At 39.6% G+C, this 133,712-nt stretch overlaps 8 protein-coding genes and 1 pseudogene across 8 annotated transcripts; 6 read left to right on the top strand and 3 right to left on the bottom strand.

Annotated features, from left to right (window-relative positions):
• Positions 1-15,365: 15,365 nt before the first annotated feature.
• Positions 15,366-17,621, top strand: LOC134223257 (mannose-1-phosphate guanyltransferase alpha). Its single transcript, XM_062702403.1, has 5 exons — positions 15,366-15,715; positions 15,800-16,170; positions 16,424-16,939; positions 17,070-17,190; positions 17,252-17,621. The coding sequence occupies exons 1-5, from the start codon at positions 15,676-15,678 to the stop codon at positions 17,494-17,496; spliced, it is 1,293 nt and encodes a 430-aa protein (XP_062558387.1). The 5' UTR covers positions 15,366-15,675; the 3' UTR covers positions 17,497-17,621.
• A 1,042-nt stretch (positions 17,622-18,663) lies between these two features.
• Positions 18,664-22,245, bottom strand: LOC134222826 (uncharacterized protein K02A2.6-like). Its single transcript, XM_062701975.1, has 4 exons — positions 20,230-22,245; positions 19,438-20,170; positions 18,913-19,383; positions 18,664-18,848 (listed from the first exon to the last, which is right to left on the bottom strand). Exons 1-4 carry the CDS (start codon positions 22,243-22,245, stop codon positions 18,664-18,666), a joined length of 3,405 nt encoding a protein of 1,134 aa, XP_062557959.1.
• Positions 22,246-24,068: 1,823 nt separating this feature from the next.
• On the top strand, positions 24,069-112,426 carry LOC134222825 (uncharacterized). The gene is made up of 17 exons (XM_062701974.1): positions 24,069-24,527; positions 24,589-25,408; positions 25,479-25,915; positions 26,525-26,775; positions 26,845-27,241; positions 36,957-37,176; positions 37,243-37,371; positions 38,511-38,680; positions 50,545-51,091; positions 53,025-53,080; positions 53,129-53,700; positions 91,729-91,958; positions 96,893-97,084; positions 97,166-97,403; positions 110,594-111,719; positions 111,779-111,998; positions 112,064-112,426. Exons 1-17 carry the CDS (start codon positions 24,395-24,397, stop codon positions 112,338-112,340), a joined length of 6,015 nt encoding a protein of 2,004 aa, XP_062557958.1. The 5' UTR covers positions 24,069-24,394; the 3' UTR covers positions 112,341-112,426.
• On the bottom strand, positions 39,835-40,553 carry LOC134226124 (histone H1-like). The gene has a single exon (XM_062706697.1). It carries the CDS (start codon positions 40,471-40,473, stop codon positions 39,913-39,915), a length of 561 nt encoding a protein of 186 aa, XP_062562681.1. The 5' UTR covers positions 40,474-40,553; the 3' UTR covers positions 39,835-39,912.
• On the top strand, positions 50,472-52,492 carry LOC134226123 (histone H1-like). The gene has a single exon (XM_062706696.1). The coding sequence runs from the start codon at positions 50,529-50,531 to the stop codon at positions 51,093-51,095; it is 567 nt and encodes a 188-aa protein (XP_062562680.1). The 5' UTR covers positions 50,472-50,528; the 3' UTR covers positions 51,096-52,492.
• LOC134226122 (histone H1-like) lies at positions 53,028-53,914 on the top strand. The gene has a single exon (XM_062706695.1). The coding sequence runs from the start codon at positions 53,134-53,136 to the stop codon at positions 53,740-53,742; it is 609 nt and encodes a 202-aa protein (XP_062562679.1). The 5' UTR covers positions 53,028-53,133; the 3' UTR covers positions 53,743-53,914.
• On the bottom strand, positions 61,358-65,443 carry LOC134226120 (zinc finger protein 490-like). Its single transcript, XM_062706690.1, has 6 exons — positions 65,300-65,443; positions 64,226-64,338; positions 62,882-63,557; positions 62,036-62,820; positions 61,767-61,980; positions 61,358-61,704 (listed from the first exon to the last, which is right to left on the bottom strand). The coding sequence occupies exons 1-6, from the start codon at positions 65,347-65,349 to the stop codon at positions 61,428-61,430; spliced, it is 2,115 nt and encodes a 704-aa protein (XP_062562674.1). The 5' UTR covers positions 65,350-65,443; the 3' UTR covers positions 61,358-61,427.
• LOC134226125 (mitochondrial import receptor subunit TOM20 homolog) lies at positions 96,752-97,873 on the top strand (annotated as a pseudogene).
• Positions 112,427-128,372: 15,946 nt separating the features above from the next.
• Positions 128,373-131,369, top strand: LOC134222824 (zinc finger protein 473-like). The gene is given in 7 exon segments (XM_062701973.1): positions 128,373-128,517; positions 128,576-128,641; positions 129,131-129,280; positions 129,773-130,334; positions 130,488-130,867; positions 130,931-131,150; positions 131,207-131,369. Coding segments are annotated over 6 exon segments (1,479 nt in total). The 5' UTR covers positions 128,373-128,517; positions 128,576-128,637.
• Positions 131,370-133,712: the final 2,343 nt, after the last annotated feature.

Here is a 133,712-nt window from a genome sequence, read left to right as displayed (position 1 = left end):
TCCCTGTGGCGTCCCAAAGCGTTGGTTCCTGCTAGAGAAGCCCATCGAAGTCGGTTCAGTAAAAGGGAAGCCCTGAATGTGTCATTGCTTCCCCTAGTACCTGTGAAGAGCAAGCCACTCACTGGGTAAGTTAGAAGAGTAAAAGTGAGTAATACAATATTACCGTGTATATTTTGACAAATAAATCAGTCTCTACTGTCTACTCGAATGTACCACACGTGTTTATACTTTCCTCTAGTTGTGTATCACATTCCCTCGTTCGGCTCGTTCTGCTTATAGGTTATGGCCCCAGCATAGCCCGAGCCCCCTTTTCTGAAAAAGTGTGCCTTCGAAAAAGTTGATTACACGTGGAAGTATCGGTGCGATTCGAAGAGAAGAACAAAGAAAAGAATTTGTTTTCTTCTGTCCGTGCGGTCGTTCAGTTGTAAATCGGTCGAGTGAATTTTCATTGCTGTTGTTTTGATTGTCATTGAGGTGAAATGGAGGAAGAAAGGAAAGTTTATATTTTCGACGGAGCCAATTTCAACAATTGGAGCTTCCGAATGGAAATACATTTGGAAGAGCTGGATCTCATCGATTGTATTCGTGTGAAGGCGGAAGATGTAGTGCAGTACCATGTGTTGGCTACTGACAGTGAAAATGTGAAGCTCGCGAAGGATAAGAAACTGCAAGAAAGGAAGAAAAGGACGTAAAGTGCAAGTCGGTGCTGGTCCGGAACATTGCGGATTCGCAACTTGAGTACATCAAGGGTAAGCGATCCCCGCTGGAAATCTGGACGACGCTTGAGAATACGTTTGCTCGCAAGGGCATTTCCGGGCAGTTTTATTTGCTGAAAAGCTGTCAGCAATGAAGTTCGAGGAAACCGGCTCCCTTCAAGTGCACCTGCTCCAATTCGAGCGGATGGTGCGGGATCTGGATGCCGCCGGGATTCAACTGCAGGAGCAGCTAGTGATATTTTATCTCCTTCAAACCATGCCAAAATCGTATGGGCAACTCGTGACCGTTTTGGAAACACTGTCACCAGCGCAGTGTACGCTCGAGTTCGTCAAAGCTCGTTTACTGAGTGAAAGTGTGAAACGGGAGCATAATGACGACACAGCAGAAAGTAGCGGCTCGACGGCGTTCGCCGGGAAAAGTGCTAAATCGAAAATAAAGTGTTTTGCGTGCGGTAAACTGGGGCACAAACGGTCGGAGTGCTACCAACGCCGCGATTTCGACATTACGAAGTCGAAGAAGAATGAAAACAAAAGTGTAAAGAATGGAAAAGCGCACATTAGTGAAATGGAAGTCACGTTTGTCAGTAGTTGTGTTGACAAAACGGAAAGTGTGATGACAATAACAGTAAATTTCGCTGGATCTTGGATTCAGGTGCGTCAGATCACATGATCTGTTCAAGTGAGTACCTCCGTGACGTACAAAAAGTTAGATGCGCCTGTGATGATTAAAATTGCATCTGGTGAAGTGCTCCAAAGTTACCACAAAGGAAAAGTGGATATCGTTGCGCGAATCGGGAAACGTCGGTTGAAGTGCGTTGTCGATAACGTATTGTTCGTCCCGGGTTTGAACTACAACCTCTTCTCAATCCGTCGTGTGGGGCAGCTTGGGATGGAAGTGATTTTTTCCAAGAACAGCGCGGTCATCAAGCGAGATGGCGAGGTTGTGTGTATGGGAAGTCGATCAGATCGGCTTTACGAACTGGACATTGACGTGATACCAGTAGCAAACTCTGAAGTGCTTATGACGCATAAGACAATCGACTGTGCAGAACTGTGGCACCGAAGATTTGGGCACATCGGGAAGAGTGGCTTAGTGAAAGTGATTCGGGAAAATATGGTGAAAGGATTGTCGTTGCAAAAGGAAGCTGTAAACAGCGGCGGCGTATGTCGTCCTTGTATGGAAGGTAAGCAGACGCGTAAACCCTTCCAGGATTTAGTGCTTCCCCGTAGCTCTAGGCCTTTGGAGTTAGTGCATAGCGATGTTTGTGGTGCGATGATCCCGACTTCATGGAATGGTAAGCGCTATTTTGTAACTTTCACAGACGATTATTCCCATTTTTGTGCGGCCTATATCCTGAGCACGAAAAATGAGGTGTTCGATTGCTTTAAAATCTACGTAGCTATGGCTGAGGCGCATTTTGACACTAGTTTAAGCCGTTTGCGTTGTGATAACGGCGGGGAATACGTAGGGAAAGCGTTTGCTGATTTTTGCAGGAGTAAAGGTATCCAAGTGGAGTTCACGGTCCCATATACCCCGCAGCAAAATGGGGTCAGTGAACGATTCAATCGCACTATTCTCGACAAGGCCAGGGCAATGATTGCAGATTCAGGACTGGATCGTAAAATGTGGAGCGAGGCGGTATTGGCGGCAGTCTATATTGTTAATCGGAGTCCTACGGCAGCTCTGACAACTAACAAGACGCCATATGAGCTTTGGTATGGGCATAAGCCGGACGTGTCAAGAATGCGAATTTTCGGAAGCAAAGCATACAGCCTAATTCCGAAGGAGAAGCGAAGCAAGCTAGAGTGTCGTAGCAAGATTAGTCACTTCGTGGGATACGGTGGTGGCGGCTACCGTTTGTGGGACGGCAAACGGATTTTCATCGCTCGTGACGTTGTGGTAGAGGAGAAAGCGCTAAAGCACTCGACTGCCAACCGGTGGCTACCGACAATCTTGGTCCGTCTTCAAGTCAGGGTCAACTGCTTGGCCCATTTTCTTCGAGAAGCGTTCCTGATCGTGCGGAATCCGAAAGAAGCTTTACAAGTCCAGTTGACGAACCGGAAAATGTTGAGGATTCTGATGACGATGCGTTTAGAGAAGCGGAAGATGGGTCGTTCTCAGAGAATAGCGATGCAGCTGAGGACGAGAACAACAACGATGCGGGAACCGAGGCGGGAACATGTTTGCGTCGTAGTGAACGAGTTAGGAAACCTCCAGCTAAATTGGATGACTACTTGTGTGTAGCTTATGCACTTAACGCGGAAAGTTATGTCGAAAATATTCCTGACAGCATTGAAGAGCTGCGAAAACTGGATGATTGGCCGGAGTGGAAACTTGCCATAGACGAGGAGTTACGGTCATTGGCTGAGAATAACACTTGGCAGTTGGTAGACTTGCCAGTCGGTCGGAAGGCCGTGGGCTGCAAGTGGGTTTTCCGGCTTAAGTTTGGGCTGGATGGTTCGATTCAAAAACGGAAGGCGCGTTTAGTAGCCAAGGGTTTCACGCAGCGATTCGGTTTCGACTTTTCAGAAACGTACGCACCGGTCGTGAAAATGGCAACTGTACGGTCGATGCTTGCTCTAGCCAACCAATTTGATCTTCATGTACACCAGATGGACGTAACATCCGCCTTCCTCAATGGAGTCCTAACTGAGGACATCTACATGCGCCAACCTAAAGGATTTGAGGAGGGGGATAAGGTATGTAGACTCACCAAATCCATTTATGGTTTGAAGCAGGCGTCCAAGGCGTGGAACGATCGTTTCCACGAGTTCATTATACGATGCGGTTTCCGGCGATGCGAAGAGGATGATTGTTTGTATGTGAGAGTGAGCAAATCTGGTGCAGTATATCTACTGCTCTACGTGGACGATGTCCTAATTATTGCAAAGAACCTTAAAGAAGTGATGGTAGTGAAGAGATTGCTGAAAACGGAATTCAAGATGCAAGATCTGGGTGAAGCGCAAATGTTTTTAGGACTACGGATTGAAAGAAATCGTGCAAAGTGTGAAATGAAGTTGAGCCAGCCGAATTACGTTGATGCTGTACTGAAACGATTTGGAATGGATACATGCAAGCCATCATTAACGCCGATGGAACAAGGGCTACAGCTGAAGAAAACGGAAGTGGTACAAAATTTGGACAAACCGTTCAGGGAACTGATCGGATGCCTGACATATTTGATGGTGACGTCTCGTCCAGACATAAGTGCCGCCGTTTCGTACTTTAGCCAGTTCCAGTCGAATCCCGGAGAAGAACATTGGAAACATGCAAAGAGAATTCTTCGCTATTTGCGAGGAACCAAGGAATACGGGCTGTTGTACACCAAAAAGGATGCTTCTTGCCGTCAGATAGTAGGGTTCGCTGATGCTAATTGGGCTACCGAGATTAATAATCGGCATTCTGTTTCTGGCTATCTGGTTCAGATTTATGAAGCTACAACAGCGTGGAGTACCAAGAAACAGCGAACAGTGGCGCTATCCTCAACTGAGGCCGAGTGCTATGCGTTGGCTGACTGCCTTTGTGAAGTCTTGTGGACTAGTAAACTGTTTGTGGAGTTGGATATTCGTGAACGTCACCCTGCAACCATATTTGAAGACAATCAATCTACGATTGCCATAGCAGAGTCGGATGGACCGTCAAAGAAATTAAAGCATACTGAAGTGAAGCTACATTTCATCAAGGAGTGCGTTCGAGCAGGTAAAGTAAAGTTGTGCTACATCCCGACAGCTGAACAACCGGCAGACCTACTCACTAAGGGTCTCCCAACGGTGCCGTTTATGAAACATCGAGTCTTCATGGGAGTCGAAGCGTGATTGGTTTGAGGAGGGGTGTGAAGAGCAAGCCACTCACTGGGTAAGTTAGAAGAGTAAAAGTGAGTAATACAATATTACCGTGTATATTTTGACAAATAAATCAGTCTCTACTGTCTACTCGAATGTACCACACGTGTTTATACTTTCCTCTAGTTGTGTATCACATTCCCTCGTTCGGCTCGTTCTGCTTATAGTACCTTCCCCCTTCACTCCAGTGCTTGTCGGCACGTGTTCGGATTTGCCAACCCGGATCATACCGGAAGCCATCCATCGTACGAAGTTCCACCGAAAACGCCCCCTCGTGGCACGGTAAAGCCCAAGGAATATCACCCGACGCCGAAGGACGAATCGACCCAGTCAAGGGAATTGATTTGACCCTGGGATCTACCGCCGGAGAAATCGATTGGCCTTCCAGCGGTGGCCCATCTCATCGGCCAAAATGCAAAGGTATGCAATACCAGTGCCGAGACGGAAAGGAGCCTGGCACTAGCCTGTGCGGCCGAACGTAAGCGATTCCAGTTTCGAAGACTACGCAGCAAGAACTATCCCCCCCAATCGTCTGGTATTTCCGGACCAAATCGTCGCCGACCCGGTACAAGCCTGTATCGCACACCGATCTCCTCGCATGCGATCACTGATCGAATTACAAAGGTATGCCTCCCCTCACTTCCTCAAACGGCCGCAACGTTATTACTAACAAAACACTAGCCTAACAATGAGAGAAAAGAAAAGTAAATCACAAATAAAATTGAATTAAAATGTACCAGTATATCTTATTTATTCAAGTACTAGCCCTGCATGGAATTTGGTTTACTTTTGTGGTTGTCCGCTTCGGTTTGGTATCGTGCTTCCCCTAAGCAGGTCATACGCGACCCTGAGATAAAAAGAACGAGGTGAGCTGGTTAGGGACGTTAGGACGTCCGCTCCATAGGCGTGAGGACGTCATAGGAGTTTATTGCACGTGTAGGAGAATTACCATACCCTTCCGGATGTTCGCCTCAGTTCGAAGATTCTTTTTCCTTGGTTGTAACGTGTTCAGGTATTCCCGACTCCACGCACGCCAGAAATGTTCACGCATGAGCTGGAGGTGTTGCCATCTAGTCAAACGGGTTGCTTGAATATTCTCTAACGATGGCTCGGCTATGGCAGTGAGCGGACGACCGATCAGATAGTGGGCCGGTGTAATCACCAGCGGGTCCGCAGGATTATTAGAAATGGTGAACAATGGTCGTGAGTTTAACCCCGATTCGATCTCAATCAAGACGGTGGTTAGCTTCTCGGGTGGAATGAAATGCCATTCAATTTCGCGGTTGCGGCAGAAATCCCAACAGATCGAAGAACTTGGCGATCTCCGAGTACTTTATTCTACTCGTCACTTTTTGCTGGTCGGCTGCAGTCGGCGGCTTCGGATGGTTGGCGATGAACGAAGCGTCAGCACCCGGGTCCCAAAGTAAACCGAGTACCTTGATGACATCGTTCACTCCTCGTTCTTTCATTGTCATTTTCAGCTCACGATACTCTTCGGGGATGCGGTTGAGAAAATCTTCAGAGTTCGAGCACCACTTGTGGATGGGAAATCCACCTCGCTGAAGTTGCTGCTGGAGTTGTTGTTGCGCTTCGATGGCTTCTTCTGCCGAGTCTGCGCCGGATAGCACATCATCCATATAGGTTGCTTCTTTCACGATGCGTGGAGGCAATTGGGAAAGCATCGCCATCTTCTTCTACCAGTTGCAGCAAACACCTTGTGGCTAGGAACGGTGCCGATGCTGTACCGTAGGTAACGGTACACAGTTCTAAGACCCGCAGCGGTTGCGACGGGTGAGATCTCCAGAAGATCCGCAGGAATCGTCGATCTTGCTTCGCATGCATCACTTGGCGATACATTTTTGACACGTCTCCAGAAAAGGCAATCTTGAATTTCCGGAACCGCAGGACGATGAAATGGAGATCATTCTGTACTACTGCACCTACTTGTAGCACTTCGTTCAGGGAGAGATTGGATGAAGATGACTTGGCGCTGGCGTCGAATACGACACGACATTTCGTGCTCGAACTTGATGGTCGTAACACCGCGTGGTGCGGCAAGTAGTCTATTTATTTATTATCAAACTAAGGCCGGAGTGGCCTGTACTGCACATAAAAGTCTTCTCCATTCAGCTCGGTCCATGGCTGCACGTCGCCAACCACGTAGTCTGCGGAGGGTCCGGAAATCGTCCTCTACCTGATCGATCCACCTTGCCCGCTGTGCACCTCGCCTTTTTGTTCCCGTCGGATCTTTGTCGAGAACCATTTTCACCGGATTACTGTCCGACATTCTGGCTACGTGCCCGGCCCACCGCAGTCTTCCGATTTTCGCGGTGTGAACGATGGATGGTTCTCCCAACAGCTGATGCAACTCGTGGTTCATTCGCCTCCTCCACGTACCGTTCGCCATCTGCACCCCACCATAGATGGTACGCAACACTTTCCTTTCAAAAACTCCCAGTGCGCGTTGGTCCTCCACGAGCATCGTCCATGTCTCGTGTCCGTAGAGAACTACCGGTCTTATGAGCGTTTTGTAGATAGTCAGTTTTGTACGGCGGCGAACTCTATTCGATCGGAGGGTCTTACGGAGTCCAAAGCACGTACGATTTCCAGCCATTATGCACCTCCGAATTTCTCTGCTGGTATCGTTATCGGCGGTCACCAGTGAGCCCAAGTACACGAATTCTTCAACCACATCGATTTCGTCACCACCGATAGAAACTCGTGGTGGGTGGCTTACACTGACCTCTCTTGAGCCTCTTCCTATCATGTACTTCGTCTTTGACGTGTTGATGACTAGTCCAATCCGTTTAGCTTCGCTTTTCAGTCTGATGTAGGCTTCCTGCATCCTCTCAAAGTTACGTGCCATGATATCAATGTCGTCGGCGAAACCAAATAACTGTACGGACTTCGTAAAAATCGTACCACTCGTGTCAATCCCTGCCCTTCGTATTACTCCCTCCAAAGCGATGTTGAATAGCAGACACGAAAGACCATCACCTTGCCGTAACCCTCTACGCGTTTCGAAGGGACTCGAGAATGCCCCTGAAACTCGAACTACGCACATCACCCGATCCATCGTCGCCTTGATCAACCGTATCAGTTTATCCGGAAATCCGTTTTCGTGCATTAGCTGCCATAGCTGGTCCCGATCGATTGTATCATATGCGGCTTTGAAGTCGATAAATAGATGATGTGTGGGCACGTTGTATTCGCGGCATTTCTAAAAATCCCGCCTGGTACTGCCCCACGAACTCTCTTGCAATTGGTGTTAGTCAGCGGCATAAAATTTGGGAGAGTACCTTGTAGGCGGCGTTCAGCAATGTGATTGCGCGGTAGTTGCTACAGTCCAGCTTATCGCCCTTTTGTAGATGGGACATACGACACCTTCCATCCACTCCTGCGGCAGAACCTCATCCTCCCAAACCTTGGTAATCAAGTAGTCAAGTAATCTAGTAGCAAGTAGTCTACCAGTTGGTTTAACGGATCATCGGTTTCGAGTACTTCGTGACAGTATCCAAGTGCTTCGTACTCCTGGAGAAACTCAACATAAAAACTCCTGAGCGCTAGGGCGCGGCAGTCGTCTAGCTGGTCATTGTTTTCCTTGAATGGTAGCTGTACGATAAACCGTCCATAATCGTCGCGTTGATACGTAGAAAGGAAATGGGCTTGCCAACTCTTCGGTTGAAAACTTGGAAACGTCTGGCACTTCTTCGATTTGCCAGAACTGCTGCATCATTCGCTCGATGTCGTTCACGGGGGCATGGTTCACTTAAGGCAACGTTGGCTCTTAAAGGCTCGACGATAACACCAGATACGATCTACCCGAAAAAGGTATCTCGTAAAAGTGGCAAATTATCCGCTAGGCTCAATTGGCTTGTCTTCAAAATGTCGAAGAACATTTCCACACCGATCAATAGGTCCACCTTATCTGGTGTATGGAACTCGGGGTCGACTAAAACAACTCCCTCGGGGATATTCCAGTGGCTGATGTCGATTTTGGACGACGGAATCGTGCCTGTAACCTTTGGTGTTACTATGCACTCGATACTGGTAAGGAAGGTGGAAACTCGGGACTTGATCTTCAGGATTACCTTGTTGCGGATCAGAGTGCGCAACGCGTTGATTCCAGTAATCGGGACGTTAGCTGGTCGCTTCGGCAAACTCAGGCGATTGACCACTTCTTCGGTTACGAAATTCACCTGGGAGCCACTGTTCAATAGGACGCAGCATGGATGTGGACAATTATTTTTGTCATACACTTGCACCACTGCGGTAAGCAGCAGTACCGTCTTGGACTTCGATTCAGCCGGCACCGGTGGTAGGCCTACCACTGGCTCCCTGGGAAGGGAAGCATTGGACCTCGTATTTTGGTTGGGTGCCCCATCGTCATGAAGCAGCGTGCGGTGCCAGCGCTGGCACTTTTTGCATACCTTATCGGATGGACACTCTCGGGAGCAATGCCCTTTTAACAGGCAGTTTAAAAAAAACCCTGCAACTCGAATCTTCTCTTGCTTCCTAGAGGGATTCAGTTTATCCAAAGCGGTGCATTGGATGTTTCGATGTGGGCCACCACAAATCTCGCATGCTTACGAAACTGTAGCAGAAACTGCATGGCTCTTCTGGGATGGCGGCTTCGCCTTCACTGTGGGATTTGTTGAATGGATGGCTGCTTCGCAATTTTTCAATATCTGGCACCTGGACTTCAGGAAATCGATGGTCTGTGAGTATTTGGGAAGCTCTTTTTTCTTCTGGGTGCCTTCCCAGGCCTTCCGGGTGGACTTATCTAGGGCGAAGATGATCAGATACACGATTATGTGTTCCGATACCCCAGTCATTTCCTGCTCTAGATAGCGAAGGCTTTCAACGTGACGAGTGGCTTCATTCAGTAGACCTCGAATGGGTCTCCAAGGTCATCCTTTTGAGGGACAATAATTCTTCACATACACTTCTTAAGGAAAGTCCAACCCCGTACTGCTAACCGTTTTTAATTAAATTGTTCCGGGCTCCAGGGGCCCGTTCAACTCAATTTGGGAGATTTGTGCCATCGCCTTCACCGCCTTTTTCATCACACACCTGACGGAAAAGGAAGTGAACAAAAAGGAAAGGAATGTGGATAGGAGAACAAAGGGAAAGTTGAACGCACAGGTAGGTAGGGATTTCCGGATAAACGGTTGATCAAAGCGACGATGGATCGGGTGATGAGCGTAGTTCGAGTTTCAGGGGCATTCTCGAGTCCCTTCGAGTACGAGTACGAGTGGTACAATTTTCAATAAGTCCGTCCAGCTATTTGAGCTATTTGGCTTCGCCGACGACATAGAAATGGCACGTAACTTTGAGAAGATGGAGGAAGCCTACATCAGACTGCAGAGAGAAGCTAAGCGGATTGGACTAGTCATCAACACGTTGAAGACGAAGTACATGATAGGAAGGGGTTCAAGAGAAGATAATGTGAACCACCCACCTTGAGTTTGCATCGGTGGTGACGAAATCGAGGTGGTAGAAGAATTTGTGTACTTGGGCTCACTGGTGATTGTCGAAAATGATACCAGCAGAGAAATTCGGAGACGCATAATGGCTGGAAATCGTACGTACTTTGGACTCCGCAAGATGCTCCGATCGAATAGAGTTCGCCGCCGGACCAAACTGACAATCTACAAAACGCTCATTAGACCGGTAGTCCTCTACGGACACGAAACCTGGACGATGCTCGTGGAGGACCAACGCGCACTTCGAAAGAATAGTGCTGCGTACCATCTATGGTAGGGTGCAGATGGCGGACGGTACGTGGAGGAGGCGAATGAACCACGAGTTGCATGAGCTGCTGTGAGAACCATCCATCGTTCACACCGCGAAAAAGGACGACTGCGGTGGGCCGGGCACGTAGCCAGAATGTCGGACAGTAACCCGGTGAAAATGGTTCTCGACAACGATCCGACGGGCACAAGAAGAAACGGGCAGGAGGATCGATCAGGTGGAGGATGACTTGCGGACCCTCCGTAGACTACGTGGTTGGCGACGTGTAGCCATTGACCGAGCCGAATGAAGAAGACTCTTATATACAGCACAGACTATTCGGCCTTAGTCTGAAAAAAAAATCTGCAACGAGATTCCACAAAAGTGGAGATAATACTCCCCTTGAGGCCAACCGCAGACACTTAATTCTCTGTGCCAAAACTAACATTATTGTAAAAGAATCATGAAAAATTGTAATGAAAAACATTATTTCTGTTCCGAAACGCTTTTCCGCAAATGAGCCACATAAAATTTCTAATCGAAAAATGAATGACTTATTAGACATACTAAAGTCTATCTTTTTTTTGTGACGAACTCATTTTTCAAACTTGTGAAGTGCCTGCATCTGTGTGTGTGTGTGTGTGTGTGTGTGTGTGTGTGTGTGTGTGTGTGTGTGTGTGTGTGTGTGTGTGTGTGTGTGTGTGTGTGTGTGTGTGTGTGTGTGTGTGTGTGTGTGTGTGTGTGTGTGTGTGTGTGTGTGTGTGTGTGTGTGTGTGTGTGTGTGTGTGTGTGTGTGTGTGTGTGTGTGTGTGCTTCATCCTCTATCCCTCACCCAGCCGGGGGCGTTGAATAAGTAGTACTGCGAATAATTTGATCAAATCTCATGCTCCGTAATGGTGCCCTTTTTGTTATGAAAACTAATACTGTAAAAAGGATTCACTTCTGAAGCAAGAAAGGTGTCTTCAGAACGTGCGGGATTGGATGTACTAGCTGTTCACAACAGATGCAGCAAAACATCACAAGGACGCCCTTATTCGCACTAACTACTCAGGAATAGAAGGTCGAGAAGAGCCACCAATGCCAACTAAAGCTTGAACCGGATATCTGGGACTCCCACAATATCCGCGGCAATAGCAGCAAATGATGCCCTGTGCGTATTTAGTTTTGGATTTTGTATAGAAATGAAATAGCAAATACATGGAACATGCTCACCAATTTAATTCGTCCGTTTGCGCATCTTACTGCCCTATCCTCGTCATTTCTTGTCTCTACCATCGCATGGTTCGAGGCAGCACTGCTTGACGGTAGCTTCAATGTGGTCCCAGCGAAGTTGAATATTGAAAAATTCTACACCTGAAGTGCAGCAACAGGATGATGCGCCTTTGGTGTTCGGGATCGTTTCTGAATGGAGAGTGAGTTTCTGCCGACAAGGTAACCTAGCCGCGAACTGCGGCAGCACTTTCCTGGGCCATATTTTCGTTGGTCCAATGTATTTGAGCGCTTCATCACATTTTATTTTACTTCTTCTCTTTCATTATATTCTTCCTGTATTGTTGCGCCTCTTTTATACAGTGATATTCTTCACATAGTCACGAAATTACGGATTTAAAACACATCTGTTTCATGCAGGAATTTCTTCTACTTGGTGAGTCACGTGCCTTGGTTTTACTTCGTCAGCGCAGTGAATCAGTTCGTGTGAAACTAAGTCCAGGTGGTCCTAGAGGAAAACCTGCAGCTGAGTGGTACTAACTTCCGGTTGATCAATTTTATTTGTCCATTTGTAGTCCTTTTTAAGCTGGTGATGTCAGCAAGATACGCAAGAAAAGCCTTTTTCCGGCTATCATCAACAGGAAAGTGGGAGCGGGGCAATCACGACATTTGAAACATGTTGAATATCATGTTCTCAGCAAAAAATTTTAAACTTTCGCAATTTGTTGCATTACTAATTACGAAAACAAAATCGGCTGCAAAAATCTGATGTTAAAAAACACGTCAGTTCGCGAGACATGACTACTACGATCCTCACTTGTGAAGTGCCTGCATCTGTATCGAAAACAAAGAAGTATTCTACTTCAAAATATAGAAGCAACTGTCTAAGACGAGTTTAGTACTTTCCATTTATTTCCACTACGTTTTGTTATCTTTACAGATTCGTATTTCGACCTCAACAGTTGAAGACATTCCACTAAAAGAGCTTAAATTTTTTTTTCTGAAAATATAGAATCAACCAGTGCAGCTTTTCAAAGCACCAAAATACGAAAACAAAAATTCGAGCCGAAAGAAAATGTCCATGTAACCCAAGTCCATACACTCACAAAAAACTCCGCATTATATTCATGAGTTCACACATGGATTTTTGCAATGGGGGTAGCGAAATGGATATCATATTTTCGACACATATATTTCATGCGCCCACATGCATTGCATGAGTGTGCACACATACTATCCATGTGGGTCATAGTATTCATGTGTGAATTTGTATGCAAATAAGTAAGTGCCGACGCATGATATCCATATTTATAAATACATGGATTTTTGCCATAAAGTATGTGTCGATTTTCCTGAGTGTATAATCGAGGGTGCATATAATCGAGGCTTGCCTGTACATCGTCGTCGTCAACGAAGCTGCACATTATTGGCATCAACAATGAACAGCGCACCCGAGACCCAACCAATCAAATCAAGCGTTGTCGTCTCGCCAAGCAGCTGTGACTGCCCCAGCCAATCAACATCCTCAAGACAACAAGCTATACGAGCCATCAACCAAAGCGCGCGACAAACTGTCGTTAATTTCGGCCACAAAGTTTGGCGCTCACCGCACCCTCGCCGTACGTATAAACCAATCAAGTCGTTTAGCCGGTTTAGCCATCCACCGCCCACCGGATAGTTTTTGACGTAAACTACGTCTAAGGGGAAGACTCTGATACAGGGTGACAAATGAAAATTTCCAAATCCGAGACCGTCACGAAATCATGTAAGATTTTGAACGTTAATAGCGCATTCATCTTTCGATGGATTTTTGAGATTTATATATCAATCGACTCGGAAACTCTCCACCAATTTTCCAGTTATATTGAAACATTTGATTATCAACGTTAAAGTAGGGTATTGGACCATTTTGGCAGCACCTCTTTTTCCCGTTCGCAACATGAGTCTCATTCGGCCGTCGTTCAGTGTAGTTGGTTTTTGGGCTCTTCTTTTGTGCAGTGCTTCGCACCAGTTTGCCACAAAAAGTAGGGCCAGAGCAGTGACCGCAGTCGGCGATATACATACAAGCGCATATTTGTGCAAAGATAGGATGATCGATTGGTAGCAACGGCAATGCAATGTCATTATGCGATAATCGCAATGCAAATGAACAAACATGTTCGATTCAAAGATAACTTAGGAAAATGATAAGCCATTTTATGATAAACTGCAAATTGTTATTTAAATGTTTATTATTAAATATGCGGCAAAATCAAAAGATTTCAATTTTAATTCAGGAAGTTTGAATGCACTTCAGATACTCTGTGGGTACAATCATGCGGGGCTTATTGTATACGGCTATAGCTTCGGAGCGCATACTTTATTGAAACGGGCTATAGGTTACAATAGAACTATTACTTTCTAGCTCCCGGATCTAAGATTCTTGCAATTATATTAATAATATGGTTGCACGAATATGTTATCCATAATGCCACTGCCAGATAGTGAGAGTTATATTGTAATAAAATAGCACAAATACCCTATTCCCATCCGCAGCGTTTACTACTCTGGCGCATCTCAACCGAATGGCTTGGTTTTTGATACCGTTCTGACTCAAATCCCGAATGTGACTCATATTCCGAACACTGACGTTTTAGCGCCCTAAAACTAAAACTGTCAATGGTTTTCCGCACTGAGGATCAAGATAACAAACGAATTCAAACTCATGTGGAGAAAATTACACGAATAAAGTTAAAATGGGCTTTTAAATGCTAAAGTTCGGAATATGAGTCATGTTCGGAATTTGAGTCAAAACGGTACATGGCTAGTATTTGTTGATTTCTAGTTGGCGCAACTGGGTTTTATCGACTCGCGCTTCTTTGTCGGACTCAACAATACGACTATCCCTTCTCTGCCAACTATTCCTGGTCACTCCAAATAACAGAAGGCGGAGATTCTGCCAAAGGTCCAAGGCTCGTATTATTCCACCAGTGATGACTCGATGCTCTGACTACCATTGGACAGAGGCACCTGTTTGTCCGTAGTCAGAGCAGAGATTCTTCTGTCTGTCGTAAAATCGCTAAATCGTGGTACACGCTAACCAGTATACACCCCCAGCAACAAACATATTGCACATCGATCACAGTAACTTTTATGCCCGAATTCTCTCACAATATGGTTACTGCAACAAGATTGACTCAACGTGTGCTGCTTAGGATATTATAACCATGTAACGCTAGTGAGTTATTTTTATTTCAGAATAGCATTGTTTAATAAACATGCTCCACTATATCCACCTATATATTACTACAAATAAACTAGAATAGTGGTCGAAAATTTGGAATGAAACTGAATCCCTACTAATTTTACCCTAAGTTGAATGCAACAGTTGGAATTGCGAAAAGCATTATTACCACTTGGGGTTTTAAAGTTAAAATTTTAAGTTATCGTACCGTCGTCGTGGATACAACGGGTCAAATGGGGGTGAGAATGGGTCACTGTTTCAACTACATAGAATGCTTGTAGAATATATTTAATGTATCCGAGAACCATAAAACTGAATTATAAGTGACCTTTTTGAACGATTTTGTTATCCGACCTCCAGACTGTCGGTGAGGGCTCGGACGTCACCCCTGACTACGGTATCCAACATTTATTTTATATTTTAAGTTATGGTAATTTTGTTCTAAACCAGTGACAAAAGTAATCGAATGAATTATCTTAAAATATGACTACATTCCTCAATGCACCAGACTGTTCTACGTAGTTTACGTTGGGCGGTCGTGTCTTGTACATAACCCTTCAGATTTTTAGCTTTATTAAAGTGGCACCGGGTTGGAGTTAAATATTAAATGCAATAATATGTTTGAATTTTACTTAAGTATAATGAAATTAAAACGATTTTCTACCAATAGAATTATGTCATATAACTCGATATAATTGGGCCCATTGCGGGAGGTTATTTTCAGCCCCTACCAATAATTGTGTTGTATAGAACGTGTATTTAAAACGAACTCCCTAATAACAAACGGGCATAGAAGTAAACAGAGAACGTCAGAGCTGAAGACGTGTAGTTTTTTCATTTTTATAAATTTCCATCGCCCTTTTTCACGATTCATCGCAATTGTCAATTGAAAATTTGTTGTAATTGAAGTATACTATTCGGCACATCCAACCTTATGAGTTTGACTACAAGATGCTGAAAGCAATAATTCTGATTGGAGGACCGGAGAAAGGTAAATTCACTAATGAAATCCTTTGCATTGAGCGAATATTTACTTTTTTTATACATTACCTCTTTTATTCGTACCCATCATAAGGAACCCGATTCCGGCCACTCTCCCTGGACACTCCAAAGCCGCTGTTTCCAATTGCGGGCAAACCGGTTATCCAACACCATGTGGAGGCTTGCGTTCGCATCAAGGATCTAAAGGAAATTCTCATACTTGGGTTTTATCCGGCCTCGCAGATGCAACAATTCGTCAGCAACATGCAGAATTTGTACGACGTGAACATTCGATATTTGCAGGAGTTTACCTCGCTGGGAACGGCCGGTGGGATGTACCATTTTCGAGATCAAATCCGTACCGGAAACCCGAGTGCGTTCTTCGTGCTGAACGGTGATGTTTGTGCTGATTTCCCTCTGCAGCAGTTGTACGACTTTCACGTTAGCAAGGGGGAGAAGGCTTTGGTAAGTTTTTTTTAATAATACACTGGATTCTGTTTTTACAATTTACACTTTCTCAATTTTGCACCCAACTTAAATGTTTAACGCATATTTATCACCATGTGATTTTTCTTTGAATTATTTAGGATTTTTTGAAACATTTTGCAAAGTTTTTGGTGGCAAATTGAAGTCACGTGAACAAAAATACGAGCGAAAACAAATCGTGTAAAAACTGAATCCTGTGTGCATGAATAATTGTAATAAATACAATTTTCAGGTTTCAATTATGGGAACAGAGGCAACCCGTCAACAAGCGGTTCACTACGGTTGTCTTGTGCTGGGAAAAGAACAGGAAGTGACCCATTATGTGGAAAAACCACGCACTTACGTGTCAACTTTGATCAATTGTGGGGTTTACGTTTGCTCCATGGAGCTGTTCTCGCGGATGGGAAGCGTCTTCCATTCTAAACAGATGGATTACAATTCGTTAAACAATGGATGCAACGGGAAGGATTTGGGACACATACAGTTAGAACAGGAAATTCTCACACCACTCGCTGGGACGGGGTTGATGTATGCCCTGCCGATAACAAATTGGTGGTCGCAGATTAAGACTGCCGGGTCGGCAATATACGCCAATCGGCACTACCTGGCGCTGTACAAGAATACACACCCGGAAAGGTTAGCGAATGTCGGAATGAAGACTTCGGAGCATAGCAACGGCAGTTTGATATGTAACATCTACCCGGACGTACACATTCATCCAACAGCGTCTGTGCACCCAACGGCCACAGTAAGTAGTTTTCCAAGTGAAGGATGCTAAAAAATGTGATTGAATGTCCATTTCACAGATCATAGTCGTTTGATAAAATGAATTATGATGCAAAACCAAAATATGTATTACAAATATGTCTTTCTTTTAGCTTGGACCGAATGTCTCGGTTGGCCCAGGAGTCGTTATCGGGCCAGGTGTTCGCATTCGTGAATCGATTGTCCTCGAGAATGCCGTCATAAAAGATCACACACTCGTCCTACACAGCATTGGTAAATAACTTTACTCATAGACTTCTATAGACACAACATTTACTTAAAATAAACGTTCTAGTGGGACGCAGCTCGCAAATCGGTATGTGGTCCCGCGTCGAGGGAACGCCCAGTGATCCGGACCCGAACAAGCCGTTCGCCAAGATGGATAATCCGCCCCTGTTTAACAATGATGGTCGCCTAAATCCTTCGATTACCATCTTGGGCTACTCGGTGAGCGTTCCGTCGGAAATGGTGCTGCTCAATTCCATTGTACTCCCGCACAAAGAGCTGAGTCGAAGCTTTAAGAACGAGATCATTTTATAACCAGCGTAAATTTGCGAGAAAAAATATTTTGAACACCCTGCACTTTTTAGAAGGTAGATTTTTGTGCAAATTTGTGTTAACATTTGTGCCAGTTGTGACCAATAAAGTTATATTTTATATTTTAATTATGTATAGTACTTTAATTCGTGTGGAACTACATTATTCAAGGAAGCGAACGTCATCTAAAGGGTAATACATAAAAACATCACGCTTGTAAGAGAATTTTCGATTTTTGTTTCAAAAAGTTTTTGAAGTTTCAAAAATAGTGTGGGGAATAAAGTGAATCTGAAAAAAGCATTTGCATTTGTTGGTTACATTGATGGATAAAGTGGGACGTATTTCTTATTTCATGATAAAAATAATGAAATTAACTAAAATATTCAAAAATGACATTAATAGAAAAAATGATAACGAATTTGAAATTCAATCGTAGTAGGCATTTGAAATGCCAGCATACTGAGAAGCTAATGAGAAGAAATTTGAAATTCAATCTCAGTAGGCTGACAGGAATTCTATAGATTCGAACGGTGAAAATAAACGATGATCATTCAGTGTTCTGTTTTTGAGACGTGAACATGCGAATTACCCTTCGGTGTTCTGCGCTTGTTTTCGTTGGTAAAATTGGTAAAATCGGAAGAAGGATTTGCTTGTCTACGACAATGACGTAGTCGTTGCTCCCTACAAGGTAAGAGAGGTCAGCAGTAGAAGAAAAGTTGAATGAGGCAAAAAATATGGTAAGCCTCCGACGTGGAAAATATGGCAAAAAAATAAAGATAAGCTATGATTGGTGAAAGGTAAAAAAAAGGTAAACCCTGTTACGGTCGCGCGAATACGAGGTAGCCGTTTCGGTATTATAATGAATTAACGCGACACGTACATTAAAGTTACAAATTAAAATATAATTGTACGGAGAATAAAACAATACATTCATTGACTATACTGAACTCGGTTATGACATTAGTGCTGTCCAATGAGCAGCTCGAAGTAGCTCGAAGTTGTTCCCGTCCTACTCGTTCTTTTTTGTCAACAAATGGGCATGAGCAGGACAGGGAGAAACTTCGAGCTACTTCAAGCTCTCATTGGACAGCATTATTGTGTGTAATGACAAGGCGTCAAAGGTTTGACAGCTGAACTGTCAATCTTGAGCCCGGTTACTGAAGTTGTCCATTAGGGTTGTCCAAGTCCCAACATCTCCCCTCTAATACAGGAAGTATGGCTGATATCGTTGAGGCACTCTTCGAACACGCAAAGAGCGGCGAGGGGCCGGTGATACTGGTTGTAGCTCTGGTTCAATAACTGATTGTAACTCCGATGAGCCGGAGCCTGCGATAGGGACCGACACTGTCGCATGGCTTGGTGAAGTAGTCGGATGCGATGACACAGATGGCGAACGTGGTGCAGGCAAATTCCACGCACCTAGCAGAATGTCGATTGGCAGTCTAGAAGGATTGTTCATGGGCTTGGTGTGATGGTTGGTTTCAAAACGGTTCATTAGTTGGTTGACGTGTGAGCGTACCAGTCTTTGGTTGTTAACCCAAACGTTATACATGACGCTTCCAACTTTCTCCAAAATGATGCCAGGTGCCCAACGCCAAGTTTTGTTGGAATAGAGTTTTGCAAAAACAAGATCGTTGCGATGATAACTGCGTTTTACGTTGTAATACTTATTTTGCACGATTGTGCGTTCAACTGGTGGGCGAAGTAACTCCAAACTGGTCCGAATTCGACGACCAAACATGATCTCCGCTGGCGACTTACCGTTGGGAGTGGAAGGATTTGGTGTGGTTCTGTAGGTGATGAGAAAAGTGTTGAGCGCTTCTCGCACAGTATCTCTTCCCTCCTGAATTTTCTTGATGGACCTCTTAAACGTATCCACAAATCTTTCGGCTTGACCGTTAGATTGCGATTAGATTTCTGTACAGAAATCTTGGAGTAACGTACTGACAAATTGCGGCTCATTATCGCTCACCAACGTTGAAGGCATTCCAAATCGAGCGAAGACGTCCTTGAGGATGGCAATCGTTGCAGCAGTGGTCGTACTGTGTGTTTGGATGATTTCTGGCCATTTTGTGTAAGAGTCAACGACAATGAGATAGTAGTCCCCGGTGATCGGACCAGCATAGTCTATGTGGACGCGTTCCCATGGTTTGGTCGAACGTGGCCACGGTACCGGAGCTAGCTTTGATGGTGACTTCGCAGTGGAGGCGCAATGACAACAAGACTTTACATGGTCCACGATGTCCTTGTCCAAAGACGGCCAATAAACGTACGAACGGGCAATAGCTTTCATACGTTGTATACCAGGATGGCCACGATGGAGTTGACCAATACAGCGTCGGCGGAGCGGTGACGGAATGACCAGGCGCTCACCGAATAGAATGCAACCTTGAACTGTGGTAAGAGATTCTTGGCGGTCGTAAAATCTTTTTATCTCCGGATCTGTGACTTGCTTCAAATCTGGCCAGCCTTCGTTTAAGTATCGGTACACTTTCTTGATGATAGGATCTGATTGAGTGGCTTCCTGTACGATCTTAAAATTCAATGGTAGGGACTTGATGGTGTCGGACGCAACTGACCTGATATCGTCCTCTAGGATAACCGAGGCGATAACGTAATCCTCATTCGGTCGTACGTGCTGGCTGATGAGTCGTGAAAGCACGTCAGCATTTCCGAACTTCGCAGTAGGGATATGCTCGATGGTGAAGTCATACAGCAATAGGGTTAGCGCCCAACGCTGCAGGCGATTTGACGTGTAGACCGGAATCCCCTTTCTTGACCCGAATATTCGGCGCTTGACCCCGAATTTTCTGGCCGGACGGTGAACCCATACTCCTGAATCCGGGCTAGAACTGCATGCAAGTTCCGTGCATGTTCTTCTTCATCTTTTCCCCCAATAATAACGTCATCGAGGTAACCAGAAGTACATGGGAGGCCAGCCAACATGGTGTCCATCAGTTGCTGGAACGCGCCCGGAGCAGTTTTCACGCCTGGTGGCAGGCGATTGTAACGGTATAATCCACGATGGGTGTTGATGGTGAGCAGATCTCGACTGGCTTCTTCGATTTCTACCTGGAGGAAGGCATCAGACAGATCGATCTGGCTAAACACGGTACAGTTGGCCAGTTTTGCAAAAATGTCCTCCGGTAATGGCAGAGGATAACGGTGAGGCTGCAGAGCATCATTGAGGCCTGTTGAATAGTCTCCGCATATACGTATCGTTCCGTTGGCCTTGCGAACCACTACGATGGGGGCCGCCCAGTTGGAGAATTCAACCGGCGTAATAATGTTGGCACGTTCTAATCTGTCTAACTCTTCGTCCACCGTGTTGTACATGGCATAAGCCACCGGACGTTTTGGGCGAAATACTGGAACCGCTTCTGGCTTGAGTTCTAATTTGATTTTCGTTCTATTGCATAGTCCGACTTCATTCCGAAAAACTGCTGGAAACGCAGTCTTGAGAGAATCTATGGTGGGTGTGGAACGTGTTACGTTGTTGCAGTAGGTATTGATGGGCACTGACCACAACCCGAAAGAATCAAGCATATCGATCCCCGCCAGATGAAGAGATTCGTTCACCACGTAGAATTGCACTACTCGCTGATCTTTATTGATAACTGTGGTGCATTTGCACTTGAAGAGTATCTCCAACGGGTCCCCTGACGCTGTTGCAGCTCGTTCCGTAGCTGGTGTTCTGGGTGGCTTGCCAATTTTTATCCATGTTTGCTTGGAAATTAAAGAAATGTCGGAACCAGTGTCCAACTGAAGCCGCACCTTCACTCCGTTGATACGAGATTGAATGAAACGACGATGTTTATGTACAGTGTTCACCAAAAGATTCACAGTTTTTGTCGAGTAGGCTTCTGGATGACCTTTCCGCCTGAGAGCCCCTGATTTAGGGTTTTTCTTTGCACTCGAGCAATAGCCTTCACGATGCCCGACGAGTCCACAATCTTTGCACTTGTTCTGCTTGTACGTGCAGTCCCGGTGGAAGTGCATTGCTCCACAGCACCAGCACGGAGTTGACGGTACTGTCAACTTTTGTTTTGCACTTGTTCCAGTAGAGCCGGAAGAATTACACATCGGTGAAAGTTTGTTGAACTTCTTCTTTTTCTTCAAGAACTGGACTGCTGCAGACTGTGGTGCTTCTATCATTGCCGTGTCATGTTTCAGACATAACAACCGTTGGCAATCTTCCGACAATTGTTCCAGTGTGACGTCCGCTCGCTCCTCTATCTTTGACAGCAATCTCGTTCGAACTTCTCCGTCTCCCTCCGACTTCAGACCGCAAACAAACATTAGACATTTGAATTGCTCTTCTGACATCTTACTCAATTCGAACTCAACACAATTCTTGTTGATTCGACAAGCAAAAGAGATGAAATCCTCATTCGATTGCTTTGCTGTTTGAAAACATCTATATCGTTTACTAACGACAGATTCAATAGCACCGGAAAGTGTTTTCAATTTCTGAACGGTCTCATCGAATGTATATACTTTTGGAACCTTTGGTAAGATAAAACTTACGTAGCGTTCATGTTCCACAGCTCCCAACTTGCGCATGAGCAACCTGACTTTAGCCTCATCGTCGAGGCGAGCCGTATCTTTTTCGAATAGGTCGTCATACCTTGCGTACCAAGCTGCAAACGTAATGCTGCTCTCCGGCTCATACAGGAATTCTTTGATGTTGTTCGCTAAGGAATCGAGTATGATTTCCGGATTCGGTGGTATTTGAACACGAATGGATGACATTGCTTGATGGAAGAGTGCTTGCTGCTGCTGCCTAAGCCTAAGTAAGAAAAGAGAACGGCAAAAAAAACCCAGATTAATCCACCTAGCGGTGATGGCGCCTTTCTCGCGTAAAAAGGTAATAAATGTAGCCTCTACGCTTACACCTCGATGATGTACAAGAAAGGCAAAACAGTTACACCGTCTAATGTTATGATAGAAAATTTTCACTAGTAGACGACAGATGGCGCTGTCAAAAGTTTCTCGAATTTCCTATGTTCGAATTTTGACTTTCGGACAATTTAGTACTATGAAACTGAACGAAGAGCATACTTACGCCTAAATGCGTGCAACACGAGCATCTTTATAGTACGATGAAACTCTTAATGGGAAGCCACGGATAAAATATTCATAGATGCAAGGCATTTTTCATAACACATTATTGTTCTATGTGACTATGTCTCATCACTATTTTAATATTATCTATTTTTTGCAATTTGCAATTATTATGAAATTCAATAGTGATCAACAGCGTTTTAGTCTCTGTCGGATGCAACTTGTTGCAAGAAAATCGATTAAGAGTTTCTATGTGAAAATTTGGCTAATGTTTTTTATGGCATTTTGTGCACACACACGCACACACATACACACACACACGCACACACGGACAGACAGACATTTATTCAGCTCATCGAGCTGAGTCGAATGGTATATAACACTATGGGTCTCCGGGACTTCTATCAAAAGTTCGATTTTGGAGTGAAATGATAGCCTTTCGTTACAACTTAGTTGTACGAGAAAGGCAAAAAGATAGACCATGATATGCTAAGGGCAAACACAAAGAGAGAGAGAGAGAGAGAGAACGCGAGAAAAGAATATGACTAAAAAAAATTAAGAAAAGCCACTAGTTGACCCGGCAGACGTTGCGTAGGCGAAAATGAACATGAACATTGAGAACTGCATATGCGAGATTCCCATACGAATCTTTATTCTAGTATTTTATGATTTACTCAACTTAACTAATGATTTTAGACTCAGGACATATCATATAAACCCGTCGGAAACTATAACAAATGTACCTGCTAAAGGAATGAATGAAATCCATCCAGCCGTTTTCAAGTTATGCGGATACGAACACAGACCATTTCATTTTTATTATTGCAAATTTTGCACCATGTTCGACTCCCATGCAAAAAATATTGTCCCACCAAAATATGTTCCCACCAGTTTCTCCATATATGGATGACGTCTCCACTGCAAGAAAGAGCTGTTTGGGGTGTGTGATGATGTGCAAGAATGATGTTTTGGATTGTGCTTTCGCTAATTTCTATACAATTGAACGTGTGAGCATTTGTTTTGGTACTTCGACAAATTTGCACGGTAGTCTATTCTTCGGTGAGGAAAGCAATAATAAATATAGAGGCGATTCGCTGGTTGGACCACGACCTCGGCCCAACTAACGAATTCGGTTTTTTAGTTGGGCCAACTGACAGCCATTTGAACACGTGTATTTCGACTTGAACATCACAAATGATGTCCAGTGACGCCCAATCCCGTTTTCCGTGTTTACATTGAATTTTGACGTACGGTTGCTTTTTAGTTGGGCCATAGCCCAACCAGCGGAGGCCCAACTAAAAAGTGACCCAAGTATTAAGATCCCAACCAGCGAATCCCGACTGTATAGAAGATAGAAGATTACCCAGCTTCGTTATCTCTTTTTTAGAGCATTATACCAATAAATTTATACCAAACGCTTTGATCCCAATGCTATGAAAGTTTGACGTAATCGGCAACACTGGAATATGATTTTTTCGATTTTTTGTTTATTATTTTCGACATTGTTGTTTCAAATGGGCGAAAGTCGCAAACGTAAACATTGACATCTTCTGCTGATTTCCGGAAGATTAGAGACTTCTGGCGGTATTTCCACTTCCAGAAGGCGCGGAGCGCCACCAGTTCCAAGTGGTTGTTATTTAGCTGAGAGCGGTCCTATTAGTTGTGGAATTTGCATGAAAATGCATTGTTTACGTTTGCGACATTGGCCCTTATGAAACAACAGTGTAATAATAAATTATTTATGCTTGCATCAGGGAAAAGTTCGTGTACGTCAACAAGTTCAACGTGATTTTGTGATTTTTTGTTTTAAAAATGTTAATGTCTTTTGTGAGTGAATATGCCTTATGTTTCCAAAAAGCGTAAAGCTGCTTTCGCAGTTTGGGCACTCCGGAAATCTGTCCAAGGGACATTATCATCGACTAGTAACTCAGCGCACACACGCTCAATGGCCGAAACTTTGGACGTTCAAGGTAAGCTTCATGGCTAAACTATTAAAAGTAATTTGTAACACTTTTCAACCAAATTCCATAGTCGAGGATCCAAGTCTTTCGGAATCACCGATCGACATCAAAGAGGAACCAATAGAACTGGAAGCTAATCCCTTCGAAATAGATCACTCTGAGGAAATCAAGGTGGAACCACTAGAACCGCTCGTAGAGGAACCAGACCCAATAGGAGAAACGCCGATTTTGGATCAACCCGGTCTAAACCCATCAAAAACGTATACTAGATATCGAAAATTACCGGATACAGAAATACGATGCCGATTTTGTTTGAAGCTGTTTGAAATGGGAAAGCACCAAGGATTTGTATCACGAAAAATGGCGGAGTACGTTTTGGGTGTGCAGACATGGGGATCGCACCGAGATGGCCCAAGTTGCTGTAAGGAATGTAAGAAAATGTTTGAGCTATTTTATGCTTTCAAACGATCCTGTCTTGCGGCTTTGGTTCACCCGAGTGTCTTGTTGGCTTCCGTCCGACAGAAGAGTGAGGATGAGGTCGAGCATTCGATTCCGGCTCAGAAGAACATTCCTAAAAAACAAATTTCAAATCCTTCGGCGAATCAACAACAGCCTCAGATAGTGAACACTGTTGATCCTCCTGTAATTTCGAACAATGAGAGCTCTAATCATAATATTAAGGAACGACCGGAAACGCAACCGATTGAGTCTCAGCAGATCCACACTATGGAGTATGCAGTGGAAATGTTGCCACCTGGCGAAAGTTCTAATAATACAGAGATAGAGATGACAAGTACCGAACATTTCGAACCACAGACAGAAGTCTTCAATCAAACTACTGAAAAACCAATGCTTGAATGTCAGATTTGCTGCGGAAAATTTACAGATGCGTGAGTTTGAAAATAAAATCACTCAACGTCTTTCTTATCCTGTCTTATCCTGTTATTTGATTTATTTCAGGTCGGTTCTTAAACAACACTGGCAGTCCCATTTTGGGACCATCTCAGCAAAGGAAACTGCAACAACCTCCGTTGTCCAATCTTTCAACGAGGATTCTACTTCTAAAGCTATTGGACAAGAAGAATCAGATACAATCGAACACCAATCTTCAGATCCACAAATATCTCCAATTGAGCTGGTTCCTACCGAAGAGATAAGTACTCAGGGGAAAATGATTCCAGACAGCGAAAAACAAACCAATCTCGAACACAAAAAAGACGGAATTAAGTACTGCGCACGCTGCCAGAAATACTTCGGAACAGAGCTAATCTTTACCCACCATAAACCGTACTGTATCAAGGCGCCAAGCAAAAAACGGCCCAGTTTTCCGTGCAGTAAATGTCCACAAACATTCAGTGTTGAACGGAAATATCAGCTTCACATGAACAAACACAACGGTAAGTTGCGACATTATAGAATAAGCACACTATCTCAATTTATTTCGGTTTCGGGTCCTATTCTAGCCCACAATTCATAAATTGTTATAACTTTGAATACATTTACCGCGTGGTTAGTGGAAATTTTCACATTTCATTTGACTGGTATGCGCGTTTTGACGTCAATTTTACAATAATAAGTATTCTTGGCTGTACGTTTTGAAAGCATTCTGATGAATCTATCCTAAACTTCACATGTTTTGTCATCACATTGACTTCCAGCCCGTCGCTTGGTAAATATTGTCGGCAATTTATCGCATTTTAGCACCCGCGAATACCTACCAAATCAGATACACGCATCTGCTTTGTGCTTCGAACAAACTAATTTGTATACCTATGTGAAAACAACAGGAAAGTTTCGACCTTTTGCACAGTGTCATGAAGTTCATGAAGTGAAGTGATTTAATCAATAAGGTGAGTGTAATGCATATTAATACAGTGAAATAAATCTATTTTAGATTCAATGGCTGCGAAACTCGGTTTTTGCCACCCTTATCAATCCGGATGTTCAATTTATTCAAACTTAATAGATTTAAATAATGATTTTATTTAATTTTTTTCATCTTTTAGTCATGTTGAGCCAACATCAATCGAAGAAATCATCTAACATTGATTTTGATGCGCTGGTGAAAGCCATTAGAAGATGTTCGGTGGAAAAAGTGGCGACAAGATGGGCTGCTAAGGCGTACTCAATCCCTCGGTCTACTCTTCAACGCTACTTGAAAAAAGTGGAAGAGACTTTTTCTGACGTTGAAAACGTCGATGATTGTCAATTGTTGGCCTTCGTGCATGAATGTAACGAGCGTGTGGCATCAAATAAGGTTAATAAATTGATGGTTTTTCCAAATTTTTTACATGGGGCGTTGAAATGTGATTTTTTTTAATTTTAGATCTTCTCGACTGACCAGGAAAACGATTTGGTCGGATATATCCTCAAATGCGCCAAACACGCCTGTGGCCTAAACGTCAACGAAATGCGTGAGTTGGCTTACCAGTTCGCCGAGCGGCTTACCATTGAGTTCCCGGATAAATGGCTAGAGGACAAAAAAGCCGGGGTAGTATGGTACAAAAAGTTTATGCGTCGCCATCCCGAACTAACCTTGCGAAAGCCAAAGCAAACCACCATAAATTGCGTCAGTGCTTCCCCCAACCACGAAGTCCATAAAACTCCAAAAACACTGCAACCTACTTCTTCTGCCTCTGGTTCTCGTTCTATATCATCGACCAGCCTCTTTATTCTGGAAAAAATTCGTCCATTGAGAGGTGTCAGCCCAAAGAAGGAACTCGACTGAGGACTGGACTCCCCAGAAATCCTTTAGGATTTAAAAGAACAAGCGATTAAAAGAGGTCAAGGCAACAACCAAGACGTTGAATACATGCAAAATGAATAAATAATTTCTCTTCTGTAAATCTTAGCTGTTTTCATTCAATTTTTACTGGCCAATTTTTTTAACACATATAGTTATCATGGTGACAATGCATCCAGGTAGTGAGATTGTGTCACCGCAGTCCCTTACCGAGGTCGGATAACAGAATCATTTTTTTTATGATTTAGTTGTTCTCAGACCCATGCAATCTATTCTACATGTATTCTAAGTTGTTGCAACATCATTTATCCATACTTTACTTGATAAGTGACGTAAGCGCCAAATTACAACACGCATGTTTGCCGTTTTTCTGTTAAAGAGCTCGATGAGTATAGCACCATGTTTTAGAAATGCCGTATACGTCACTTTTTCATATTACGGCAGTGTAGGAGTCAGCGACAAGCATGCCATGATTACCAAACTGTTACTATTTATGAACCATTGCATCATGACGTCATTTAAAATTTTTTTTTACCCGTGTTCAAATGGCGAGTGAAGTTTCATGAGGGCAATTTTTCCATTTTTTATATGGAGTTTTTGGCTCGTGTAATCTGTAGTAGGGGCAATATGAACATACGGGGCAATATGAGCCACCCTGAATTTGAGCTTATTGACAAGTTTTATCATCTCAAAGTTATATGATCTTTAAGAGAATGGTCCACATAAGCCTCAATGTGAAAACCGCATTAAAATTCAATTCAAACATGAAAATACACTTGAAAATGTAAATTTTTGCTGCATAGGCAGAATTATTATAAGATTTTAAGTTTATAAATAAGGTTTTGACACAAAATTGATTAAAATACAGGTTAAAAATACACAACAATCAAAAGATCTATTATAATTGAATATTGTGCACACATTTTTGTACTGATACAAATCTGAATTTATCATAAAACATTTTTTTTCCAAAACCACTCTCTATGGGGCAATATGGACATACCTGCACAGGGCAACATATTAGGCACTTATATGCGAACAAATTCAAATTTTAGTTGCCGAATACAAAAACATTATCATCTATGTTAGCTTCATTACGGATAAATTACAATATCGTATCACTGCGATCGGAACAGAAAAAAATTAACATAGACCAATTGAAATGTGTCTGCGCAAACGGCAAAGAGTGGCATATCGGTTCAGTCCGCTGTTGTGCGGCTTATTAATCTCATTTTCAATGGAATACACTAAACTGTTGTAGGAATATCATATTCATCCACATTACGACACTTTTATCTCCCAAAAGAACGTTTTGGATGGGTGGCTCATACTGCCCCAAATGGTGGCCCATATTGTCCCGTATAGTCGGGAACACACATTAAAAACAACACATTTTCAAAGTGCATTCCAACAATTTCAAAACGCATTATTCATCATTCATCGACGTAATATGAAAGGTAACACTCTCTAGTATAAGTCAACTACATTTGAATAACGATGTTTGGAGCATTTCAGCGCTTTTTGGAACGATCTCCTTAGGTGGCCTATATTGCCCCGATCACCCCTATATCATCGGAAAAAGGAAAAATGTTCGGTTAAATTATCAAATTGTGGAATAAATCGAATTGTATTAACAAAAGCGCCCATTTCTATTTGGTGGTGATCTTCGGATATCGAACGAGAATGAGTGTATGCTGACCTGAACGTTTACTACATTGCGTGGGCATCACTAACGCTCCATGTTCGGTATAATGATAAATATTGGTTTTCTGACTCCGATTATTCAGTTCGTTAACGATTGCGATAGCGAACATATCGCTGATAGCAGTAGGAGCAGGCAGTCACGCTCCGATGGTGAGTAAGCGGGTGGGGCCGCCCTCTGCCATCGGACCGTCGGCAAGCCTGCAGCAGTAGCCGTAGCAGACCAGCCAGGAGGCTGAGGAGGCAGCCACGCTCCGATGGTGAGCAAGCGGGTGGGTACAATTTTGGAGTCCTATTGCTTCTTCAATAATCTTAAATCTTCTATCACTTGGAGACTTCTTGCTCCTTTAATTATTTCCAAACTTTGGAGTCCTCTTGCTCCTTCATAAATTCCAATTCTTCGGAGCCCTTTCCTCCGGCATCAATTTCTTTTTCTTGGAGTCCTCTTGCTCCTTCTACTATTTGAATCTTTGGAGTCCTCTTGCTCCTTCATTAGTGTGAAGTTTTCGGAATCCTCTCTCCGAGAAAAAACACAAGGCACATTTATGGATATGACAAGCATCCTATAAAATATGCAAATAAACTTACCATTCTCGTCCCACCGTCTGCGTCATTGTCGTGACGAATTGGAATCCGTCAGGCTAAGGGATTATATCAGGCTTACCGACGGTCCGATGGCAGAGGGCGGTCCCACCCGCTTACTCGCCATCGGATCGCGGTAGCCTCCTCAGCCTCCTGGCTGGTCTGCTACGGCTACTGCTGCAGGCTTGCCGACAGTTCGATGGCAGAGCGCGGTCTCACTTGCTTGCTCACCATCGGAGCGTGGCTGCCTCCTCAGCCTCCTGGCTGTTCTGCTACGGCTACTGCTGCAGGCTTGCCGACGGTCCGATGGCAGAGGGCGGTCCCACCCGCTTGCTCACCATCGGAGCGTGGCTGCCTCCTCAGCCTCCTGGCTGGTCTGCTACGGCTACTGCTGCAGGCTTTCCGACTAGAGATGGGAAAAACGGATCTCTTTGATGAACAGATCAGATCTGGGTCATTCATTCTAATGATACGCATCTTTCAACCGGAACGAATCCTTGGAACAAAATGCTAGAAGAATGCAAAGTAGTGAAACGTTCGTCATTTAGGCTCACACTTTTGAGCCGTACTTAAAATAACTTCACCCTTTCTTGTTTACAAGCGTATGGATTACAAACAATGAACTTTTTATTTTATTATGTCCCTACAAATGGTCATATAATTTGCTAATCTGGTGAACCGGATCTTTTTAAAAATGATCCAGAAAGCATTCACTCACTTTAGAGATTCGGATCATTTTAACGGCTCCGGATCTGAAAGCCCATTTCTATTGCCGACGGTCCGATGGCAGAGGGCGGTCCCACCCGCTTACTCACCATCGGAGCGTGGCTGCCTCCTCAGCCTCCTGGCTGGTCTGCTACCGGTGCTATCAGCGATGTGTTCGATGTGTTAACGAACTGAATAATCGGAGTCAGAAAACCAATATTTATCATTATACCGAACATGGAGCGTTAGTGATGCCCACTCAATTTAATAAACGTTCAGGTCAGCATACACTCATTCTCGTTCGATATTCGAAGATCACCACCAAATAGAAATGGGCGCTTTTGTTAATACAATTCGATTTATTCCACAATTTGATAATTTAACCGAACATTGTATTCGACTGTATTATTTTTCCTTTTTCCGATGATATACTACACAATCGTCTATAGCAAATAAATAATTGTTTTTTCATTCACGATCTGAACATCGTATACAAGACAGACGTGTTCTTATTCGATCTATGGCTACATTCCTACAGGTTATGGGCCTGCTAGAACGTTTTTTTACTAAACAGTATTGAAATAAATAGAAGTTTGTCTGACCAAGATTGTGCCGCAATTGGATTTTCCAGAAGAGATTGGAATGGAAAAATTCGAAATCGAGCGGCTTGGAAGTGACAATTATGAAAACTGGAATTTCCAAGTAAAGAGCCTTCTGATGCGAGATGAATTATGGAAATATGTTGTCGGGAATCCGCCGGAGCCCGTCAATGATGCTTGGATGAATGGAGACCAAAAACCCAAGGGATAATATCTTTATTTGTTGAAATAATGCAGCAGTTTCTGACTCGAAACTGCAAAACCGCAAAGGAAATTTGGGACACACTCAAGAAGCACTATCAGAAGACATCATTGACAACCAAAGCAGCTTTCGATAGGCTTCACCGGCATTAAGTCCACCACGTGGCAGTTGGAGGCCTTTCTCCATCGTAGTCCCGGTCGGATTGCACTCGCTCATCCCGAAACGATTCAGCACCTTCTTGATGCTAGACTCCTGCGACAGTCTCAACGTTCCTTCGCTACGGCGTTGATGGAATTCAAGTTTCTTCCCGCAATCAGGAGATCATCAATGTACAGGATAATGTACACCTCGTCGCCGTCTCGGCACCTGACGTATAGGCAGTAGTCCCTCTTCGATCGAACAAAGCCCAGCTTCTCGATCTGGCTGGTGAACTTCTGGTTCCAACACCGCGGCGATTGCTTCAGCCCATACAGCGACTTCTGCAGCTTGCACACCGTCCCCGGTGCTGCCGTTACACCGTCCGGGGCACTGATGTAGATGGTTTCCTTCAGCTCGCCGTGAAGGAAAGCGGTCCATCTGGTGGAAGAAGAATCTCTCGTGAACGCCCACCGCCAGGAAGATTCTGATTGTCGCTAGTTTGGCAACCGCAGCGTACGTTTCTTCGTAGTCCAGCCCCGGTCTCTGCAGGAAATCTTTCGCTACAAGTCGAGCCTTGCATCGCACGGTACGTCCGTTCTCGTTCATCCGAAAGACCCACTTCGTTTTCAACGGCTTCACGTTGGCAGGACATGGCATTAGCCGCCACACCTGGTTCTTCTCCATGTACTGCAGTCGTCTTGAATGGTTTTTAGCCACTCGTCACGATCGTCTCGGTCCAAGACTTCCTGGTAGCTTTCAAGAACATCTAGTGTGGGGGAAAATGCGGCAGAGGTTGCTCGGAAACCAGTAAAATAATTAAGCAAACTTACCCGGTAGCCTGCGCTCCCGTTCGCTGTGCCTCGACGACTCGCCATGTTTCTATCTGTTGGCATCGCATCTATCTGTTGGCAAAGGGAGCTGTTGGTTCGGTTGGCTCGTCCACTTCCACTTCATGAGTTTCGCACAAGCGTCGCACATCCAGAACAAATTATAATAAGAGTTGAGAACATTCACGGAGGTCTTCGTTAATTTAGTGACCATGTAAGCGTCCTGCGAAACGCGGGACGTCTATCTTGATTACACCATTGCACAATGGGAAAAAAATCCGTAACGCGAATAAATTCAATATCTCGGTTCGGTATGGGCGGATTGCGCTGAAATTTTGACACAATCGTAGAACTTTCTGGAGAACCGTGCAAGACCTCGTTTTACCCCAATGCCTCACATTTGTAATATAATTCCTCAAGTTCGGAGTAACAAAAAATCGACAAAACATAACACATTCGACCTAAAATTTTGCCAAAAACCGTGTTATGTGATCTCTGTCTACTGCACGTTGTTGGGAATTGAGATCTTGCTGATTTTACCCCACATTCTCATATTCTTTAAATTGCTTACTAATGACCTAACAATACTAGTCTGATCCAGAATTTTCCAGGGAATCGAGTGGAGTTATTTTTGCCCACCGCACGAGTGAAGAAGCTAAAATATTGCCCATTTTACCCCACGTTCTATTATTTTCTAAGTATTACCCAAATGGTCAAGGTTTTCCGGAAGCATAACAAATAAGGGGCATTGGGGTAAAACTAGGTCTTGCTGCTTCGTGCAGTGAACTTAACCACCTTTGCAGGATTCCCTACTTAAGTAGTGATCATTCAAAATTTTCGACCACTATAGCAAATAGTCTGGAGCAAAATAGAACAAACTCACTCACCCCAGCAGTGTTCCATTCATGTTTTTAAAATTTTCAATTAAATGAATTAGGGGAAAGTGGGGCAAGATGGCCATCCTAAGCGGTAACCCTTGTAAAATAGTGACACTCCTTCAAATTCTGCTGATTTTTCCATGAAACATCTTTATGATGACCCGTCTTTGACATAAGTATCAACAAACACTGATTAATAACGTTTCAGTATCTTATAAACTGGTTTTAAAAACGGTGTTTTTATGATGCCTATATTTACCATATGGGGCAATATGACCACCCCCTCGAGGCAAGACGAGCATGGACCAAAAACTATATCAAAAGTGTGCTAAACTTATTTAGAATAGGGGACACATTTCTTGCACTTCTATGGATTATGTTCAAATGGTGCTTCGTTTAAAAATGTCGTATTTCATGTTGATTTCTTGACAACTGGCACTACGACAATATCAGAATTTGCAATTGGCGTAACTAATGAAAAATTCTAGGGGGGGCTAACTTTTTTTATAACTTTTCTTATTTACAACAAATAAGACAAAAAGTTTTTGCTCGATTCAACTGATGTATATTCTTGGCCTACCAGATATCAATGGACGACTTAAATATTTCAAATGATGTTCATCGACGCTCAGCCCTGTTTCAAAAATCTAGAAATCTCGCAGGATTCCCAAAATTCTTGATAGGTTCAAAAAACCATTGCGCTTACCGTAAATAGAATGTGAAGCACGATCCTGATTTTCAAAGGATTTTTTTATTTGCTTCGAACCCAGAATACATTATAAATTAAATATTAGTAATTCAAACTCTTTTCGCCAGCTTTCAATTCAGTGGCCTGACAATTCCTACGAGCTTTCAAACGGCGATCTGACCACAACAAACTAACCTTTCTTTTCTGTTAGAATAACTTCTAGGATGGTTTAAAAAAATAAGTTTCACATCCCAATACAACTTATTGGTCGTTAATTTTCAATTTAGTTAAAAAAATTGCAACAAATTAACTTATAGGAGCATTTGTTAACACATAGGAACATTTAACACATCTTTTCTCTCAGTAGGTCTGTTTCACGCCTACTGAGACATTTTCACTGGTTTCATTGCTGCAGCGACAATAGGAGTTTAGAGAATTAAATAGTATGCAGAGTTTCTAAAATCCATCCGAAAGAATACAAAGTTCTTTCTTATTCAACTTTTAGTTACCTCTACTTGAAATCTAAGAGTTTTACCGAACCTTTCTCAAGAAGCCTACAGTGATAATAATGCGCTGCAGCTTTTAGGATTGGTATTAGTTAGGAAGGTTAAGATCATACGCTCGATTTAGATAACAATTACTCACAAAACCCTGGAAAACTTGAAAATCTAAAGAAATTGTCCATTATCCATTAAGTACTTGTAATACTAATAAATAATATATTTTTCAATTCACTTGATGATGAGGTATTTCCTTTGGTATTTCATAAACTATAAAGTGTCTTGAGGGGTCCAGATTTTGTCATGAGCAAGCCTTATAACAATTGCTCGAAGTTCAAAAACTTGAGCGAATTGATTCAACTTGCTGTAGTGTTTCGAAGAGAGGGATTGGATAATGAAGATAATCCTTTCTCTGCATTTACCCCTGTATATAATCAGTGGACTAGATATGTGCAATACTTATACAAAGTTACAAATTTTCTAGGGGGGGCTAGCCAGATCCTAGGTGGGGCTATAGCCCCCCTAGCCCCCCTGTAGTTACACCAATGATTTGCATAAAACTAATTTTTACTGTTAAAACCATATCCTTTGTTTTAAATCATCTCTGATTCACGCAGAAACTATTTGGATCATTTTTTAAATGCATTTAAGGGTTAGGCGACTCTTAATCCTGGAGATGTACAAAGATTTATATCCTATCAAACCTAATTACTTTGAATCTCCTCAAATTATTATTGTATATAGGCTATAGTTATATAAAAGCTTCGGTAAATATCAATTTGTCCTGAAAAATGAGTAATTTAGGCTTCAATTGTTAAATTATGTAACTAGAAAATTATAAGAAAATTCGAATTTCAACTAAACCATCTTCAAATCAATATTACAAGAACAAGTGAGGTTGTCAAAGTGCATTTTTCAGTTGTACAGCCCTTTTACATTATTGTAAACCAATCCTTGTAATAATAATGTGAATATAATGCTCACTTAAGACATAAATAACGTTGGCTGTCTTGCCCCATATGGCCATCTTACCCCACTATTCCTATGTTGCTACCAAATATGGCGCCGTAATTGCAAAGTGGACTGATCCGTAGATAAAATGACGCATTCATACACCAAAGCCATTGAAAAATATTTGAATCTCGTGGTTCAAATCTGCAGAAAATAGAACTGAGCGTTATACCAGTCAGGGATGGGAAAAATCAAATAAAAAAAACGAAAATTCAGTAGCCGCTAAGTTGCGAAGGCCGACGAAGGTCCTTCGTAGCTTAGTTGGTTTAAAACACCAGTATAGCGTACTGAGGATCGTGGTCCCATCGAAGAAAAGTGGTTACCTCCAATACATTTTTAAATTCAAAATCTTCCACATAATACATATACATATTCACATCTAAATTTTCAGAACATAGGGTAAATGCTCCCATATTAATAACAGCCCGTATATTAATCCCAACCGTCAATAAACCAAATTGAAAATCAATTTAATTACAATATCTCACATCGAACGTACACAATAATGAATGGACCACATTCTTCAATGTTTGGAATATTATTTAAAATTCCGTTTGGGTAATGTTTAAGTTCACAAAACTCAAATTATTAAAAACTAAATTTTAAAACACAATAATTTTCATTTTCCTACCTCTGAGCTGTAGTTTGATGCTCTGCTCGATTGCTACTAGCAGATTCATCTGTTTTCACGCCGATGTTTTCCACTCAATTTCAAGCTTACACAAATGTATCCTTTAAAAATTCACTTCACAACACATAAAGCACATCACATTTTCACTATCAAGATAATTATATTTGAAAAACCAACGCGATTTCCTATAGTTTGATATAGGTTTATTTCGAACAACGTCTAAATTATCCTTGTCCGTATTCCAAACTGTTTACATGGCTTGCAGTACTCTCAAAGGTTGCCGGAAAAGATTTTTATTTCAAAAATGCTTGAATGAACTTTCATTGTGAAATTCAATTCTCATGTTTGTAAAATAAGTTATATCGAAAAGATAAATTATGACAAACATAGAATTGAATTGATAAGATGGCAGACTGCAATAAAAACTTTAATGTTGTAATTATATTTCTAATAATATTTCAGTTGTTACAACATAAATACAAAACATTGAAGAATTCGGCATCACTGCAATCACATCGTTACGTATACACACGAGTAATAGTATGTGTAGTTTTTGTTGGAAATAGTATTATTGAAATAGGTACAGGCATAGGATTAACTGTTTTTGAATGTTATTGAAATGGGTACATAGCGGCGATGATGTTTTTCAGTTGAATACTTCATAAATGTGATATAAATAACATTTCTGAAGTCACCAAATTGTTCTCAATCAAATATTATGTGCCTTGAGCATAATTATTCTCACGGTTCTTTATAATTAAGTGAGAAATCAATGTACTTTATGTGCACCTTGCCTTATTGTTATTGATATAGGAACAGATACCCTAGTAAATTAATGTCCAAGTCGAGTGATCTAATATCCGAAAAATAGGCATTTAACTTTGATTGAACTCTTATCCTATTTTTTAAGTTAAATAAAAACCGGGAAAATTTGACAAAATTTATCGGGAACAGCGGTAAAAAAACGGCAATTTGAAAATCGAATTTCAGTTTCTGTTTTTTTTTTATACTTACAAGTTTGATAAATTTGTTATCATGGTTTCTTATAATTCGAAACAATTTTTGCCTTTCTTGTATCGTTATTCGTTGTCTATTGAGAGCGACTTCTGCAAACCCTGAGCTTGGTGCTAAATTACCGTCTACCGTTTGAAGTATCTTTTATGCCGATTTATTGAGAGTTGTAGATTTGTACCAATATTGAACAACCGATAACTCGAAACATATCCATTCCAGGAGTACGAACGGTTCCCTGCCGCCGAGATGGTTGCACCAAGATGTTCTTCGATACGAGCTACCGTCACACGCACGAGATGTTGTGCGGTCAAGACGTGAAGATTATATGCAGCATTTGCGCTGCGATTGTCCGTTCGAATGGTGCGCTAAGCGCCCACATGGCTACCCACGAAGCACCAAAGTGGATCTGTGAGATATGCAACAAGGCTTTCCATACGAAGTAAATTTGCTTGCTTTTAAGTAGATTGTCTCGGAGATTAATTTTAAATTTTCTTCTGTCCCGTAGTGCGCGGCTTAAGAAACACAAAGGCGTTCACTCGGAGGAACGCAAGTTTGTGTGCAAAGTCTGTGGCAAAGGGTTCAAATCGTACGAAGCGAATCGAGTTCACCAGCGGATTCACACACAGGAGAAGCCGTACGTTTGCCACATCTGCAGCATGGCATTCACCTACAACTGCTTGCTCAAAGTGCATTTGGAAAAGGGGCACGATTAATGCGAACAAGTGTCATGGTGATTTGATGGTTGCAACCATCATGGTCTGCAAATGGCAAAAATGATTAGAACTATTATTTTATTCGTCCAATTTATATTGAGTTGAGAATGTTTTGCCTTAGTTTTGAAGAAGCCGCAATGCTTTGTCGCATTCTGGAATAGCAAATTACAGAAATCAGCAAAAGTAATGTTTAGTTCGGAACCTGGAAGAAGGCGTCGACTCCGGGGTCATTAGTCATCGATTTGCTTGTCATTTTACACCGGAAGTAAAGCAGCACACTTGCCACAATGCGCTTTTATATATAGTACCTACCTCTCCTATTCTACCACGATATCTAAAAGCGCTCTTACTTTTCAAAGATGCATTTGTGAGAAGTTATCCTTCTTCTGATGGACTTTGTTGACCCAAAGATTTGGTTTACTCTTCGTAGTCGCTAGACAAGTAACCTAGACCAACAACTTTTGATAATTAACTATTAGTAACGAATAAACGTTATTATCGTTATGCTTACTATCAATAAACCAGTCGTTGTATAGAGCAGAAGTAGCTTCCCTTTCTGTATGAAAGCCCAATATTCAAAAACAAATCATTTCATCTTTTTTTGCAATTCCAAGAGTTGTGGTTTAGATTTGTTGTATAAAGATATTCCACTTAACACGCTTCAACGAATTTGATCACAAATTACCAACCTCCAATTGGTTGGGCGCAAGCGATCTTATAAATCAGCTGTTTGAGAATGATCTGTATGCTGTTCATTTCTTTCCAGGGATACGAACAATTCCTTGTCGGATGGAAGGATGCTCGAAAATGTATTATTCTACCAAATCACGCAGCGATCATGAAGCCGTATGTGGTCAAACTACACCCCAGTTTATATGCTCTATTTGTGCTGCGATATTGGGTACGCCCAGCTCCTTGCGCGCCCACATGGCTACCCACATAGAGCCGACTGTCATCTGTGAGCATTGCAATAAGGCGTTTCAAACAAGGTATGATTGTCGAATGCTATACACACCTGTATTCTTGTTCAAGTTTGATTACACTAATCCAATTTCCGTAGGGCCAAGCTTAAAAAGCACTACGCTGTGCACTCGGATGTGCGCAAATATGAGTGCAAGGTCTGTGGAAAGCGCTTCAAGACGCTTTATGCCAACCAGGTTCACCAGAGGATCCACACACAGGAGAAACCGTACATATGTCATATCTGCGGCATGGCATTCACCTACAACTGTTTGTTGAAAACGCACCTGGAGAAAGGACATGAACCGGAGAGCGAACATTCTTAGCTTCGATAAAGGTATGTAATTATGTGAACTTCTGTGAATTAGAAGAAATAACAAATGCGATTATGTCGATAGATATACATCTGATATACATGCGATTATTTCGTTTTATATGCATAAAGCATGAATGAGACAATAGTTTTGATGAATCCCTTTTAGGAATAAATATAAGGGTTTATTCACAAATTCCAGAACGCCAAAATTAATCATTTTCAACCTCCACCCAGTCTCTCGATAAGGCTGTAAAGCTTAGACAGATACCCAATCACCCCCCTGAGCGTTATGGAATTTGTGGATGGGCTTGGGCATTAGAGGGTTAATATGAAAACGAAAATTATAATTACTAGTGTATGGAAGATATCGTATTGATACTTTTCAAAAATTGGAGTTGAACAATTAATTTTTTTTAGATGCCTGTTCCATTTTTCTTGGTTCTATATCACCCACTAAGACATTGCCACTTTACAGTTTAGTGTGCATTTAACCACTTCCACAGTTATTGCCCGGGGATACGTTGATAATAACAGAATAACAGAATTTAACCACTTCCACAGTTATTAACTGTGAAGTTCCTAAGTCGGAAGTGGTTGTCTTGGGCTCTCGTATATCATAAGGCTGGCTAGCAATATGATATTTTTATGCTAGTGAATCGAACCAAGTCACCTCCAGTATGGTCTTGTTTTGTAGCAAACGATTCTTACCTTGGTTTTCTGACCATCCACGTGAAATAAATTATTATCCTATTATTGTGAAAAAATTAAATCCAAGAAAATCGACGATAAATCAAGCACTATCCATCTTAATGATACTAAGAGTAATGTTTACGAGACAGAAGCAATCTAGCTCATCTACATATTCTTACTCTGGAAGGGCTATTTACTTACGACAATAAGATAGAATAAATTCATTTCGACACAATAAGATTTTTAGATGATGAGACTACTCTATCGGATTATCGTATGTAGATCACTATCCCAAAGTTAGTATATAGGTTTGCGCTTTACAAGGATTTTCTTTCATTCATTTCAAGCACATTTATTTTCTTCAATGAAAAAAAAACACCAACCCAAGAAAATTTTGTTAACTCTTTCGCATAACTCGTTTTGGTAGCCCTGAAAAGGACTGATTGTTAAAGAAAAAATATATGGCACATTACGAGCGCAGACCCCGAGACCCACCTTACTTCTTGGCAACCTTCTTCGACGCACCGGTGGCCTTCTTTGGTTTCGGAGCTTTTGGCTTCTTGGCAACGCTCTTCGAAGCTTTGGTAGACTTTTGTTTCGGTGCGGTGACCTTCTTCTTGGCACCTCCCGCCGATGCAGGCTTGACCTTCTTAGCTCCTGCAGCCTTCTTTGGCTTGGCCACTCCCGCGGTCAGCTTTTTGGCCGGTTTCTTGACCACCTTCGTCTTAGCCTTCTCACCAGAAGCCTTGGCTTTCGGTTTCAACTTGAACGATCCGGCTGCTCCGGTACCCTTGGTCTGAACCAGTACACCCTTGGCGACTCCGTTCTTCAGCGACTTCTTAATGAACGGAGACAGTTTCGTCACATCGCACTTATAGTTAGCACCGATGTACTTTTTCACGGCCTGCAACGATGTTCCGTTGCGTTCCTTGAGCGATGCGAGAGCAGCCAGCACCATGTTATTGACTGGTGGATGGGTGGATGGTTTCTTTGCTTTCTTATCGCCCTTGGAAGCAGCGGCCTTGACCTTCTTTGGAGCAACTGCAACATCAGCCATGATGATTGTTTTTCACCGTTTGTTTTGGTTTGGTTTATCCGAATAAAATCACTTCGATATAGCAAACACAACACACTTGAATCTTGTATGCGTCGAAGTCGCCGTTATGTTATTCTGATGTCCGTGTTAGGGAAGCGCGCGCCAATATTTAATAGTTAGTCGCATGTAAATAATTTCGACGGTTTTCGATCGGTTGTTTGTCAATTACATTTTTTACCATTAAAGTAGTGAAATCAAAGCGCTTATTCTGATGTTTCTTCATCAGGAAAGATGCATTTTTCACTGAATCATAATTTAGCTGTTTGATCATTTCTTGTCATCAAATTAAAAGGGTTATCATTACCCAGTCGAAAACTGTGTTCATGAAGGCTTATGTTTAACGATAAATTATTGTTTAATAAATTAATTTCATTGAAAAAAATGTATTTCAGAGTGGTACGCAAATTGTTTAAAGTTCTTATAGAACTATCAGAATAGACTTTTCATCGACGTCTGGGGAGATATTCAGCCTTAAATATACTCATGTCGATAGCTTCGTCAATCGAAAAAGTTCAATTGCGTTACAACATAGTTCAATTACTTAGGCAATAATTGTTACCAAATAGTTAAAAATAGTTACATTTTTCGCGTGAGTTCGGCCTTATGTTTTCCGCAATCAAAATTTCTACACACTTTAATTGAAAAAATGTGCAATTTACGTTTAATCATGAAATTGCGCAGTTTGATTCTCTTTTGACTATTACAGTTAAGATAATTAGGAATATAAAACAACAATTAAAGAATTTTGCTTATTGCTATAATCGGTATCAAATGTTATACGTAAGTAATAGTAACTTAATGAATTTACGATCATAATTTACAAATCAATTAGCAACTACGCACTTTCAATTATATATGTATTGTCATATTGAATTCCGTGAGGGGAAGCGTTTCGAACAAAGAAACCGTGCATTGCTGGCAAAGGGCATACAGTATTGTATGTTCTTATTCTACTAATCAGAAGTATCAAAGGTTCTTATTGGAATCGCAACATGAAATTGGATTCAAATTTTCTAACTTATGTTTTACGAGTGTGCTCACTGGGCATCCTGTCTCAGAGTATGTTTAGTTTCTGAGGGGAACAATTGATAACATTTTGATTCACTATAGAATAATTGGTGGAAAGATCTTTGATCAGGAAACTTTCCTATTTTTTCAATGCGGGACATGAAATATGTTTCCTAAACAAGTTCAACTCAATATGCTTAAAGTATTAACTTTTATACCTTTCATTAACTGCCAAAAGTTTAAAGAAATGGTTGAGAAACGATAGTTAACGCAATTAGTCTTTTTTTCTTAATTGGGGGTGTTTTTTTTTATTTTAAAATTAAGTTTGACACCGTAACGAAATTAGTGATTTCGAAATGATTTCATAGGACTTTTAGGAATCCTAACGGAAACTTGAGTAGTAGTTTCGAACAGTTATTATATATTACTTCTTCATTCGCTTGTTTAGTTGCGACCAGTTGAATCGTTTTTTTTTTTTTTTGAGAAACTATATACACAGGATTCTGTTTTTAGACGATTTACATTTTCTCGATTTTACGCTAAACCTTGATATTTACAGTACAGTTTTTACCATCTGATTTTTCTTCGATTTATTTAGGATTTATTAAAAGATGTTGCATGGTGGTTAATTAAAGACACACGATCCAAAATACGACCGAACAAAATCATATAGAAACAGAATTCTTTGTATAATATATTATAAATTTAAATTCCAATAACGAAAAAGGTCCCTAGCCAAGGTCACGGGGGTTGACGGCACTGAAGATGATATTCATCTGTGTATCATATCACATTTGTAGCACTTCAGTGCGCTTCTAACGATTCACAGTGGATCGGCTGCTTTGCAGACTGAGCTCTTGATCGTATGTCCCGGCATACTTATCAGGTATAGCTCTTTACATGGAGGATCCGCTAGGGCTCATTAGCACTCTCCAAGGGGTCAGGAAATTAATCAATTTCTCGTCAACTGGAAGTAGCGAGGCAAACGCGTGGCCACAGGTAGGATAGGATAGGTTGTAATATAGATTGACATTGAGAAGTCATGAATCACAATAGATCATTCTTATATTTTAGAAACAATCAAATTTCAGAATGTTTTCAACTGGGAGTGGAGAACTATTTAGACTTATCAAGATTTGCATTAGGTAGGAAAATTCAAAATAGTTATGTCGATGCAATTAAATGAATAGAAAATAGCTTAATGATAGGAATCTAATCTCTTTCTATTTAAATTGCAAAAGTTACCTCCAATAAGAAGTGCATAACAGTTTTAGTTTCAGTATATTTTACCACGAGCTTTATGGCATGAAGATAAAATTTTTTGAAGATAAAATATGAATAATTTTCGTCCTTTCGAATAATTTTCTTGAAGTAATGAAGCTTGTATGTTTCCTTAATATTTGGCGAAATAATAAGAGTTCGTTGTGAAAAGAAAATTATTTTGAGCTTTTTAGTGGAATGTTTTCACCTGTCATAAGACGAGTTTATACAATCCCATTGAATTCCACCACTTAATTGTATCCTGACAGATACGTATTTCGACCTCAACAGTAAGGCCGTCTTCAGTGTCTTGTACTTGACTCGACTTACGAGTCGAGTCAAGTACAAGACACTGAAGACGGCCTTACTGTTGAGGTCGAAATACGTATCTGTCAGGATACAATTAAGTGGTGGAATTCAATGGGATTGTCTAAACTCGTCTTATGACAGGTGAAGAGTTCGTTGCCTAATTGTTTGCCAAATTAATTAGGATGTTTTGTACAATGGACTCGTAGACTATGCGCAGTTGCTTGGTGCTTTTTGTATCATTATGTTGAATATAATCCGCGTAATCACTAGTCTGGCAAAGTACGCGCGTATGAGAAAAAAAAACTAGCAAAACAAGAATTGCGGAAAAACGATCACACCTATTTTTTGGGGTTCCTAAATTTTCTTCAGCTGTTACTGTGCTAGCCACTCGTTGCCCATTTATTTTCATAAAACTCATGATTTTATACTAAAATAAATATACTTTTAAATGAAAAGCTTTTTTAAAGTTTTCTAAACAAAAAGTTATTTTGTAAAACTTCTAATGTTGTTAAAGTTTTTCAAATCAACAGAGATTCCTGCTGCAGATTATGTGAATCGATATATTTTTATATCTAGTAGGGGAAATGTTCCGATCTCCATCTCACTGTACATATATCCATCTCATAGCTAAACAAAGAAATACGGCACCAAATTCGTTGCTTCTTTTTGTCAACATGCGTGCTCACTGCTGAAAAAAATCACAAAAATAATAAACAAACCAAATTCCTTACCATTGCTTTGTTTTTGATGAGATGGAAATAGGAGCTATGAGATGAATTGGCGAACCGTTCCCCTAAACCAATTGAATAAATTTTATAAAAAAGTTCCTTGAGTTATTTTTCTATATTTCTAAATAAAAATTATAAATATAATAAAAATCTGTGTACTATTACTTTAGCCCGCTAGAGGGATCTTAGCCCCCCTAGGATTTGAAAATTTAGTTAGCAGTGATATCAATTTGTAACATATAACATAATGAATTGCCGGAAAAAGTTTGAAGACAAAAAATGTATCTATTCACTATTCCATATTCACCATATTCGGATATTTTCTTCGGAATTTCTTGACGATTTGTTTCAAAATCCCTCGACGATTTGCTTCGTAATCCTTTGACGATTTAATTCGGAGTCTCTCGGCGTTTTGCCTCAGATCCCTCAATGGTTTGCCTTGGGATCCCTAGACGAATTGCTTCGGAATCATTCGACGACCCGTTTTGGAATACATCGACGGTTCGCTTCGGAATTTCTGGAAGATTTAGTTCGGAGTCTCTCGGCGATTTACTTTGGAATCCCTCGATGATTTTTTTCGAAATCAGTCGATGATTTGCTTCGGAATCCCTCGAAAAGTTTTTTTTTTTGTAAAATTTCTAATGTTTTTCAGTTTCAGTTTTTCAAATCAACAGAGATTCCTGCAGCAGATTATGTGAATCGAAATATTTTTATATTTAGTAAACCAACTGAATAAATTTTATAAAAAAGTTCCTTGAGTTATTTTTTCATATTTCTAAATATAAAAAAAAATTGCTCTGGAATCCCTCAACGATTTGTTTGAATATTCCTGGGGGATGTATCCCTGGAACATTGCTCTCGAAATACCTGGAATTGGAATTCCTGGAGGATTTCCGACGGAATTACTGGAACATTCCCGTCCGAATCCCTGGAACATTCCAGTCGGAATCACTGAAGGATTCTCAACCGAATTACCAAAACCCCCTCCCCCCCCCCTAGACGTCGGTGCTAGTTACGCCAATGGTTATCACGCCAAGCTAGAAAAAAGGAGATTGAGGGTTCGAGTCCCTCCAAGTCACGTGGATTCTTTTTCGCAAATTTCATATCAATTTGTCCATTTCGAAACATATGCTGTGCATATGTTTTCGTAAGGCGGAGTTGCCGAATAATATGCAATTAATTGTAACCGTAGGGCCCTCCTTAGCCGTGCGGTAAGACGCGCGGCTACAAAGCAAGCCATGCTGAGGGTGGCTGGGTTCGATTCCCGGTGCCGGTCTAGACAATTTTGTCAAAATTGTCTCGACTTCCCTGGGCATATAAGTATTATCGTGTTAGCCTCATGATATACGAATGCAAAATGGTAACTTGTCTTAGAAACCTCGCAGTTAATAACTGTGGAAGTGCTTAATGAACACTAAGCTGCGAGGCGTCTCTGTCCCAGTGTGGGGATGTAATGCCAATAAGAAGAAGAAGAAAGAATTTGTAACCGATGACTGTGTTCTTTCTATTTTGGCTTTGCTGCGCAACCATAGAATAAAGAGATGATAGTTGCTCCTTGCTTCAGTATTGACAGTGGTGCCCTTGAAAACGCGAGGTGAACAAACATTGGATTCCGAAAAGTTCGTCTTTAAGCAAATTAGAAGTTGGTCATACGAACTGGAGCGACATGAGCAGTTTTATACTTTTGTACCAACTGTGTTTCAGAACGAATTTCTAATGAAATTCCTTAAAACATTTCCGAGAGAAAAAACACGTAAAAGAACCATCTAAGACGAGTTTAATACTCTCTGTTTAATTCCACCAATTATTTTGATGCCTATCTTTGCAGATACATGTTTCGACCACAAAGATGTCAAAATAATTGGTGGAATTAAATGGAGAGTACTAAACTCGTCTTAGACGGTTGAATGCATTCCACTATAAGGACCTTAAACAATTTTTTCTACGTAAACCACGTAAACTACGTGGACCAGGACTCCGGAAGATTCTGGAACACGTCCAGCTTGTCCAAAAAAAAACCCAAAATGAGTTCCACTGGTCTTGTTTTGCAAAATCATGAAGTTTGACATGTCGCAAGCGAACTTTTATAACTGGTCGAAAATGGCCATTTTCTCCGGTGGACCAGGACTCCGGAAGATTCCGAAACATGTCTAGCTTGTCCAAAAATCCCCAAAATGAGCTCCACCGATCTTGTTTTGCAAAATCATGAAGTTTGATATGTCGCAAGTCAGGTTTTATAACTGATCGAAATTGGCCATTTTCCCCGGATGACCAGGACTCCGGAAGATTCCGGAACATGTCTAGCTTGTCCAAAAACTCCCAAAATGAGTTCCACCGATCTTGTTTTGCAAAATCATGAAGTTTGATATGTCGCAAGCCAGGTTTTATAACTGATCGAAATTGGCCATTTTCCCCGGTGGACCAGGACTCCGGAAGATTCCGGAATATGTCTAGCTTGTCCAAAATCTCCCAAAATGAGTTCCACCGATCTTGTTTAGCAAAATCATAAAGTTTGATATGTCGCAAGCCAGGTTTTATAACTAATCGAAATTGGCCATTTTCCCCGGATGACCAGGACTCCGGAAGATTCCGGAACATGTCCAGCTTGTCCAAAAATCCACAAAATGAGCTCCAACGATCTTGTTTTGCAAAATCATGAAGTTTGATATGTTACAAGCCAGGTTTTATAACTGATCGAAAATGGCCATTTTCCCCGGTGGACCAGGACTCCGGAAGATTCCGAAACATGTCCAGCTTGTCCAAAAACTCCCAAAATGAGTTCCATCGATCTTGTTTTGCAAAATCATGAAGTTTGATATGTCGCAAGAAAAGCTTTATAACTGATCAAAATTGGCCATTTTCCCCGGTGGACCAGGACTCCGGAAGATTCCGGAACATGTCCAGCTTGTCCAAAAACTCCCAAAATGAGTTCCACCGATCTTGTTTTGCAAAATCAAGTTTGATATGTCGCAAGCCAAGTTTTATAACTGATCGAAATTGGCCATTTTCCCCGGTGGACCAGGACACCGGAAGATTCCGGAACATGTCCAGCTTGTCCAAAAATCCCCAAAATGAGCTCCATCGATCTTGTTTTGCAAAATCATGAAGTTTGATATGTCGCAAGCCAGGTTTTCTAACTGATCGAAAATGGCCATTTTCCCCGGTTGACCAGGACTCCGGAAGATTCCGGAACATGTCCAGTTTGTCCCAAAACTCCCAAAATGAGTTCCACCGATCTTGTTTTGCAAAATCATGGAGTTTGACATGTCGCACGTTGACTTATAGAAGTGTTAAATAAGTGTTCCCACGGCTGCCAAAAAACCTACCCCAGTACACCCCGGAATATTTCCGGAACCAAGTGGCCAATCCAAAATATTATCCCATTTCCAGAAACTAGAGATCTGAGCAATTGTTTTGAGGGGTTGATTGTCATAATCGGTTGAGAAATTCGGAAGTTATGATTTTTTAAGTGATTATATGAAATGGTGAATCGTACGTTCAGAGAATAAGGGTTAACCCTTTCCTTCCCATGGTAGCTGTAGAGCTCCATCAAATTTTGCACCTTCCTACATTCATCGAATTATTTCAACTACAAAAAGCAGTATTTGGCACAACTTTATGGTTTCATTAGACTGCAAATATAATCAATTTTGAGTAAAAATAGTGAAACTATTGAAAACAATCAAGTAACTATTGACTTACAATCAAAAACTTTTTTTTTCGTTTTCCACTAATTTTAGTTATGCCAAATATCTTTTGTTCTAGCATTTTTTCCATACATTATTCCTTCCTATTGAAATCTTTGAAAAAAGTCGTGGGAAAGAGAGGGTTAAACATTTTTTTCTACGTAAAATAATTTACAAAGGAATCGTCAAATGATTTTCTGAAGGAATATTCTAACGAAGTTCTGAAGGAATTCCCGAATAAATTCTCAAACAAATGTCAGGAACAATTCTAAAGTTCACCTAAGGAAAATACCGAATTGAAATCGATCGAATTCCAAAGTATTTTACGAAGCAGACCCTAAAGGAATTTCTGATTAAATTTCTGGAGGAAATTCTGAAGGAATTCCTGAGGGAAATTACAAAGCAATTCCTAGAATGCACTCTTTGAAAGAATTTCCGCAGGATTTTCCGAAGGAATTCCTGTAGGAATTTTCGAAGGAATACCTGGAGGAATTTTTTATTGAAGCAATTTCTGGACGAACTTGCAAAAGAATTCTTGGAGGCATTTTCTTAAAAAAAAAATAAAGTAATTTATGAGCCAGGGGTTGCGAGACGGCAACATCCTAGTGGGGAAAGTTATGCTGCCAATAAAAAGAAAAAGAAGACGAGAAAACGTGTTTCACAATATTCACTTGTTTGAATTCATTATTTTGCTGCAAAAATCTGTATATGGCACGTTTATTTTTACCTGGAAATTAATGTAAAACACCTGGAAAAAACCAAGAAAAATCAGGGAATATCGTTTTTACAGATGAGTAGACACCAAATAATATCTTGTTTAGTATTTCTTCAAAAAAATAGCCATTCTGTAGAACTAAATGCCATTCTGAAAAAAAAATATTTTGCTTTGATCATATTGAAAATGTTCAAAAAATATGAACCAAATAGCCCGCCAGCAAGTGGTCAATCTGAAAATTGGCCCGTGGTTCGAAAAGGTTGGGCAGGTCTGCACTATCCAACTGAGACTATAAGTTCTTTCAAATCAATGACCAAGCCAAATTTAGATATTTCTAGATCTGGTTGGGTCCGACAGCGATTTCAAACATCAATCAGCCCACCTTAGAGCTGGGTTCCATTGACCCATCAACCAACCCAGTTCAAAATAGGATATTTTTTCGACAAGGTCCGATAGCGATTCTGCCCATCGACCGTCTCACTCCAGGGTGGGATTTTTATACCCATCTAGATCTAGTAAAAGCATGGGTTTTGGAGAAATAATCATCTTTTTTGCATATGTTTTATTGGATTTTCTAGAAATTTTATGGATATTTAGCTTTAATCATATTCAAACAAGTCATTTTTCATGCTCGCTAAGCACAAAATTTCAAAAATTATTGAATTGTAAAATTTACGCCTTTTTTCATGGTAGTAATTGAGAAAATAAAACGTACCTAGTTTTATTTTGCTAACAACCGTGCGTTGCGGGCATCAAGTTGTAGTTCAATTTTAACAGCTATAAAATTTATAACATCAAGCAGTCCAAACTAAAACTGCAACTTCAGCATTGCAACTGGCCTATGCTATAAAAAATTTATGAAAATATGAATATTTAAAGAAGTTTTGTATTCAAAGAAATCCAAAACCGCATTAAAAGCAAAGCACTGGTAATTTTATGACTTTCTTATTTCCTCGTGCACCTGAAATTTTTATTTTGTAATATTTACCCGAGCCTTCTATCGAATCACTTTTGATATATTCTCAATTAATAAAGAACTAATTTGGTGAGGAACACATGGTGGTTTGGTGCAAATTGATTAACTGACTGAAAAGATAATCTCTTTTTCACTCAATGTGTTGTACTTTTTACAACGGTTCGAGTCCCGGAAGGATAAATAAATCTGGTCTAACAGCAGCATCCAAATTCAATTTAATCAGAATTCCAAATTGGAAGAATGCAAGTTGGAAAAATGGAATCTAACTGCACATAGAAATTTAAGAAAGACCATGCATGCACTCTATAGAGGAGACTGAAGCAAAAGCCGCTGCTTGCAGCTATTCTCTATTCCTTTGTTCGATGGATTCTATCATCGAAATAGAGTGTAGCAATGGAAAACTACGGATGCTAATTGCGTAGATGCTAATTGATGTGGATTTTTGGACCGTAAATCTATCTCAGCATATGTACAATACTTGATTAACGGATGCTCACATGGTTAACAGATGTGATGAAAATTAATTGAAATGATTATGACATGATTATGATTCCAATGATGTTTAAGATATCCGTTACTCGGCAGCAATTTTCATAACCATTCACAAAGGACTGTCTGATGCGCAATTTGACTATTCCATTCGTAAATAACATGATTATTTTATTACACCTTGGATGACTATAAAGATGTCTATTTTTGCTTAAAATCTTTGTAAAATTTGTATATTCTTCTAACTATTTGATTACAACTATTAGCTAACAAGCTCAATAAATTTACAACGCAATTCAACTATTTCGAATGCTGAAGCTATCAACATGGGTGTGTTTCAAACGAAATATCTCTATCACCCTCATTTAAAATTCTGATTGATTTGTTTTATAAGTGCTATGAAATGTTTGCGCACCACTCTAGATCACAATCAATTTCAAAAATATATCGGTTTTTGAATAATTTATTGTTAAATACTAACCATCAAGAATAGAGTTATTGATGAGTGATTATAAACTCATTTAAATTAGAGTAGTAGTTATATTGGAATTGCTTTTGTATGATTGAGAACATATATAAACATTCCTTTTTGCAAAACTGAGCAAAATTATGTTTGTTTTGTTAGTTTAATGTCATAAATTGCAATTGGAAAAGAATCCTATCAGAAACCGTCGAAATGGTTTCCATGCGGACGAGGTTCACAAATTGGCGCGCGCTTCCCTAACACGGATATCACAATCATGCAAGAAACCCTCTTCGACACGTGTACGATACAAGTGTTTGCTATATCAAAGTGATTTTACTCGGATAAACCAAACCAAAACAAACGGTGAAAAACAATCATCATGGCTGATGTTGCAGTTGCTCCGAAGAAGGCCAAGGCCGCTGCTTCCAAGGGTGCTAAGAAGGCAAAGAAACCCTCCACCCATCCACCAGTCAATGACATGGTGCTGGCTGCTCTCGCAACGCTCAAGGAACGCAACGGAACTTCGCTGCAGGCTGTGAAGAAGTACATCGGTGCAAACTACAAGTGCGATGTGGCAAAATTGTCTCCGTTCATTAAGAAGTCGCTGAAGAACGGAGTCGCCAAGGGTGCACTGGTTCAGACCAAGGGCACCGGTGCGGCCGGATCGTTCAAGCTAAAGTTGAAACCGAAAGCCAAGGCTTCTGGCGAGAAGGCTAAGAAGAAGGTGGTCAAGAAACCGGCCAAAAAGTTGACCGCTGGAGTGGCCAAGCCAAAGAAGGCAACGGGCGTCAAGAAGGTCAAGCCTGCTTCGGCTGGGGGTGCTAAGAAGAAGGCAACCGGTTCGAAGCAAAAGACCACCAAGCCCTCGAAGAGCGCTGCCAAGAAGCCAAAGACCCCAAAACCAAAGAAAGCTACCGGAGCAGCGAAGAAGGTTGCCAAGAAGTAAGGTGGATTTCGGCGTTTTTGTGTCTCGGGGGTTTGCCGAAAAATGGGTAAGGGTTTTGCTGTATTTTTTTTTTTGATAACAATCAGTCCTTTTCAGGGCTACCAAAACGAGTTATGAGAAAGAGTTAACAAAATTTTCTGAGGTGGGTGGGTTTTGGTTAAAGCAAATAAATATATTTGAAATAAATGAAAGAAAATCCTTGGAGTGAGAAGACAGAGTTACTGATCGGGAACATCATCTCATAGTTCGCATTTTCATCCCAACAAAAGGTCAAAAGAATGGCAATCAATTGTAGGTTTCTAATTTTTGTGACTTTCGACAGTGAGTACGCATGGAAAAATAACCATAGAAAATTATGCTTTATTTTTTTGTATCTATTCGAGATGAGATTAATTTGCTACAGTGAGATGGCAACTGGAAATGTTATGCATATTTTCTTTGTCACTTTGGTAGGTTACAATTTGTACTGATACTGACATGAGCATTCGTTGTATTCCTAAATGAATTTTTCGTTTTTATTGCCCCAACTAGAACAAACCAAAAATTCCTCGTACCTTGGTAGATTCATTTTCAGTTAAATGTTTTTTTTAGAATTATTTTAATTCGTCATTTATGAGAATTAATGACGATTTTAATTACGATTATTATCGTTCCTGGGCTCACCTGAGACACACATTCCACTCATATGGTGCGCGACAAACATGCTTTTTCGATTGAATTGAAATTTTACACCGAATACACGAGGGTTTGGATTGCCTATCTTGCTTTCAGTCGAAAGCTGTATTCAACTATTTTTTCTAAGAAAATTATTTAGCTTTTTTTAGTGGAATGTTTTCACTGTCATAAGACGAATTTAGCACAATTCCATTTAATTCCACCACCTCGTAATACTTTTACTCGACCTCAACTGTAAGGTCGTCTTCAGTGTCTCGTACCTGACTCGACTATTTTTTTCTGTTGATATTGTGTTGAGTCCTGTGTTAGAATGTGTGGTAGGTAATTGGCATGGACAATGCATTGCCTATTTTATGAATTTGCATTTTGGAGTTTGAACGAAATCGCGGTTTTTTTTTTCGAGAGTCCGTGCTTGCATATTTTTTTTCTGGTTTGATATATTTTGAATCTAATTGAACACATTTTTTCATACCAACTGTTTTTTTTTAATGCAAGGACATTTTGCCACTAATATTTTCGCGCTAAGGCATTGCAACCTACATTACTACCAATTCTTCAAAGGTTTGGAACTGTTTATTGTGTGATTCATTCTGCCTTATAAAGTGTTAAAGCAAATCAGATTCAATTTATTGTTATGCTTTGATAGAACAAACCATCGTTCCATATTTCGATTAAAATCTGCAAAAAAAAAACTGAAAATAAAAGCTTCAGATAAATTCTAATTAGAATCGAGAATCAGAATATTCCTGGTAGGCATCCGACGAACCCATCTAAAACAACAATTTCCACAAAGCATTATATTTGGTAGATTAGTTTTACCATTGTTGTATTTTTAACATTGCTATCATAAAAAACTGTTGTTGGCTCTTATAATGTCACTTAGAAAACTAATTAATCCCATTTCAGTTTCAAAATATTGTTATCGAGTGAAAATTGAACGGAGACCTCATACACCAATCGAAATCAATTTTCGAGGTGTTCGTTGATTGCTTTGCTTGCCAAACGGTTTTTCCCTTTGAAGCAATGCATACATAGCTTTGGTTAAATCTTATTAGAATGGGTCCAGATCCAAATATTTTCATATAATTATTTGAATTAATCACAAGCAAACATAGTTTGTGTAATATTAAGTTTTTCAACAATACAAATTCACTTTTTTACAAAAATTTATCCAAAAATTCCATGCTTTTGATTGCATTGAAACAAATCAATTTCCCTAACACAGACATCAGATTTTGGTATCGCACCCCTTAGCATCTTTCGCCAGTTCGATGATAGACATTACACTGATAGCATCGTATCAATCATTAGTAAGCCTGCGTTTGTCTGAGTGAGTTAGACCAACAACTAATAAACAGCAAACATGGCCGCCGAAGAGGAAAAACAAAGCGAAGCCACCGACGGAGAGCAGGAGGAGGCCGCGAAGGAATCCCCCAGCAAGGAAAAGAAACCGAAAAAAGCCCGCAAAACCAAGGAAAAAACCGATGAATCGTCCGACGGGAAGGAAAAGCCAAAAAAGACCTACCCTCGGAACATGGACAATCCGTCCATCCACGATATGGTCATCGAAGCATTGGACGTACTGGAAGAACGCAAGGGCGTTACGCTGATTGCCATCAAGCGCTACCTGGAGGACAACTACAAAGTCGACACAGTCAAACAGGCGGCCCACATTCGCAAAATTATCACCAAGTGCGTAGACGATGGCGATATCATTCGGACGCGCGGTGCCGGTTGCAGTGGACGCTTCAAAGTGAAACACACCAAACCATCGGTGATCAAGAAGCGACGCGCGCCGGAAGACTACCAGGAACTGCCCAATCCACCAAAGTCAAAGCCGCGTCCGAAGCCAGCAAAGAAGAAGGAAACGACAACAACCAGTACAACTCCCAAAAAGGGCGCCATCGCCGCCAAGAAAACTCCATCAAAAGTAACGCCGAAGAAAAAGGGACGCCTCGGAAGAAAAAAATAAACCGTTGTTCGATTCAGGCATTTCCGATCAAGTGGGGGTCAACATATTCCGAGAGGACTGAACGGCAACAGCAGCAGCAATCATGTGGCAGCTATTGCACTTTTTCAAGCATAAACTACGACGCTTTTGGCATTCCGGAAGCGTCTAACAACGTTCCAAAATCAGTCCTTGTCAGGACTACAGCAAACGATGCAGGAAAGAGTTAAAGAAAATGATTTTCTAGTTGGAGTTGGTGTGGGAGCAATAAAGTTGTTTACATTTTCAGATTCGTATAGTTTGAAGGAAAGCTCGATAGATGGCAGTCAACGAAAGCTCATCGCGCGGTCTAGAAAGCTTTCGTTGTAGATTATTTATATTAGGTCAACTGGGGTGTGAGCAGATTACGTTGGGGAAGATGTCGATTTTATTGCGTAGAATAATTGAAAAAGCATCCATGAAATTTTGCCATTCAAATCATGATAGGTAAATACGGACACTAACTGGTTAAAATCATTCATGTTGCGAATTTTTATCTAATTATTTTGTTAATGCTGAGACGGAAATGTCCCAGTGGAGGACGAAGAAATAGTTCCAAACAAAAACATAAGTCGATAAAGAAGAAAACAAATGATTGTAAACTACACCGGAGTATAAAATAGAAATAAGTTGGAAACATGGCCTGCGATGCCGATCCAGCTAGGTGAGTGTGTGCGCAAAAGAAAAGTATCATCCAAGCAGGAAGAGAAAGAAAAAGTATGTTACGAAACCAATTGAGGAAGCGTGCCTCCACACGCTCCAAAATGATTCTAAAAGGCCATAAAACCGATTTCTCCATCGTCGTGCGGAAGTTAGAGTGGTGGAGCAAAGTAAAACAAACTCGCTGGTTTCCCCAGCAGTGTTCCTTTCATGTTTTTAAAATTTTCAAATAAATGAAATAATTATATTGCTGCAAGAAAGGCGCCTTAATTGCAAAGTGGTTTTATCCGTAGATAAAATGATGCATTCGTACACCAAGACAATAATTGAAAAATATTTGAATCTTGTGATTCATTCGTGGTTAAAATCTGCAGAAAATAGAACTGAGCGTTATACCAGTTTTAGGTTTTCTACAGTTGACTGGAAATGAATCTAGAACAGCTGCTGGGAAAATGAATGTTTGAGATTCATATTCAAAATGACAGCCCCAAACAATTTGAATCACTGCTGATTTCACTCTAATGCAAGTTAATTTAAAACAGTAATACGGGGACAATATTTAACTTCACTATAGTCAAAGGTGGTGTCACATGGGTGGATTTTAAACATACCTTTAGACCTTATTGGGCATGGCTCGTCATCTGATCTGTGATGCACAGAAACTACAACATTCCCCACCACGAAGAGTCCACTTCCAGATCAAACCAAGGGAGCTTCGTTCTCCCATAGATTAGTGGCATATTGGTTGTTGCGAAACGATCTGGGTCTTTCATTTGTCCAGTGCTTACAGCTGTTGATCACATACCACCTAAATACGACCAAAATTCAATCATCCCTGGAGGTCGCTCGTGCCGATAATACAATGCAAGCTTTCTGACTTTTATGTTCTGTATAACCCCTTGCTGAAGTGGTCATTCAGATCGTCCAATGTTGGGATCATGGATCAGTAGGGGAAGGTGGGTAGACTTGATCCCCGGGGAGACTTGATCACCCCCTGTTTTATCGAGAACTAAAGTAGTTTTGTTCTAGCGTATTTTTTAGTATAGATTCTCTAGACAAATGACCTTTATGTGGTGAGTTATTCTTTGGATAGACAACCTTGTTTATTCTGCAGGGCGGTTTGTATGTTTTGAACTTCCTAAAGATTTTTTAATTGGCCACGCAAAATTTGAACAACTTTTCATAACAATGACCAAAGTCTTTCATTTTTTCACAGCAACAAGCCATAAATATGCTTATTGATCTGTACTGATGAAAATGACAACATTCCATCAAAGTTTTGAGATATTAGGATTTGAAGTTATTGCCTCAATATGGGGACACTTGATCCCCCATACAAAAATTTGGCGAAAAAAATAAAAAAAATATAAATCTGTTCTTAGGCTTCTAATTTTTTGTAGATTTGACAGATTTGATGAAGGGTTGGCAGGAAAAGTTAGAAAAAAATAGAAAGGGGATCAAGTCTCCCCAAATTTTAAAATAGCATGTGCTGTCGAATTCAATATCCAATACGATACGGAAAAAGTTCTGAATTACATGTTCGGAAGCTTATCTCAATTTTTTTAATATTTTCCAAAAATGTACCTATCATATAGTTCGGAACTTTTTCCGTATCATACTTCAATCAGATTTTAATTACAATTTGTCTAGAATTTATAATAAGCATTTTAAAATGATCTTCCTATGCTGTGCTGTAGGATCTGTCAAAGTTAACACCGTCGTGTGTCTTCTTATTTTTACTTGGATTCGTCTATTAAAATTAGTTTCATGTTCAGAAATATACGAAATACAAATTTACTATCGAGAACTTGCACTAGTTTTTCAAAACTTGTATTGATGTTAGCAAATATGACAGATACTGGATCTAATTAATGGCTACCAAGATATCCTACTTCGGATTAAGTTCACGCCATAGGTCGAATTTGATTCTCCCTAATCTAATCCAAATCCAATCTATTTGAAATCCAATGTAATCCAAATACTATTTGAATCAAATTCGAATCAATTTCAAATCCAATTGAATGTAAATCCAATCTAATCCAAATCTAATCTTATTCAAATTCAATCTAATTCAAAACCAGTGTAATCCAAATCCAATCTTATCCAAGTCCAGTCTATTTCAAATCTAATCTTTTCCGAATCCAATCTAATAAAAATCCAACTTCATCCAAATCAAAATAATAAAAATGAACATCCATCGTACCTAATCGAATTTCTTCCAATCCAAAATATTCCAATCTATCCAAATCCATTCAAATTCAAATCCAATCGAATTGAAATTCAATCTAACTTGTCATAAGACGAGTTAATACAATCCCATTGAATTTCAACACTTAATTGTATCTTGACAGATACGTATTTCGATCTCAACAGTAAGGCCGTCTTCAGTGTCTCGTACTTGACTCGACTCGCTCAAAAATAATTTTCTTATTCAATCTAATGCAAATCGATTTTAATCCAATTCACACCTGATGATAATCCTAAACAATTCAAATCGAATCCAATCTAATCTAAATCCGATATCTATTTCAAACTCAATGTAACCAAAATTCAATCTTATTCAAATCAAATCTTATCCAAATCCAAATATTATATAATCCAAACCCAATTGAATCAATATTCAATCTATTTCAAATCCAATCGAATCCAAAACCGATTTAATTCAAATCCAATTTAATCCAAATACAATGTAATCCAAATCCAATCTATTTCAAATACAGTCTAATACAAATCCAATTTAATCAAAGTCAAATCTGATCAAAATAGAAAAATGCACGTCCTACCTAATTCAATTTTTCCTAATCCAAAATAATCCAAATACAATCTATCCAAATCTATTGAAATTCAAATCGAATCGAATTGGAATTCAATCTAATGTAAATCAATTTTAATCCGATCAAACCTGATGCTAATCCAAAACAACTCAAATCCATTTCAATCCAAATAATCTAATATAAATCAAATCTAATCCAAATCCAATCTATTTCAAACCCAATTTGATCTAATTCTAATCAAATCCAAAATCCATCTAATTCAAATCCAATGTAATCCGAATCCGATCTTATCCAAATCCAAGTCCAATCTGATCAAAATCGAAAAAAATGCAAATCCTACCTAATCCATTTCTTTCCAATTCCAAAATAATCCAAATCCATTCTAATTCAAATCCAGTGGCGTCGCATAACCTCACTTGTTACCTGTGCACGATACAAACAATGAAAATTTGGATATTTCTACAGCCCAAATGGAAAATAAAATTATCAGAGTCGTTTAAACTAATCGAAATCTAGTTATTCTATACATTTTCGCACGAAAATTCCTTAAATTTAAGTCTAGTGCACAGGTAGATTGAGGTTAGGGAAACGCCACTGTTCAAATCGAATCGAATTGAAATCCAAACTAACGCAAAGCGATTTTAAACCAAATCAAACCTAATGCTTCCCAACAAAAACCAACCTAAGCCAAATCCCATCTAATCCAAATACGATATCTAATCCAAATCCAATTTAACGCAAGTTCAATCTGATCAAGAGCGAAAATAATGCACGCCCCACCTAATTCATTTTTTTTTCAATCCAAAATAATCCAAATCGAAAGTATCCGAATTCATTCAAATTCAAATCGAATCGAATTGAAATCTAATCTATTGCAAATCGAATTTAATCCAAATCAAATCTGATGCTAATCTAAAACAACCCAAATCCAATCTAATCAAAATCCATTCTAATTCAAAATGTCATCATCCCGCTCATTGAATTGTGGACTTCGCAGTCATCGTTATCAAACGGATTAGCCCATCTGCGCGATTTTACTCACCGAGAGAAGATTCACCATCAATTATCAGGAGTCAGTTGCACGCCGGCCTGAAATTTGCCGAGGGCTTGAGGGCGCTGAACGTTCAGGGCGACTAGAAGCGGTTGGCTCAGGATCGAGTCTATGTGTACCATCTTTTTTTAGAGATTCATATTTATATTTAAGTGTAGAGCACTCAAGGCAGGTGGTTGCTATGTTTATGAAATCGTAACTATTCTCGAGGCACGGCAAATTCTGGGTAAAGCGTACCATTGGTACTTCGCGTACCTGAAGGAATAAAATAGACCCCATTTCGCGGTCCTTAGCCTCTTATATCCCTACCTCCTCGCGGCGCTGGCAGGTATACGAGCCACCTTAGGGAAGATCGGGAAATCAACCCCACTGGGAACTATGGTCGTATGCTATGGTCGGAGCAAATCACACAACAACGTCTGTTCTTCATGTTAGAGGCGGCTGATCATCGTCCGAGTTGCAGCGAGGGACTCTAAACAAAACTGTGCTTCAATGCGATGTAGGTAGCGAAGATTTTTTTTACTATTCGTTTATTTATTAAGGCTCAGGCGTTTTCTAAAAACTTTACGGCGCCAAATACAATTTAAATAATACAAAGTGATTAATTTAACATTCAGGAAAAAAACATCCTGTCAATCATTTTTAGGTCTTTTGAGAGCTCTTTCTCGGAGGGGCTCGCTCGGTGGATCCAGATGAAGCAAATTGTGCCCGACGTTGGCTTGCCTCTAGCTTCCGTGTTTTTTTCCTTCATTACTACCTTGAAGTCGTTGACCAACTGCGAACAGTTTGCAATCCCGAACGTCCTTTCAATGTACTCGTCGTCAATATCCGGTCTCTGCTTCTCCTTCACTTCCTGCATCTGACTTTCTTCTTCTTCTTGATGGTCTCCAATAGTTACTTCCTCTAGTTCAAAGATTCCGTCTTCCGTTACTTCCGTTACTTTCGCTTCTTTTACAATTTCCGACGTTTTCTCTGGTGGAATGATGAATCCGTGTTGTGGGTTCCGATTTTTCCTCGAAGGGCAAGTGTTTTGACGATGTCCTGTAGCTTGACATAGAAAGCACGTGTTCCTCAAACCGTCATGAAAAACTTTTACTTTTCGGAAGTTGACTTCAATTGACGGAGGAATTTCCTTCTCAATTTCCATATACACACCCCTAACACCAGTGTACACATGGTCCAAACCCGGGTTAGGAGGAAGCTTTTCACGAATTGTACGTTGAAATTTTTCGAACTGATTGAGAACCACTGTCAGTTCGTTGTCTGTCATCTCCGGTCATACTCGAACGTAACGAGAATTGCGGCCCGCTTCCATCATGCACACATCCACAGTTTTACCATTAGCGTATTAAAACTTCCTTGGTTCCGCATTTCTTCGAAGCGATTCTATCATAGCTGCCTCGGAAATAAATTTGATGAAAATCTTCTATTTCAAATGCGTAGATTTGAAGAGAAAGTTTCTTTTGCCCTGTCATTGGTACGAAAGCCTTCATTCCGCTACCAACGATAATGGTCTGCGACTTGTAACCTTTACTGCTGCTAGAGGGATGGCAATCAGTAGTACCTACTTCGCACGTTAGAATATCCGCAAACACACCTGGCAATATCCGAGTGGAGGCACTCCCCAAGTAACCAAAAGTTCCTTTAACCATACAATCATCGCTTAATCAGCTCAGAGAAGCTGATTAAGCGAAAAACGTACTTTAAACGGAACTTTTGTTTACTTGGGTTGCTCACAGGTAGACCACGTGCTGATCGACGGACGACATTTCTCGGATGTTATAGATGTAAGGCCCCCCAGAGGTCCATACATTGACTCGGCTCGGATCACTGCAAAAAATCGCCCAGCGTCACGACTTCACGAAACAACGGAACGATGCGTTTCAATATCCAAAACTTGTCAGTCGAAGGAGTTGCTGAACAGTACCACCAGAAGCTGGACGAGCGGATAGCAGATGCCACCGGATCTGGCGACGTCAACAGAATGTGGGAAAATATCCACGAAGCTGTGACTACAACAGCGCAGGAAGTATTAGGCACTGCACAGCGACGCCAACGAAATGGTTGGTTTGATGAGGAGTGCCAGCGAGTGACGGACGAGAAAAATGTTGCAAGGAGTCGAATACTAGTGGCTCGTATTCGTAACAAATCCACCGCACGAAGAGAGTGTGATAGCTGAAGCGCAGGAGAACATGTATAGAAACGATATGCGGAGGTTTTACGCAACTGTCAATGGCGCGCGGCATAAGACTGTGCTAGTGCCCGCCATGTGCAATGACCGAGAGGGGAATTTGCTGACAGACAAGACTATGGTGGCAGCCAGGTGGAAGGAGCACTTCGAATATTTGTTGTACGGTGGAAATGAAGGTGTATTAAGGAGCAGGATGGACATAGTCAACGACGGTCAAGCTGTGGAACCACCAACGCTGGACGAGGTGAAGAAGGTTCTAAACGAGCTGAAAAACAGTAAAGCTGGGAAGGATGCGGTCGAGCTTCTCAAACACGGAAGTGAGCAGCTGCTTCAATCAATCCACCACATTATCAGGAAAATATGGGGGTATGAAGAAATGCCTGCCGGCTGGTTGGATGGCTTCATATGGCCAATCTATAAGAAAGGGGCAAAGGGCACAGACTAGAGTGTGCCAATTACAGAGGGATCACCCTTCTGAACTCTGCGTACTGAGGCGCTTGAGGAGTCCTTCGTCGGCGAATACCTACGAAACGAAATTTGCTCTATACAAAACTCTGATTCTACCAGTGGCTCTTTATGGACATGAAGCATGGACATTAAAAGAGGCGGACCGGAGAGCTTTCGGGCTTTTCGAGCGAAAAGTGCTGCGTACAATACTCGGAGGAAAACTATAAAATGGTGTGTGGCGCAGACGCATGAATCATGATACAATGAAGAAAATATTGTGAATCGTATAAAATACGACATACTTCAGTGGCCTGGTCACTTAGTGCCAAAGTGTCTTAGGTGTTAGGTGCATAGGTGTGCTGTAGCCAACCAGTTATCCAGGTAGGTAACTATGCTCATGCTCCACACATAACTAGTTATGCACCTTCCAAAAAATAATTCTTCAACACATTTGGTCAAATTTACCACAATATGAAATCAGATACTTCAGCTATCTCTATTTGAACGACTCATCACCTCATCAGATATTTTTTGCTGAAAGTCAAAATCAATCCTTCGGCTCTCCATCCGAATGCACCAGCGACTGTGACTTTTCGCTGGGCTGTTGAACATTCGTTGACTCGTGACCTTTTTCCATATGCGTCTTGAGCAAGCAATTGTACGTGAATGCCGTTCCGCAGATACTACAAACGTACGGCTTCTCTTGCGTGTGAATCCTCTGATGAACTCGATTTGCTTCGTGCGATTTGAAACGCTTGCCGCATACCTTGCACTCAAAGTTCCGTGCATCCGTGTGGACACCGCCGTGTTTCTTCAACCTGGACCTGAGGTTATAAAAGAAAAAAAAAATTGAAATTTCCGGCGACCATATTGGGGGCAGCATTACTTCGTATGGAACGACTTATCGCATAGTTTGCAGGAAAACAATGGATTTCCATGGGTTGCCATATGAACGTGCAAAGCATTGTCCGAACGAAAAACAGCCCCACAAATACTGCATAACACCCGTATTTCTTTTCCGCAACGCCTTTCGTGATTGTACCGGGTTGTATAGGTTAGCATCTTGCCGCAGCCTTCGCGACAGGGATAGTTTCGTTCGCCTGAAATATGTTAATTTATAACATTTGAAGTGCGAATGCATGATTTTTTGCTTACCAGTGTGGCGTTCTGTATGAACGATTAATCTGGCTTCAGTGTTGAATTTGAGAGGACATTGCTGGCACGAATATAGCTTCTCCTGCAAACACGATTTCCAATGGTGGCTGTACAGCTTTTTGGTTGCAAATATTTGTTTACACCGGTTACATGGATGTTCTTCAACTACCGGCGTCACTACCACTGGTTGTTCGACCCTCGCAGAAATCCTGATGCGCTTTGGCCGAAGAATACCGTTCGGTTCTGGTTGAGCCGTTGAAGCTGGTTGAAGATTCGAAAGGAGATTTTTCAATTCCTTTCCAGTAGCCCTATTACACAACGGAACGTGATCCGTGAAGATAAGTTTCGATTGATACCACGTACGGCAACGTGTACAGAAGAATCCACCGTTCCATGGTTGACCTATCGGTGACTCATTACATACGGGTAATGCATTAGCTTCCGATAATTCAGGTTTTTGCAATGCCCCTCCTTCGCTAGCATTTTTGCATGATATTTTGTGAATCGTAAAAACGTCTTTCGAAGAAAACCATTTATTGCAGCGGAAGCAATAGTACTCCGTATTCAGTGTCTGTTTCCCTTCGAAAAGGGCGACGCATTTTTCTTTGTGTTCATCGTAAATCAATTTCGTTGGATACCATTTCGTACAACGATAGCAGTAAAGCTGAACCGCCTTTTTACTCTTCACCTGTTGGTCGTTCGGCACTGATGTTATTGGATTTGTCACGTGGATATTTTCCGTAGAAGTTGAAAAATGAGTAAGCCAGTGCTTCTCCAGGTCCGACCTTAAAATAATGTAAATAGTAAACCATTCTACAATGTTAATACTTGGTTATCTATTATTACCATTCAAAGAATGTTTCATTGCACATCTGGCAATCTATTCTTGATGTATTGTTATCCAGTTGTGACCCTTCCGTAGGTGGTGTTGAGAGTGTTGCAACTGATGCCGTGGATATGATTGCTTCCTCACTTACAATTGGTTCTTCCTCACCTTCCTCCAGTGTGCTATTCTCGGAGCTGCTCGACTGAGTTTCTACAGTATCATGCTCATCTTCCTTCGTAGTCCAATCCGCACAATCCATTGATCGGGCCAATGCGGCCAGACACAACCTTTTGAACTCAAAGGATTGATCGAACATCTCTTTACAACACATGCAACACTCCGGATTAAGCTCGAGGAGCTTCCCCTTAGGAAGCCCCAAGACAAAAATCACTCTTTTGAGGCTGATGGGAGCTCGACCACCTACTTCGTGGAACAGATTAAAGCAAAATCGGCATCGGGTACTCTTGGGATTATTCTCATATACCGTTTGGTTTATCGGATGATGACCACCGTCGACATCAACCGAATTAATTGACTGATGGCCTATAGGATCTGGTGGTACTTCCCCTATCGATTCCATTAGATCCATTTTGACTTCTTCCGTTTGACACAACTCAAATGGATCCGTTTCCCTGTCCGATGGTTCCTCTTTGATCTCGTCGGATAGTACCGTGTCCGCCGGTGGACGATACTCGGCTGTAATTCGTAATTTGAAAATTAAGAATACGAATATGTTAGCAAGAAAAAGTATTCAGAATTTAAGACAACCTAGTTGATTTATCATGCTACTATCTATGTAAACATATTATGTCCGTCTTTTATCGATAAAAAAGTTGTGTGTTGAACAATGTAGTCATCGTGGGTCAGCAACAAAGCAATTGAATCAGTCGAAATCAGTGTTGCACTCCTTTGAACAATTTCAACAGGCATTCTTCTTGACCAGATGTTCTATGGGCGCTCCGAGCTTTTCCATCTGCTTACCAAGGTAGGAACAAAGCCTCTGAAAGTCTTGAGGGATGGCATTTGAGATTATTCAATAGATTACGGCGGATGCCGTCTCTGTCCTCGATGTGTCTAAGGAATTGTATATCAGACATGGCAAAACGATAACAGGAGAAATTATGACCTTGCCTTGTAAACATTGAAGATCCGCTAAGCCCTTGAAGGACTTGGACTTATACTTGTATGCGAGAGCATATCCCATCTTCGTCCTAGTAGAAAGCCTAGCATAATGTGTGCCCATGACAGGATCAGGCTAATATGGTGAGACTATGTCTATGGAACTATAAACTATTACAATGGTAATCCATAGGGGACAACGTCATGTTCTAATTTTCATACTTTTTTAAATTACATTTTCTTACCTTGTGGCGCGAAAGACATTTGTATGACTTTTATTCGTCGCTGGGTCTCGCAGTCTAAATCTACCAAGCGTAGGTATAATGTTGATTTCAGAACTATTTGTACCGAAGATCTACACGGAAGCCTGAGAGTACCCATTAATGGGTATTTTGGTACCCATTTTGAAGAAAAGCAGCATAACTCATTTAATGAATATATCGCGTTTACCCATTAATGGGTACTCTTGATAAACTTCATTAAATGGGTATTTTAAACTCTTGATATTTATTTAGAAAATGGGTAAAAACCCACATTTATATAAACAAAAAATTGAGGTTAGGGCGTTAGAGGGATATCGAAAATATTTTAAAACAAACCAGAATTAACATTATCCAATAAAGAACCACAAAGAACTATTCTGTTTATTTCCATACCAATTTAAACAGTAGCATAGTAGGTAATTACAAAACCTTCACTTTCGGAGCACCTGAGATAAAATTGCTTTGCACAGCTTGGTATTGATATGTCGGGAAGTTTTGGATCTCCTCGAATCGAACGTCCTCATGGGAAATTCAATCCAAACAGCTGAAGCTTGCATGCTACCGGCTTTGTCCGTGTTTAAGACAGGCATAATGTGCCTGATATCACACCGATTTTCCTTTCTTTTCCAATGGATCTTGTGATAATGGAACAGCAGCAGCGGGAAGCACTGTTGTGGAATCTGAAAAGCATAATCTGCGATCACAACTAATCGGAATTGAAAAATAATGCTTTATTTGACTTACCGAATGTCTTGTGTGAATATAAAACACAATTTCCGTGCTTCAAACAAACTTTAAAATTTATAAAAGAGGCCGAAGTCTTATTTTTAAAATTAACAACTTGTAGAAACGAAATGAAAAAAATGGTGACTTTGCCTTCCAGGAAATTCTTGCGCAAAATTTACCCATTTTTATTTCTAGCAATCGATCTCGTCAATGGGAGAAAAATACCCTTTTTTTGTTTCTGAAAATATACTCGTTTTTTGACATCTTGGAACAATTCCAAAAAATGGGTGAATCTTCCACATTTAATGGGTATCTTCATGCTTCCGTGTATTTAAATCAATTTTACGATTCTGATGTACTTTAGCTGCGGCTGTCCTCATCAAAAGGAGATTCGCTGATGTTTACTTGTGGAAATCATGTTTATGTTGCCAGTTGACTTCGTTGACTCGAGATGTGGAACTTGTTTGTGACGTCAAAACCTACACTGTTAGAAAAAAGTACCAAATATTATAATATTAAAACTTATAAATAAGTACTTTTCACTCAAATCGGGTGTTCACACGCAAGATTTTTTTATGTACAGGTTATCCGACTTGTCAATATCCCCAACTCAGCCATCTTGGATTTTTGTATGGAATTTATGCTCGTTTGTTTACGTTTTGCACTGAAAATGTATGTTTCCCCCCGCGCTGGTTATTCCTATAGATAGTAGAATCTATAGATGAGCGAAAGCATGGCTGAGTCGATTTTTTTGCCCGTGCACACGCGCATATGACGTCACAGCCCTTAACGTTTCCATTGAAATCGTGACGTCATGCTCGTTTGGAGACACGTTTGACAGTTCGTTTGGAGACAGTGGATTTATCTTCGCTTATCTATATATTCCACTATCTATAGTTATTCCTATCTTGACGAAGTCGGATAACCTGTACATAAAAAAATCTTGTTCACACGGACACACCCGTAAAGGGTCTGTTCAAATATTACGTAAAGCAAGGGGGCGGGGGGTATTTATTTTTTGTTACGATTTGTTACGCAAAATGTGGGGGGTGGGGTCTCTCGAAGTTTTGTTACGCGTAACAATAGAGGAAATTATTATTTTTTTTTGAAAAATAGTTTATTATCTTTAAAGTAGCATGAAGTATATATATATATATATATTTTAAATTATTGTATCGTGCTTCAAGTTGTACCAAAATTTAGATTTTTCCCAAAAAACAGCATTCACACTTTGTAATAATCGTCGAATTCGGTATTTACTGAAATTCAACAGCAGAACTGTTTGGTAAATTATTTAACTGATTTTCGGTGATTTTGACAATTGAGCAAATGGAAAAAATACAAAAATCTGTAAAATAAATTACCGAACAGTTCTGTTGTTGAGATTTCGGTAAAACTTACTGAATACGGTGAAATGAGGTAAGTGTGTTTGTTGCGCGTTACGCATACACACAAAAAACAAACATGGTTTCATAGAATGTTTTGCGCTTTCTTCTTGAAAAGTGCTTAATTTTCTTAAAATTAAAAATGAAATTAGCTTCATTGAAAATATATTTTTTATTTGAAAGTTATTTTTTGTCTGTTCCTAACAATAAATTAAAAGTTGTGTCATTCAACTTAAAAATTGTTTTACTTTCAAAACATCAAACGATACACTGCATGGGTGAAAAAGAGAAAAGAAACATCATGTCATTTATCTTATCCATCTTTTTCTTTTCCTCAGTGTATGACAAAAATTTAAACCGCGATAAAAACAAAACAGCAGCAACGAAACGACGAGCAGAGGAAGCAGGCCACCACTGGCACTGCTTCCGATTTATAATTGCATCTGTGTTGTACGGTATGGCGAATTGAGATTGAGTTTTTACTATTTAAATACTATTGAGCTCATATTACGGAATCAAAAGGTAAGTAATATGTTTATTTATTTGAAACGATGCAGTACCGGGGCCAAGTGTGTATTAATTAGTATCACGAAAAATCGGTACCCAAACCCAGCCCTTCAATGGGGTGAATGGAGTTGGGAGTTGATTTAAATTTAGAATGAAGATCCTTATGCAACCGTGCAACAGTACCGTTGCTGATGAAGAATGTGTATAGCCGCCAGACATTCTAAATACTCACGCTCCTCTAATGTGGACGTGTACTATACACATGTAGAAGTATTGGCTTGAGAAATGGATTGCGAGTGATTTGACTATGCGTCCAATTTGGGAATCTCGAGCTCGTTCAGTAGCTGCTAGGTTGCGAAGGCCGACGGAGGTCCTTCGAAGCTTAGTTGGATAAAGCACCAGTCTAGCGTACTGTCGTGGGTTCGAGTCCCATCGAAGGGAAAGGATATACCATGTTTTACTCATAAATGAGTAAAGGCAATATATGCCAAAAAATGTGTAATTTTAACCCATTTTGAGAAATTTGTTTTTGTTAAAAATGGGTAAAAAACTCTCATTTTCAAGAATGGAGCTAGAATGGAAAAATATAAACTATTATCATGTGTAATTGTAAACGATTTGAATAAACAACAAGGGAGATATGGAGTTAGATAACTTTTTGGTCATTTTGCTAAAATAATTGGATTTCCGCAACTAGTATTTCATTACCATATATACGTTCAATCAGGTGAACATTATACCATTTCGATAACCTATTGTATAGAGTAACTTTATGGTACAGAACACTAATCCGGTTGGTTTTCCAAGAAGTCAAACCAATACTTGAATAATTTTTGAGACTGTGGGGTAAAAGTACGCAGGAACCGGTGGGGCAAGAATACGCATATGAATCTTCAAGTTATGATGTCAAACTCGTATCTCCGGCCGAAATAAGACTTCTTCCAAAACATAAAGATCCACAACTAAGAAAAAGGGACAGAATTCGAAATTATCACAAGTTTTTAGGATAAGTTGAAGTAATTCGGTGTTAGAAAGGACTTAGCGAACAAAGCACTGAAGCGAAATAATGAAATTGTATTAGGACTTGTTGTACACCTAAACATAGTACGAAAACACAATTTCATTTAATCAAAAGAAACATTCATAAATTACGCAACGTTTAGCTGGGAGGGGTTGCGAGATGTGTGACGATCCATATAATTATTAGAGGATTCATACAAATAGTGTAAGATGGGGGGGGGGGGGGGGGGTGATGAAATAGCCAAATTTTACGTTACGTGATTGGTAGACTTTCTTTAAGGAAAGGAAAATGCCTTTGTATACGCCACGCGAAACCTGATATATATTTTTTATATAAAAAAAAATGGTTTTTAATGGTTTTTCGTATGAAAGTGCACATTTTTAGGACCCCCTCCCCCTTTAAGAGTTACGTAATCTTTAAGCATTCCCTAATATATGCTTTTTAAACATTAATTAAATGTTATTCACTCTTATTTGTGTTAATATATACTTAAAGCACATGATTGGATAAATGCGTACTCTTACACCACCCGATGCGCACTTTTACTCCACCGATGGGGTAAGAGTGCGTTTTTCACTTGTCTTGCAATAAGGGTTCTACTAAAACAAATCGCAATAATTTCAATATTTTTTCCACTGGGTATCATAAAAGAAGAGTATATGAATCATCGACACTGATTTGATATGCAGAAGCTTGCTTCATAAGGCCCACATGACCGATTGAAAACTAAGTGCGTACTCTTGCCCCACTCTACTCCAGAGTTGCAATAAAATACCATACAAATACAATAAATTGTATTGATGAACATTAAATTCTATTGTTTTTAAATCATACCAATCAAAGTGCCATATTATACAATACATTCTATTGCCAGTCAATATTGGCAATAGATTTACAATAAATTCAATTGTAATGGCAAAAATTTGTTAGAAACTGTGAGAAACAATCTATTTTTGCCTTTCTCGTATACTAAGTATACGGAAAGGCTATAGAACTGCTCCAAAACCAAACTTTTTATAGAAGGCTCGGAGACCCATAGTGTTATATACCAATCGACTCAGCTCGACGAATTGAGGTGATGTCTGTATGTGTGTATGTATGTGTGTGTGTGTGTGTGTGTGTGTGTGTATGTGTACAAAAATGTGAGACACGTTTTTGGGCACTTAGCATTAACCGATTTGCTCGCAACAAGTTGCATTCGACGCGGAATATGGTCCCATTGGTTCCTATTTAAAATTAGATCGATCGAACTTTGCGTTTTGGAGTTATGGCCAAAAAACTGTTTTAACGTGCAAAAAAAAAGCAAAACGCCTAGCTCTGGATTCGAACTCGTGACCTTTGGAACGGGAAGCGGTTACTACACCACTGTACCATCGATACAACATAACATGTGAGAAGATACGTACAAATATAAATCATCGAATTGGGCACATATTCATTGCCTCTATAAGGCAACAGAACTCATCCTGCTAGGGTATTGTTTCCTATACTGGAAGTATTAATGGAATGAGAAAAGAAAATATTAATTTTTCTCGTTGGTTATTAAAATATACAGTTTCAATACATTAACTTAGAACAAGATGCCGTGGTGAGTATCATTACTTCACACTTTACCGGTCGCTACTAAACGCGCTGCTAAAATAGTAGCGCAGCTGACAGGTGATCAAATTTGGTAGCGCGATAACAGCGCTGCTATTCGATGAACTATTAAACGTCACCGGTATGGAACGCAGCCACCAAAATGATAACCGAAAATAGCGACTGGTGCGAAAAAGAGTGACTAAACTAAAATGACAGAGCAGCGAGGGTGATCAAAACACTCGCACCCAGTAATGATGCTCTAATAGATAAAACTGTTGAAACCGCTTGGATACGCTGTTCATTTATTGGAGATAAAAGTAGATTCACTATGATGCGAGGAAATCAATGCAAAATTGTATTGGTATAATAACATACAATTACATCCAAACTTAAATAAACATATGTGTATAATAATGTGAAATATCAATAAGAACCCCTCAGGTTACGGGTGCCCTATGGAAATTACTAACAGTAAACTTTTTTTCGATAGGATATCCGTTCAGTAATTAAAAATCCTCTTCTCTGCTAAACTTTAGACATAACTTTTCTCATGTCTTTTTTGCTATCAAGCGCTAAGAAAAGCACAAATACCCTATATAACAGCCTGTAAATAATCCTCATGTAGCAATTTCAAAAAGCATCGTGCTTTGTTCAACACGTTCAACGCTCTCCCGTACGAATGCACCCTAAAGAAGGAATGGCAATGTGCCCTGCGCAGTGGTGGTCCCCCATACAAATGCTCGACTAAACCTACGATTGCGCTTGAAATTTAGCAACAGTAATTTTGTAACGCTGAATTCATTTTGAAATTTAAATAGTTATCCGACATATGCTATGCTATCCAAAGACTTACGGAAGCCCATGACTTAAGATCTGCAGCCACAGTAGCGTCTCAATTCTAACCTTGAAACAGTAAATTTTCCGCTTTGGTGCAGCAAGGCGCAATTCGCCAAACTAACCACTGTTAAGTAGACAAAATATATATTTCAATGCATGATATCAGTTCTTTCCGAATCTTTCCCGATAAAAAATTTAGTCAAATTTAATTTTTCCATGCATATATGTTTAGGAGATACTTAACAGCATCAACTTGAACCAGGTCACCAAAAATTAAATTTACCAACTACAATTAACAAATTGAGGAATTATCCTTGACTAAATGTACAAAATTAAAATAATATCAGCTTCAAGAAAGAACGATTTGTTTTAGGTTTTGTCTGGGTTTCCGCCACTGTGGATCGGTCGGCTTAACAATCGTAGCATCAGCGGCAAGCCGTGCTTCTGTTCTATTTTTACGCATAAGCATGCATCATTATTTGTGGCGTTCAATCAGCATGTGGGAGCGCAGCTGGTGTGCGGGAAGACGCGGGACGCATGCGCATTCGCTTCAGTCTCTTGCCGTCGGATGAATATTGCCGAAGGAAGCATCACTAATATACATCGCATTGCGTGCGGCAATGTTCTATTTTTAGCTCAGCTGGGTTGAATGTTGATCCGAGCAAATGAGATTTGGGGAAATTGGTTCATGAGTATTACGGAAAAAGAGAAACATTTTGATAGGTCCGCGTTAATAACGCGCAGAGGGAAATCCCCGGTCCTAATTCATTGGATATAGCGTCTGCTGCCCCATAAACTCGCAAGCTTCTTTTATTGAATAATTATGTCTTTTCTATTCACTAAGGCATCTTTTCTTTGTGCATTGTGAAGCAATCGAATATAATTTTCCACTTATGTTTACTCTCTATTGAAACTCGGTGGGCAAGTTTGATTACTACCAAGGTAAATCAAAAGCTATTTTGTTTCTGCTAACAATCATTAAAGAAAACTGTTGAGTACATATTGATTCTCAATTTATGCATTTATGTTTCATTTATGTTTCCTTCTTCATCTAAAGTTCAGACCTGAATTCTTTCAAATATGTACCCCAAATAATCAGATGGATTCAATTATAGAAATGTCATGAACATAAATATAAACAATACACAGCATTAGGTTCCATAGATTATTAGCATGGAAGATATTAAATACATAAATTTTTATTGGAGGCGCTTTGAATTTTCTAGTATTCAAAATTTTTCTTTGCAATGCGTAATATCATACCACACTCCTAGAAAATATGAGTTTTGAAAAAAAGATAGCTAGCACGAGGATCGAAACATAAAACCCTCCGATTGAGAGCCTATCACGTTACCACTGAGATATTTTCGTTTTTGGGAGAAGAGTGTTCGAAGAACAAGAGGTTACGCTGATATGCAATAAATAACTATTTCACTGCATCAAGACATCGGCTGCTTGTGCATACGTGCGGTAACGCACCGGGTGCTGTGCTTTGGTTCGGTGGCATATAATCTGATGTTGAAAATATAAACCGTTTTGACTCAAGTCCCGAAAATGACTCATATTCCGAACACTGCATTTAAATGGCTATATAAACCTTATTCGCGTGGTATTTTCCATAGGATATTCATTTCGCTGGCAAAGCACTCGGATTATGTAGGAGAAACTGAGTTTTGGAAGGATTTGGAGAAAATTTTCTATTTTTGGAAGTCAGAAGAAAAAATATCCAAACTTTTCTATAATCCAAGTATGTTTTAGGTAATTTAATAGTCTTAGTTCGATCATTGACAAACCATAATTATTTATTCCAGAGGTTAAAAATCAAAACGTGTTACAGTGGAGTTCTAGTGCGAATATTTTTCACAGCTCTCCTAATAGTTTGTTGTTTTAATTCAACTAATAACAGAGTTAAAGCACTAGTTACTAATACAAAATGATAACAAAATTTCGATGAGTCTGTATAATAAGTTACTGCAACTAGCGCTATTACTCTGTTATTAGTGCAATAGAAACAAACAATTAGGCAGAGTTGTAAAACCTTCGCTCTAGAAGTCCTCCACATATCACGTTTGTAATTCAACCTCTGGAATGAGTTATTGACAAACTACTAAATTATCGAACCTATATTACTAAATGATCGAAAACATCCTTGCTACAATCCATAACAAATTACACGAAGGCAAGCTATATATCAGGTATTTTATCATTACGATATAAAGTATTGCACAATATGAGCTCAAGAATGCTGATTTCGGTAACACTAGCTCTGTCACGCGTAATCTATTAGATTTTGCACTTGGATAGATTACTTGTCAAGAGTGATCTGATAAATATTTTTGGATCAGTTTAGAAATTAAAATAATCAATTTTAACCATGCATTCATACCAATAACTGCGAAATGCTTTCCATATAAAGAAAAGCAACCCCAGTAGAATTCTCTTCAGATTTTTTTAAAAGTCGGATCAAATTCATAAATCTTGTTGAAAGTATTTGAATGATAATGACAAAAACGGAACTGCTTATCAGCAAAATTGACCTTTCACGTCAAAATTTTTATTCGCTTAATCGATTTTTTGGCTTATTTAAGGTCAACATTCCCAATTAACCTACACCGAGGAAATTTTCCGCATATATGTTATGTGTCAAACTACATAATTTTTTGCAATTTGTTCTCACAAATATCTTTTATGTTTGAAAATAAATAAATGTTATTAGGCTTCCGACTAATAAATAGCATTTGTTTTGGCTAATGAAATTCATGTTCGCGACTCATAACTTTTATAGTGCAATCGGAATAAAACTTATATTCGTAATTTATTTAATGTATTAATAATGATTATGGCATGCAATTAAGAAAATAATACAAATACAAATATTATGCTCAAGTAATAATTTTATTAAAAAATAAACAAATAAAATCTTTGATGATTCCGCTTTATGGGATAAAGTGCTGCGATTATGATTATGTTGTCATAGAGCTCCGGATCCAACATTTAGTCACCAGAGCCACATGGCAGCATTCTCGTCTCCTGGCGTACATCATGGCCACGTTGCTACCGCTCTACGTAGCCGTAGATCTTTGCGGAAGATACAATAGGTAGTATCGTCTCTATAATTTACATGGAAGAGCTAACTTATCGTATCAGTGAGTGGATGTCCTTCGTGGTGGACGAAAAGGGTGATGATGTCGATGAACACAATGAAAATGGAGGCCTCCTGTAATTTTCCTGACCAGCAACTCGTTTTCGATGGGATTGCATCCTCTCGTTAGATGATTTTAGTGCTTAGCCAGAAATGAGCGAAGCTGAAATAATATATTCTATTAAAGCCAAAATAAACTAACAAATTCATAAGTAATAATTACCTTTACTGACAGAAAACGCTATCGAGAGAAGACAGCGCGGGCGTTGTAAATTTATGCTCAAGTGGTCAAAAACTTGCTGTACAGAGCATCCGACCAGCAGACCGAAATCGAAACCAAAACATGAAGATTATTAGTGAAAGAATATAATTTCAACTATAAAAATTCAACAATATTGATTAAGAGAATACATTTATACATTGCAGTGGTCACCAGGTCATTGCAGGTATAAACTTCCTCATAAAATATAAGGGCTTTGTTATGATGTTTATGTTTGCACTCTTAAAAATAATGAATGACTTATCCAATAAATTTTATTTGTTTCAGAGTAATAAAATCCAAGTTTGCAATTTTATTAGTGTACATTTTTAACGCCTCTAAGTATTTTTTAAATTTAAAACAAATATCGAAAAGGGATGTTTCTTAAGATTGGCCTGATTTTAAACGAACATCGAGTGATTTTTTCAGGCCGGTTCACAAGTGCACACGTTTTCGGGTTTTGTTTTCCATTTAATAGTTAGAGGTTAGAGGCTATATTTTCTTTGGGAAAGTTGACCTTTGTAGTATATGAGATTATCAGAAGGAAAAACGAACGAAAAAATGTGAACGGAATTATATCAGTGCATCTACGGTCGTCATCATCATCATCAAGCGAGGGAAATCATATAAGTTGATGATCGACGAAGCAATGGATGACAGCAATGAGCACCGACCACCAATCTCGTTGGTAGAGGCATTTCGTAGGTGAGAGAGAACGGATAATACATTGCTGTTAGGCTGGGCAATAACTGCGTGTTTGGGAAAGAAGGAAGGATAGAATGAAGACTCTTTCGCAATAGGGTTTGATCAAGTTGGAGGAGTGAAGGAACGAACGGATACGTATAATGTATTGTGCGAGAAAAAGACCGTTCGGTTTTAATAGCCGAAGCTGGGTTCAGATTGATGCTTCCACGAAAGAGTTTAAGCGTCATTCTTTTGGCGATTTTTGAAGGCGATAGTTCGGTTTTGGTTTTATCGCGGTTGGCATTTTTAAGCTGCCAGCCGAAGTTTGAATTTCGCGAGTAGGCGTCACGACAGACCTTAAATAAGCCAAAGAATCGACTGAAACAATGAAACGAAATACAATTTTTGACGGGAAAGGTCAACTGAATTTTCATCTATATGAAGAATCATATTGTTCAAAACAACAATTTCAAAAAGCTTACTTATTGATTGGATGATAGAAGTTCAAGCTGGATTCTGGCTTCAAAACGGAAAGCACTCGAAAGCTTGACAACTGGAAACATTTGTTTTATTCTCACTACCGTTTTTTGCTTTTCTCGTATACAAAGCATACGATACGAGCTTTTTCAGAAGACCCATATGTCTGAAACTTTATTTGTGCAATTGCACAACCTCACATTTTCCGGGCACTTAACCTCATCCGATTTGCTTGCAACAAATTGCATCCAGCAGCAATTATAACAATGTGTATAAACAAATGTGAATTTTCAATTCAATCTATCTTTATTTATCTATCTTTATTCACGAGATTTTCGACCCTAGGTCGGTTTATCTGGTATAAACAAATGGAAAATAAGTCTTATTCGCCAATTGTTATTTTAGACTTTTCATATGTTTATCAACCATTTTGAACAAGCGAGAAAGGCATCATCACCGCTAGGTGGATTAATCAGGGTTTTTTATTGTAAAGATACATAACAAGTCCGAAGCACCTTCTTTCCACGCAAAAATATCCACAAGGCCACATGGAGATCTCCTAACCATGAAACGGAAAACCAAATCGACCACGTTCTAATCGACGGTAAATTCTTCTCCGACATCACGAACGTGCGCACTTACCGCAGTGCGAATATTGAATCCGACCACTACCTCGTTGCAGTATGCCTGCGCTCAAAACCTCGACGGTGTACAACACGCGTCGAAGTCGGACACCGCGGCCTAACATTGGGCGACTAAAAGACGATAGACTAACCCAAGAATACGCGCAGCAGCTGGAAGTGGCACTCCAACGGAAGAGCAACTAGTCGCAGCGTCTCTTGAGAAATGGCTGGAGAAATATTCGATCCACCATTGGTAGCACCGCAACCTCTTCGTGATGAACTTCACAATTAAAAAAAAGCACCGCAACCACTGCACTTGGCACGGTGCCCCTGATCAGAGAGAAAACGACTGGTATGACGGCGAATGTAAGCAGTTAGTGGATGCGAAGAATGCAGGATGGGCGAGATTGATACAGCATCGCACGAGGGCGAACGAGGCACGATATAAACGTGCGCGGAACAGGCAAAACTCGATTTTCCGGAGGAAAAGCGCCAGCAGGAAGATCGAGACCGTGAAGAGACGGAGCAACTGTACCTTGCTAATAACACACGAAAGTTCTATGAGAAGTTAAACCGTTCACGTAAGGGTCACAGCCTGACATGTGCAAGGACATAAACGGAACCTTCTTACGAACGAGCGTGAGGTGATCCAAAGGTGGCGGCAGCACTACGAAGAACACCTGAATGGCGATGTGGCAGACGAAGATGGCGGTATGGTGATGGACCTGGGAGAACGCGCGCAGGACATAATTTTACTGGCTCCGGATCGCCCCTGGGTTTGACCAACTACCAGGAGAGCTATTTAAACACGGTGGTTAGGCACTGGTTCTCCTTAGCTGTGCGGTAAGACGCGCGGCTACAAAGCAAGACCATGCTGAGGGTGGCTGGGTTCAATTCCGGTGTCGGTCTAGGCAATTTCGGATTGGAAATTGTTTCGACTTCCTGGGCATAAAAGCATCAATCGTGTTAGCCTCATGATGTAGGAATTCAAAAATGGGTAAACTGGCTTAGAAACCCCGCAGTTAATAACTGTGGAAGTGCTTAATGAACACTAAGGTGTGAGGCAGCTCTGTCCCAGTGTGGGGATGTAATGCCAATAAGAAGAAGGTTAGAAGGCTAGAGCGCTGCACTGGGTCATTACCGAGATTTGGGAAGAGGAAGTTTTGCCGCAGGTGTGGATGGAAGGTGTGTGTCCCATCTACAAAAAGGGCGATAAGCTGGATTGTAGCAACTACCGCGCAATCAATTTGCTGAACGCCGCCTACAAGGTACTCTCCCAAATGTTATGTCGTCGACTAGCACCAATTGCAAGAGAGTGGGCAGTACCAGGCGGGTTTTATAGGTGAACGATGAACCACGGACCAGGTGTTCGCCATTCACCAAGTACTTGCATAAATGCCGCGAATAAAACGTGCCCCCACATCATCTATTCATCGACTTCAAAGCCGCATATGATACAATCGATCGGGACCAGCTATGGCAGCTAATGCACGAACACGGATTTCCGGATAAGCTGACACGGTTGATCAAAGCGATGATGGATCGGGTGATGTGCGTAGTTCGAGTTTCAGGGGCACTCTCGAGTCCCTTCGAAACCCACAGAGGGCTACGGCAAGGTGATGGTCTTTCGCTTTGGAAGGGGTAATACGAAGAGCAGGGATTAACACGAGTGGTACAATTTTTCAATAAGCCTGTCCAGCTATTTGGCTTCGCCGACATAGATATTATGGCATCGTAACTTTGAAAAGATGGAGGAAGCCTACATCAGACTGAAAAGCGAAGCTAAGTGGATGGGACTAGTCATCAACACGTCGAAACGAAGTACATGATAGGAAGAGGTTCAAGAGAAGGTAATGTGAGCCACCCACTGCGAGTTTGCATCGGTGGTGACGAAATCGAGGTGGTAGAAGAATTTGTGTATTTGGGCTCACTGGTGACTGCCGAAAATGATACCAGCAGGGAAATTCGAGATGCATAGTGGCTGGAAATCGTACGTACTTTGACCTGAAAGACGCTCCGATCGAATAGAGTTCGCCGCCGTACCAAACTGACAATCTACAAAACGCTCATTAGACCGGCAGTCTTCTATGGACATGAGATTTGGACGATGCTCGTGGAGGACCAACGCATACTTGAGGTTTTAGAAAGGAAAGTGCTGCATACCATCTATGGTGGGGTGCAGATGGCGGATTTGCGGTACGTGGAGGAGGCGAATGCATCACTTGGGAAGTTGCATGAGTTGCTGGGAGAACCATCCATCGTTCACACCGCGAAGATCGGTCGACTGCGGTGGGCTGGGCACGTAGCCAGAATATCGGACAGTACCCCGGTGAAATGGTTCTCGACAACGATCCGACGGGCACAAGAAGGCGAGGTGCGCAGCGGGCAAGGTGGATCGATCAGGTGGAAGATGACTTGCGGACCCTCCGTAGACTGCGTGGTTGGCGATGTGTAGCCATGATCAACACTGAGGATACAATACATCAACATATTTCTCTAATGTAACAATACTTGCAATTGTTTTTGAATCGTTTTCGTACAGAAGATTCGTACATTGATATCTTGAAACGTTTCATTACATTGCATACAAATTATATAACAATATTTGTCCCATAGCGCCAAATATGCATTTTCCCCCTTTCAATTGCATTGTTGAACAGTAAAGCAGTCACAACTAAGAAATCATAAATCGTATTGTTTTACTATACAAATACAATACAATACATTGTATTTTGAACAGTTTTGTTCGGATATTTCAACAATATATTAACCATACACTCTATTGTATGGAAAAGTCTCAGATTTGGTATAGTTACGATACTTAATAACCCGTACATTCTATTGCGGAAACTTCATTTACATTTGAGTAAATGGTTCATAACAATGCATTATAATGTATTTCTATGGTTTTATTTACAATATAATCTATTGCCAATTTAATGTTTTTTATAGTAGTGTTACAATAAATTGTATTGTTATTCTACTGTATTTTTTATTCGGGCAAACATTGAAGATTGTGGTTATGTTCGTTTTAGATCTAATTTTGAGAAGTATAGTTTTTATTTGGGGAAAAAATAAAAATAAACTTACGTTTGAGTTTTGTATTCTTTTTTTAAACAAACATTTTCACATTATATTTCAAGTGGAAAATTAGTAGAACGCAACTAGAAAGCACTCGTTACGAAATTTCATGAGATTCAGCAGCTGATCGGCAAGATTCCTGAGGTGTCAGGTTACCTTAACCGGTACCCAGCTATTTTCGCTCCAGAAAATTATTATTGTGTAAAAAATGTTAAAGAAAACAATTTTCCCAAACGCATATCACTTGCCGGCTGGGCCGACAATGCTCCACCGCCATTTATTAGATCATGCTTACCTTTTTCTTGCTGCATCCAGCAAAATCCCCTAGCATTTACTCCGGCATACGACGTCGACGCCAAGTTTTTTTTTGTGTACAGGTTACCCGACTTGTCAATATCCCCAACTCAGCCATCTTGGATTTTTGTATGGAATTTATGCTCGTTTGTTTACGTTTTGCACTGAAAATGTATGTTTCCCTTCGCGCTAGTTATTCCCATCTACTGACGAAGTCGGATAACCTGTATACATAAAAAATCTTGGTCGACGCCATGTTGTTATATACGAAAATGTTTAAGTCCCCGGTTTCCCAGATTTCGGGTTCTGTCTGACTCAGATCCATTTAGTTGACATACCCAGATTTTGACAACTGCTAACATTGAAGAAATTCAGGTACAAACACCCCCAGGAAAGGCAGTCATCCACGAACAACTCGCCTGAAGCTAAAAACATGGTGCTGGATGTAAACATTGCCGGTTAAGCAATAAACACACGAAGTCAGAACAGTCGGATGCGTAAGCGGCATGTGTTGCATTGGTAAATTATATTCAACGAGATGTATTGCATTGTTGTGTTATTTTCGACGTTATTATTTGGCGCTTTCATGTTGCATGTAGAAGAAGAAGCAGAAAGATGATATTTAAAAAAATCGCACGGGAAAACATACGAGAATATTTTTGAAACTCTTCTCTGAAATTCTAAAGGCAATTTATTTAAAACGGTAAACAGTACGGGTTGGACTTTTCTCTCGACTTTTCTTATACTGTGTATTAAGTATGGTATCACAGGTGCAAGAATGATGTTTTGGATTGTGTTTTCGCTAATTTCTATACAATTTGACGTGTGAGCATTTGCCCTATCCACGGATGATGGGGTCAACGTTGATAAGTCAAGTGTCTGCATATTGTTAAAATTGTGAAATAATTTTGTTCTTTTTATAGTACACATTGTTAGTATTATTAGTACTCACCACATTACCGTTAGACGAAAACGAGATGAAATTAATTGCATCCGAGTAAGGTTACCTTATAAGCAGTAACTGAAGTAACGTATTTTAATACCGGTAACATTTCAATTTAACAGAAACGCGTCGAGTATTTTTCGCCAATATATAGAAAAATAATTAAACACTTGATATATCAAACCTCCATGTAAATACTTAGAGAAGGTGTCGCATGATCTAACAACATCTTCTTTGAGTATATGCTGCGGAGGTTCCGGCAGAGTCTAGTACCAGTCTTAACTAACAAAATACTAACACAAAAGACTGGGAAGCAAACGATCATCCATTGCACCAATTGTAGTTCATAGTTCAGTATACAGTAAGTAGTGAAAGTAGATACTGTAGATTTACTAATTTTGCATTATACATGGTGATTATATCCGTTATTTCTTCTCAGTAATCTTTGTTATTTTACTCTTTACTTTTACTGCATGGATCTACGTATAAACAAAACCTGTTTCTGATCTTTCATTTTTGGGTTAGGAAAAATAATTCATACTCCAATGTAAAGAAAGATTGAAGGACATAAGAGACGTGACTAGATGTATTCTGAAAGACAAATAAAATTAGTTGACTACCTTATAACACAGTAAATGACCGATAGGGAATGAACTCATGATCAGCGCTAGACGGTAAAACAAGAGATAGAGTCACGTTTAACTAAGACCTTAGCCACCTATGTACATGAGAATAGACCATATGAACGGCCTTGAGATCCTTCATCACTCCCTCATATCAGATCACGGGATATATCGTAGGAATCTTTAAACCAAACATAGAAGAAAGCGTAAAACTTTGAGACAGACTCAGCTGACCCATTTACTTGCGATCAGCTGATCCAAAACAAATTAAAATAAACGATCGTGCATACGGAATAATATACATACAAGAGGGCAAAACATTGCCACTGGTGAGGGACCAACGCCCGGCGATTCACATAGGGAGCATCATATTTCAATTTTATTAGTGGCAATTTTTGTACGCAGGGAAAACGTTCATTACCTTTCCTAACGTAATGGAAACGATGTCAAGTACGTTATTAAGGGTCAATGTGGCATAAAATCACTATTGACAATAGAATTCATGTTACTTTTGACCGTTTGACCGATATATTTACTCGGATTTTCCGGCGCAAACAATTGAGCATAATCTACTATATATGCTCAACTCGATGGATGGAAGGATATGCACAGCCTTATGTGCCGACACCTTCCTAAAACAATTTTAAATACTGATGGCAGTGAGATATTGTAAAAATAAGGCGGAATATATTCAATTACTCAACGCAAAATAATTTAGGCAATCAACATAAATTTAAAATGTTGCATGTAGGAATTTTTGGGTTAATTTACTTTTCATCAATTTAAAAGTTATGTGAAATATCGCATACCCTTATCACGGTTTGGCGAAACCGTCGAAAACAGCTTAGTCAGATTTACTTAACTGGAGCGCGGTGGATTGACATGTTCAAACGTGCTCACATATTGACAGTGTACGATATAGCGGTACATAGCCGCGATCGTCATTGATGATGATGCATTGGCGCATATGTATAGGACACTAAGGAAAGAATTTGTTTGGGTGAGGAGCGCGGAATAATAACTTAGCCAAAATGATAGAGACAATAAGAGTCTTCATTGAATCTACATACACGTATACAGGTGTATTGATATAAAGGGGTTTGTTGCCCTGCATGAAAAACAGAGAGAATATGATTTTGATCTTACCAATATAAACTTGAAAGGAAATATTGATATTAGGGTCTGAGTGCTTCGAAAAGGAAGAGCCGACCCGAAGGTGTAATGATTCTTTGGGAAAGGGGAATTTAATTTAAAGCCCAGTTGAAAGAAAGAGAAAATATTGATTGATTGATTTTAAGAGTATACTTAAAATCAAAGAGTAATACAAGCGGTAGCTGTTAATAGCTCGGCGGTATGGTGCGTTGTTTACAAAGAACCCATGCTGGGTTCGAATACAGATGTTTAAGTGAAGGTTTTCACAACCCGTTGGTTTAGTAGTATCATGCATTATGAAACATTTCGGACATTTCCACGTCGTTACATATGGTGACAGCGGAAAAGACTGTTTTCGCAACAGAGGAACGCTAATTTTTGATTAAGTGAAAATCAGTGCCGAAGAAAATAAGAACAAACATCAGATAAGTAGAAGTGGTTTTGCGGAGAAAAATACAGAAAACGACCACAAGATCGAGCACCAGGTCTTAGATATGGAAACAAATAATAATACATGGAATTTTAATATGGTAAGTAACAAACCTTTTCTTTAATTTGAATGCCTTAAAACATGTTGATATTATTTCTCATCATCAATAGTGAAAATATTTGTTGATTTTGACATTATTCAAATAAATGTCAAGTTTGGACGATTCATTTGAAAAGATTCTGAACAATTAGAACAAATTCAAGAATTCTTTTTTAAGGAATTCGATAATTTAAACAAAAATAGAACTAGAACCAGGTCTTTACAAGGAATTTTTCATAAAACAGAAATCTTAAAAGCGGCGTTAGAAGAATTCGAGAACATCGTCCAAAAATATGAACAATTAAACGAAACTGAAATTTGGAATGATTTAACAGATAAACTGGATATTGTGAAAAAGAAATATGAAAATTGTATTCAAATATTAGAAAATACCAAACAAAAAGAAATACGGAAAAGAACTCTGAAATTCAAGCAGGAAAATTTCATAATTTGAGGAATAGACGTGTGAGTGTTAGTGAAGATCATTTTCCAATTAGTATTGAGGATTTTTCGAATCTGAACGTGTCCATATCTGGCACAGATTTATATTTTGGACCAATACGTGATCCTAATCTTCTATCATCTACATTAAATAACGCTGATCAATCTGAAATCGATACCAAATCTTTGATATTAAACGAGCTACAAGAATTTAGTGTTAAATTTGAGCCGGTATACAAATCATTCTTGAACAAAATGGCTTACGAATTCCCCACAGAAAAAGCAATTAAATGCATTCCAGAATTTCGAGGAACAGCAGCTGAATTGGATGGCTTTTTGTTCCAAGCAGACTATTTTGCAAAATTCATTCCACCAAGGAATGATCAGAATGAGATCCATGAAACCGAAACGGAACTCATTCATGTAATATTATCCAAATTGAAAGGACCAGCAGCATTGCATTTCAAACGAATACATGCCGATACTTGGGTAGAAATTAGAGATAATTTGCAAAAGAGAATTCAAAGGAAAATTGAAATTAGAAGAATTGTTTCAAAAGATTGAAACGTTGGAACAAGGGAAAACAGAGACCTTTCAAAGTTACAAAGATAGGGTGCTTACTATGAAACAAACACATTGATGAATATGAAGGAACAGAGGGGGCGGCGAAAATTCATACGCTCTCAGAAACTTACGACCCATTTCTTAGGAGGGCTTAAAATAGAAACTTGAAAAAACTTAGCCAAAGCACATAAGGAGGATAATTTGGAAGACTTGATAACTTATCTGCAGGAGGAATGTATAGATGTGGAGCAGATAGAACAAATTGAGCATAGATTGCAGGATGCTCATATTGCAGAATCACACAGACTTGAAAAGAAGAGCAAAATTCAACAACCAAAGAAAAACTTCGGAAATTTCCAGAAACAGAAACAATTTTTACAGCAACAGAAACATTGACCATGACGACAGAAATGATCAAAGGAATAGAAATAATGACAGAAACCATTTCAATGGGCAATCTAATAACTACCAGCAAAATCAGAACTACGGATATCCGAATAATAATAGTTATCGAAATCGAAATGATAACTATTCAAGAAATGACAGACATTACAATTCCCCTCGCAACGAACGAAACAACTTTGAACAAAATTCTTACAGAAATAACGGTAACCAATATGACAACAATCATAGCCAAAACAATAGAAACAATTCGAATCAAAATTATTGGAATGAATCACCGCATCAAAACAACGGAAATAGAAATTACTTTAATACGAACGGAAATTCAAACTCTGAAAACAGAAGATTCGAACCATTACGTGAAGGAAACTGAATAACTGAAATTTTGAATACAATCAGAAGCAAAAACTAAACCATGGGGGTTTGATAGGAAAGATAGACGGATCCCACTGTTTTTATACACAAGTATATGATACTGATGCACAATACGAAGAAGAAGAAACAGGAAAATTATTTGCAACAAGCCCTATGTATGGAGACTTTTCAACCGGTTTTTATTGGAAACTGGCAACCGCAGAAAATCCACAATACAATGAGAGATACTACTTGGATACAAGTATCTGTTATAATTTCATTCATCAGAGCACCGCAATCAAAGTCGGAGCAACAAAAATAGACCCATTCAAACATGCATGGATATGCGTAAATGGTAAACAAGTGCCATCCATTGGAACAATATGGATTCATTTAACAATAGGAGAACTAATCATACCGACAAAATTTCACGTGGTGGATAAATTAGAGTACCAGCCAAAATTGGGTACAAATTTGCTAAGGAGCATATCGAATCAACATACATGAATTTCGAGGAAACACGTTTTAAAACTAAAAAGATCAGAGAACACTTCTCTAAATGTTTACGGATTTGTAAGCAAGGATTTAATAGAATATGAAGAAAGAGATAAGTACGAGAAAACATCGATTCGGTTATCCAACAGAATAAACAGAATTATGACTTTAAAAGCGATATAGATTCCGAATCTATCACAACAGAATCTTCGAAACCCGAAACAACTGGATCATTCTCAGAAATAATTGAACCAATAAAGGATGAATCAGGTAGATTTGAACTTTTTTCCAAACAACAAGAATCAATTCGGAACCCACATAATGATGGTCTAGAAAATATCAACTTTAATGTCGACACAAAAGATAATACATGGAAAACATATCCTTACGAAGAGTTTGTAAAAGCAATGCCACAGCTTAGACAGAAATCAATAAGATTGACGACAAAAATACTTGAGGAATATGAAACAGATGCTACATTTTTAATAATTAACAGTCTATCAGCTTATAAAGAACTGAAGAATTTCATCGACCTTCCGTATGGTCTAAAACCACATTTAAATGGAAGAATTTTTTCATTTCCTAATAAAAGAACTTGGGGTATATTAATGAATGGTACTAAGGAAACAGATTTTAACTCGAAAGTATTTTTCAAAGGACTCATAGATGGATTCCATAACGGTCCAGAATTTGCCAAGTTGGCGAAAATTATTCAAGTATTCTCCTTTAAAGATTTACTCGACAGATTAAGTTTAGACATTTTAAGATACATAGCAGACACATTCAATAAGGAATTCATAGTGTACACTGCAGATAAAGACAACAATGGAGGCTATACTTACGACAGAAAATTAGCCAAACTAAACGAGGACATGGGATTTGTATTTGTAGCAAAATCAGATAAAACGTGTGGTCATATAGAAAAGCCACAAGACATTCAAAACTCAAACATTGCAGCTCAAGTTACAACGGAATTAACTTATGATAATGATAAATATTTCATGGAGTTGGCGTCAGTGGATGCTTCCATGAATAAAGTAAAATATTTAATAGATACAGGTTCTTCAGTAAACCTATTAAGATATGATTTATTAAGCTATGTAGGCGTTAAAAGTTTTAATACGGATGAGATAATTACACTAGTGGGTATAGAAAATGGTAGTAAAGTAACACTTGGGAGAGCAGACGTAGAATTACTTATCAATGGAATAAGATTTATAACTACTTTTCACTTAGTAGACAATTTAATAATGCCAGGTATCATTGGAATAGAATTCCTTAAACAATATGTATCAAACATTAGTGAAAACTTCAGAACAATTACTTTGAAAGCGGTGCAAAACCATTTCGATGTTTCGATATCAAGTAGAAACAACAATAGGTACGTGCATACTATTAACAAAATTCAAACAAGTACATTGATCAATCAAAACACGTATTTTAACCAATCCGAAAACGATTGGCAGCATAATAATGATGAGATATGTAAACCAAATCAAGTTATCAACAACATGAGTCCGGAATATGGATCGATCATGCAGATGAATATTATTACGACGAAACTACAATGATTGAATCTTCAGAACAAAAATTGAATGATAATATGGGCGACAACGATATTGATGAATATGAAGAAAACGAATATCGGGAAGAGAATTCAGAAATACAATGGAAACCTGTGGATTTGGACTCCAACCAAGACTACAGCTTGGTAGAAAACAAGAATCGAAAGCAAATAAGAGGCAATGAACGCTGTAGTAAATTACTAGAAATAATCGACTTCAAGCATTTAAAGAAACCTAACTTCAACTCGATAGAAGAAATTATAGCGAAATATAGCGACGTGTTTTATTTGAAAGAAGATAAGCTTACAATTACGAATGCTGCAATGCATGAAATTGAAACCACATCAAATGTACCAATTAATAAACGACAATACAGATTTCCAGAATCTACCAAGAAGCATATTAATGAAGAAATTGATGAAATGTACAAGCAAGGCATTATTAGGCCAAGAAGTCCATGGAATGCACCTGTGTTATGCATTCCGAAGAAAGATTTTGATGAAGAAGGAAACAAGAAATATCGAATTGTAGTAGATTTCAGAGCGTTAAACTTGATTACGAAACCATTCGTATATCCAATTCCATTAATAGATGAAATAATGGACAATTTGGGGGATAGTGCATATTTTTCAACCATTGACTTAAAGTCAGGATTTTATCAGGTTCCAATTCACCCTAAAGATGCAGCCAAAACTGCTTTCTCAACACCAAGAGGACATTTTGAATTCACAAGGATGCCAATGGGACTAAGAAATAGTCCATCAACCTTTCAAAGATTAATGAACACAATAATTTACGAGATTAAAGATGTCAAAGCTATTGTTTATTTAGACGACATCATTGTTTTTGGAAAAACAATAGAGGAAAATAACGAAAATCTTATTAAAATACTTGAAGTTTTAGAAGGCACAATTTGAAAATTGAGCCTACGAAATGTCAAATTCTGAAAACTCAGTTAAAATTTTAGGACACATGGTAGATAAAAATGGAAAACGACCATTAAAATGATAATATTAAAGTTATTAAAGAAATGTCTGTACCCAAGACAGTGAAAGGAGTAAGATCATTTTAGGAACTGTGAACTTCTATGGCAAATTCATACCTGGAATAGCTGAGAAACGGAAACCCTTGAATGAATTATTGAGGAAAATGTTAAATTTGTTTGGTCGGATGACTGCCAAAAAGCATTTGAGGAACTGAGAAACTTTTTAACATCGGACTCACTCTTATCCAGACCAAATTATAAAGACACGTTTGTTATTACTACCGACGCGAGTGAACATGGCATTGGTGCGGTACTATCGAATGAAAATTCAATTGATAAACCCATAGCTTATGCTAGTAGGAGTCTTATAGGAGCAGAAAAGGTATCATACAATCGAAAAAGAATTACTCGCAATAGTGTGGGCAGTTCAGCATTTCAGACATTACATATATAATCAGAGGTTTATTGTCTATACGGATCATAGACCGCTAATTTCATTATGGCATTTAAAAGAAACTTCGCCAATTCTCACACGCTTAAGATTGAAATTACAAGGATTAGAATGTGACATTAGATACAAACAGGGAAAAGAGAATATTGTAGCAGATTTTTATCTCGGCTTCCAACTGCCGAAATTCAATCTCTCAAACACACAGAATCAGAGGGACAAATTATTGCTGTTGTTACACGTCAGCAGCTTGAAAAACAGCAGGAACTCAACTTGTTTGAACCAGTAAATGCAATAAAAGATAATAATTCGCCTAATACAAACATAGACAACGACAAAAACTTGCCTATTGTAACGGATCAAAATCAAATTAATGATGATATGACTCAATCATATGATATAGACAAAATTGTGACGTTGAAGATTCCAATATGACCAACGCATACGAAGCATATTTGGAATCATCTAAAGAAAAATTCAATAGACATAGAACAATTAGTAATTTCAAAATCACTAAAGGAAGACTCAGCCGATATTAATATCGTTATTTTGAACAGTAGATCAAAATACAAATGAAATTTCACAAATCACCAATTTACCGCATGGAATAAAAGACTTTAGCGAAAACGGAATACTATCGATTCCACAGGAAAACATATTTGGAATAATTGTTGACGGGAAAAGTAATTCAGTAATCAACAGCAGAAAGTTTTTCCAGAAATTAGATAAATGTTTAAGCGATAATGGAACTATGATTAAAGCTTCAAATAAAATTCATGTCACATCGTTTCGAAAAATAAAACAGTTTGATATATTAGAAATATTACAATTTCTAGCAACCAAATATGGCTTAGTTTTCAGCCTATATAACGCAGATTCCGAACGAATTCAAATTAATACTAATGAGATTGAAACAATACTTAGAGAATTTCATGATGCTCCCTTAGGAGGACAAGTCGGAGCACGCCGGATGCGAAAAAAAATTGGATTAATTTTCGTGTGGCAAAACATGAGACGAGATATTGACAACTATGTTCGGCAGTGTGCCTCTTGTCAAAAGAATAAAATTGGTAAATCACACAAAATACCAATGAAAATTACTACCTCTGCTTGTGAACCATTCGAAAAATTATACATGGATATTGTAGTTCTACCGGAATCGGAATGGGGGAACAGATATGGGCTTGTCATGCAAGATGACCTGACACGTTTTCTGGTGGTATCACCTATGAGCAACCAAGAAGCCGAAACTGTTGCAAGAACGTTTGTAGAAAATTTAATTTGCAAGTACGGGACACCCTTAGAATTGGTTACAGACCAAGGATCAATTTATGAGTAAATTTTTCAAACACATTTGCAAAATTTTGAAAATTAAAAAGATTAATACTAGTGCTTATCACCCACAGGCAAATTTAGTAGAAAGATCTAACAGAGAATTGAAAATGTATCTTAGACAATTTGTAGGTGGTAATCCACAATTATGGGATCAACACTTAAACTACTTCTCGTTTGAATATAATACGACAAACAACGGATCAACGAATTATACTCCGTTCGAACTCCTATATGGAAGAAAAGCAAGAATCCTGTCATCAATTTATACAATTACCGAGTCAGAATTAAACTATGATGACTACAGTAAAGAAATGAAAATAATTTTTAAAAGATTGCATGAAAATGCAAGACAAAATTTAATAATATCGAAGGAAAACGTAAGGAAATTTACGATAAGAACTCTGACGAATGGCAGCCCATGTGGGGAGATATGGTTCTCGTTCAAGCCAACCCAACGGGTGCAGGACAAAAATTACAGGCCTTATGGAAGGGCCCCTATGAAATTGTCGCTTTTCCTAGCGAACAAACAACAATCATTAAAAATGGGAACAAATTGGAGAAAATACATAATAACAGATTAAAAAAATACAATAACTAATACCAAACATTTGATTGTTTTCATCTTCTATCATCGTTCTATGATAAGAAAAGAGTATTTGATATAGGGATAAACGTCGAACAACTTAAGAATCAACGTACTGTCCTACAAAACTTAGTTTATGCACCTTTAAAGAATCCATGGTTTACTACCACGTCCATTGCAGTCATAGGAGGGGTGATAGGTATATTTTTATGTTGTTTCAAAGGAGAAATTTCTTGTTGCGCAAGAAAACTAGAATTCAATCCACAAGGAATTAGTAAAAAGGAGAAGTATAATAAAAAGAACAGCATAGATAAAGAGCAACGTCACAGAAATAAAGGTGAGAATTTAAAAATGGGGAAATGCAAGACAGAAAGAAGTCACAGACAAAAAGAAAAATTGATATATACTAATGACATAGAAACTGGGTTGAACAACCCAAAGCATACAACAACAATCGATGGAACGTTGAACAGAAAAGACACAATTAGCCAAATAAAAGAAGAAAATGAGCTCACTCAAATAGCAACAATAAACGAAGGTACCGACACTCAAATTATTTCGAACACTATGGATAATAAGTAGAGGAAAATTACGGAAAACAAACAGAAGACGAAACAATATTCATCAGCAAATATATACTGAATATGGGAAAAGGAAATGTATTAAGCAGTTTTCACAAATATGACGAAGTAATGTTACAGTTGCACAAAAACCTTGAATGGACACCCATCAAAGCCTTAGCATGAAACAGAACGGAATTATTATCTTTGATTACTCTAAAAATATCATGGACTTTGAAAATGGAAAGTATTTCAGACATCTAATACGAAAAAATGGAAACATTAATTCAATTAAAGGTAATTGGTAATTATTGCTTTATTATGCAATAATCAAATAAATAAAAATAACCATAGGATAATTTACTAAATCATAAGAAATCAAGTTAGGAACTTATAATTTTGCATACTAATATACATATGCTTATAGTACAACTAATACATTTTCATTTGTTTTTTTTATTTTAAAATGTTTATAAATACTATGAATTAATCGCAAGGATTGAGTATCATTTCAGAAGCACGCCTAAAGCCATGATCGATGAGGGGGGAGAGGTTGTAGCAATTTCTCAACCAAAACCGCCCTAAATACTAAAGAAGTAAGTATAACACGATAGACGTAGCAACAAGTATTTTGCAGGAAGAAATTTTTATTGAATTTATACGTCCCCAAAAACCTGCAGAAGACATTCATTGCTACAACACAAAGATAAATTTAATGGGAATAATACTGGGAAAACAAAATAATCGAAAAAAAATAATAATAATAGTAATAGTAAACAAGGTTCATAATAAAATGTGATAAATATAATAACTTAAGCATGTAAAAAGGTAGCAAGGAATTAATACCGAATCGAATAACTAAAGTAAGTGAAAAGTAACAAAGACTGTAGGAGCAGGTCCTTATATTTGCAAAGTCTAATAAAAATTATAGGATAGTGAACTATTCACAATAATTTGAGAAAATTTAAATATGCACAACTTACTCGAGAGACGGTCGAGATAGCATCTATTGAAGACGAACAGACGTCATCGGCAGAGAAGGAAGACATCAACGGCTCACGATATACATACCATAGTTAATTGGTATCACCGGAACGACGGGTCATACGGTGGGTTGAAGATCGAGAGTGTGGGGAATCAGGAGACGGAAGACGAAATATTCGGAGGTTATCAATGAAGGCGAACTCAACCAGGAAGTGAAAGTGTTAAATACATCATACGAAATCAACAATACGAATTAAAGTGACAAATAACAGGCGAAGACGGATGTGCATCATACGAAACCAAAAAGGCGGATTCAACAAGGCGATTGGAGATAAGTGAATGACAAGACATTATACGAAGCTGAAAGCAAGGACATATTCAGGAGCATCATCATACATAACCGAAAGTGCAAGAAGAGATTTTAATTCAACCCCTGGAGATGATTTTGGAAGAGTTAAAGTAACACAATAATGACGGAACGAGCAGATACAAGTCGCCTCACAAAGATAAAAAACGTTAAGACGAAATTTTAGAACAATCAACAATTCAACAGTGTTCATCAATTTAACCAGACGGCCCCAAAAAGTCAATTCAAAGCAGAGGTCCTAAAACTACAGCGGAGGCGGGTCTAACACAAAGGCAACTTATCAAGTAATCAAAATTTCCAGAAGCTGAAGCCAATACACAGCGAAATTCAAAAAGCAACAACAAAGACTTCGAATCAAACACAAACAATGCGAACACCATGATAACGGTACAACATCTAAGAATCCATACATTTAAGCAGTGTGACACACGTCAATTCATCACGACTTGCTAACTAGCAACTTATCTGAACGGAAGCAGCTTAAAACTATTGAAAAAGGCACTGTAATAACGTCAAACTATTGCAATGTTCCATGCAGAAAATTATTGAAATACAACTAGAGCAGAGCTACTTCTACTCCGCTGGAGATATCACGTCAGATTTATACAAGTGGCCGGTACAACAGCAATTTTTGCACACAACAAACAATAGACATCATTTACCAAAACATCATCATGGCTTGGCCAAAACAATTTCATCGAAGATTACAAATTTAGACGGCAGTACAAAGGAACCCACACGAGAGGAGCAGCTTAAGAGGCGAAACAAGTAAGGCATCAGAAAGCACAAGACGATACGGAAGAATCAAACAGCAGACTAGGAACACACCCTGCACTCGAGATTTACAACCATCCAAGTGATCAATAACACGAATGATTATGAGGACGCAAGAGCAACACCAAGTAAAGGCGAGGCGATTCGAGAAGGCATCATCAGGTAAGAAACTCTCGAGAAAGTTTATGTGCAAATATGAGAATACTTAAAAGATTAGTAGAAAAAAAGGTCACACGACGAAAGAAAAAAGGGATATAACAGGGTGATTTGATAGATTAGAAGAACACGTAATAGATGCAGTATGGTCAGAAAACAAACAAACAAAAAAAAGTTTTTTAATAATAAAATAAGTTGATATAACACTAAGATACGGGTGAAAATAATTTTGAAATAACACAAAGAGTACGAATTAAATTAGAAGAATAATAGGGATATAATAGAAGGGATAAATTAGAAGAATAATAGGGAACATGAAAATTACTGTGGAATAATTATATATATTAACTCAGAAACGTATCAATGTATTTAAATCTTGGTCAAGAGAAGCGTTGAAGAATAACAAAAAAATGTTAGCTGAACCATATCAAAGATCCAAAAGTAAACTTTGTAAGAAATTATTATTAAAAGAATTTATAAAAACACATACAGAACGAATAACATCAAGAGATTCTAACACTAAACTCCACCGAAGGTAAAATTCAGATATGACAGATAACAGTTAATGATAGATAAACAACGGACCATTGAATGATTTTATAATTGAAAAATATATATGTTTTTGGCCTACCCTAACAAGCGAAGGATCATTTTCTTAATGAACCTTCACCTCGTTTGTGTGGGAGGAGATGAACGGCCTTGAGATCCTTCATCACTCCTCATATCAGATCACGGGATATATCGTAGGAATCTTTAAACCAAACATAGAAGAAAGCGTAAAACTTTGAGACAGACTCAGCTGACCCATTTACTTGCGATCAGCTGATCCAAAACAAATTAAAATAAACGATCGTGCATACGGAATAATATACATACAAGAGGGCAAAAAACATTGCCACTGGTGAGGGACCAACGCCCGGCGATTCACATAGGGAGCATCATATTTCAATTTTATTAGTGGCAATTATTGTACGCAGGGAAAACGTTCATTACCTTTCCCAACGTAATGGAACGACAAGTACGTTATTAAGGGTCAATGTGGCATAAAATCACTATTGACAATAGAATTCATGTTACTTTTGACCGTTTGACCGATATATTTACTCGGATTTTCCGGCGCAAACAATTGAGCATAATCTACTATATATGCTCAACTCGATGGGATGGAAGGATATGCACAGCCTTATGTGCCGACACCTTCCTAAAACAATTTTAAATACTGATGGCACTGAGATATTGTAAAAATAAGGCGGAATATATTCAATTACTCAACGCAAAATAATTTAGGCAATCAACATAAATTTAAAATGTTGCATGTAGGAATTTTTGGGTTAATTTACTTTTCATCAATTTAAAAGTTATGTGAAATATCGCATACCCTTATCACGGTTTGGCGAAACCGTCGAAAACAGCTTAGTCAGATATACTTAACTGGAGCGCGGTGGATTGACATGTTCAAACGTGCTCACATATTGGACAGTGTACGATATAGCGGTACATAGCCGCGATCGTCATTGATGATGATGCATTGGCGCAATGTATAGGACACTAAGGAAAGAATTTGTTTGGGTGAGGAGCGCGGAATAATAACTTAGCCAAAATGATAGAGACAATAAGAGTCTTCATTGAATCTACATACACGTATACAGGTGTATTGATATAAAGGGGTTTGTTGCCCCGTATGAAAAACAGAGAGAACATGATTTTGATCTTACCAATATAAACTTGAAAGGAAATATTGATATTAGGGTCTGAGTGCTTCGGAAAAGGAAGAGCCGACCCGAAGGGGTAATGATTCTTTTGGGAAAGGGAATTTAATTTAAAGCCCAGTTGAAAGAAAGAGAAAAATATTGATTGATTGATTTTAAGAGTATACTTAAAATCAAAGAGTAATACAAGCGGTAGCTGTTAATAGCTCGGCGGTATGGTGCGCTGTTTTACAAAGAACCCATGCTGGGTTCGAATACAGATGTTTAAGTGAAGGTTTTCACAACTCCGTTGGTTTAGTAGTATCATGCATTATGAAACATTTCGGGACATTTCCACGTCGTTACATATATGATGCTTTCATCCACTATCCTTTTCTCTACATGACTAATAGTTTGACCACCTAAGGTCGTGAGGAGGATCAATCAATGTCTTTTTAAGCCCATCATCAAATGGAAGCTCACGAAATGGTTTGAAATCTTTACTGACTGAATCTAGTTCCGAGACGATGATGATGCTATGCAAGGCCGTCATAAGTCCACAAAGATAGTATTAGGCGTTTTCTTGGAACATGGTTCAAAATATGTAGTTGTTAAAATAGCAGGCTCAAATTTTTAAAGATTGTTTGGTGAACGGTTCTAAACTGTGGCCCATTTTGGCTTTTCGATTCAGTTTCGACTGCTTTTACTAGATAATTTTCGAAACTTTGGACGATTATTGATATTCATCAAATTGTAATACGATATTTTAGTCTCAAAATACGTTTTCATGCAAGGTATTTATTTGAAATATAGTCAGCAATTCAAATTTTACGATAGATGTATCGTGTATACCTATACCATATACACATCAACATAATTGTATTAACACTGACTCGCGATTGAAAATTAAGATTTTGAACAAACTTTTAAAGCTTCTTTTGTTTGATGGGGACGTTACTTAAACGCTATTGATGAGAAAACTACTTCGAAACAATACCACTCACACTGAATAGTCCGAACAATATTGAAAGAGACTTCTTATAAGAACTGTTTAGATCAGGCCTTAACAGCAGACTGTAATGACGAATAGACTGATCATTTGGGAGTAAGGATTTGTAAGGGTTACCTTGCTGGACAACTAAAATTTGTAACATCAGACAACTCTAACTGGAAGAATTCAGATATCAACACGACATACTAACAAACAAATTTGTTTAACCGCCTAAATATAAGGGAAGCTCTTTGTGATTTATAATTGGAATCAAAGTTAATACATATAATCAAATATTATAACCGACATCTCTCCACAGCTTTAATATTCATCATAAAAATATCCCCAACCTGCCCATACTCCTAAGGCAGTGATATACTATCAGTATATCCCGCAAAACTTAAAACCCCCATGGGTAAAGATGTTGTGAAGCCTTATCCTTTAATCCCTGGTGTATCATGGACGATATGAATTTCAAATTCACATCGGTGACTTGGCCCCCGGCCCCCTTATACATCAATAAAATAAAATAAAATAAAATAAAAAAATTTTACGTGTGAGCATTTGTTTTGGTACTTCGACAAATTTGCACGGTAGTCTATTCTTCGGTGAGAAAAGCAATATGCTTAGCTTAAATTGGGAAAGGCAACACTAGCGCCACCCTGAGAGAGAGAAGACAGCTTGCTTTATTGTACTTCCAGTTGAAAACCGAAGTGAGCTCTCGCGACAATCGAGTTTTCTCCCGTTTCCCGTTTCCTCCCGTGCGCATCATGGCGCACGGCGGTGGCATAGATGCGCACTAGTCGCGATGCAGTTGCGACATCAGGAAATAAGGAAAAACTCAATCGTCGCGAGAGCTCACTTCGGTTTTCAACTGGAAGCACAATATTTACGTTTATCCTAATGTCACCGCGATCCAGTCACTGCGATCCGGAAAAGTTAACACAGCGATGCAACTTCAAATGGTAGTAACCAAAATTATTTATTTGACAATTTGTGTTCCCAATTTTTTTTATATCTGCTACAGTATTTAAATTGTACCCGTAATTATCCATGTGAATGATCCCGTATCATGAGAAATCGGTTTTGTTCTTCATTAGGAAGTTCATAATCATTAAAAACAGGCGCCACCCTGAGAGAGAGAAGCTCACTGACAGATCGTTTATTTACTATGTCTTCTTCTTCTTTATTTGTGTGGAAACCGTGGAAACTCAACAAATCAAAGTAACATTTCATAACGTCGGAATCAACATTTTTCACTCCAAAATAAACTTGTTCGAATTAGCTGTTACTTGAATGTAATGAACAGCTCCTTGTTTCGCACCGTTTGTCTATCATCAACACCGGCCGGCACTGTGTTGGTTACTTGCTCCCGCTGAACCATCTGCCCGTTGCAGGTTCAGTCCGGGCATGGATATGTAATGTAAATTCGCGTATCTTTATATTGCCGATTTCACCAATTTGAAGAGTTATGTGTAGATTGTGATCTGCCCGCTTCTTTTTCTCACACGCACTCTCATTTCGGGTTGATCGATTTTTGTTACTGAAATTTACCCAATTATAACCCATTACTCGTTAGTCACATGTAAGCGTGTACACTAAATCGATTCCCGCCATGATTTGACGTCTATTTGTTTTCAGATTGAGCACTCACACACAAATATTATACACGGAAAATCAAACTTTTTTGGGTGTATTGAGTGTGAGAAAAAGATGACTGTGAGAAAAAAAATCTCGCAAAACTCTTATGAAGTGCAAAAAGCGCAATACAATACCGACAATAGAGGTAATAAACTATAGAGGAAGATTGTCGCTGTCGTCACTGGCGAAACATCTTTGCTGGCGAGGATAGGGCACTAAATCAGGAACTAATAACCGGGACCAGACACTCGGGATTTTCCCGTGTTGCGTTCAAGTTTCAATCGGTGTGTAGGAGTCCTAGGTATACAACTGAAAAGACACTAACCAGATGCTGTCAGTCATCATTTTCCGCATGATTATTTTTCCGTGCACGCATAACTGACAGCATCGATGTTTTGTTTTTGTTTTTTTGTCTGCTCTGATCATAAATAAGTTCTGTTAAAATTATAAAGTGAGATGAACTTGATGGTTCTTATAGTTCCTGCTAGTGCCACCGTGAAGCTAATCGTTGAGATGGAGATTAGTAAAACTACCATCGGGATTGCAGCCGGCGTGACCGGAACGCTGTTCCTGGGCTACTGCATCTACTTCGATCACAAGCGCCGCAAAGATCCGGACTTCAAAAAGAAGCTGCGAGTGAGGCGGTTAGAAGTTCATTTCGTGAAGAAAAACAGGAAAATTTCTTCGCTTTTCGACCTCTCTCTCGTTCGGAATTAACGTGCTAGTGCCACCGTGAAGCTCGGGTCCGGAATCGTTGAGATGGAGATTAGTAAAACTACTATCGAGATTGCAGCCGACGTGGCCGGAACGCTGTTCCTGGGCTACTGCATCTACTTCAATCACAAGCGCCGCAAAGATCCGGACTTCAAAAAGAAGCTGCGAGAGAGGAGGAAAGCGACGAAGGCTGTTTCGGCTGCTGGAGGGCCACGGACGACGATGCCCAACATGGCAGACCATGAAGAAGTGCAAGATTTTTCCTCCAGGAAATTCAGACGGGCGAGGCCCTCATCTCTTCCGGTGACATCGAGAACGGTGTCGAGCATCTGGCTAACGCAGTGATCGTCTGCGGCCAACCGGCACAGCTTCTCCAAGTCCTTCAACAGACCTTGCCATCCCAAGTGTTCACACTACTGATCAATCGTATGCGTCAGTAAGGCGGCGGACAGGGCGGAAGCGATAGCGAGAGGGCCAGATTGCAAGAAATGAACGACGATCTGGAATAGCTTGGAGTGTTATAGAATTCATAGTAGTAGCAACAGACGGAGACTGGAGATACCAAATACAAACAGAGAAATCCTAGAGTACAGCTTCGTCTGCGGTTATCGCCCACGCAGTTTGATGTATCGAATCACACAATAATTATAGAAAGAAGTAAACTAAATCCTACATATGTTACAAGAAGCTTCTCGAAAGAAAGACACTGTTCAGCTGTCCGTGATTTGTTTTCTGCACCGCGTTCAAGTTTTGGCATGACAAGCGGAATCACTATCCCGTAATCCACATTGTTCGAACTAAAGTGTACTAGGTATGAATGAACATATAAATATTCATATATAAGTAGAAATCCATCTGAATTGGTCTATAGAATTGAACTGACTTATTTCTTTATAATTTTCAATTTCTTTTCGGGATTCCGAAGAGAATGCTTTCGGGAATTATTTTCGAAATCCGAAGGGAATCCTTCTGGAGTCCCGCAGCGAATTATTTCGGAATCACGCAGCAAATCCGTCTGGAATTCCGCAGGGAGTCTTACTGAGATTCCGCGAAGAATCATTCTGGGATTCCGCAGGCAGTCCTTCCGATATTCCATAAGGGATCCCGCAGGGAATCCTTCCGAGATTCTCATGGAATCCTTCCAAAACTGCAAGGAAACCTTCCGAGATTCTGCTAAAAATCCTTCCGAGATTCGGGAGGAAATCCTGCGGAGATTCTGCAGTCCATCCTTCCGAGATTCTGCAGTCCATCCTTCCGAGATTCTGCAGGAAATCCTTCAGAGATTCTGCGCGGAATATTTCCTATTTTTCCTATCTATCCTTCCTGGCTTATCCAGGGAATCCTTCCGAGATCCTGGTAGGTTATTTGGTTGGTTGGATGCTTGACTGATTGATTGATTGGTTGGTCGGCTGATTAGTTGATTAGTTGTTTTGTTGGATGCTTGAATGGTTGATTGGTTGGTTGCTTATTTGGTTGATTAGCTTGTTTTGTTGATTTGGTTGATTAGTTTGTTGTTTGATTGGTAGCTTGCTTGATTGGTTGGTTGCTGGATTAGTTAATTGATTGATGGTTGGTTACTTATTTGGTTGATTGGTTGCTTTACTTGATTGATTGGTTGTGGTTATTTAGTTGATTGGTTGCTTGATTGGTTGGTCGTCAACTTAATTGATAAGTTGTTTAGTTGATTGGTTAATTAGTTGGTTGGTTGCTTGATTGGTTGGTTGGTTGCTCAATTAGTTGGTTGGTTGCTTGATTGCTTGGTTGATTATTTGGTTGATTGCTGCTTGATTTGTTAGTTGGTAGTATGGTTGATTGGTTGGTTGCTTGACAGGTTGATTAGTTGATTGGTTGATTAGTTGGTTGGTTGCTTGATTGCTTGGTAGATGGTAGCTTGTTTGACTAGTTGGTTACTTGATTGGTCGGTTGATTATTTGGTTGGCTGCTGCTTGATTTGTTAGTTGGTAGTATGGTATGATTGATTGGTTGGTTGCTTGACAGGTTGATTGATTGGTTAGTAGGCTGGTTAGTTGATTAGTTGTTTTGTTGGCTGCTTGGTAAGTTAATTGCTGGATTGGTTGGTTATTTAGTTGATTGGTGATTGGTTGGTTGCTTGATTGGTTGATTAGCTGGTTGGTTGATTGGTAGCTTGCTTGAATTGTTGGTTGCTTGATTGTTGGTTGGTTGCTTGACTGGTTGATTGGTTGGTTGCTTGATTGGTTAGTCGGCTGGTTAGTTGATTAGTTGTTTTGTTGGATGCTTGAATGGTTGATTGGTTGGTTGCTTTATTTGGTTGATTAGCTTGTTAATTGATTGGTTGATTAGTTTGTTGTTTGATTGGTATCTTGCTTGATTGGTTGGTTGCTGGATTAGTTAATTGATTGATGGTTGGTTACTTATTTGGTTGATTGGTTGCTTTACTTGATTGATTGGTTGTGGTTATTTAGTTGATTGGTTGGTCGTCTCGTTAATTGATAAGTTGTTTAGTTGATTGGTTGCTTGATTGGTTGTTTGGTTGCTTGATTGGTTGGTTGGTTGGTTGCTTAATTAGTTGGTTGGTTGCTTGATTGCTTGGTTGATTATTTGGTTGATTGCTGCTTGATTTGTTAGTTGGTAGTATGGTTGATTGGTTGGTTGCTTGACAGGTTGATTGATTGGTTAGTAAATTAGTTGTTTTGTTGGCTGCTTGGTAAGTTGATTGCTGGATTGGTTATTTGGTTGATTGGTTGCTTGATTGGTTGATTAGCTGGTTGGTTGTTTGATTGCTTGGTTGATTGGTAGCTTGCTTGAATTGTTGGTCGCTTGATTGTTGGTTGGTTGCTTGACTGGTTGATTGGTTGGTTGCTTGATTGGTTAGTCGGCTGGTTAGTTGATTAGTTGTTTTGTTGGCTGCTTGGTTGATTGGTTAATAAGTTGATTGGTAGCTTGCTTGAATGGTTGGTTGTTTGATTAGTTACTTGATTGATTCGTTGGTTATTTGGTTAGTTGGTTGCTGCTTGATTTGTTAGTTGGAAGAATGGTTGATTGGTTGGTTGCTTTTTTTATTGATTCCTTGATTGGTTGGTAATTTGGTTGATTGGTTGCTTGACTGGTTGATTGATTGTTTGGTCGGCTTGTTAGTTCATATGTTGTTTTGTTGGTTGCTTGATTGGTTGAATGATTGCTTGGATGATTGGTAGCTTGCTTTAAAGGTTGATTATTTGATTGATTGATGCTTGATTCGTTAGTTGGTAGAATGGTTGATTGGTTGGTTGATTGCTTGATTGGTTATTTATTTGGTTGACTGGTTGCTTGACTAGTTGATTCATTGGTTGCTTGATTGGTTGGTCGGCTGGATAGTTGACATGTTGTTTTGTTGGTTGCTTGGTGGTTGATTAGTTGGTTGGTTGGTTAGTTGTTTGATTGCTTGGTGGATTGGTAGCTTACTTGATTGGTTGGTTGCTGCTTGATTTGTTAGTTGGTAGTATGGTTGATTGGTTGGTTGCTTGATTGTTGGTTGGTTACTTCATTGTTGGTTGGTTGGTTGACTGGTTGATTGGTTGGTTGCTTGTTGGTTAGTTGATTGGTTGTTTTGTTGATTGCTTGGTTGATTGGTTAATAAGTTGATTGCTAGATTGCTTGATTGGTTAGTTGATTGATTGGTTAGTTATTTGGTTGATGGGTTGGTTGGTCGGGGGCAGCAGGGACTTTGTCCAAGGGCTTGACGATCCCTCCCCAGGCCATCTGCGAGTTGTGGCGTATGCCTAGGATGTGGTGGGGTTTGACAGTAGACCCTGTTTAACTTCTATAAAAAGCTGCGTGTATCCGCAAGTAGGCTCCGCCAAAGCGACCGTGTGCCGCTCAAAGCGCACAAGCCCAAGTCCTGGTGTTAGGTGGGACGCTAAACAGCCCTGACACGACGGCCCTCCGACGAGACAGGAGTTTTGCGCTGGCTCAATAAGCCGCCTTTAAAAACAACTATTACGAACGACATAGAAGATAATACGACTCGATACAATCGGCAACGACCTAGGCGAAGAAAAAAGGATCACGATTGGAAGCTTGGAACATGGAACTGCAAGCCGCTAGGCTTCGCAGGTTGCGACAGGATAATCTACGATGAATTACATCCCCGCAACTTCGACGTCGTAGCGCTGCAGGAAATCTGCTGGACAGGGTTGGTTGGTTGCTGCTTGATTTGTTAGTTGGTAGAATGATTGATTGGTTGGTTGCTTCATTGTTGGTTGATTGATTGATTGTTTGGTAATTTGATTGATTGGTTGCTTTACTGGTTGATTGGCTGGTCGGCTGGTTAGTTGATATGTTGTTTTGTTGGTTGCTTGATTAGTTGATTTGTTGCTTGATTGATTGGTAGCTTGCTTGAATGGCTGATAGCTGGATTAGTTGGTTGGTAGCTTAATTGGTTGGTTATTTGGTTGATGGGTTGCTTTACCGTTTGATTGAATGGTTGGTCGGCTGATTGGTTGATTAGTAGTATTTTGGTTTCTTGATTGGTTGATTAGTTGATTGATTGATTGGTTGGTTGTTGCTTGATTTGTTAGTTGGTAGAACTGTTGATTAGTTGGTTCGTTGATAGTTGGCTGGTTGCTTCATTGCTTGTTGGTTGCTTGGTTGGTTATTTAGTTGATTGGTTGGCTTGATTGGATAATCCAGCAATCAGCCATTCAAGCAAGCTACCAATCAATCAAGCAACGACTCAACTAATCAACCAACCAAGCAACCCACAAAACAACATATCAACTAACCAGCCGACGAGCCAATCAACCAAGCAACCAAATTACCAACCAATCAATCAATCAACCAACAATGAAGCAACCAACCAATCAACCATTATACCGACTAACAAATCAAGCAGCAACCAACCAACCCATCAACCAAATAACTAACCAATCAATCAACTAACCATTCAAGCAAGCTACCAATCAACTTATTAACCAATCAACCAAGCAACCAACCAAACAACTAATCAACTAACCAGCTGACTAACCAATCAACCAGTAAAGCAACCAACCAACAATCAAGCAACCATTAACCAACAATTCAAGCAAGCTACCAATCAACCAAGCAATCAAGCAACCAACCAGCTAATCAACCAATCAAGCAACCAATCAAACAACCAATCAACTAAATAACCACAACCAATCAATCAAGTAAAGCAACCAATCAACCAAATAAGTAACCAACCACCAATCAATCAACTAATCCAGCAACCAACCAATTAAGCAAGCTACCAATCAACCAACTAACTAATCAACCAATCAACCAACAAGCTAATCAACCAAATAAGCAACCAACCAATCAACCATTCAAACAACCAACAAAACAACTAACCAAAACAATCAACCAGTAAAGCAAACAATCAACCAAATAACCAACCAATTAAGCAACCAATCAACTAATCCAGCAGTCAGCCATTCAGGCAAGCTACCAATCAACCAAGCAATCAAGCAACCAACTAATCATCAACCAAGCAAACATTGAAGCAACCAACAAAACAACATATGAACTAACCAGCCGACCAACCAATCAAGCAACTAATCAATCAACCAGTCAAGCAACCAATCAACCAAATAACCTGATTAGTTGGTAAGATTGAGAACCAATCAACAATCAAGCAACCAACCAACCAATCAACCATTCTACCAACTAACAAATCAAGCAGCAACCAATCAACCGTTCAACCAAATAACTAACCAATCAATCAACCAACCAATCAAGCAATCTACCAATCAACCAATCAATTATCCAACCTACGAACTAATCAAGCAAGCAACAGTCGAGTCAAGTACGAGACACTGAATACGACCACATAGTTGTGGTCGAAATACGTATCTGCAAAGATATCAAAATAATTGGTGGAATTAAATGGAGAGTCCTAAACTCGTCTTAGACGGTTGAACAAAACAGTATCAACTAACCAGCCGACCAACCAATCAATCAACCAGGCAAGCAACCAATCAATCAAATAACCTGATTGGTTGGTTGGATTGGCAACCAACCAACAATCAATTGATTGATTATTTGTTTGGTTTCTTGTTTGGTTGATTAGTTGATTGATTGATTGATTGGTAGGTTATGCTTGATTTGTTAGTTGGTAGAAATGTTGATTAGTTGGTTCCTTGATAGTTGGCTGGTTGCTTAATTGGTTGGTTGGTTGCTTCATTGTTTGTTGGTTGGTTGCTTCATTGTTTGTTGGTTGCTTGGTTGGTTATTTAGTTGATTGGTTGCTTGATTGGCTAATCCAGCAATCAGCCATTCAAGCAAGCTACCAATCAATCAAGCAACGAATCAACTTATCAACCAACCAAGCAACCATTGAAGCAACGAACAAAACAACATATCAACTAACCAGCCGACCAGCCAATCAAGCAACCAAACAATCAACCAGTCAAGCAACCAATCAACCAAATTACCAACCAATCAATCAATCAACCAACAATGAAGAAACCATCCAATCAAACATTCTACCAACTAACAAATCAAGCAGCAACCAACCAACCCATCAACCAAATAACTAATCAATCAAGCAACCTAGCAATCAACTTAATAACCAATCAACCAAGAAACCAACAAAACAACTAATCAACTAACCAGCCGACCAACAATCAATCAACCAGTCAACCAAACAACAATAAAGCAACCAACCAACTATAAACCATTCAACAATTCTACCAACTAACAAATCAAGCAAACAACCAACTAATCTACCAATCAAGTCATCAACAAATCAACTAATCAACCCATCAAGCAACCGACCAATAATCAACTAACCAACTAATCAACCAATCAACTAATCAATCAACCAATCAAGCACGCAATCAACTGAATAATCAACTAGTCAACGATTCCAGCAACCAACCAATCAAGCAAGCCAACAATCAACTAATCAAGCAACCAACTAATCAGCCATTCAAGCAACCAACAAAACAACTAATCAACTAACCAGCCGACCAACCAATCAATCAACCAGTCAAACAACCAATCAACCAAATAACCAACCAATCAAGCAACCAACCAACTATGAAGCAACCAACCATTCAACAGTTCTACCAACTAACAAATCAAGCAGCAACCAACCAAATAATCATTCTACTAACCAACAATCAACCAACCAACCAATCAAGCAACCAATCAACTAAATAACCAATCAATCAACCAACAAACAATAAAGCAACCAAACAACCAATTAAGCAACCAACCAACTATCAAGGAACTAACTAATCAACAATTCTACCTACTAACAAATCAAGCAACAACTAACCAATCAACTAATCAATCAATCAATCAACTAATCAACCAATCAAGAAACTAACAAAACAACCAATCAACCAACCAGCCGACCAACCATTCAATCAAACGGTTAAAGCAACCCATCAACCAAATAATCAACCAACTAATCTAGCAATCACCCATTCAAGTAAGCTACCAATCAATCAAGCAACGAATCAACTAATCAACCAACCAAGCAACTAACAAAACAACATGTCAACTAACCAGCCGACAAACCAATCAAGCAAGCAATCAACCAACCAATCAATTATTCTACCATCTAACAAATCAAGCAGCAATCAATCAAATAACCAACCATTCAAGCAAACTACCAATCAACCAAGCAATCAAGCAACCCACCATTCAAGCAAGCTACCAATCAACCAAACAATCATTCAACCAACCAACTAATCAACCATTCGAGCAACCATCAAAACAACATATGAACTAACGAGCCGACCAACCAATCAACCAAATTACCAACCAATCAAGTAATCAATAAACAAAAAAGAAACCAACCAATCAACCATTCTTCCAACTAACAAATCAAGCAACAACCAACTAACCAAATAACCAACGAATCAATCAACTAACTAATCAAACAACCAACCATTCAAGCAAGCTACCAATCAACTTATTAACCAACCAACCAATAAGCAATTGTAGCAATCAACTAAATAACCAATCAATCAACCAACAAACAATGAAGCAACCAACAAATAATGAGCAAACAACCAACCAACTAGGTATTAAACTGATCCAAAATTATTTATCAGATCGCTCACTGCAGGTAAACTATTCGAATTCTAAATATTTAGGACTTCTGCTAGATCTTAAATTAACTTTACTTTTAAAAATCACATTGAAGGCCTTCAAGCCAAATGTAACAAATATATTAAGTGATCCACTTATAAACAGAAAGTCAAAACTTTGGCTTAAGAACAAACTTTTGATTTACAAACAAATTTTTAGACCAGCCATGTTGTATGCTGTGCCAATATGGACTAGTTTCTGCAATACAAGAAAGAAGGCACTTCAGAGGATTGTTCCTCCTCGGACCACCACGATTACCAGATGGTCTTCCTTCAGTCCCTCCTCGGTGAGGTTGTGACATGTTCGTTTCAACAATTCTGTCGAAAAATCGCATGGCGGGAATGAGTAGAGCACATCGGTTGCTTCCGTTTCTTTATTGAGTAAGGATATAACGCCGGTCGCTTCTTTCTGCTTCAGGTAGGACACGAGATTACGCAGTGGACGCGTCTGAACGCTGGCATCATCCGACGATGCTACCGATGACGTCGATCCCAGCAGGCCGAGGAAGATTGCGTGCGACGATGACGTCGATATGCGCTTCTGCAGATCTTCCAACTTGGGTTGATCGAGGCGTAGTCGCTGAGTAATACGAAGGTGGTGTTTACCTTCCTCGTCCTTCATCAGGCTGTCCACTATTTCGTGGTCTCCGTCCGTTAGGTGCAACTTGGCGGGGAATAGTGTTCAAAATCAGCGCCCCTTACCAGAATGTGGTAGATTTCCGTGCCACTTCTGGTAACGTTCTTGCATTCGATAACACGCCATTCATACAAGAAGACGAATCAGAATCAGCCGGACTGCGTCGCCTCGGTGAACGGGAGCTAGATCTATCGATTCCTGGTTCACGAACGACGGCGTGAATCATATTTGCCATCGACTCCTGATCGACGCCATTCATCATTGTCCCCGTGGTGCGGTGGGCCATCACGATAAAACCACCACGTCCGCGGAATCCTCCACGGCCGCGGAACGGTCTTCCACTTCCACCATAGCCGTACGATGAATTTTCCTCGTATGATGCACCGCCTTCCGGATATTCGTAGTCGGGGCCGCGACGATACTCACCACCTTCCTCAAAACCTCCACTGCTCTTTGAGAACGAAGGTGTTGTTCCGTTATCAGCAAAATCGATACGAAGGATACGAAACGGAACACATCGGTGGCGGGAATGAATTCCAGCAGGCGCGTGGTGAATTCATCACAGGCGAAATTTGAAGCTGCCGGTACGAGAACGTTGGCTTTGGGTTGTAGTTTCCAAATTTGTAAAACTGCCTCTACGATAGTTGAAGTTTTTCCAGTACCGGGTGGTCCAAACAATATGTACGGAGCAGGGAACGAAGTCCGATTCACGATATTTCGCACAGCAGACAGCTGCTCGTGATTTGTTGCGACATATTTGTTGAACCATTGAAAACTGTAAAACGCACTGTATTGCATCATTTGAGTTCAAACATTTTGTAACAAAACTCACCTCTCGTATATGATCTTCTTTTCCATCGGTGGCTTAGGGAACAATGTTTTTCAAAGTCAATTTCCTTCACCAAAGATAGGACATAGTATTCCAGCTGAAATAAGAGCCGACTGCATTCAAACACAATCGTGTAGGTTGGAGACGGTTCAAGAATGGTGTTTACATGAATCAACATGTAATCTGGATTGATCTCATGGATAGTTTCTAGAAAGCTACGGGGTTCGAACTCGCTGGGAATGATCATCCTTACCGTGCAGTCATCATTCAAAAGGGTGGGTGCCGTTTGAAATTGATCGATCTACAAATCGAATATAAAAGCATATAAAAATAAAATAAAATTGGATTGTAAAAATAATACGCTTGTTTTTACATACCGACAAACGATAATACTTCTCTGAAATACCGGGCACTAGTCTAGCTTCATCGATTTTGTACTTAGTATATTCCATTTGAATATCAAAGTCCTCTATCTGGTTCAGTACAGTTAAATATTTAATATAGTTCCCCTTATTCAAGGCCTCTTCCTTGAATTTAGCCAACTGATCCAGCAGTTGCTTCGCGCCATCAAATTTAGATTTCGTTGAAAAGTCGTGCTTATACAACTGTTTGATCAACATCGGTACCGGATACTGATTCAACGGCGGACAATGAATCGTTGGTTTCTTCAAAATTAGCTGCTCTTTCACGAAATGACTCAACACGGTCACTTGCAGGTGGTAAAGTTCCAATATTTCTGTCTTTGAGTCCGCCAGTCCAACCAATATCAGTCCGTTGCTTCTATCCAGCTCCGAAAGCAGGCAACTGTCGAAGCAAAACTTTGAAACCGTACCCCAAGGAAGGCGCATCTCGCTTTCAATCAGCATCTTCATGTGACCGTCTGCCAGGTGGATGTAGGCCATGCTGAGTCGCAACACCGAATGGGGTGATACGTTCCGCACGTACACCAACGTTCTGGCGTAATCGGGACGGTAGTCCAAACGCACGGCGAAACTCGGTTCCTTCAGAATGTAGTCATCAACCTGACGAATGAAACCAAATATGCGCCCGTGTTTCGTCATGTGTTTGGCGAAACGGTCGTCATCTTTGCACTGTAACCAGACTTGGTAGAGCTTCCAAAGCCAGATCCAGGGTTCTCTCATACCCTTCGGTAATATCATCACTCCCAATCGAAGCAGCTCTTAAGCGGCCTCCAGCAACGCCCCGCAAAACACCACCACGAAGATGGAAAACATCTCCCATTTGGGCTTCCTGCATCTGGCTGACCTGGATCATCAGTTTGGCTGCCGGATGTTCGACATCCCTGATGGTGCCCGCATAGGAAGTGACGAACTGCTTCTCGATGTGATTGATGATCATTTTGTTCATTCCGAGCGCACCTTACAGGCGTATATGTTCCGGTATACTGCTCCTCTCGGCCTGAATAAGCCTACGGGAAAAAACACTCACGTGAGTCATCGCCATCCGTCCGGAAAAAATAACCAATTTGGACTCGAATCCACCTTCGGATCCAGCAATTTATACTTACACGAGCGCCTTCCTTTAACATGGAAGCAAATCCAAGTGCTTTCGGGACGTGAAGGGCCATTTTCTAATCATGAGCTCCTGCTCAGCTTGCTTTGGGATTCGTCAAAAATTAGTTGCTTGCGCTTCATTGCTAGTGTGGAGGCTTGCATTTTCCGGGTTTTGCACGCCTCGCTCGCTGTTTCCCATCTAATTTTGGTTGCTCTTTACATCAACTTTGACGACGCCGATCCTTTTGATAGACTGGAAAACTCGGGTCATCTTCCTATCCGGAGTTCTAACGGAACCAGATTCACCAGCGGTGGCATTCTTGTTCCGAGTAATCGCACTAAACTCACCCGCCGCTACACGCTTTCTCGTGTTGAAATACGCAGCAACTGTCTACTGAGAAATGTTTGCTATTTAAAATCTAAACATTTAAAACTAAAACTGCCACACAAATTGAAGGCAAAAGAAATTGATGGAATATGTTGATGGACAGAAAACAGAAAAAAACGTAAATAAAACGTATTTTGGATTGAGGTTAAAGTTCTGTCAAAACTCACAGCAAAAAAGTCTACACTTACCAAAACACTTTCAAATAAATTTACCGAAAAGTGAGTAAAATACACTAGCGCCTCTGGCGGTGCTGGTCTCGTGAGCTCATCCTGGGTTGCATGAATTTTTAATCGGTTCTTCGGGACAATCACGTCCCGGTTATTAGTTCCTGACTAAATGTCAACGAAGGAAAAATCAGAACGTTTTGACAGATAGGATACCCAACATGTTTGGGAACGATAACAAAGGGAACCGCAGCGACAATCGTCCTCTATAGTTTATTACCTCTATTATACCGACAGATCACAAACGGTCAAATAAATATAGTCTCCATTCCGGTTCCGTCGCAGTACTGACACATGCCGATCTTGGTGCTTGGATTGCATCATGATCCGGTACATTTAGGGCACATATCCACTACGTTGACACCGCGGCCCCTTGATGGGCAAAGAACAAGTAGGTACCAGAGTCTATTATATATAGAGTTGCGCAAAGAGTGAAGCCAAATCTACCTATTGAACTGTCAAACCGTCTACCTATCGAGCAAAGTAAACAAATGCTTGTTGGTGAGGCGGAAGTATTGTTATCGCCTAATAATTATTATGGCGAATCAAAACGCATGAATTAAAATGTATTAGATTAAATCTAGAAACAGCTTCAAAAAACATCAAAATATTCCCCGATAAAGTAGCAACAAGAAACTCGCGTGTTTGCACTCTGTGGGTGACTATAGTCACTATAGGTTATCGAATTAAAAAGCTTTAGAAGAGAACGCTTCCGTGAAGTCACTTGAAGGGTTGAACAAAAGTGAAAGTTGGCAACAGAATAACAAGAGCATCATTCAGAATAAAAGTAAGAAGATCCTCTTTGCGTAACTCTATATAATAGACTCTGGTAGGTACATCATTATCAACACCATATCGCGAATCGGAGAAATTATCGAATCCGGTATTGGCGCTTTGAAGTTGCATGAAGAAGAAGAAGCAGAAAGATGATAATCGAAAAAATCTCCACGGGAAACCATACGAAGAAGTTTTTAAAACTCTTCTCAAAAATTCTAAAAGCAATTTAATAAAAAACGGTTAGCAGTACGGGGTTGGACTTTTCTTTTACTGTATATTTCTGTTCGAAATTTTATTTTGTAATATTACACTTAAAACACAGTATTTATCCAGAAAAGTCCAACCCCGTTTTTAATTAAATTGCTTTTAGAATTTTTGAGAAGAGTTTTAAAAACTTCTTCGTATGGTTTGCCGTGGAGATTTTTTCGATTATCATCTTTCTGCTTCTTCTTCTTCGTGCAACATCAAAGCGCCAATTGAATGCTCTGTCGCCGAAAATTTTACAAAGCAACTCCTCTGGATCGATCGTGCTGCAGAACTGCAAGTTCTGCGAGAATCCTTTGGGGACATGCTCGTGCCCACCACAGCTCAGCGCATCTGCTCTGTTAACCACATCCAATTTACAAAAAAAACTATTTAAAAAACTTATAAAAATACGAAAACCATTTTCGATGATATTTTTCAAACTGTTTGACGGTTTGAAAACAATTACGCAAAAATGAGTAAAACCTAAAACTCTGAGAAGTGAGTGAAAATTGACTCACTTGCCAAATATAATGTTACTCACTTTTTGACATTTCCATCAAAATGCTAAAGTGAGCCATTTTGACTCACTTTTGAGTAGATTCAAATGAGCGTGTAAGCCTTCAAACGTCTCGTGAAAAGGCCTATTTTCTCGCAATACGTGCGGTGCGTGGTGTTGTGATTAAAAATTCCATTCAATTGTTTCAAGAGTTTCAAGAAGTGATTGTTTCAAATAGAGCGTACATTGATTAGAAATGCCGAGGCTAGCTAAAAAAAATAGAGCCGCTAAACTTCGGGAAGCCAAAAAAAAGTTGATCCGGGAAACAACCAAAGCTTTGCTAAATATGTCCAACCAATCCGCTGGGCAAGGAATTTGGTCATCCCAGCTAGTGCTGAAACCCCCCGATCAAAGCTCGGCATCGTTGGAACCAAACATCACAATGCAAATCAAAGAGGAGCCACTCGATCTGGAAGTGAACCCCTTCGAACCGGGACATTTGGAAGAAATCAAGGTGGAATTAGTGGAACCGATTGAAGGGGAAACGGATCCAATCGGTTCATTGTTATCTGCTCCCACTGAATCTAAAGTTGAGTTGGAGCCAAAGAAGCGCAAGTCTAAAGTCATTAAGGAGGATTCTTGCGATACTCGCTGTCAGTTTTGTCTGAAACTGTTAACAGAATCCGGAGGGCGCGGACCTATCCGCCGGAACAAAATTGTTTTCGTGCTTGGCGCGCGTAAGTGGGGTTCGCCTCGCGAGCGTCCGAACTGCTGTAAGAATTGTAAGAGGATGTTCGATTTGTTTTATAATTTCAAGCGATCCTGTTTGACCGCTTTAGCTCGACCAGAGTTTCTGTTGGCAAGCATTGAGAAGAATATTCCTAACAAGATGAATTCAATACTATCGGTGTCGACAAAGAAGGTAAATCAAAGACTCAGAAAAACTCAACAGCAATTGAAGTTGCCACAACCAATTAAGGAAGAAGAAACCTATCAAGCAGTGGAGATTTCAGAAACAAAACCACCCTCCGAAGTTTCACCATCGTCAGATGAAGAATCAGATATCGAAATTGTTAACATTGTTGAAACATTACCAGCTGCAGATCTGAACGCAGATAGCACGATGGGACATTTAGTTTCGGATGAGACAAATCTATCGGACAATGCAGATACTAAGCAATTGAACAAAAAGAAAAATAAAGAAAGAAAATACTGCTTCCGTTGTAAGCAATTCTTTGCAAATGAAATTATTTATGATGAGCACAAACCTTCTTGCACCAAGCCGCCAAGAGATCCACCCCCTTTGGCCTGCCCTGAATGTCCAAAAAGGTTCAATAGAGAAGATAAGTTAAATTTACACATCAACAAACACAACGGTGAGTTGCACTTCCCAACTCTAGCTTTCCACCATCATTAAACGATAAATTCATTACAGGAGTACGAACGGTCCCCTGCCGCCGAGAGGGCTGTACCAAGATGTTCTTCTCTACCAACTACCGCCACAGTCATGAAATGCTTTGCGGTCAAGACGTGCAGATAATTTGTAGCGTCTGTGCTGCAATCTTTCGCTCAAAGGGCGCCTTGAACGCTCACATGGCTACCCACGGAGATCCGAAGTTCGCCTGTGACATATGCGACAAGGCTTTTCATACAAAGTAAGTTTTTTTTCTCCATTACCTGCTACATTAATTTCAAGTGTTCATGTTCTTCCGCCTCTTAGTGCCAGACTTAAAAAGCACAAAGGTGTTCACTCGGAGGAACGCAAGTTTGTGTGCAAAGTCTGTGGCAAGGGCTTCAAATCGTACGAAGCGAATCGAGTTCATCAGCGGATTCATACTCAGGAAAAGCCATACGTTTGCCACATCTGTGGGATGGCGTTCACCTACAACTGCTTGCTAAAAACCCATTTGGAGAAGGGACACGATCAGTTTGAATTGGATCAGAAAGAGTCGATGACGGCAGCCAGGGCCATTGATATGGCTGGCAGCTTTGTTTGAAGGATGTAAAAACAATGATGAGTCAGTCCTTAATTATGAATAGTTTGGATTGTCGATTTCGTAATAGATATAAATTTCGTTGGAATGATTTGAACTTGTTTTGAAGAAGCCTAAATTGCAGGCATATAAGCATATAAAACTCGACACTTGATGAAAAAATCCTGATTTTCAATTTTGTGCTATTCTGGGTCTCGGTCTCAAGTTGCCCTTGCGAGCAATGGCGCAGGATTGACACTCCGTAGAATACAAGTATGACTCTCGGTCCGGCCTAGGATGTTTCTGGGTGGGAAACTAGGCTTCCTGGGTATTGTGTATCCATTTGTACTTGACACACAAGTCATGCAATAGGCGGGCACAGAAATCCTTTCATTTAGTAACTGGAAATGCTAAAAAAAAATACGTTGAATGATTTTCCGACTTCACGCATACCGTTCTCAATGCCGCAGCTGATTGCATTACGCAAATCAGCAACCGACCAGGATGAAATGCTCTTCGCTAGTGCTCAGACGATACCCGGCGTGTGGTCAAAACTAGGAAGGCTCTTCGAGCGCTAAGGAGACTTCCTGCCGGTCACTCTAGTAAGGAAGTGCCTTCCAAAGGTACAAAGAAAAGCACTACGAATGCAAGGCAGTGATTCTCGAGGCACAGAGGAAACAGTAGGAGGATTTTTTTTGATTCTGTTGATCCGGCCCAAACTGCCATCGAACTCTGGGAGAAATGGAAAGTTAACTCGTTTAGTGGCTAGCGAAGAACTTGCTCCATTAGGAGACGAGCCAGCCTAGGGCTGAAAGTCTCCCAATCGAGCACAAGCGAACCTGCATGAGCGTTCCAGGACCGCGCGCGATAATAATAAAAAAAAACTTGGTCCGTTCACCTCGATACTTCGAACCGCATCATCTATCAGGGTGTCGACTACCTGGAAAACATGTTGCTTTTAGATATAGCCATAAATCAAACTACTCTGTTTGACGGCTGTTAGGGAAGTAAAAATTTATTTTAATAAACTAAAGCTTAGTCTATTTTGATTGGTCTGTCGTCGGACTGGTCGCATAACTCCTCCTCGGATAGCAAGCCTATTTCGATTCGCAATTTCTCTAAACGAACTCGTTGAAGAGGTTTCGTTAGAAGATCGGCTAGCATATATTCCGTTGGACAATAGCGAAGATTGGTAATATTTTTCTCTTGTAGATCCCTTACGAAAAAATACTTTGTCTCGATATGCTTGCTACGCCGCTCTATCTTATCGCTTGATAGAGCTTTGGATGTCCTCAAAAACTCCCGTCGAGTTGTTTTGGGTCTACCTCTCTCGTATCCATCCAAGCGTTGAACTAGAAATGCTAGAAAAAATGGTAAAGGAATGTCTGCCGGGTGCAGATACTGTTAAGGCCGTCCCCCTGGTACGACTAGGTCGTATGACCTTTAACTCGTCACGAGTCGTATGACCTTTATCTCGTACAAAATCGGAATCGATACAAGCTTTCGCGAAATGGCATTAAATACCGATAATTGGCCTAAGGGAATTCTGTTCCGGGAGTTCGAGGATCATTTTTCGATAAACTTGTGGCTTCCCCGTCCGGACACTCCTACGATCATGATCTCCGACGAAATTGGAACATCGCCGTTTTCGACTCCTGCGTCTGGAGTAGATTTGACTTGCTAAATGCTAACAGCCCCCGACGCAACCTGTTACCTGTAATATCGCACTATGAATTGATCCATTCTCTCCGATCCTGTACGCCAGAACGCACTGCTGTTTCCCTATGGGATACCCCGAACCATTCGATTCAGTACCGCTGGCTGCTTCCTGCCGACAACCGGCTTCATAGTGCTGGGTAAGATGCGCCATCGTGTGATTGAGTGGCAGCCAATCGCAAGTGATTGCTGTGCAAGCTGAGGATTAAAGGCCGTTTCTTCAACTATAGCATCATCAACGTGCACTGCCCACACGAAGGGAGACCTGACGACGAGAAAGAAGCGTTCTATGCACAGCTGGAGCAGACATACGATGGATGCCCACTGCGGGACGTCAAAATCGTCATCGGTGACATGAACGCACAGGTAGGAAGGGAGGAAATGTATAGACCGGTCATCGGAACGGATAGTCTGCACACCGTATCGAATGACAACGGCCAACGATGCATAAACTTCGCAGCTTCCCGCGGAATGGTAGTTCGAAGCACCTTCTTTCCCCGCAAAAATATCCACAAGGCCACATGGAGATCACCTAACCAAGAAACGGAAAACCAAATCGACCACGTTCTAATCGACGGTAAATTCTTCTTCGACATCACGAACGTCCGCACTTACCGCAGTGCGAATATTGAACCCGACCACTACCTCGTTGCAGTATGCCTGCGCTCAAAACTCTCGACGGTGTACAACACGCGTCATAGTCGGACGCCGCGGCTTAACATTGGGCGGCTACAAGACGGTAGACTAGCCCAAGAATACGCGCAGCAGCTGGAAGTGGCACTCCCAACGGAAGAGCAGCTAGGCGCAGCGTCTCTTGAAGATGGCTGGAGAGATATTCTATCCGCCATTGGTTGCACCGCAACCGCTGCACTTGGCACGGTGCCCCCGAATCAGAGAAACGACTGGTATGACGGCGAATGTGAGCAGTTAGTAGAAGAGAAGAATGCAGCATGAGCGAGATTGCTGCAACACCGCACGAGAGCGAACGAGGCACGATATAAACGGGCGCGGAACAGACAAAACTCGATTTTCCGGAGGAAAAAGCGCTAGCAGGAAGATCGAGACCGTGAAGAGACGGAGCAACTGTGCCGCGCTAATAACACACGAAAGTTCTATGAGAAGTTGAACCGTTCACGTAAGGGCCACGTGCCACAGCCTGATATGTGGAAGGACATAAACGGGAACCTTCTTACGATCGAGCGTGAGGTGATCCAAAGGTGGCGGCAGCACTACGAAGAACACCTGAATGGCGATGTGGCAGACGAAGATGGCGGTATGGTGATGGACCTTGGAGAACGCGCGCAGGACATAATTCTACCGGCTCCGGATCTCCAGGAAATCCAGGAGGAGATTGGCCGGCTGAAAAACAACAAAGCCCCTGGGATTAACCAACTACCAGGAGAGCTATTAAAACACGGTGGTGAGGCACTGGCTAGAGTGCTGCACTGAGTCATTACCAAGATTTGGGAGGAGGAAGTTTTTCCGCAGGAGTGGATGGATGGTGTCGTGTGTCCCATCTACAAAAAGGGCGATAAGCTGGATTGTAGCAACTACCGCGCAATCACATTGCTGAATGTCGCCTACAAGGTACTCTCCCAAATTTTATGCCGTCGACTAGCACCAATTGCAAGGGAATTCGTGGGGCAGTACCAGGCGGGTTTTATGGGCGAACGCTCCACCACAGACCAGGTGTTCGCCATTCGCCAAGTACTGCAGAAATGTCGCGAATACAACGTGCCCACACATCATCTATTCATCGACTTCAAAGCCGCATATGATACAATCAATCGAGACCAGCTATGGCAGCTAATGCACGAACACGGATTTCCGGATAAACTGACACGGTTGATCAAAGCGACGATGGATCGGGTGATGTGCGTAGTTCGAGTTTTAGGGGCATTCTCGAGTCCCTTCGAAACGCGCAGAGGGTTACGGAAAGGTGATGGTCTTTCGTGTCTGCTATTCAACATCGCTTTGGAAGGGGTAATACGAAGAGCAGGAATTAACACGAGTGGTACAATTTTCAATAAGTCCGTTCAGCTATTTGGCTTCGCCGACGACATAGATATTATGGCACGTAACTTTGAGAAGATGGAGGAAGCCTACCTCAGACTGAAGAGGGAAGCCAAGCGGATCGGACTAGTCATCAACACGTCGAAGACGAAGTACATGATACGAAGAGGTTCAAGAGAAGACAATGTGAACCACCCACCGCGAGTTTGCATCGGTGGTGACGAAATCGAGGTGGTAGAAGAATTTGTGTACTTGGGCTCACTGGTGACTGCCGAAAATGATACCAGCAGAGAAATTCGGAGACGCATAGTGTGGCTGGAAATCGTACATACTTTGGACTCCGCAAGACGCTCCGATCAAATAGAGTTCGCCGCCGTACCAAACTGACAATCTACAAAACGTTCATTAGACCGGTAGTCCTCTACGGACACGAGACCTGGACGATGCTCGTGGAGGACCAACGCGCACTTGGAGTTTTCGAAAGGAAAGTGCATCAGCTGTTGGGAGAACTAGCCACCCTATAACCAGAGACCGGCGGAGTGAAAAACTGTCGAAATGGCAACGTATGAAAATGCATGAAGTCGTGAAAATAATACTGGCATCCCTTGAACTTTTTGCTTGCTTCTTATGGATGCAAAAAGTAAACAAGTCGAATTGGAACCGCTTTTGACGGTTCGATTGGAAACAAGATGGCGTCTTCGCCGATCTCTTATTGTAGTATTTTTAGGAAGAACCATCCATCGTTCACACCGCGAAAATCGGACGACTGCGGTGGGTTGGGCACGTACACTCAAAATAATCCAAACGTCATTATTACGTGAAAACATAGGTGGCTTTTTTCCATCACCTTTTCCACGTAACTGCTATGTGAAACGTAAGTAAACAAATAATGAACTCATGAACACTCACTTCACCAGAGTGTCATGTAACACCTACGTGATTTTTTGGTGACTTACACGATATGATGCGGTAGCTTTTAGATGATGTGTCGATGAATTGTATACATACACACTTAAAATAGATTTCGCTGTTCGGTAATTGTTTTGACGAAAAACTACGGTAAACACAAAAAATTACAGTATGTTCGGTTAACGAGAATAATTTTACCGGAAATCGGTAACATTTTGCCGAACAAATTGTAATTTCAAAATGATTTGACAGAGTTCGGTATTTATACTTACAGTTCGTTCTGTAAAATCGAAGTATTGCCGTACATGGTAAATTTTGTACCGAACATACTGCAAAGCCAATTAGGTATTACAGAATTTCGGTAAAGTGCTAATCTGTCAAACTGTCAAAATCTCGGTCAAAAACATTTTTGTTCAATCAGAAGCTAGAGGTTGCTTCGAAACATTAAGAACAGTCGACCACTTTTATCGGAATAAAAACAGGTATATTTCGTTCTTGATCGTTTAATTCGTTCATCAATACAATTGTATTTTTCAGTTTCTTATTTTGGCAATGCAGTTCTTCTACAAAAGTTATGCGTCTTCTACATTTTTTCAACCTATTTACACGTAAGCAAAAATATTCTTCCCAAGCTCAATGGCGTGAAATGTGTTTTGGTTGTTCCCTATACAGAAGCCGTGCTTGATTCTTGTTACATTAAATGATAAATAAAGACAACAATTAAAAAAATCATGTTTTGAAACTACAAGTTGTTTTATTTGATAACCTTTGAAAGCATAAAAAATACATATATTTAAACTAATTCAAAAAGAAAAGAGAACCGAAACGTTCGGTAATTTCACTTTTCATATTACCGAACTGTACGGTACTTTTTGACAGATCATCACAAAATAAAAGTACCGAACGATCTGTAATTGTTTCATTTACCGAACTGATTACCGTACGTTCAGCTGTTGAAAGTTCGGTAAAAAATTACCGTATACTGTAAAATATTCTAAGTGTGTATTTTGATTAAAAAACAAGTTATTTTCTGTTGACTATTATTAGTCCAAATATTCTATCGTGTGAAAAAGGAATGAAAACTTCTCAAGTTTTTAAGATAATTTAACTATATTTATTGAAGACAGGTAACATAGATATGGCTTATGCTAGGACTTTTATGTCTTTATTCATAACCCCATTGCAAAAAGTGTTTTGTGAAATAACTTTGCATAGTGAAAAGGTATTCGAGGCGGCGATCTGAGTTGATTACACGATTCCTGCAAATATATAAACAATCATTTATGTACGATTTGATTATTGTGCAATTTGGAATATAATCACTCACTGGCGTAGTTTTTTTTTGCTTCACTAGCTCCGGTTACCTCACACTTGAACTTGAAACATAAAAATTAACTCCCATCTTAGGCTACGACTTATTTACCTCAATTTTTAAAGTTGGTTTTTCACAATAAATAATAATGTTAGCTTAATATACTATGCTGTTTAACAACAAATCTTGTCGCCTCAGTACATTTTTAGAATGAATGCAAACATTAGCTGTCAAAATGAACATCAGTCGTGTACATGATTTTCACGTAACAGTGACGAAGCTGTCACAGTAAAAGCGACATGATGTTCTTGTAACGTCTATCTTATGTCTGATAATAGCTACCGTCGTCAGATAAAACTGCAAAGATGTTCATTTTCTGCTATCTACGTGATTTTCCACGTAGCATGGACGTGTGGATTATTTTGAGTGTAGCCAGAATGTCGGATAGTAACCCGGTGAAAATGGTTCTCGACAACGATCCGACGGGCACAAGAAGGCGAGGTGCGCAGCGGGCAAGGTGGATCGATCAGGTGGAAGATGACTTGCGGACCCTCCGTAGACTGCTTGGTTGGCGACGTGTAGCCATGGACCGAGCCGAATGGAGAAGACTCTTATATACCGCACAGGCCACTTCGGCATTAGTCTGAATAAATAAATAATAATAATAATAATTGGGTCCAAATTATGTTGGGTTGCCTGGTAGATATTTTATATTACTGATAAATAATTATTCATTTACCATGGGAAATAATGAATTTGATTGCAAAATTATTACTTCTTGGAAAAAGTGTTCCATAATTGTGAGTGTACCGTAATGGTGGGGGGAGTGTATCATCTACACTCTAAAAAATCATCACGTCATATTCACGTGAAAAATCACGTAACTGATCTGTCTTGACCAAACGACGATTGTTACGTGACGTTAGTAATGTCCACCTGAAATTCACGTAACTTGTACTAAAAATAATGGTGAATATGTTTGTATGTACTCGTAAACAATTTAAGTGAGATTGAGTTCGTGTGATTGCAGCTTCGGTATTTGCGGAAAAACAGCATTGTAAACAATCTTCACATCAGATTTACCTGAAAACAAATATGGTTCTCATCCACCATACTTTTCACGTGAGATTGACTTGACACTCACGTACGAATGAATGACACATAACCTAAACATATTTAGGCTTCGCAGAAGTAAGCGATATTTCAGGTGCAACTAGGCGGGGATTTTGAAAAAAAAAACATCAACGGAAGTCGGATGAAATTTATAAGATTCGTAGTGATATGGAAGAAGACGAAGCTACATGAAGATAGAAATTACACTTTTTCGATAGCGTTAATTTGAAATGTTATTCCAGATTTCAGCTTCCAAGGGTGGACTACTTTTTGAATTATTTTACAGCGGAAATAGCAGCAATTTCCGAGAAAGAAACTAGTTTCATCATTTCTCAACAAATTTGATAAATTTTATTCGATATTCGTCAGTAACTTTGATTTGTTCCCCAACAGTGTTTTTGCGATAACTTCGAAGCGCAATGGCCGAATGACAGCATTCTCTGTCTAATGATAAAAACATCGTTCTGCATCAAATGATTTTCAACACATCAACATGCGAAGAGGTCTCCGTTTTACGGCTGCGGGCGTCACTAACTTATTTTGTATTCATTAAAAACATTTTTGCAATATATTTCAAACCATGTAGTGGTTGCCTGATTTCATGTAGCTTTCACTAAAAGTTAACGTAACCGGTACGTAGAATTCACGTAAGGTTCACCTGATCAAACACGTACCTACTTTCAAACTTCACGTCATTGCAGGGCTGGTAGCGACCGAAGCCACTCAAAATAGTGACTTTAGTGACCAAAGCTGACGAAAAAAGGGACCAAATAGTGACTTTCAGTTGCAGAAAAAGTGACCAAATAGTGACTTCCAATCTCAATTGCAAGTTCGATGAGACGAAATCAAGCGTTTTTGGGTCGAAGAAGAATATTTTTTCGTAATTTGTGGTGGAAAACATCTATCACTCACCACTCTTTTCTCTTGAAACGAGCTCACAAGAAAAATTAAAATCGTACTCGGTAACTTTTATCTACTCAGTGTAAAATTATTGCCCTCTCTTCTAACCCCACGGAAATTTTACTCAATATCAGTAAAAAGCAGAACAACTCAAAACTATGAGTAGTCTGCATGCAAATCAATTTTTTACGCCACTGGAAGTGATCGAAATATGGTTATCACTCTTAACACCTGTTTTTCTTTCCTGAAAATTATTTCTCGGTGAATATCTGCGTGAATGAGCATTCTCTTCTCGTGAGAATAAGTGAAAATTACGATCATTGGATTAGTTCGACCTCCTGCTTGTAATGAGGACCATGCTCTCTGAATTTTTAAATATTTTTACTTCAAAATACGTAGATTTTCCGACTTGATGTGCGTATTCATAAACAATTTTTGCTATGGAATTCGACAGCGCATGCAATCTTCAAAATTGGGGAGACTTGATCGCCTTTCTATGATATCTACTCAATAAATATTTGTTTAGAGCAAACCCTTCATTACATCTGTCAAAATCTACAAAAAAGCCGCTTTAGAACAAATTATATTTTCTTGAATTTTTTAGACAATTTTTTTTTATATGGATGCCTAATGAGGGATAACGGATAAAGTCTCCTCAAATTGAGGCAATAACTCAAAACTCAAATATCCTGAAATTGTGGTGGAATGATGGCATTTTTATCAGTGAAGATCATTTAGCATATTTATGGATTTGTGCTGTGAAAAAATGATAGCATTTGGTCATTATTGGAAGAAGTTGTTCTAATTTTGCGTGGCTACTAAAATTATTTTCTGAAGGAACAAAACACAGTAAATAATAGAGTAAATAAGGTTGTCAATTAAAAAAATAACTCACCATATTTCGGTTGATTTTGTAAATCCTCCCCACAAAATCAATAATTTCCAGCTTAACACTGATAAGCAAGATAGTAAATCCTATTTTACTGTTGTGGGATTAGATCCATTAAATTGAGCATTCTGAACGATTCAAAGGCTTTTTACAAAATGAACAAAAATGCGAGTGTTACAAAAATGCGATCATGGGCAGTTTAGTTCTTGGTAAAACAGGGGACAATCAAGTCTCCCAAGGAATCAAGTCTTCCCACCTTCCCCTACTGCATAAAGTTTGAGTTTGAAAAAAACTCTAAATCGACAGGTCTCCTGCTTGCATGACTGTATACCAATTTATAAACTGTGACATAAAACACCTTCAATTAGCTACTGGTGAAATGCCAATAGGAGCAGCGAATTAAATTAAATGGCTGGCGATGTTTCAGAGTGATCATTTTTCCAAGATCCGTAATTTCATTTCCGCCATAAACAAAACATCTTCCGATGGATACATAAAGCTTTATAAAAAAAATCTTAGTCAATAGTTTCAAAATAGTTGAAAATAGTGACTTTTTGCGAGAAAAAGTGACTTTAGTGACTTGAGGTCGAAAAAAGAGACTTTTTAGTGACCAACCCGAAAAAAGTGACCAAGTCACTAAAAAGTGACCCGCTACCAGGCCTGTCATTGGTACTGGAAAATCCAGTCAGATTCACCGGATAAATCACGTAACTCAACGAAGCTAAACTTTGTTCAGGTTACATGTCATTCAGGTCACTCTTACGTGAAAAGTATGGTGGATGAGAACCACATTTGTTTTCAGGTAAATATGACGTGAAGATTTTTCAGAGTGTATGTTTTTTCTTTCTTCATGCAACATCAATAGGGGAAGAGGTGGTAAAATGAAGAGTTGGCTATATTTATATAAAAACACTATTTAGGCGTATGTTAATCATGCACACGTTTTTCTCGAAATAAAATAAGGTACCTGAGCTAATATTTTGGTTTTAAGACCGAACGAATAGCTATTACTATCCAAAATATAAAACGAGGCCGTAAAAATAGGGTCTGATGTAATTTTAACTATTTTTCCGCAAGCTTTAATTCTTAATAAATTCATAATAACATTGATTCAAACCTGTTAAAACTACAGCGTCAAATAGGACAACCTTCACAAAGATGTTGCAGGGGTAAATAGTAAAATTATTGATTTGCATAGTTAGAGGAAGAGTAAGTGTTATTTATCCCAAGGCACGTATGGAGGTAAAATGAACACTTGTATCAAACTTTCACAAATTTATGATAAAAGTTGTGCAATTGTGAAGCGGAAGTTCAAGAAACTAACCATATCAAATAACCAAGATAAAACTTTGAATATTTAAATTTAATTTAAAACTTACTGATATTTCAAAACTTTGTTTCTTCTTTTTATTATATTGATAATTAGAAGCTTTTTAAAAGTTATACCAAATTTTTCAAAAGGCTCTTGTAATCTTAACTAGTTATATATACATATGGGGCCATCCAGAAACCACGTGGTCATATAGGGGGGGAGGGGGGGGGGTTTGGAAAATGACCACGATAAGCCACATGGGGGGAGGGGGGTGTTGCTCTCGAACCACGTGGTTTTTTTTACACGAAAAACTTTTGGTGAATAACAATAGCGGTGTAAAAAATACAAATCGTCAAAAATTAATGATTTAATCATTAAACGCAAAGCGCATCTTAGGGCCGATGCCCACGTAGCGTCTTTTCAACTCAGTGTTAAAAATAATTTAGCATTAAGCATCGAGAAAACTCGGTAACGCAGCGTTGCGACCGACCGACGCCGATGCATATCTGAGTTATTTGGCCAACTTAGCTTTAGATCATATTTCCATAAAAAAAATAAACGAAAAAACAGGTTACGTTTCAGTCGCAATCTCCACAAAAAAAAATTGGGAAAGAAAAATGAAAAAATATTTTTAAAAAATCCCGCCGCAGATGGTTTTTGGCATCACGCCGCCGACACTTTTGCTTCAGCGGACTACAGCTACAATTTTGAAAACTGTTCATGTGTTTACAATAATTCAAGAAAAATCTTCAAAAGAATTTCTTGTGGATATTCGAAAAATCCAGTAAAAAAAATTCCTGTAAAAACTTTGACCTTACTTCATATAATCCTGATAAAGTGCTAGCATTCAGAATGTTTTTTGAACAATTCTCTCTGGAAAATTTTGCTTGTAAATTTTGCTACAAATTGGTCATGAAAAAAAAAACGTCTCCAGTGTAAATGCCGAAAAAAATTCCATGTGAATTCTGTCTGAAAATTCAAAACAGTCTCGTGGGAAATACATATAATTTTCGGTGGAAAAAAATGTTCTTATTTTCCTTTTTTTTTACATTCTAATGAATTTCTTCGACAAGTTCTTCCGAATCTTCACCAGAAATTCTTTTTCATTTCCAAAATAAGTTTTTCGAACATTTTAGGGGGTGCACTTCAAAATGTTCAGTCACCAGTTAGCCTTACGGGCAGAGGCGTAGGATTGCCAATCCGGAGATGACGAGTTCGATTCTCGTTCCTGTCTAGGCTGTTTTCGGGTGTCAAACATTGTTGACACCCTAGGTATAATGTATCCATCGTACTTGCTACACAAGATATATAATCGTACAATGGCTGGCATTTAAAACTTTCAATTTATAACTGAGGAAATGCTAATAGAATAAACTAAGTTGAAAAGCAGACCAACTTCCAGTTGGAATATGGAGCCACAGAAGAAGAAGAAGACTTCTAAATATTTCAAGAAAAAATCTTCTGAATTTTCATGAGAAATTAAATAGCCAATGCCACATGAAACACTTTGATATTACCGTTGATTTTTGTTTTTGGATTTTTGTTTTCAAATTTCGAATTTTGAAATGAAATTTTTTACGCTCTTTGTGAATTCTATCACATTTTTAAATTTTCCAAATATTTTTCATTCGAGGCATTATTTAGAATTTCCACGGAAGAGTCTATGGATTATCTTCAAAAAATACTTTGGATTTTCAAAGAATAAATCTTTAGAATTCTCAAGGTTCATGTTTTCTTGAATTTGCACCATAAATTCTTCCAAAATTTCATGAGAAATTCATTCTTCTTCGGAAAGTCATTTTGATTTCTTTGTAGGTTCAGCTAAACAATGCTTTAAATCTTTACCATGCAAAGAAGCACAAGAAATGATTTAAAAATTTTAAGGAATTTTCACATCAGAAAATTTTTAAAATTTTGATTTAATTTTCTAAGGAATTCCTATTGGAATTGCTTCTAAAGTACAACCTTCACAAGTACTACAAAAGTGCAATTTTTTCGTTATTTCCACTTGTAAAAACATCGGAATATCCTCGGGAAATTCATTATTGGTGTTTTAGATGAACTTTTTTTCGATTTTCTACTGGAAAATCTTAGGAATTTCCATCGGAAATATTTTGGTATATTCCAAATAATTTCTTTTGGAAATTAAAAAAACTGCTGAAAATTTCTAAGATTTCTATTTAAAAAACGAAAAAAATTTCCATTGGAAATTTAGAAGAATTTCCTTTGAAGATTCATTAAAGTTGCCCAGGATTTTGAAAAATCTTTAGAGATTATGTAAAAAAAGTAAGCTGGATTTTTTTTTCTAATTTATACTGGAAATTCTTCGGAATTTGATGTTTATTGGCATTTTCATCGAAAATATGCATTTCGGATCCTTCTACGGATTCTTCTAGTTCTTCAAAATTTCTACCGAACCTTTTTTAGGAACTCTTCCACAGAATTTCGGAAAAAAAAAGTCGTTGAAATACTGAAGATTTTTCCGTGGAGACTCCGAAGCATTTCTTCTAAATATTCTGAAGGGTTTCCCTTGCAACTCCAGAATAATTATTCTTGAAAATTAGGAAGATCTTGGAATTTAAAATTAATCCAAGCAATAAATGAAGGCAATTATTTAGGATTAAGAAGCCTAGTTCTTATGATATTGAATAATTAGACTAATTAATCGAAAAATTTAATAATGCACCTAATTAGAACATTTAGGTGCATTATTAAATTTTTCGATCAATAATGCACAAAATTCTAGTAGTGCGTATGAAAAAGGTTATGACATAGAGAAGTTTGCATTTAAAAAATCAACATGAAATTCTAAATAAAATGCTTTTTAAATTCATAAAAGGGTCTTAGAACTAAGAAGAGTCCTGCGATATGAAAAAAAGTGGCAGTGTTCCAGAAAAAAACACTCCAATTCCTAAAACAATCTAGGGTAATAAATAGTGTTATAATAAAGATTGAAATTGAATTCCAAAACAAATCTCAACCCTTTCAGAACGGATGGGTCATATATGTCCAGCGTTTTAGATTGTCTATTAAATCACAAAAGAGGACTAGACCACCATTTTCTTCAGTAAAATTGTTCATCTAGATATTGGTTTTACAGAAAAAAATATGGGAGCTCAAATTTGACTGACCCTGAAAACTCAGTTATCCGAAACCTTGGGAAGATTTCGATTCCAAGAGCATGCAAATGAAGTTGAAATGTTTGAATCATTCTGAACACTCAGATAAGATGGGTCATCCTGAGCGTTAAGCCAGTGATTGCTCTCAAGTTCAGCCCACGACTTCGCGGGTGATCAATCATGACATTTGTAATGTCCTCATCATCGGTATGTACCCAATCCGATGAAATAAGCATATGATCCTAATTTCCATGACCATGAGATCTAAGAGACAAGGTACCCAAAATTATCTTGAGTCAACATCACGCTGCACAATGACTATGACTTTTTTTGTAGGGCCTTAGAAGCACTGGGTTCACGGACTTGAATGATTAAGTAGTTCAAACATTACGACTCCCAGGACGTTTTTTAAAACCTAAAAGTTTTGTATAACCTAAGTCAAGTCAAGTACGAAACACTGACGACGACCTTACTGTTGAGGTCGAAATACGTATCTATCAAGGTACAATCAAGTGGTGGAACTAAATGGGAAGGTACAAACTCGTCTTATGACAAGTAAAGACATTCCATTCAAAAGCTCAACATATTTTTTTTTAGCTAAAACGTCTGTAGTAGCTTGTACAAATAACAATTGTCATATCAACCCAATGGACCTAATGGGATATTATATCATACATCATTCATAATTTGGTTAATTGGATAAATCGAATGATCCGAACTCCAAAATGATAATTGATCTATAATACATTCATTCTTCTATGAGTCGCTTATGAAAGGACCATTGACTGAAGCATATTCGAGATATGGAATAGAAGTTCCTTGGGAAATTATTCGAAAGACATCAGAGTGACCGAGAAAATATGTTTAGTATGGCATCATTGGATTCCACGAGTCAATATCAAAATAAAATTTCAATGAAGAATTAGAAATTTTGAGAGATGAGCCAGATAGATTATTTATTAGAGAAAAAATAGAAATTTTTCATAATAGAATTGGAAATTGCCAATGAAGAAATCAGGGTATGAGTATTAAATAAATATAGAATTACTGCAAATAATGCAAAATTTCCATAAACAGTTGAAAATTTTCCACAAAACAATAATTAATTAGCACTTGTATAAGCAAAAATTGCAATTATGTATTTTAAAAAATCACCAATAAAGAAATTAAAAAATATAGGGATATTTTGGAAAATTTCTAAACCATTATAAATTTTTCTCGAAATTTTCATAACATATTCGCGAGTCCGCATTATTTTGTATCCTCCTGATGCATCGAAGCTATGCGAGTTCTAGATAACCTAATACCTGATACACATTACAACATGATAACATCATAAAAATCTTCGAAATAATGAAAATTTATAATTTCCATGCTGGGTTTTAGTTTGATTTTGAATCAGTTGAAATTGTTCATCTTCTAAATTGATCGGATTAACCATACACACTTAAAATAGATTTCGCTGTTCGGTAATTGTTTTGACGAAAAACTACGGTAAACACAAAAAATTACAGTATGTTCGGTTAACGAGAATAATTTTACCGGAAATCGGTAACATTTTGCCGAACAAATTGTAATTTCAAAATGATTTGACAGAGTTCGGTATTTATACTTACAGTTCGTTCTGTAAAATCGAAGTATTGCCGTACATGGTAAATTTTGTACCGAACATACTGCAAAGCCAATTAGGTATTACAGAATTTCGGTAAAGTGCTAATCTGTCAAACTGTCAAAATCTCGGTCAAAAACATTTTTGTTCAATCAGAAGCTAGAGGTTGCTTCGAAACATTAAGAACAGTCGACCACTTTTATCGGAATAAAAACAGGTATATTTCGTTCTTGATCGTTTAATTCGTTCATCAATACAATTGTATTTTTCAGTTTCTTATTTTGGCAATGCAGTTCTTCTACAAAAGTTATGCGTCTTCTACATTTTTTCAACCTATTTACACGTAAGCAAAAATATTCTTCCCAAGCTCAACGGCGTGAAATGTGTTTTGGTTGTTCCCTATACAGAAGCCGTGCTTGATTCTTGTTACATTAAATGATAAATAAAGACAACAATTAAAAAAATCATGTTTTGAAACTACAAGTTGTTTTATTTGATAACCTTTGAAAGCATAAAAAATACATATATTTAAACTAATTCAAAAAGAAAAGAGAACCGAAACGTTCGGTAATTTCACTTTTCATATTACCGAACTGTACGGTACTTTTTGACAGATCATCACAAAATAAAAGTACCGAACGATCTGTAATTGTTTCATTTACCGAACTGATTACCGTACGTTCAGCTGTTGAAAGTTCGGTAAAAAATTACCGTATACTGTAAAATATTCTAAGTGTGTATGTTTTAGTTACATAGGGTTTTTTTTTTAATTTTTGTACTTGAAAAAAAACCACGTGGTCAAAGGGGAAGGGGAGGGGGGGGTCTGTCTGCCAAATGATCACGATAGACCACATGGGGGGAGGGGGGGTTGAAAATCTTCAAAAATATGACCACGTGGTTTCTGGATGGCCCCTATACAGTGCTAGAGTTTAAAAGTACATACGAAATTTCGATGTTTTTTATTTCGATGAAAAACTATATACATAAAACAATGTTTATTAGCGAAAAAAATGTTCAGTGCAATAAGAATATGATTAAAATTGTTGAACCAAGAGGTAAAACTAGCAAATTATCCTCGTTTTATGATTGAATTCAACGCGAGTCCTTAACGTGTTCATTTTACCACCTGTTCCCCTACGCCAATTTTGACGACATGCTTTTTTCAGTGTTAAATGAAGACGTCAATCAATGAAGAGAGCATTCTTTCAACAGCTCTTATTTTATATTACACCCTAATTTTGTTTTTATTTCATACATTAATTAATACGATAAATACATAGTTTAGCTCAGCGATCACAATCAGAAGTTTGTAAGTTTATCACATAATAGCATTCTTAATTGTTTAAGCCTTTCTTCGTGACCTGCAGATAGAACGACGATTCTGGCCAGCCCTTCATCTGATCCAAAAAGAACCAAGCTTCCCAAAGATATGCGTATGTACTGTGTTCCTATCATGTTAAATTGTGGCGGAATATCGAAGTTGGATTTTATCTCAATCTGTATGGTAAACCTTATTCAGAAAGGTATATCAAATGTAGTGCACTATCTGCAACTTTAATCGTGGTACAGATTGTTGGAAAAATCTTGTGAGACCTCATCTGGATTAAGAAAACAACTTTATATTGATAATTTTCATGTTGAACATCAAACACACATCCGCGGGATACTGTGTCACGCTCATCTGAACTATGATATTACAAAAGCACAAAACAGCAAGCTGAAAGGACAAAAAGTCTTAATGAATCAAAACGGAATAAAGCGAGTGATGGACAGCGCACGTAATTTCACAATAATTGCATTGCTGGCTTTGTACTTCTGTACTTAAATACGGGTACGAGTTCAGATACGTGTATACCAGGTTCTGAGCGTGTTTGATGTTCACTAAAAAAAAACTAATAAATAAATACACATGTGGATCACAGCAAGAGTATCTAAAAAACGCAAGGCGGCGAGAAAACGAGTGGAAGCGAGGAAATTGATTCGCGAAGCTCAACGGATTCAACTGGGACTTCCAACGAGCTCCTCAACTCATCAGCCTCCTCTTCGCGAAGCATGGGATATGCTCGTTCAAGGTGAGCAGTAACAGAGCACATACGACAGCACACGGAACATTTACCGCTAAAATTAATTGTCACGAAAAAAAAAACACTAACGATATCTTTTGCGTTCATTGACTTGGGCAAACCACGAATTAAATTGCGATAGTGGTCACTTGACCAACTAATGATTTTTTAAATTCAGTGCTAATTCAGTGAACGATGAAATATCTTCGAGTGTTATGTCTATTTGTCTGTGGTAATAGTACCGCCATTTAGTGATTCGGAGAAAATTTACTGTTGAAATGATCATAAAGGCTCCCCCAGACTGGTCACCGCGACTCTATTGCTGGGTCGCATGCAGTGTTCCATTTACGCTTCCATACCGCCAAGGGCCGGCGCGTGTGTTTGGGGGAACCTTAATATGTAAACACTGCCGAAGGCAAAGCACTATGATGTATTCAATGTTAAATTTTCTGAAACACTCCAAATACCTATTCAATTCCATGCATTGTATATGAACTGCAGAAGACGGTGTGCAAATGGAATTACCCATCAATCTCAAGCAAGAACCCATCGACATACAAGACCTACCATTCCAATCGGAGCACTTAGAGGAAGTTAAGGTGGAACAGATAGAACCGACTGATGTAGAACTGGATCCCATCTGTCAACAGCAATTGATAACAGATAGAGTTGTAGTTAAGCCAAAGAAGCCAAAGAAGCGCCGTGTTCAGGACCTCGGTGATCTAAGGTGTCAGTTTTGCCTGAAGCTTCTCAAAGAAGTTGGAGGACGAAGTTCCATCACCCGAAAGCGCATTATATTCGTTATTGGTGCGCGAAGGTGGGGCTCACCTCGTGAGCGTCCGAACTGTTGCAAAGATTGTAAGAGAATGTTCGATCTGTTCCACGAGTTCAAGACGTCCTGCTTGAAAGCGTTGGCTCAGTCGAGGGTGATGGCCAATTGCACTAAGAAAAATCCCCCAGATGAGATGCTTAATATGCAGCCGATAGTTTCTGAAAGCATCGAATCAGTTGATGCCCAACCAGAATATGAGTGCCAGATTTGCAACGTATTTTTTTTAGAACAGTAAGTTTACATTTCAACATCCGCATTAGAAATTCCTTCTTTTGTGAAATTATTTATTAGTTGTGATAACTCAAGACTGCCTCGCAGTATATTTATTAAACCAAATGTGGTTAAATTTATCCTAAAGAAATTTTACGATCTATTTGATTTTAGATGGGAACTGGAAACACATTTGCTGACTCATGATTCAACCCCAGTAAATAAGAGAAGAAAATCCAGCGACGATTCCTATAACGATACGATTGAAGCCCAACAGCCATCTAATGATGCTCCTGAAGAATCAAACCCGGAAACTACGGAGCATTCCGCTGCCGACGATAAAGCGTTGCCTAACCTAATTCCAGCGCCTACCGCGCCAAAAAGGAAATACTGTTTCCGGTGCAAGAAGTTCTACGAATCGGAGGCGATCTACATGGAGCACAGACCGACGTGCACCAAGCCGCCAAGAGATCCCCCTCCATTGGCGTGCAATCAGTGCCCGAAACGTTTCAATCGCCAAGAACATCTGACGTATCACATAAACCAACACAATGGTAAGCCACTGGTTTGATTCCTAATCTGACATACTGAACGAACCACACTGACACCAATTCTAGGAATACGCACGGTCCCTTGTCGCCGAGAGGGCTGCACCAAGATGTTCTTCCAACCACAAGTTCGCCACAGACACGAACTAACTTGCGGCAAGGACGCAGAGTTAATGTGCACCAAATGCGTCTCTATTTTTCGCTCGAAAAGTGCTCTTAGTGCGCACATGGCTACCCATGGAGATCCAACATTCTTCTGTGAGAAGTGCACCAGAGGTTTCTACTCGAAGTAAGTTTGTTACTACGATTTTAACTTCAAGTTATTACATGTTTTATCTCGTGTAGAGCGAACCTCCAGAAGCACTACGCATCGCATTCGGATGCGCGCAATTTCGAGTGCAAGATCTGTGGCAAGCGCTTCAAATCACACGAAGCCAATCGGGTGCATTAGCGGATCCATACGCAGGAAAAGCCGTGCGTCTGCCCTGATTGCGGTAATAAAGGATAAAGGACAATGCGCGGGTCTTGCACCGGGTTTAAAGGATTCTTTTCATCAAGCAGCCAAGGACAAATGAAGTATTTTTGGCATAATTTAATAAAGCAAATGATGAAACTATCGATGGAGTTGTTCATTTTCGTACAGTTCCCAGAACGGTCCAGTTTTGATTATCCGGTTCAGCGTTGGACCGGGTAACGCTTTCATCAAGGAATCCGCTGCTTGAAGATTGAAAGCTTCATGTTCAAACTTAATCGACTTCATCTAAATTAGTTTACGAACGAAATCAATTGGCTAGGAAGATCGAGCTTTTTTTGTCTTTATTAAAGAAGCTTTCAGCCAGGGGCTGGCTCATCTCGAAGTTTTTGTTGTCACGATTTATGACCAATAAATCGTCGATGTTGTACTAGCTCACGTAGCAATCCTTTCCTCCTTAGTAATCGTCGAAAGAGTCAAGTATTGGGGTGGCATTGCGCACCTCGACTCGAGCAAACCATGCAAACTGTTCGTGAGTGGACTGTATGGGAAACCTCAACATAGGCGGACCGACGGAACTCTCCGAGGAACCAAACCACGGAATTCGGATACCGGATGAAAGAAGTCCTTTTCTTAATTTAACGAAATTTATTTACAAACTTATTTCTTAAACCACTTCTATTAATTAATACTTGACGCCTTAACGAGTGGCAGAGATGTATCTGAACACGAGAACGCGTGCTCGTGTTCAAACCGTTCTGAACACTGCACACTGTTCAAGAGCACTGACCTAACTTAGCAACTTGTATCCTAGCAAAACAAATTCAAGCGACGGCATGCTACACATTTTTCTTCTAGTAATGGAACACGTGGGCATCTAACGGATAGAAATCAAGCATGCTCGAATGTTTTTGCATAGTTTCAAATCTAAGGAATCTTAGTAACCATGATCGTTTTGCTTGCGTACCAACTCAGTGCACACTGAACTGTGTTCAGAGTTCAAAACTAAGAACACCAATTCACGCTCTTGACTCATGTTCTGTTCAGGATGCATCTCTGACGAGTGGGAAGCACGGCGTACAATGATGGTGTCTTCCTTCTCGGATGAAAAAACATCCTCAAAAAACATCGTCAAACTCTGCTTCCTTCGTGCAGCTGCGTGTGGTTGTAAAATGAATCGCAGGTTGCGGTTGAGCGATACACTGTATCATTGCATTCGGAAGGGATGGCTCGAACATCCTCCCCCGCGAGTTTCTCGCACTCGTTGTCCAGTATAGGCAAAGGGGCCAGCTTGTGGATTGGACGCTTTAATAAACCACATTTGGTTCTAATATCCACAACCCGGACGAATCCATCTAGTCTCAAATACGAATTTTCCACCATGCCCATTTTCCAACATTGTGGTGGTAAGTTGTCATCCTTAATTAGGACAACCATTCCAGGTTAAATGTTTTCTTGCCTCTTATTCGACTTATTTGGTTTTTGCAGCTCCAATAGGTAGTTTTGGGAACATCGCTTCCAGAAATCTTCTCGCAGACGCTGGACATACTGCCATCGAGACAGACGATTGACTGGAATAGCCACGCCGCTTGTCTCCGGAATAGCCGTCAAAGGTCGATCGATCATGAAGTGATTTGGCGTCAACGGCTCGAGCTCCGATGGATCCTCGGAGTGAGCATACATAGGCCGCAAATTTAGCTGAACTTCGATTTGGCAAAGCAAGGTTGAAAACTCCGACGTGCTTAAAAGACTCGATTGACATTTCTTCTTCAAGATAGCCTTAGTGCTCTTGACTCCTGCTCCCCAGATACCACCCATGTGCGGCGCATTTGATGGAATCATCTTCCGTTCAATCAGCCTAGGCTGAGAGTAGTTGCTTGCTGCTTGAAAAGCTTATAGAGCTCGTTAAGCTCGTTGCGAGCACCGACAAAATTTGTCTCATTGTCGGAAAAGATCTGTTCCGAGACACCACGCCGAGAGACGAACCGCAGCAAGACAGCAACGAAGGCATTGGCTGACAGGTCTTCAACTAATTTCAGTTGAATGCCCTACGTTACCGGGCTTCCACATAAGGGTGAATCACATAAAGCTGAAGCTCATAAGGCTGAAAAAGTAAAAATCTTACATAAGGCTGAAATAACAAAGGGCTGAAACTCGGAAGGCTGAATATTCGTGAGAAGCCGATTTTAGCGGCTGAAAAGCGGGCGAAAAACGACCGCCGCTGCAAGATCATTTTCTTATGTTCGAGCGCATCGTCCGAGACTACAAGTCTACCGGCGCGAACCTGGAAGAGATCGACATTGTGTGCTACCTTTTGCTCACGCTAGGGCTAAGTTTTGCGACCGTTGGGACCGCCCTGGAAACAATGCCGAAGGACAA

The sequence above is a fragment of the Armigeres subalbatus genome, chromosome 3 (assembly GCF_024139115.2).
Source record: "Armigeres subalbatus isolate Guangzhou_Male chromosome 3, GZ_Asu_2, whole genome shotgun sequence".
Lineage (NCBI taxonomy): Eukaryota > Metazoa > Arthropoda > Insecta > Diptera > Culicidae > Armigeres > Armigeres subalbatus.
The sequence above is the reverse complement of the archived record's forward strand: the minus strand, read 5'-3'. Positions and strand labels throughout refer to the sequence as shown.

Excerpts from the sequence above, each read along its gene's own strand:
- LOC134223257 (XM_062702403.1), top strand. The coding sequence starts at position 15,676 with ATGCTGAAAGCAATAATTCTGATTGGAGGACCGGAGAAAG. Across the intron at positions 16,171-16,423 it reads GCAAGGGGGAGAAGGCTTTG|GTTTCAATTATGGGAACAGA; the intron begins GTAAGTTTTTTT and ends TACAATTTTCAG. Across the intron at positions 17,191-17,251 it reads ACTCGTCCTACACAGCATTG|TGGGACGCAGCTCGCAAATC; the intron begins GTAAATAACTTT and ends TAAACGTTCTAG.
- LOC134222826 (XM_062701975.1), bottom strand. The coding sequence starts at position 22,245 with ATGTCATCCATTCGTGTTCAAATACCACCGAATCCGGAAATCATACTC. Across the intron at positions 19,384-19,437 it reads TAATGAGCCGCAATTTGTCA|CCGAAAGATTTGTGGATACG; the intron begins GTACGTTACTCC and ends CTAACGGTCAAG. Across the intron at positions 18,849-18,912 it reads GCCAATCGACATTCTGCTAG|CCATGCGACAGTGTCGGTCC; the intron begins GTGCGTGGAATT and ends TACTTCACCAAG.
- LOC134222825 (XM_062701974.1), top strand. The coding sequence starts at position 24,395 with ATGCCTTATGTTTCCAAAAAGCGTAAAGCTGCTTTCGCAGTTTGGGCA. Across the intron at positions 27,242-36,956 it reads CAGCCCAAAGAAGGAACTCG|GAGTACGAACGGTTCCCTGC; the intron begins ACTGAGGACTGG and ends TATCCATTCCAG. Across the intron at positions 97,404-110,593 it reads ACATGGCAGACCATGAAGAA|TTAGAAATGCCGAGGCTAGC; the intron begins GTGCAAGATTTT and ends AGCGTACATTGA.
- LOC134226124 (XM_062706697.1), bottom strand. The coding sequence starts at position 40,473 with ATGGCTGATGTTGCAGTTGCTCCAAAGAAGGTCAAGGCCGCTGCTTCC.
- LOC134226123 (XM_062706696.1), top strand. The coding sequence starts at position 50,529 with ATGGCTGATGTTGCAGTTGCTCCGAAGAAGGCCAAGGCCGCTGCTTCC.
- LOC134226122 (XM_062706695.1), top strand. The coding sequence starts at position 53,134 with ATGGCCGCCGAAGAGGAAAAACAAAGCGAAGCCACCGACGGAGAGCAG.
- LOC134226120 (XM_062706690.1), bottom strand. The coding sequence starts at position 65,349 with ATGAGGACAGCCGCAGCTAAAGTACATCAGAATCGTAAAATTGATTTA. Across the intron at positions 62,821-62,881 it reads AATGAAACATTCTTTGAATG|GTCGGACCTGGAGAAGCACT; the intron begins GTAATAATAGAT and ends CATTATTTTAAG. Across the intron at positions 61,705-61,766 it reads GATAAGTCGTTCCATACGAA|GTCCAGGTTGAAGAAACACG; the intron begins GTAATGCTGCCC and ends TTATAACCTCAG.